The 112,452-nt window shown below is 29.3% G+C and overlaps 12 protein-coding genes, 1 long non-coding RNA gene and 2 pseudogenes across 25 annotated transcripts; 8 read left to right on the top strand and 7 right to left on the bottom strand.

Annotated features, from left to right (window-relative positions):
• Positions 1–6,345: 6,345 nt before the first annotated feature.
• LOC149884170 (uncharacterized) lies at positions 6,346–10,301 on the top strand. Of its 2 annotated transcripts, XM_090099199.1 has the most exons (3): positions 6,352–8,015; positions 8,500–9,430; positions 9,767–10,301. In XM_090099199.1, the coding sequence occupies exons 2-3, from the start codon at positions 8,617–8,619 to the stop codon at positions 10,183–10,185; spliced, it is 1,233 nt and encodes a 410-aa protein (XP_089955325.1). In that variant the 5' UTR covers positions 6,352–8,015; positions 8,500–8,616; the 3' UTR covers positions 10,186–10,301. The 2 variants fall into 2 exon arrangements, with proteins under 2 accessions (XP_089955323.1, XP_089955325.1); XM_090099197.1 differs by having other exon boundaries at positions 6,346–9,430.
• Positions 10,302–14,107: 3,806 nt separating this feature from the next.
• Positions 14,108–16,635, bottom strand: LOC149884171 (uncharacterized). The gene is made up of 2 exons (XM_090097903.1): positions 14,367–16,635; positions 14,108–14,283 (listed from the first exon to the last, which is right to left on the bottom strand). Exon 1 carries the CDS (start codon positions 16,457–16,459, stop codon positions 15,092–15,094), a length of 1,368 nt encoding a protein of 455 aa, XP_089954029.1. The 5' UTR covers positions 16,460–16,635; the 3' UTR covers positions 14,108–14,283; positions 14,367–15,091.
• A 1,475-nt stretch (positions 16,636–18,110) lies between these two features.
• On the bottom strand, positions 18,111–20,562 carry LOC149884172 (uncharacterized). Its single transcript, XM_090097907.1, has 2 exons — positions 19,523–20,562; positions 18,111–19,197 (listed from the first exon to the last, which is right to left on the bottom strand). Exons 1-2 carry the CDS (start codon positions 19,539–19,541, stop codon positions 18,776–18,778), a joined length of 441 nt encoding a protein of 146 aa, XP_089954033.1. The 5' UTR covers positions 19,542–20,562; the 3' UTR covers positions 18,111–18,775.
• Positions 20,563–23,789: 3,227 nt separating this feature from the next.
• Positions 23,790–27,920, bottom strand: LOC145185450 (acyl-coenzyme A thioesterase 9, mitochondrial-like). Its single transcript, XM_090097905.1, has 3 exons — positions 27,473–27,920; positions 26,502–26,634; positions 23,790–26,159 (listed from the first exon to the last, which is right to left on the bottom strand). The coding sequence occupies exons 1-3, from the start codon at positions 27,635–27,637 to the stop codon at positions 25,144–25,146; spliced, it is 1,314 nt and encodes a 437-aa protein (XP_089954031.1). The 5' UTR covers positions 27,638–27,920; the 3' UTR covers positions 23,790–25,143.
• An 8,727-nt stretch (positions 27,921–36,647) lies between these two features.
• LOC149884173 (uncharacterized) lies at positions 36,648–38,929 on the top strand. Its single transcript, XM_090097908.1, has one exon. It carries the CDS (start codon positions 36,807–36,809, stop codon positions 37,146–37,148), a length of 342 nt encoding a protein of 113 aa, XP_089954034.1. The 5' UTR covers positions 36,648–36,806; the 3' UTR covers positions 37,149–38,929.
• On the top strand, positions 37,239–37,964 carry LOC149884174 (uncharacterized; annotated as a pseudogene).
• A 3,570-nt stretch (positions 38,930–42,499) lies between the features above and the next one.
• Positions 42,500–51,832, top strand: LOC145185336 (uncharacterized). 4 transcript variants are annotated; one of them, XM_090097986.1, is made up of 9 exons: positions 42,500–43,275; positions 44,963–45,044; positions 46,938–47,138; positions 48,593–48,819; positions 48,897–49,005; positions 49,246–49,328; positions 49,408–49,560; positions 49,636–50,865; positions 51,135–51,832. In XM_090097986.1, exons 1-9 carry the CDS (start codon positions 42,619–42,621, stop codon positions 51,210–51,212), a joined length of 2,820 nt encoding a protein of 939 aa, XP_089954112.1. In that variant the 5' UTR covers positions 42,500–42,618; the 3' UTR covers positions 51,213–51,832. The 4 variants fall into 4 exon arrangements, with proteins under 4 accessions (XP_089954112.1, XP_089954113.1, XP_089954114.1 ...); XM_090097987.1 differs by lacking the exon at positions 42,500–43,275 and adding an exon at positions 44,733–44,890; XM_090097988.1 differs by lacking the exons at positions 42,500–43,275; positions 44,963–45,044 and adding an exon at positions 46,181–46,339.
• On the bottom strand, positions 42,600–44,852 carry LOC149884175 (uncharacterized). The gene is made up of 2 exons (XR_016455705.1): positions 44,108–44,852; positions 42,600–44,034 (listed from the first exon to the last, which is right to left on the bottom strand). It is a non-coding gene; the product is annotated as an uncharacterized LOC149884175 (long non-coding RNA).
• A 2,935-nt stretch (positions 51,833–54,767) lies between the features above and the next one.
• Positions 54,768–77,831, top strand: LOC145185107 (endoplasmic reticulum lectin 1-like). Of its 7 annotated transcripts, none has more exons than XM_090097662.1 (20): positions 54,768–54,871; positions 58,216–58,339; positions 59,635–59,724; positions 59,883–59,969; positions 67,303–67,392; positions 68,568–68,622; positions 68,712–68,761; positions 68,991–69,128; positions 71,792–71,874; positions 72,134–72,190; positions 72,324–72,396; positions 73,396–73,500; positions 73,649–73,708; positions 73,891–73,941; positions 74,056–74,105; positions 74,203–74,280; positions 74,544–74,616; positions 74,700–74,770; positions 76,445–76,549; positions 77,341–77,492. In XM_090097662.1, exons 2-20 carry the CDS (start codon positions 58,223–58,225, stop codon positions 77,447–77,449), a joined length of 1,542 nt encoding a protein of 513 aa, XP_089953788.1. In that variant the 5' UTR covers positions 54,768–54,871; positions 58,216–58,222; the 3' UTR covers positions 77,450–77,492. The 7 variants fall into 7 exon arrangements, with proteins under 7 accessions (XP_089953788.1, XP_089953789.1, XP_089953793.1 ...); XM_090097663.1 differs by having other exon boundaries at positions 72,324–72,381; XM_090097667.1 differs by lacking the exon at positions 76,445–76,549 and having other exon boundaries at positions 77,341–77,831.
• LOC149884176 (uncharacterized) lies at positions 63,832–64,821 on the bottom strand (annotated as a pseudogene).
• Positions 77,832–78,247: 416 nt separating the features above from the next.
• On the top strand, positions 78,248–83,672 carry LOC149884177 (uncharacterized). 2 transcript variants are annotated; one of them, XM_090097670.1, is made up of 2 exons: positions 78,248–78,388; positions 82,080–83,672. In XM_090097670.1, the coding sequence occupies exon 2, from the start codon at positions 82,080–82,082 to the stop codon at positions 82,776–82,778; it is 699 nt and encodes a 232-aa protein (XP_089953796.1). In that variant the 5' UTR covers positions 78,248–78,388; the 3' UTR covers positions 82,779–83,672. The 2 variants fall into 2 exon arrangements, with proteins under 2 accessions (XP_089953796.1, XP_089953795.1); XM_090097669.1 differs by lacking the exon at positions 78,248–78,388 and adding an exon at positions 79,243–79,399.
• Positions 83,673–87,626: 3,954 nt separating this feature from the next.
• On the bottom strand, positions 87,627–92,694 carry LOC149884178 (uncharacterized). Its single transcript, XM_090098715.1, has 5 exons — positions 92,526–92,694; positions 92,200–92,322; positions 87,895–89,653; positions 87,704–87,815; positions 87,627–87,644 (listed from the first exon to the last, which is right to left on the bottom strand). The coding sequence occupies exons 1-5, from the start codon at positions 92,692–92,694 to the stop codon at positions 87,627–87,629; spliced, it is 2,181 nt and encodes a 726-aa protein (XP_089954841.1).
• Positions 92,695–96,420: 3,726 nt separating this feature from the next.
• Positions 96,421–98,712, bottom strand: LOC145186021 (tetratricopeptide repeat protein 17-like). Of its 2 annotated transcripts, none has more exons than XM_080062066.2 (3): positions 98,353–98,712; positions 97,914–98,136; positions 96,421–97,259 (listed from the first exon to the last, which is right to left on the bottom strand). In XM_080062066.2, the coding sequence occupies exons 1-3, from the start codon at positions 98,616–98,618 to the stop codon at positions 96,789–96,791; spliced, it is 960 nt and encodes a 319-aa protein (XP_079918192.2). In that variant the 5' UTR covers positions 98,619–98,712; the 3' UTR covers positions 96,421–96,788. The 2 variants fall into 2 exon arrangements, with proteins under 2 accessions (XP_079918192.2, XP_089954996.1); XM_090098870.1 differs by having other exon boundaries at positions 98,307–98,691.
• A 5,134-nt stretch (positions 98,713–103,846) lies between these two features.
• LOC145185870 (uncharacterized) lies at positions 103,847–105,454 on the top strand. Its single transcript, XM_090099150.1, has 2 exons — positions 103,847–103,987; positions 104,099–105,454. The coding sequence occupies exon 2, from the start codon at positions 104,233–104,235 to the stop codon at positions 104,737–104,739; it is 507 nt and encodes a 168-aa protein (XP_089955276.1). The 5' UTR covers positions 103,847–103,987; positions 104,099–104,232; the 3' UTR covers positions 104,740–105,454.
• A 450-nt stretch (positions 105,455–105,904) lies between these two features.
• Positions 105,905–108,422, top strand: LOC149884179 (uncharacterized). The gene is made up of 2 exons (XM_090098945.1): positions 105,905–106,144; positions 106,286–108,422. The coding sequence occupies exon 2, from the start codon at positions 106,652–106,654 to the stop codon at positions 107,873–107,875; it is 1,224 nt and encodes a 407-aa protein (XP_089955071.1). The 5' UTR covers positions 105,905–106,144; positions 106,286–106,651; the 3' UTR covers positions 107,876–108,422.
• The last annotated feature ends 4,030 nt before the right edge of the window (positions 108,423–112,452 follow it).

The raw sequence follows: 112,452 nt of genomic DNA on the forward strand, positions 1-112,452 counted from the left end.
AATGCTATTTAATGTCATTTCAAATTTTCACGAAGCATCGAGTTCGTGTCTCAAACTATTATAACTATTATCCCTCAAAAGTTTGAATTTATCAACAAATGCTCGGCTAATTAAAGGATTAGCGCTTTACCAAGCACTATACTTAACAACTACAATAAAGAGATTTTTAACTTAATAAGCATTACGTAGGATACGATAAAGTTAATTGAATTGTTTTGCCCGGCACGGCAGAGATGTCATGTCTGTCGCAAATTGTTTTGAGTTTTCAAAAAAACAATCCATTTGTGTAAAAAACCTGATTGCGTTATTCACCACACAATAGGATGGAAGAACAATTTAATTGATTATTATCCTTTATATATTCTTTGAATAATTCTTAATTCTTTGATATATTTTACAAAAATGCGGATGCGTTTCAATGCAAAGTAGCCTTTGTTCTTTTATAAAAGCATTTTTCAAACTTGTGATTAATCTTGTTGTTTTTAAATGTTAAATGTACCTTGAAAGGTTAAATAAACTGATTTTGCAGAACAAACGATTAATTCACCTTTTCTTTGAATCAAATCGTTTTTAGTTGCTGGCTTTCCAACTTTGAAACATCCTCTATTACTATAGTCACAGTTGGTGATTCAAATGTAATATTAAGGTAAAGACCAAAAACTTTCATTTAAGAAAAATATATTTCGTAAAACAGTTTCATCTTAAAAATTTTTCTTGCTCTTAACGTATGCGAGAATATTTCTAATATTTATGGCAACATATTTCTTAGGTTAATCATAGCAACATATTTTTAATTTTAACTATAGCAGCGTATTTCGCATTGTTAGGAAACTGAAAGTCATCAAAGTTTTTAAAAACGAAGTCATATAGTTTTTCTGCATTTGCTACTTTTCCATGAATTTTCTCAAAAGAATTGCTTTTTAAATTTGCAGAATGCTCTCATGCTGACTTCCAATCAACCGAGCAATTTGTCATACGCCGTTTTCTTCCTTAACTTTCATGCAAAAACAATTGAGTTAAAATACAAAAAAAAAAGCAAAGCAACGACAGATTATTATAAATGAAATATAAAAAAAATACCAGAATTTAATTCATTAAACGGAACATTTTTTTTTCCTTCCTAAGATGGTTTGAAAAAAACTTTTTTAATTTATTAATTAGCCAACACGGAATTCAGCACATACTGAGAATCCGTCTAGGACTTAATACAGAAAAATTCTAAACCGAAAAACTGCTGATGTTTTGAAATCATCTCCCCCTCAATATAAATGAGTAATAAGCTTATCTCGTCGTTAGCATAATCAAATATGACTTAAAAAACGTTGTTTAAATAACCATATAAATATTTTTTAAATTGTTGGCAAAAATCTGAGGAATGCTAGTTTTAAAAACATATCTATCTATAATTAAACAACATTATTTCCACAATCCTGTCTGACAAAACGCCTTTTTTGGTATGGACTTTCCGACATCATAAAAATATAAAAAAGGTGTTTTGTTTTTTAGAATTGCTTTTCTTAAGTATAAATGACCAATAAAAGAGTCTACACAACAACGAGCAGAAAATCAAGGGAAAAAAATTACTTTCTTTTTGAGGTTCTTTTTTGAACCGTCCTAAGTTTGTAAAAATCATCTTATAGATGAAATTTGGAAGCACAAATACTGGGCTTCAATTTAATTCGCATTTTGATAATACATAATCATTTCCCACAGATCTATTTATATGTTGCCACAAATGCTTAAGTAAAAGACAAAAAGGATAAAAGCTGAAAACATTTGAGCGTGGGTAGTAAACCCACGCGTGTTTGATGCGCTTAACCAACCGTGTTCAAATAAAAAATTCTAAACTTTTGCAAAACGAGATAGTTATGAATTTTAACAAATTGAAAAGTTTAACAATCGCTTTATAAACTAAAAACTTGTAAGGATCAGTACTTTAAACCCAAAGTATCTTCAAAGAAGATAGATCGCAATGCTCAGTTGGAAAGAAATATTTCAGTTCGATGGACGATGAGCAAGCCAATGACAAAGTAGTGAGCTTAAGCTATAAATTTGAACAGCGTATTACTTGCTTTATCTCCACTTGAATCACCTGAGAAAACTTCCTAGGTAAAATATTCACATACATACTAAAAAGATATTTTGTCAATGGCTGCTTTATCATCAGGTTCATCATCATTCAGTTTTATTCAAATAAAGCCGCTTTAACTGTAACATAGACAATATAGAATTTGATACATATAATAAACTTTTGATAAAACAAGCTATATATATGTAATATAATATGTATATAAAATAATATTTATATGATATAATATAATGTGTATAACATAATGTGTATAATATAATATATAACATAATATATAATATAATATATAATATAATATATAATATAATATATAATATAATATATAATATAATATATAATATAATATATAATATAATATATAATATAATATATAATATAATATATAATATAATATATAATATAATATATAATATAATATATAATATAATATATAATATAATATATAATATAATATATAAGATAATATATGATATAATATATAATATAATATGTAATATAATATATAATATAATATATAATATAATATATAATACAATATATAATATAATATATAATATAATATATAATATAATATGTAATATAATATATAATATAATATATAATATAATATATAATACAATATATAATATAATATATAATACAATATGTAATATAATATATAATATAATATATAATATAATATATAATACAATATATAATATAATATATAATATAATATATAATATATAATATGTAATATAATATATAATATAATATATAATATAATATATAATATAATATATAATACAATATATAATATAATATATAATACAATATATGATATAATATTATTTTATGATATGTAATATAATATAATACAATATAGTATAACATAATATAATATAATATAATATAATATAATATAATATAATATAATATAATATAATATAATATAATATAATATAATATAATATAATATAATAAATATAATATAATATAATATAATATAATATAATATAATATAATATAATATAATATAATATGTAGTATAATAAACGTTGTATATAATAAATAACTAGCTTGGGTTCTTTTAAAATTTATCATAGACTATGTTAATGGTTTTATTTTTCTGTGTAAATCAAAACCTTTACTGGGTTTCATTTAAAGCGAAATTCAAATTTTAAGGCGTGATAAAAGTTGCAAAAATGAATTATTTCTTTTCATTTTAAATTTGGCACTAATTTGTTTTGCTATTTGTAAATGCATTATACATACACCCCCGCAAAAACGAAATGTCCACCTTCTTTTTAGGTGAATTTTAATTATTTTATTAAAATCATGTTTGTTGAACACCAGATTTTTTTTTTTTTTCGGTCAACTATTAATCACTATTAACAAATACCTTTCAGTCGAAGAATTTAACAGGTCGCGTGTTGCGTAAAAGCAAAATTTTGTCTGAAATGAATCTTAAAAATCTATTGATTGTAAAAACTATAAAAAAGCCGGGAATTATTTCTTTTATATCATCTCAATTATCTTTTTTTTTTTTTTTGAAGATGTATAAGCAGATTCATAAGTATTTATTTAACTCATATTTTTATCATTATAAATCATGAGATAATGGAGAAAAAGATGTCGCTTCGGAAAGTATTATTTTGTGTAGTTTTTTTGTGTGTGCATAAATCAATTGAATCATAGAGAAAAACTGCTCAATTTACAAATAAAAAAACAAAATGCACTGTAAAACCTCGCCTGACTAGGGGTTATTCCGTTAACTACCGCGGTACCGTCAGGTGAAATTGAACATTAATGAGAATTTTAATTTTTGCAGCGCTACTCAAATGTCAATTAAACTGCAGGTGAATACCGAGTTGCTATATAATTAAATTTCGAATATTTGGCCACCCAAATGGACATTGGCGTTGTTAAAATCATTCGAAATACTTTAGAGAGTGAGATTAAACATCAAAGTGAAAATAAAGTAAAGTTGATCTGCAGATATTTTGCCTCATTAGAATCATCATCTGCTTATAGTATTCCTAAGATAATACATAATAAATGCACACAAACTCCAGCTGAAAAAACAATCACAGTGCGCAAAAAAGAACATATTGTCGTGGCAACATTTCTCTAAGACTCGACTACTCGAGCTGACTCTGTTGAGTGTCTAATAGACACTCAACAGAGTCAGCTACACTAAAAATTTAGTTGCACTAAAGCTCAAATTTCAAAAATTGCCTTCATGAAAGTATTAGTATCAGCATTCTGTGATCATAATTTTTGTTTGTATTAATAAATGCCATTATAAAAAAAATAGCAAAAAATGATTTTGTTTATAGGAACTATCTGTCAGTTTTGTTTGCACTAATAAATATTTGTTGTGCTGAAATGCTTGAAAAAAATTAACTTGTAAAAGCCCGTATACCAAGAATATCGAAATACATTATTTTACTCTGAAGTATTAAGTTCTCATAAGAATATTACATATTTAATAAGTCCTTGTGCAAACACTTTCATTAAATTTTTTGTAAAGTCGGAGTCGGAATACCGCTTGGGGTTACGGGTGATCAAAAAGGAGATGATAATGCACTGATTCGACTGAGCATTTAAAATCGAAGATTGATTGCACAAGAATTGACAGTAGAAACTAAAGGAAATGGAAATAAACTCTTGGAAACTGCGACTATTAAAAAACGGTCACCAAAAAGCTCAGATTTTCGCTTAACGTTAAAACAACATTGAAGTAACGTTGATCGACGTTGATCAACGTTATTTCAACGTTGTTTTAACGTTGTATGCTTGCTGGGCCGTTACAAGTTTTTTAATTTACCCGAGTAAATATACTATGTAGTCACGTTAGAGGAATAATTGTTAAAAATTTCATTCATTTTTGAAAAAGGCAAAGTTATTACGAAAAAACTTGTAAAATTTAGCAGTTTAAAACCTTTAGGACTCAAATGTTTTAAATTGTTGTAAGAATCTTGCTCCAATTTACATCAAAGAAAGAGAATCAAACTCAATCATCGTTGGGATTCAAAGAGCCGTATAGCGAAATAAAAATAAGTGATTAAAAAAATTCTAAAAAAAATTTGTTAACAATATTATATTATTATTAATAATATACTATTTGTTAAATAAGTTATTATATATTAATAGTTTAATATTACCCACCAAAGCTAACTTAAAGACTTCTTAAAGACGTCTTATACTAGGTGGCTATTTATTAAATAGTCTATATACATATATATATATATATATATATATATATATATATATATATATATATATATATATATATATATATATATATATATATATTCTACAGTAAGACGTCATCGCTTTATTTGAATTCACTTGCACGATAGAGAAGATAAATAAATATATAAAACAGTCATATTTTCAATTGTTAGATTCAATAGTCAGATATAATTGAAAAAACATTTGAACAAGTTGAACAGTTTTTTTATGAAATGTGCGACGGATTTGGCCATTTGTGATATCTTATACAAAAAGGTCTTTGATTCACTACTTGAAGCTGAAATAGATTCAAATAATGAATACAAAAGTAACATCTGCTTGTTTTAAGAGTGGTTTTTTTCCTTGCTTCTACTAAGATTTAAGAAAGATCAAGGCAGACATGTGACCACATGTCTGCCTTGATCTTTCTTAAATCTTAGTAGAAGCAAGGAAAAAAACCACTCTTAAAACAAACAGATTCAAAAAAACTGCTTCTATATATTTATTGTCATGTGTTTCTTGAGCTCTATGTTTCATCTACGTATTCCATAATAATTTTGTATTATGGTTTCCATAAATATTTTTATAACAGTGGCATCATGAGGTCCGTTTACCAGAATGTCTCTCCACAATTCACCTCAAGACAAAAGCACCCACAAAAATGGCACATTTAGAAGAATTTAAGGCATATGAACACCAGTGGAGTTAAAGCTCATTTAAAGTGTTCCACACTTTTACTTCAATTTAGTACATTTTAAATTCTGGTCATTCTGGTAATTCTGGTAATTTTGTGTGAACGGTAAAATGCGCGAAAACTTAAAAGTATGACAATTTTAATGGGGAAAAAAAAAAAAACATGCATACAGAGACTTATTCAACCTGCCACATATATAAACGATAAAGCGGAAAGAAGAAAAGTTAAAAATAACTGGGAAAAGACGTAAAAATGAAGACTTATCAACCTATCATATAAATAAATGAAAAGATATCGCAACAGGAAAACAAGCAAAAACTATAAAAGCTCAAAAAAAGAATCTTACGGTTTGAGTTTTAAAATAAGGAGAAAGACGTAGTTTTAAAGAGAAGTAATTTAGAGTTTAAAGAAAGTTTTTAAGAAGAATTTTAAAGAGAAAGAATTTTTTGATTGAAAAAAATACATCGATGAACAAGGAGTTTTTATAAGTGAATAAAAGAGAAAAAGAAGAAGACTTTAATATTGATTGAAGGAGAATAACCAGAAGTTTCAAATAAAGAAGAGATATTTGTAATAAAAAGAAGATATAAAAAAGAGGAGAAATCGGTCACGGTGCATAGGAACATGCTCTAAGACCTTGCAACTAACCCCCAGAAACCTTTTTTTTTCATTATCATTAAAAACATTTTCTCATTCAAAAAATGTAAACGATAACTTTTTTTAGTGGGGGCCTGAGGAGAAATCATATATTTTAGAGGAGTGCCCAGGAATTTTGTTGTTCAAGATAGGTAACTAAGAGGCGTGGGGCATACTCAAATTTCTAGTAGGTTAATACTGGTGTCGAATGAGGGATGACTTGCAAAAAAAAAGGGTTATTAGAGCTAAACCAAGCCCGTCCAGAACCCTAAATTCCCCTTTTCATTGAGCTACGTCTCCATTAATCGTAAAAAAATTTTTTTTTTCTATCATAAACTTGATCAAAGCTCATCGACAGATTTCAAACTTCATCAAAAAATCTCTTTTCGTTTAAGATTTATAACCATGCAAAACTTAATGTTACCTCCAACTTCCCCCTGAAATAACTTTAAATGGTCTTAATTTTTAAATTAAAAAAATCTTTTTAATGTAATTTGAAAGTTTAATATAAAACAAGCAAAAAATTGAAAAGGGTTTTTTGGAACCATACCCTAGGGGAAGGCTGTTAGGGGTCGAGGAGGATTTGCTACAATTACACTACTAGACATTTTTTCACTTTTCACTTTATACAAGAGGTTTGAAACGAAAATAATGTTCTTTGGATGGCCCTGAAGACCAAATGCATAGCCAAATTTGTCAGGGTCGAACCATTTTTTGGTAAACTAGAGGTACCGGTTTTCCCATTTTTGTAATAAAACTAAGCGATGTTGTTAAGGTATATGAGTGTATAATTGACAAAAAACAAACTAAACAGGATTATAAGTCAGCCAGCAGAAGTCAGCCGTCATTCTCTCATTGGCGCGCCCATGGTAGCAATGTTCAATAGTTGAAATCGTTTGGTGGAAACGTTCTCCATTCTCGTCTGTTTCTCTCAAAATGTTTCTCTCAAAATGCTTGGGGAAAAAGTCCGAATGGCTATGCAAAAAGTGAATCTTTGGTGACATGTGCACATTCATTTCTTTGAAGGCTGATAACACTGAATAACAACCCAAAAATATCTTGTTTGATGATTACATTTTCTAAAGCAGTTTTTCATGCTGATTACAAATCTGAAAACCGTTTTTCTCTATCACGTCAGGTTTTTAAGATATTAACATAAACATACATTTTTTAATCCCTTATTGTTACGAATGAATAAGAAAAAAGAGTTTAGTTTACTAAGTTAATAACAGATGGCAACACTAAACATATTCTTTTGATATTTTAAAATGATATATTCTGTTCTGATAATAGGTCCGCTAAAAGATGTGCAGGGCAGTCGTTGTTTGTTGTGATCGAGTGAAGTTATGTTCGAATATTGTGCTTCTTAAAAAAGATCCCGTGTGTGCTATTTTAGTTTATAGATAAGGAGTAATGAAGAAAGTATTTGATTTAAACATAGTAATTAAAAGTGAAAACCCCTGAGTGATTTAATCGAGACCGAAATTAGTTATTTCGAGTTTGTTTTATTTTCTACCGAGTATGGTAATGTTTCACCTGTCTTTTAAGAAGACTAATATCATTTTACAGAAATGAACCCTGTTGAGTTCATTTATTTTTTATCGAATGCTAATTTAGTGATTTTTGATATTTTCCTTTTTATGTGAATTGAATTCTCCCTTGTGAGGAAATGTAATAAGTATATGAATGACAAGTGTCTAGTGATAGTGACTGATTTACTGTGTATTAGATGTTTATAAACTGATGTAAATGAACGAATTGCTTGTTTAATTTAGTGTACTTAATTTGTAACTGTATGTTTATTAATGAGTTGTGTGTTTATTATGAGTTATACTATTCCTATGTATTTGCTATTTTTTTTCAGTAAAAACAATGGCGTCTAGAGGCTGCATCAATTCACCAGACTTGTTTTGTTATGTGTGTGGCTATCTCACAGACAAAAGCCACCGAAAGACATTTACACCATTTCTGAGAAAAGCTTATGAACTATACTTTGATTCAAAGGTTGACAGCGGCAAGTCATGGGCACCACAGTTCATGTTTGACATGTGCATGCAACTTACGGGGTTGGATAAGGAAGGCTAAAAATAACAACCATCTGGCATTTGGAGTTCCTATGATATGGAGTCAGTCAAGCAACCACATCACTGACTGTTATTTCTGTTTGACAAATGTCACAGGTTTCTCATACAAGACTCGTTCATCTGTGAAGTATCCAGATATTCCCTCGGTTTCAAAACCAATTCCACATGATCCAGTCAGTTGTCCAATACCAACATCACCTACAGAATACAGAGTCGATGATGCAACACAAGAAGAAAGTTCGTCTTCCAGCCACATGGCAGACTCTGACTACAATCCTGATGATGATCAAATTCATTTGATTAATAATGATGATCTTTGCGACCTTGTACGGGACCTGGCACTAACAAAAGGTCAAGCTGAACTGCTAGTTTCACGTCTGAAAGAGTTTAATTTGCTATCACCAGGTACAAGAACTTCACAACTTCGACATAGACACAAAGAACTCGTGCAGTTCTTTGCAATGAATGACAATTTGTGCAACTGCACTGACATCCAAGGTCTTATGTCAAGCCTCGGTGTAGAACATAAGACTGAAGCATGGCGTCAATTTATTGATTCCTCCAAGGCAAGTTTGAAGGCTGTATTATTACACAATGGAAAAATGTATGCATCAGTACCGGTTGGTTATTCTACTCATCTAAAAGAGACGTACGAAACCATGCCGCTACTTCTTGAAAAAATTTGCTATCGCGATTTCAATTGGAATATGTGTGGTGATTTAAAAGTGATCACTATTCTCATGGGAATGCAGACAGGGTACACCAAGTACTGCTGCTTTATCTGCGAGTGGGACAGCAGAGATAGTAAGCACCACTATATAAATAAGAATTGGCCCATTAGAGATAAAATGGAGCCAGGTAGTAAAAACGTCCTGCGTGTGCCATTGGTTGAGCGTGAAAAAGTTCTTATGCCTCCACTTCATATAAAGCTGGGGCTCTTGAAAAACTTTGTGAAGGCACTAGACAAAAACTCAGATGCTTTTCGGTACCTATGCAACAAGTTTCCAGAGTTGAGTTATGCGAAAGTGAAAGAAGGTGTATTCATAGGTCCACAAATAAGGAATATCATAGCAGACAGTCACTTCGAAGATTTACTCAGCAGAACTGAAAAAAAAGCATGGTTGGCATTTAAGTCTGTTGTAGCCAATTTCCTTGGAAATAATCAATTTCCTGACTATGTAAATATTGTGCAGAAGTGCATTAGTGCGTACAAGTTAATGGGTTGTTACATGTCCCTCAAGGTTCATCTCCTCGACTCACATCTCGACTTCTTTCCAGAAAACCTAGGTTCTGTTAGTGATGAACATGGTGAACGTTTCCATCAGGACATCTCGGTGATGGAGTCACGCTATCAAGGCCGATGGAGTGCAGCAATTTTAGCCGACTATTGCTGGATGCTTCAGCGCAACATGCCAAATTGTCAGCACAAACGCAAGTCTACAGCCAAGAAATTCAAACCAAACTAACTTTTAATTTAAGGAACTTTACGTTATACCTATGTATTTTACAAGTGTATTATATCTTAAACTATGTGTATTTATGTTAAGTAGTACTCTATTCAGCGATATATGCTCTACTGTAACTTGCCTGCGAGTTGTTTGCTTTGATACAATATTAAACATATATAAATGGTCAATGCTAAATATCTCAACAACGGTGGGTGATAGAGACAAACGGTTTCTATATTTGTAATCAGCATGTCTTACTTGTCTTAAAACAAGTGTTGGTTTCCAAGATATTTTCCGAAAGTTTTTTTTTGTTGATCAGTGTAACAGTTCTGAGATGATGTCTTTATAGCCGTCCGACCGGTGCTTGTCTGAATAAATGAGTGCAAAGAAGAAACTTTCAGATACTTACCCAGAAAGTTCTCCAAACAGTCTTTTAAAGCCTTTCATGCTCTGAGCTCAATCGGGAACAAGGAATCAGTAAACTGTTGGCTTTTCAAAAATTTTCGAGTGTCTGGTCTAACGAATACTCCTTCCTTAACTTTTGCAAGTGACAGTTTTGGAAAGGTCTCCTTTATGATTTTCATCGGTTCGCCGTCAGAGTGTAATGCCTTAACAAAACTCTAAAACAGGCCAAGCTTTATGTGCAATGGAGGTGTAATAACTTTGTCAGACAGAAAAAGTGGCTCATTGCGAAAATTGTGAACACCAAGGGTCGTATTGCCTCGTGATGGCCACTCATTCTTGATTTAATGCTCATGTTTAGCGCGGCTATCCCACAAACATATGAAGCATGTGTATTTCACGTAACCTCCTTGCATACCTGTTAGCAGACCTACAACTTTCAGATCCGATCAAACTCTCCACTAAAATGTGTCATAACGAACAAGCTGGAAAATAGATTTCATAGTTTCATAAGATTCTTTTGCTGTAATTGAGTAAGCAATCGGGATGGCTGGATAAGCGTTCTCATTATGCAAAAGGACCGCCTTTACACTTCTTGTGCTGCCATCGATGAACAACCACCAGTCATTCTCCACTTGTGTATAGATACCCATCTTCATCAACAAACCAGGAATATCACAGCAAAATTAAAAGTTATTGTCTTCACTTCTCTTAAAAAATGGCACGTAAGCTGCGTCTCTTGTCTTATAAACAGACGTTCTCGTTTCCTTTGCAAGGACACCGAATTCTCTTAGCATTGAACCAGCAAAACACGCATTCTGTTTGGACAGGCCAAGTCTCCTAACAAACAAGTCCAGCTGTTTCTGGCTGATAGACTTCGACTCGTCGTTAGGCAGCCAATCATCATCATCTTCATCGCTCTTCTTCATGTTCTGCACATCATCATCATCATCATCATCATCATCATCATCATCATCATCATCATCATCATCATCATCATCATCATCATCATCATCATCATCATCATCATCATCATCATCACTTAAAACAACATCGAGAAGATCAGAAGAAAACACAGAAGGCTCTTCTCCCTCATCATATGCTCTCGGTCTTATCGCTGATGGTAAGTCAGAGTAAATTATGCTGTTAGCTGTCCTTCTGGAAAATTAACGCTCATCTCCTTTAAACATAAACCTACCGCAGCACTTCCGTCTCTGAGATATTCCAAATAATCTGAAATAGCATAAATAGTTATAAAATAGTAAGAATTATAATTCATCAAAACTGAAACTTAACATTTGCTCACGCGAATTAAATGGAGGATGAAGAATTAGATAAAATTGCCAAAAATAAATTGGTTCATTACAACAGTTAAAATTATCACCATTTTCACAAATTTGTTCTTCAGCTCAAGTAATAATAATGTTAAGTGATAATACATGATAGTTTTTTTAACATCAAGTCAAATAAATGTATTTGTCCTATGCATTCATTAGAGTAAAAGCATCATAGAAATTATAACCATCTACTATTCTTAGTATAAAGTATATGAAAAATGGAGAAATAAAAATTTCCATTTTACAAAAAAAATTTTCGACCTTTTTCGAAAAGTTTATGTTTACATTTTTTGAATGAGAAAATGTTTTTTTAATGATAATCAAAAAAAAGTTTCTTGGGATGTGTTGCAAGGTCTTAGAGCATGCTCTTAGGCACCGTGTGATATAAACAGTATAAAACACTACAAGAAGCGTAAGAGAATATTATTTGTATTATATAAACGTTATCAGTAAAAGAATGCTGACCATTACACGCTAATAGAACTTTTGTTGAGTTTTATTATATACCATAATATAGTAAGGACGGCAAATAGAACCTTAGCTCTTTAAAAATTAAACTTCCTAACCAAACTATCCTCAAACCTCGCCCTTTCCTAACCAAGTAATCCCCACGTTATCAACCTTGTTCCCAACCTCCACATTTACCTTTCGACACAACTCTACAACCCAACGCTCCCTATCCCCTAATCCCTCATCACATCAAAAAACGAACAGTATTAAATATTTTATATAAAAATGCCACCCTCACAATATATAAAAACAGAAAGCTTGATAATCTTCTCTAATGTGGATCATTAAGTCGCTAAACACAAATTGACAACTTTACTGAAACCAGAAATGGTAAAATGTCATAACATTTACAAATGCTATAAATTTCCAACTCAGATCTTGTCATAAAGTGACCTCCGCAAAGTGCACAACAGTCGGGATTTTTCACCATTCTAACCCTGGAACCGGTCCTCTATTACCTCCCGTTTCACGTTATTCAAACTGCTGGTTTCAAAATACTAATGAATTATCTTTGTTTACGAACCACCCTAAAAAGTTCAACCACATCATCCATGCACTAACTGTCAATAATTTATATTAATCTAAAACGCGATATAAAAAAGAGAGACATCCCGCACTAAAAAGACTCAGCTTTCAAAACAGATGGAAGAAATGGTGGTTCCATCATTTATCTTAGATTGCATAATGTTACCAAAGACTTTGAGTTCAAAAAGTTGTTTTTGGATAGCCGAAACTTACTCAAAAGACCCACAACACATTATTGGACTGGCAGGACAACAAAAACAACCTCATGATGCTTAAGTCAATCCTCAGATAGAAGGCTGTTGCTTTTGAAACTCCAGACAAACAGATTTTCAAATTTTGATTATGGATGAGTTGGAGATCTATAGTATTTGTAAATGCTACAACCAGGGCTGTGGAGTTGGAGCTCATTTTGGCTGGAGTTGGAGTCGGAAAATTTTACCGACTCCAGCTTAAAAAATTTTTTTCAAAGTTTCATAGTTTGCATATGGATCTTATAGATGTTACTCATTAGAATGTTTTATGTTCTATCAGTCTACAGCACTAGTGTCAAACTCTAGCCCTCCAGTTGTTACAAAACTAAATGTCCTAGCATGCTCTGATAGCTGTTGGATCTCCAGATATAATGGGAATAGTAGCTTGCAACAATTGGAGGGCCAGGAGTTTGACTTGTTAGCTTAAGGCCTTTTATACAGTGATAAGCAACAGAGCCTTTTGCAACAGGGTTTCACTGAGAATCACCTCCCCTGTTCTCCTCCATCATTCCTTAAACTAGATAACTTCATCATACCCCAAACCCCGGCTTAATAGTAGGAGAGAATTAGCGAAAAATAGGGTCGAACCCGGACAAAAATGGTATAAAGCTGAAATTTTGCAGAGAGAAAGTAGACAGTGTCTGGATGAGCGTAAAAAAAAGCCCCGTTGATTGCGCTACGGGAACATCACTTTTGGGGCAATTTGGGGTACAAAAAAGGGGCAATTTTGACAGCACCAAAATATCATAAACTTTATATCGTTGGATCGAAAATTTTATGCTGATCAATATTTATATAAGAACTATTACTTGAAAAAATTATTTTTTAAGTTATTTACGTTTGAAAAGTGTAAAATCGTTAAAATGTTATATTTTTTGTTTTCAAAACATAATAATATAACTTTTGTCTGTGCGCAATTTTAAATGGGAAAAAATTAGAAAATAATATATTCTTTTAAAATAACTTTAAGACTTGAATGCAAATTTCTTTAAAAATAGATGTCCGATATCTTACTTTTCTCAAAACAAATCATCAAGTAAATTTCTCTCGTTTTCAATTTCATCACTTGAATCTTCTTCAATTTCAAAATCCTAAAAATGCAAAATATTTGTTTTCCAAAAAAAACAAAAATATTTAAAGAAGATTATGTGGATATTTAAAAAATAAAATTTACCGTTTTGTTACTGCAGTCTTGCCTATGACAGCCACCATACAGACATGCATTTTAATACGTTTTTCCTGCAAGAACACATATTAGTTCCGCACATACTTCTTGACGAAGTTTTACAATCGCAGCGAATCACTTTTAATATATTGGGTGGTGCCACATCTTTGTCTGTTGGTATTGGAAGAAGGCAACCATTATCTAACTTCCATGCCCATTCTTCAGGATCCAAGTTGAAAGATTCATCTAGCATTTTCCATTCAACAACTTGTAGGTGAACTCTAAGACCATAAAAATAAGCAGCACGGTATGTGGGTGGTCACTTTTCTGGCTTAATAATTCCTTCACAAACCATTTGTTTATATTTTAAATACCTAAGAAAAATACTATGAAAATATGACACTTTCTAAATCTAAATGAGTGACTTAAATCCACAAAATTATAACTAAACTTTCAAATAACAACCGCATTTTCCTTAACGAAGTTTCTGCATTTCCACCAAAAAGTTCAATGAAAGCCCTTACTGCAGATTTTCCAACTTCTTTTTTGGTTGCCCAGTAATCCGAAATAATTTCAGATACTGATTGTATACTATTGGATTTTTGCAGTAATTTTAAAAAACTAGGTTTTCCTTTTCCCAGTATTGAAGATGTCGAGTCACATCTTGACCATGCGTGAACAAATAACAGATGTTCTTTAAAATCCATTACTCGAGATTGAGCGTCTTTAATGCTCTAGAGTTTTTTCTTTCTTTCTTGATAAAAAAAAATCTCATTTAATTCATCTTTCCAACAATACATTAGCATAACTGCTATATCAGTATCATCAGCAACAACAATGCATGGTGAAATTTCCTTTGCAACTTCCAACGATTTAGAGACAATTTTCGTGTCAGCATCCCCTTTGCAAATATATACTTCATATCCATCTCGTTTAAGGTAATCTGACAAAAGTAAAATTAATTGTGCCTTGTTGTGAGAATTCGATAGAAAAAAACCCTGTGAGTACGGAACTTGATTATTTTCTCTTATAACAAGATTTTGGGAAGAACCTTTGCATTTTCTTCTGATGTGTTCATTAGATTTAATTGAAGATTTCTTATCATAACCATCAAATGTAATATAAGTGGTGGCATAATTTTGTCTTATATAGCTAACGTAGGTCTCAACAATTTCTAAAAACCTCATACCTTTGTTCCAAAGAACTCTGTGGAGTAAGGAGCCTCCATCAAGGACATATTTGCAAAAACTGACATTTGTACTTGGTTTAATTTCGTCGTCAGGAAGAATCACTTTGCGCAAAGATGATTTGTTTGCTTTCAGCATTAGGTTATTTTTAAATAATGGGTGTGGGAGATGAGTAAGCTCATAATCAAAATATAGTTCAACGTCATCCTCTCTTTCTGCAATTGCTGCAAGTCTATTAAAAAGGAGTGTTGGATCGACACAACAATCAGTTTGTTTGTCTAGTTTTACGCTATTGGTCAAAACATCTAAAGAAAAAAATGTATTCTTCTTTTTAAACTTTGCTTCATTAAACTTAAGGCCATTGAGAAATGTTTGTAGACGAACACCTATGTTCTCAGCCTCGTCACAATTGACAAGATCTTCACCATTGACTGATACAAGACCCGTAGATAATGAATTTAGATTTCTATCGACAGTATTGAATGGATTTCTTACAGAAAACCAGTCATAAAACAACTCACAATGGTTGTAATCGCATACTAATCTTTTAATACCCATTTCTTTATTGCTTTCCGTAACTCCGATGTCAAATCCAGATAATTTATGCATTGCTTCATGAACACTTGCAGAATAACAGATGCTAATTGTCCATAGGTTGCGTACTTTTTCATCAAATCCTCTACCTCTAGTTAAACCACCATTGCATTTTATAGACCGCATCAGGGTCTTCTCTATTACAAGATCAGAAGATAGGCCAGCCCAATACCTTTCAGATCGGCGGACTGCGTGACGACCATCTAAAAATTGTTGATGTAACCATGGATTCGTTTCTGAAAGGTATTGCATTTCTTGCAAATAAAACCTGGAGCACTTGGCATAGTTTGAATGCCCTGATGCGGCAAATAAGTTTAGCATTTTTGAGATTGTTTGAAGATGCAAGTACCAGTTTCAAGTTCTCTCTGCAACTAAAAATTCCTTTATGATAGTAATATAGTACATGTACAAGATCCATTATTTTTTTTTCAAATGTAAAAACTTTTACTACACGTAACGTTTAACTTGTAAGTTTTACTTTCCTATATAATAGTTTCAATGTAATAAGACACAACCATTTTTCGGAGTAAAACTAAATTATCCATTCATACAAAATGTTTCATTGAAAACTTTTTTTATGAAAACAAAAGAAATGATTAAGTTTTTCGCAGTAAAAATTTTCTTTTGAAAACAAAAAATCGTATGAAGTTTTGCGCGGCATTCACTTTTAACACTTTTACACTTTTTAAACGTAAATAACTTAAAAAATAATTGCTTTCAAGTCATAGTTCTTATATAAATATTGATCAGCATAAAATTCTCAATTCAACGATATATAATTAATGATATTTTGGTGTTGTCAAAATTAGCCTATTTTTTGCCCCAATTTGCCCCAAAAGGGATGTTCCCGTAGCGCAATCAACGGGGATTTTTTTTAAGCTCATCCAGAGACTGTCTACTTCCTCTGTGCAAAGTTTCAGCTTTATACTATTTTTGTCCGGGTCAACTCGCAATTCTCTCCTACTATAAACTGTCTGACACTAAGCTGCATATTCTTAGTAGAAACTAGGAGTGCCAACACTATAGTCTTTCTGTTCTGTGAAGCAGGCACAAAAGGGCTGCTTCACAGAACAGAAACACTATAAGTTTTCAATTAACTTTGTATTTTTCTTTTGTAAAGTGATAGCACATGAGGAATAACACTATCTGACCACTAAAGTGCTTGTGTTTGGGATTGCTAGCTCTTTCACTGTGTGTATTACTGCACACACAGAAAGAGGATAAGTTACTATATATATTTTCCTTATTCACTTTAACGTAGCCTCATGATTATGCAGGACATTATAAAAAAGTGTTGCTTTGTATGGTTGTGAATTTAGCACTTGTACTCAGCTGTAAACCTCTTACGCACATGTGTAGTCTCTGCAAAAATTGCAGCTATAACGTTTAGACTCCAAGGGGGTTATTTATCAAACTGGTATAAAGTAGAAGCGATTAATTTTCCCCTGACAACCAGATATCAGCATTTCACTTCACTGCTTGTTCAGAAAATGAAACGTGAAATCTGATTGGTTACTAGGGGAACACAATTGTAAAAACTGGTTATGTAAAAGAGCCTCCTGTTAAATCTGCTTTATTTGAACAATTCACTGCACGGTCGCACAGTGGATTATTTCACTTGAAAAGTTGAACAAAATTATTTTATGTTTATAATTGATGTGATATGTAGTAAAAAGAAGTTTAGGATCATTATATTGTATTAAAAACAATTTGTCACACATGAAATGTAAAAAATTAATATATTAAAACAAAAAATACATATTTTTATACATCTTACATACTTTACAAATATCTACAACTTTACAACTATTTAACATAATGACAAATAACTAAAATTTATATTACTAAAAAGGATAACCACACTTGAAAGATGCATCTAAACCTATACTGGGTTTCTTAATTACTGAACTTAATCCTTAGGTACCTGTTGTCATGAATTATTTTTCGTTAAAGGATTAAATCCTATGGTTAACCAGCTACAAGGGCTAATGATTTGACAACCAAACAATTTGAAATTAACAATTTAAATTTATTATTATAGCCCTATATTTGATCCAAAATAAAATAAAATACTTTTGCACATGTCAATACAATCATTTATATAATATATGCAGCAAGGATTCAAAAAATTTGATTCTTGCGTGCATTATTGATAGCCCAAATTACAGTGTTTCACGGCTTTCTGTCGTTTTTTTATTCAAGTCATTAAAATCTTTTGAAGTTTGGCCACATATATAGCATCTCATTGTTGATGTCGCATTTGTAGCAGCATTGCAAACTTTTCCATCAATCATAGTAAAAAGAAATACATGCTTTATTTGCAAATTACCACCAAAAGCGCTTATTATTTCACTTTTTCTCAAGCCTTTTATTTGGTTCCCTACGCATTCGATTTCATCATTCGTTACGTCTTTGCTCTCCCGAATAAAACGTATTTTTATTGGTTGACAATACCTTGTAGATGATGGTGCGAGCCATCACAACCCCATTTCGAAATCAATTCTAAATGATTTCTTTCTTTTTCATTTAAAGTTTCAATAACTTCGTTCAAATAACAACATAATTGCCTAGACGTGTGATCCAGAAGATCTTGTAATTTAATTTCTGAGCAAAATTCTGTAACTGTTGTCGTTTCTTCTAGTGGATAACATTCCACTTAAAATTCCATTTCACAGATATTCTTGTTGGCTGCATGAATAATTTCATATTTTTTTTTAGTCTTCTTGTTGGTGAACTCGATTCACAAAATTCTTTTGACGGTCGGTCGGGTATTGCCACCGTCCAAGTTGGTAGAGATATGGTGGTATTAAGCCATTGTTTGCTATTTTTTAAAAAACGCTCTCTTTTACGGCTTGCGTCTTCCCAATTTTGTTTAAATTGGAACTTAAAAGGTGAAAAAATGATTTTTAGTGCACTTTCTTCATTTGCAGGGCATTTAGTTATATTTTTAAGGTGTTCTAATAAAAACATGAATTTGTCGTCAATTTTCTTCTCACAACTTTGCTCCAAGACTTCATAAAGTGATCGTCTAGTCATCTCTATTGTGATAGCTTGAGATTCTACAGTAAAAATATGAATTAAATAAAATAAAAGTTTTAATCACAAAAAAAATGTTTTTGCCTTATTTACTAAAAAAATTAAAAAAATCTTAGGGCGCGTACATGCGCAACTTTTTTTTTCTTAAATGGTAAATATAATATCTAAGCTTTATGTGAAGCACAAGCTCGTAGCTTAATAAGGCTTACTTGATATTCAAAAACACTTTTTAATATCGTGTATACAAAAAAAAAAACGTTAATTATTTTACATCAAATATAATTGATGAGAAATCTGACAGTAACATATAAAATAGAGAAAATAAATATACCAAAAGTATGAGCTTACCTTCTTTTTCAATATCCATTATGATTTTTAAAATTTGTCACTAACCACAAACTCAAAAAACGATTTGTAATAATGCTCGTCAACAGGAACGTTGAAAAACAATTGAATTCATTACCACAATTTCTCGATTTTTAAAGCTGCCCCAATAAGGTGGGAGGGAGATGGGTAACCGAAATGACCATTTAGGGATGTAAACTTTATTAAGCTTTAACAATGCACCAATAAAAACAAATTTTGACAAAGTTTTGAAAATCGACTTTTGATCAACTTTTTCGTATAAATACTCCACTGTGGGTCGTTCAGAAGCGACAAGTTATTATACGCAAGCGCAGTAGTAACTTTAAAAAATTTAACTTTTAATAATGGCTACGGTCCGTAGCAACGAATTTTCTTATTTAGTTGGCTGATCATTTATATATGTTTCCATATAAATCAAGATTTTAAACTCTTTCTAAAACTGAAATCATAATAAGCATATCTCAGTCGCATAAGAAAATGATTCAAATAAGACAAAGATTTTATCAAAAAATTTAAAGTTGCGCTTTTCTAAGTAAATTAACATTCTTGAATATGCTGATTTGTTTACACTTTTAAAAACACATTATCTAATTTTCTGAGCGTAGAAAGTAAATTTTTTTTTTTAATTCAGATGAGTTTTTATAGTGTTTAACATTTTTATCAGATCTTAGCACTCAATTTTTTCTTCTTATAAATAAACATGCAAACACACATACATACATACATACATACATACATACATACATACATACATACATACATACATACATACATACATACATGTATTACATACATATATTTTTTCTTTTACATTTTTATATGTTTTACCTTCTAAATTGAGTTTAATTGCTATTCGTTTGCTTAGGCAATAGCAAGAATTGTTTAGTTTTTCAGGTGTTTTTTTTTAAATTTCAATTCTCTTCTCACTCCTTACCCTTACAGGTTTATTTACTTTTGCTTTGTATTCATATTTGGTCTCTTTATTGTTTGCTATTACAATAAACATTTGTGCTATTTTAGGATCAAGGACACATATTGGTGCAATGTTTTCAGCTGTTTGGCAAATTTTTACTGATCAACTTTTAAGATTAAATTTTTTAAAATTAGCTTGAAGTTTCCTTGAATTAAAATTTTGGTCAAATTAGATTAAAAATGTGCTCTAAACAGAGTGGTTAGTTTTTTCTTTAACACTTTCAACATTTTTCACTGAATTATGTGATTTGCCTTTTTTTTTTTTTTTTTTTTAATGTTTGACATGATACCAGAACTTTCATTACATTTTTAAAATACAAGAATGTATATATATTTAGTGGACCAGTGAAAAGTTGCCAAACAGCTGATGAAACATTGCATCAATACATAGAAGTTGTTCATAAATATGAAGCAGAAGGAAGGGCGGATTGCAAAAAAACCTGGAAGAGTAAGGAGTTTCCTGCTATTGGTTTGTTTAAGCCTCTGCTTAAGCAAACAAATTACCAATTCATCAAAAAATATACTAACATTAATGTCAATTGAGAAGATAAATAAAATCAAACTGCAACAAAAAACTTTTTTTTTCATGTATTGGTTTTGACAAGGCTATGTGGGTGTGTTTCCCTCGTCATAGTTACGCCTTTCCCACAGCAATCTTGGTTCCTAGTTTGGTAATGTAGAGACAGTTATTGAGAATATAACTACATCTAATTAGATTATATAGTTGTTTTATTGACAATAGATGCTTATTAAAAGCCTTGATTAAAATTGGAAATGTTGTTGTTAAATAAATGATGATGATTATGATGGTGATGATGATGATGATGATGATGATGATGATGATGATGATGATGATGATGATGATGATGATGATGATGATGATGATGATGATGATGATGATGATGATGATGATGATGATGATGATGATGATGATGATGATGATGATGATGGCGATGATAACGATGGGGCTGATTGTACTATTATTAATGATTTATAAAGGCAGATGCACTTATGATTAATATCTAAATCATATTCTTTGATTGAAATAAACTTTTTTTTACATAAACATGCAACAGTCAACATAATTAAAAGAGAATTTCTTATAGTACTGGATATCAAATCTTCAGGTAAAATAAGCTGTTTATATTTTGGACATAATGTTTCATTGAGTTGGTTAACCTTTATATTTTCCACAAGACAGAAAAAACAAAATAAGTGTTCACATTTTTTTAGAGTTGCTGGTTGTTTTGATATTTTACCACAAAAATTACACTGGTAAAGCTGTAAATGAGGATTGATTTCTTTTTTTAGTTCTTCAATATCTATATTTAAGTCATGTACTGTCACAATGCTTTTTTTAATGGTAGCAATCATGGAAGATGACCACACTTTTTTTACCAATGCCAGGGCGACCAATAAGCTTTTTATTTTTGTTTTAGTGATTTAGTAACATTTAAACTTTTACTGAGTTTTTCTACCTGCTGACAACAATAGCATTCATCACAATGAGTTTTCCAGTTCATATTTAAAAGAAGTGTTGTTGATTTCATTCTTATGATCACTTTCTTTATGGTATCATAACGTTTTGAAAAATTTTAGATGAGTGTACATTCTCTAAATCTCACAACATGACATGGAATACATATTTCAATGTTATTCTTTTTGGTTTATTCCAATAGGATAATCTTTTTTCCCAACCAAATATCCACAGACCCTGTAAATAAGATTCAAATTTTTGTAATGGATTTTCATCTAAAAATAATAAAACTTTTTGGATAGTTCTTGTAAATAATCATCAAACTTAACCACATGCATTATGTAGTGTTTATATTCATGAAGTAAATTAAGCTAATAAATCAATAAAAAACTGCATATAAAGTAAAAGATTTTATTTAAAAGTATTAGAAACATTTAGTCAATTTTTTTACATAAAGACAATTTTTATTTCACAAACGATATAAATAAAATGTTATCAATTTAGGACAATGGTTAGATGTAAATTTTGAACAAGAAAAAAAATTGAGTGCTAAGATTTTTTATAAGTAATTAAAAGTTAAAAGATTCATATAAGTAAAAGTAGAAAAACTTTTAAGTTTTACCGCTCAAAAAAAATGTAAAAAGACATCCAAATTTGTAAACAAATCAAAGAAAAAGTTCTTTTAGGTAGATTCTCTTCAATCATCAAATAATATTCCCCTATCATTTTACTTACTTCTTAATAAAATTAAATTACCGAGACACTACTAACAGCCTAAAAGCTGGTTATCAACGTAGACGATTTTAAAAAACACGATAAGTAATGAAAAATTGGTCGTTAAGTAAAAATTCATTCTGTAACGGAGGTCCGTAGCCATTTTGAAAGTTTTAAAATTTTCAACTGCTCTTGCGCACAATAACCTGTCGCTTATTAACAGAGTTTGAACGACCGTGACTGTAACTCAGGATGGAAAATATTTTCTGTCAGTATATGACAAATGATCCAGATGAAACCAAATGCTGTGGAGTCAAGATAAGTATATATCCCGCCAAAGATAAGAATACTTTTAAAAAAGCTTCAAATCTAAAAAGACATTTACAGCGCTTTCATTCTGAAGCATTCAAAGCAAAGAAAGAGAGAGGCTGCATCCAATGTAATGAATCAGTGGACAGCACTTGCAGCCAAGTAAGGGAGCGAAGAACCTTGCAGACTTCAATTGCAAGATATTTTGTAATAACAAAGTTACTGCGACAATGACAGTAGATTTAAAAAACAGATCATAGAGTTTGTTGTAAAAATTGGTTTGCCTATATCATTATTTTCATGACCAACTTTTGTGTCTGAAGGAGAAATGGCCCGCAACCTAAGCGTTTTTCTGGAGAGAGAGAGAATATTAGAAAATTTCTCATTGAAGAAGCTGTTAAATAAAAAGAAGTACTTAAACAATCTCTTATGGGACGGTTTGTGTTTCTGAACAACGATAAATGTGATAAATTTGTATATTACACAATTTACGCATATTAACCGTTTTCAGCATAAACGCTTCTTTTAATTATGTTTATTTTTACCGCCAATTTACTGCAGACTGTCGTAAACGTTCCCATTTTACGCAGATTTACGCAAAATATGCGTAAATAATTTCAGATTTACGGATTTTTACGCACTTTTAGTATATTGCTGTAACGCCGGAGAGTAAATTTGTTTTACAGCCAATTTTATTAAGTGCAATATATAGAAACTAATGGACAAATATGCAAATAAAAACTGAGCAGACAGTTAATAAGGGAAAACAAGAAGTTCTTGTAGATTACCTTAAATCCATAGGATTAAGTATAGAATCATAAAAAAAAAATGAAGTTCTACATATATCCCCTGGACGTGGTCACAAAGCATTTAAAATATTAACATGCCTCTTCTAATTATTGTAAACAATTTCAAGGAAAATTATAAAATCTTTTGTATACAAAACTTCCTGAAGTAAATCAACTGTGGAACATTCTTCTACCTGTTGGATTCTGGAAAAGTCACTTGTATTCAAAGTAAAAGGACAACATAATTAGAGAAAGCAGCACGAAATGAAATAAATTCAGTTAGGTTTCAAAAATTGGCATCGAGATCAATAAAACAGGTATTATTGACACTAAGAGAGATTAAAGTAATGTTTTTATAAAACTGGCAGCTTTTGATTTTATTAGACTTGTTTATTATTTAATTATTTGCTGTTTTGATTTTCTACTTCTGGTTTCTTATCAACAAAAACATCGTCGATTTTATATCTTTAAGTTTAAACATTCACTGAGCCTTCATTATACTGACAGTCAGTAAGTCTGCTTGATATTCTGCCAGTTTTCTCACTTGAACAGGTTGTTGAAAGATTTTTCGTGAAGTAAGGTTTCAGAGTAAAGTTTTTCGTGTCGTTAGGTTAAGCAAAACCATATCTAAATCTAAATTTTAATTTTGTTTGCTGACTCAATACCAAGTTGAAATGATTATACCAAGAAAGATCCTAGACTTATATTTATCTGAGGCTAGAGAGAGGAGTTCCTCCCTAGATAAATTATCTCTCTGTGCAATTTGTGTGTTTGATCTTGTTGATGTGATGTTGAATGATATTGTTTGATGTGATTAAGTTTTTCAGAGAAATTAACAACTCCCTGCTAATTATAATTAGAAGCATCACGCACTCAAATTGAAAGAAGTGAAGGGATTCTGCTAAGGATTGGCTCTCAAGATGAGATGCTTGCTTAGTTCTCATTTAGGATGAATTTTCTTGATGGCAAGGTCCATTTTTTAACAACTATGACAGAAAATTATCCTCCCTACCCTTAAAAAACTAAGGAGTGTTACGTAAAAGTAAATATAAATTATTTAAGTAGATTCCTTTCTTATGTAAAAACTAATTCTTGAGGTAATTGCTATTTCTTTAATGTCAAGTGACCAAAGTCAAATTTCGGATAATTTCTGTATATACAATAGTAAATTGCTTATTCAGGTGATTACTTTGTTTATAAAAAGTCAAACTTCAACAAAAACCATAAGAAAGTTTAGAAAACTGCATGCAAAAAGACTAAAGCTATTAAACACTAATGGTAGACTGAACTTTCTTATCTGTCTGTTGCTTTTGTATATATACATAAACATATATTTGGAGCATTTAATACTTAGCTTTTCTGATGTAAGCAGGACAATGTCTTAAACCTTCGAGATACAGCATATACTCAGCATATGTAGAAGGCATAACTTGAGGGAAAGGTTCATTACTTGTAAAGTGAAAATGAAACACATTTGTGGTATCAATGTGACCTGACTTAGGATCTACTACTTCTGCATGAACTCTTATTTGTAGATATTGACCTTTTGTAAACACAACTTGACTTGATAAGTAAAGAAGAGATCCCACTTCAACAGGCTTTCGAAAAACAATATGATCCATGCTAATAACAGCAGGGGTGGATTTCATATAAACACTGGAATTTGCCCAAGCAAGCTCAAATGCTTCTCTCATGAGAAAACCTCCAAATATCTTATTATATAAACTCCTTGATTGAGGATGGCAAATAATAAGATTTTTCAGATGAGTGTCTTGCATCCAAACAGTGTTTTCAGGTTTTACACGAGTCTGAAATGTTGATTTGCTAGGATCAACTGTTTTTAAAAATAATTTATGTACAATGTCTCTTTCTTCTGCGGTTGGTGATATTTTAAAAAGAGAATTCTGTTCTTTGACTTTTCGCAACTCTTTATTTAACAAACCTTTTTTAAAGTACTCCTTTTCTTCTTCGGTATTGGTCTCAATTGGATTTACAAATTCTGGAGAATTATTATGTGTTGACCTAGCTACCATTACAAACACAGCATCAGCCAATAATTTCCATGTACCAATTCCATTTTGGTATTGATGAATATGGATTGTGATTTCTAAAGAAGTATTTCCTGCCCATGAAACAAACCCTGTAAGCTTAAGATCTTCATTTGAATGGATCAAGTTTTCTTTTAAATTAATTTGGTCAACACAGGCGGTCACTAATCCAAAAGGTGGCCGCTCAGTTGGTCCTTTGTAATATTTAAATCCAACCCATCCAGCAAGTGTATCTAAATCTTCAAGCAGCTTGCCGAAGCGAACTGTACCGAAGAAAGTCAAATATCTTTCTCTTTCATTTACATCACTACCTAAAAATCAAACAAATACTTTAATTAGGACATAAATACTTCTTTAAGTCAATAAATACAAATATTTCAGAGAAGTTATTTAGATGTTATAATGAAGTCTAAGTTGAGTAAACCCAAACTAGGCATCTCATATGAGAATGTTGTTAAAAACTGCTTTATAACATGCACTTTAAAACAAATTAAAATGGTTTCATTGAATTTCTACTTGAGATTTTTTTTTTTTTTACAAGGATCTTTATTGACAACCAATTGTACAAAGTAAATTTATTAGTCTTAAAAATATAAGTATTCCAAAAACAAAGAAAGTACAACAAAGTGTTTAAAAAAACACCATGATCACACCTATAGGTAAAATAACCTCTTGAACACTATCAGCCATACTTCTTCTCACTAACTCATTTTGATTTTTTACTTGCTTATCATTTACATGTGCTTCTACGTTTTCAAGCCAGTATTTACGAGCACGAACATGTGTCTGTAAGATATATATATAACAATGTTAACAAAAATTATTCTTTGCTGTTAGTAGCAATCAATCTCTGCAAAAACTATGCTTATAAAACACTTATTAATTGAATGTTACTAAAAGTGTTTAAAAATTTATGAAGATATTACTAATAGAGATGTGTTAATACTATAGAAGTTTATAAATTTGAATTAAGAGTAGTTATGTACTTGGCTCATGGTAGCTGTCTATCAGATAAACTCCCACATACTGGTATTCTAAGTTATACCAGAACTGTAGTTTACAATAAGAAGCATCAACACTGATATGTGTATTAAGCCACTTCATTACATAATAAAATTAAATGTATAATAAATAGCTTTTGAGAAAAATTCTTTATTAAATTCAACTCTCTTATGAAAAATAAGAGTTACTTTGTTTGAGTTACTTTAATTTAGAAAATGATGTTTTTATCATTTCATTTTCACAAAATTAATAATTCCTTAGTAAAACTATAAATTATAGACAAGAGTACTTGGTTAACATTCAAAAAAAATTCAACAACTCTCTGTTATTTCTTTTCTTACAGTAACTAGTTCACTTCAATGTAATGATAACAAAGAGTGTGCAAAAATCAATCAAAATTTAGGAAAAGCTATCTAGGTATCATTCACTATATGTGGCCTGGGATCCTCAATTTTATACCAAACAAATGTGCTTAGTTTAAGTACTCAGGTTGGCTACACATATGGATAGCAAAATGTCATTATTAAATGCTATTCATCATATACTTAAACCTATTTGGTTTTATAGAAGCCCTCTTAGTTTATTTTACACTCAGTTATACACTAAGTGTAAAGACACTTACTTGAATTAGGTTTTGCAAATTTTTTGCTCCAATAATCACATCGTTATTCTTTGTGATATCAACATAATCATCTACGGTATATCTTCTTTTTATTAAGTTACAGCGATTAAAAACTTTGTGGAAAACTTGTGTCCTTCTTGAAAACCATAAACAATTGGATAACATCTTCAAATTGCACTCACAACAAAAACAAAACTTTTAAACACAACTAAACTAATAGTTTTAGACTCTTCAATCACCTTGTTGGCTCCTTTTCGATTTGGATTTAAGTAGAACTAAGGATTTCTTTTGTGAGACAATTTAGAAAATTGTTTTATGTTGCATAATTTATTTTAACGTACCATAAATCATCTGATATTATGGTGTTAACTGAAGGCAACAAATCCAAATATCATTTTAGTAGTTTTCGTAGATGATATGTAGCATTTCAAGTGTCGCAACTTCGAGATGTTTAAATTACTTTTCTGGAAACAAATCTTTCGATAAAATTTTTCCAAAAAAGTATTTTTATGTTCTTTTAGGTAATATTAAAAAGCTTTTATGGTGCTTTAATAAAGTTAAAGCTAAGCAATTTTGATGAAGAGTTAATTTCGAATGATTAATCTAATGATAACTAAAACGACAAGAACTTAAGATATTCTGATGGCAATGATTTGCAGCAAGCCCATGCTTTTGCAAGCAAAACAAACTTGTTGTTAAGGTAAAAAAAGGTAAAATTCAGAAAAAAGATCCTTCTTTAGGGTGATATTAAAGTTGATGGTTCCATACTTTTAAGTCAATCCAATATATGAGAAAACTGTTGTAATTGATTGATGAATCAAATAAACATTTTGCCCAAAAGAATCCTAACAAACTACTTTAGCTTGATAAAAATGGTTTCGAGCAATTCACAAGCATTGTATATGCAATAGACATTGTAAAAATGCTATTAAATGTATTTGAGTAATATTTGTGATGAATATTTTAGTGAATATTCAAAAATGGCATGTTATACTAAAAAACAATAACTAATATACCGGTAAAAAATTAGTCAAAGCATTATACTATTGGGACTGTATACTAACCGATTACAAAATGTATAACTTTCAACAGAAATAGAAAGTGACACTCCTTTCTTGATTTGTTCGATTGTACAGCGGAGAAAATAGAATTAGTCTCACCTTTATTTTTTGTTCTAATTTAACAAAAATCGCAGGTAAACAATTATTAAATCTACTTTATTTCTTATTATCTTCTACTACAACTAGAAAGTTTATAAATTGGTATGTTTAATAAATTACAAATGGAAAAAAAATTAAAATTATTCAACTTGTGGAGAAAATTGAATTAGCCTCATTAACGTTATATACAAAAAAAATAAAGAAAATATTTTGTTTTTATGTTCATTTAATATTTAGTATTGCTTCCTGAATTTTTAATGACTTCAAGTATGCGACTTGACATACTAGTCACAAGATTTTGGATAGTTTCTATAGATATTTCATTCCAAGCTTCTCTGATACGAGCTTTCAGGTCCAAAGTATTTTCAAACTGCATACTATTTTTAAAAAACCTTTCTAGAAAGTATTCCCCACAGATTTTCAATTGGGTTAAGATCTGGACTACATGAGGGCCATTCCATTACGTAAATATTTTTTTCTCTAAACAAAGCTTTTGTAAGCTTTGAATTATGGTAGCATTATCTTGTTGGAATTATAGTAGCATTATCTTGTTGGAAAGTGAAATTTTCACCCATCAATTCCTCACCATGTTCAAGCAAACTTATTTCTAATAAGTCAATATAGTCCTGTGAATTTATTTTTGTTGAAATCTATGCCAGTTAAAGTTTCCAGCAAAGGAAAAAGCCCCCCAAACCATAACATTTCCACCACCAAAGTTACGACTCATCCGAGTTATTTTTTCTTTTCGAAGATCGCGCCATTAATATTGATAAGCATCAGGATCATCTAGATTGAACTTTTTTTCATCACTAAGGAGACCTTGATGCCACTCTTCTTGCCAAGACATGTGTTCTTTTGCAAATTGTAATCTAACTTCTTTATGACGAGCAGAAAGATTTGGTTTTGGTTTACGCTTTTTCCAAACTGTGTTTGGATCTTTATATAAGATTTGTCTCACGTTGAACAGATCCAGGCAATTGTAAATCAGCACGAACTTGAGATGCATTAATGTGCTGAGCAGCAGCACGACGAAATATACAAGTAAACTGAAAATAATTATATAGGCTAATTCTATTTGTTACCGCAAATATCAAGTATTATACATTTTATGGTTTTATCAAATGTACCACAATTTAATTATGCTATATTATAATCTAAAAAGTTGTTGTTTGTAACAATAAATATATATGAGTGGATACAAAAGATGCACCGCACAAACTTGCTTACAGATTTATAAAATATTGGATAGGTACATGGTGAGGCCAATTCTATTTTCTCTACTGTATTTTAAGCTTATAAAAAATTTAGATACTATCAAAAAATGGTATTATAAGCTAATTTGTAATTTTTTACATATAAATGTAAAGCTTAGATTATGAACAGCAGAAATATGAAAATGATCAATCCCTAAAACAGGTAATGATTTAATAAAAGTTTGGAAAGTAATGAAAAACAAAGTAAGTTGCCCATTTAAGACAGTTTAAACTTTTTTATTCTCAGAACCTAATAAAAACATACCAGTTTAACATTGAGTAAAAGTTAAAATATCCAAATAATTTTGAGGCTAAAGGAGTAAAGATACCGTAATACATTTTTGGCATACTTTTGAAAACTAGATTAACATAAAATCAAAAATATTAAAAAATAGACATTGAAAATTGAGAAAATGTAGAAACATTTTATTGATAACAAAACTTCTAAAAGAGCAACATCTAAAGGTTGTACCTTGTGACTGTAGTGAGGTGGCAGTCTTAACATGTGAACCCCTTTTTTCATTTGCTAAATCAATTATCTTAATAGAAAGGTGTGTCTTATGACTGTCCAAAATCAGTATGATCAGATTCTCATTTGAGAATTTTGTTGATTTAATAAAGTGGTTCATTATCTGACATATGAGTTGTCCCAACTGTTTTAGGTGGAGCATCGTGTACCATAAAGTATTTGAAATGCACTCTAGGAAACACAATAAATCAAAGAAATGCATTTCCTACAGTATTTATCACAACCAATATTATAACCAGATGACCCATCTTTGCTGAAGTAATTTTATCTAGTTATTATATACTATAAACTATATGTATATTATATATATAATATATATATATATATGATATATACATTATATATTATATATATTATATCTAATTATTATATATTATATAATATATTTACAGGTAATTACTTTTATATTTCCCACTTTCTGTACTGTACAACAACTTGTCTCATCTGCATTATGGATTTCATTATGAGTAAAGTTATATTTTCTAAGAATTTCTTGCAGGTTTTTAAAAAATTTTCTGCAGCATTTGTTTTATTAAAACTTGTTGCACATGAAAAACTTGTTACTTCTGGTAAAGAGAAATCTTTGAATCTGTTCATAAAAATGTATAACTAATCTTCTTCTGTCGTATTCAGCAAAATTATAAACTAATTTTTTTAACTGAGTGCAAGTAAGTCCATAATGTATCCTGGAGACCTACACTACACAACTTTTAACAATATCTCTTTTTTGTTATAAAAAACCTATTAAACCATATTGTTTAGCTTTTTCCACATACTGACATAAACTTGAAAATGCAATTTTACTATGTTTGCTTACAGCAGAAATGCTATTTCCTTTCTTAATTACGTACTGCCTTCTTCATGTTTACAGAACTTGTGTTATAAATTTTTTAGTCAATCTCTTTTTGGTTTCTGACCATTTCGACTAAAGCAATAAAAATATAAAGAATCATTAGTGGGTATTATCAAATTATGTGGCTGTATTTTTTTAAACTTTTTCTTTTGACATAATATACACGTAGAACAAAAATCATATCTAATTCTTAATTCAAAAATTCTGTTAGTGAAATTAGGAAAAGCAACTCCAAATACATTTTTATCCATTATATTCTTATAACTGAAACTTGTTAAAAAAATAAAAAAGAAAAAGATAATAACGCAATGTCTTATAACTTGAAACAAATAAATTCATTTTTATTTATTTTTTTTTTGTTAAAAATGCATGAAGTTAATCTTTAAGATCATTAATGGGGCATAACGAACTGACTGATTCATTGTATCCTGATTTACTGCGCCCAAACCATAACAAATTAAATTCAAATCGAACTTTTTAAGACGTGAATGTTTGTAAAGAAAAAGCTAAACTATTGAAAGGATGCATAAGTATTAAGAATTCGAATAATATATTTTAACTTTTTAAATCCTAATCAGGATCTCTATAACAAAGCTAGCTAAAAAAATTTCCTTCCAAAAACCGAAAGTCAAAATTTACGTGATAACGACTTTAAATAAAGATGGCCCATATACGGGTACATAAAATGATAACATTATTGCAATCAATAAAATCTTAATCTTTAAGAAAATCCCTCTTATTCACTGTTCCCCTCAATTCTCTGTTCTATACCTTCCCCTAGTTAAATATAAACATATTTATAGATAGATATACAGTACTGTGCAAACGATAGTACCCCTAAAAATTTTTTAGAAAAATGTATGTTTTAACAAATAAAAGTTAATAATACTTAGTTTCTAAAATAAAAAACCTATGTTATTGTTAACATCCCTGATTTTACTTATCTTTACTAATATAATTTTTTTTTATTGATAATTACATTTTTGATTGAAGATCTCAAAATGCTCTAAACTCATATCGTTTTTCACATACTTGTATGCATATATATATATATATATATATATATATATATATATATATATATATATATATATATATATATATATATATTCGCTTGCGTAGAAATCTTAAGTTTCAAATAATCTGCATTTTCTATATAATTTATATACCTTTTAGTTCCTAACTGCCCAATGCTGTGTTTTTGAAGGTAAATAACACAACTGCATGGTAGGCAGCTGAGTTTTTTTTTTAAGATAAAATTATTTTTATGCATTACTTTTTTAGATAGTTACAACAATGTTATAAATGCTGCATGAACTATTAGCTGAGCACTGTGAGTTATTGAGAGCTGGAATATTACAAAGAATAATATATTAGTAAAATAATATATGATATTTAAAAAATTATATTTTGCGTTTAATATTCTTATTACATATTTATTTCATTCATGTATTAAATACTTCTAAAAGGAACCCTTGAGTTGTGTGTTCTCACTGCACTCAGCTAATAGTTCATGCAGCATGTACATATCTGGTATCTTGCTACAAATATTGAAAATATAAAATTTGTCAAAATTATAGGTAGACACCAGTGCCACAGACCATACAGTTATGTTTTCAAACTTTTAGTACATTGTATTGGGTAACTAAGAACTAAAAGGTATATAGAATATACATACATATGAATTTAATCGTAAATTGCACTTAAAATTTTTATCGAATATTTTGAACTTTAATATTTAATTTAACAATTTCTTTAATTGTCTAATTTTTCTTTAAATCATTACATTTCTTTAAATTTTTTAAAACTTTGTTTCATAGTCTTGTTTTTCTTTCAAAAATTTTCTGCTTAATTACTTTCTTTCATATTTCTGTAAAGCCTTATAAAATGTACATCGCTCACCGCTAAGAGCTCTGATCGTATCCATCTTGGGAGGCCAATTTTTTGCTTCAATCTTTTTTTGAAAAAACAATAGAATACGCTATCCAGTTATATTTTGAGATCAATCTTAAAGAGTATATTTTGGTAAAGAAACCGTAAACACATGAGATGAAAGATGAGAGCATATGTTGTTAAATTTAAGATTAGTTTTTCGGCATTATTTTACCAAAAATGTGAAAGAAATATAAAATTTATAGATTTTTTTAAAATTATTTATGTCATTATGGACGGTAGTGTTAACATATATATATATATATATATAACATATATATATATATATATATATATATATATATATATATATATATATATATATATATATATATATATATATATATATATATATATATATATATATGTACATTTATCTTTATATACATACATGTATAAATATAAATATATAAACATAAATATATAACCAAGGCTCTTGTAAGAATTAATGCGCAGCTAACAGAGAATTTTTTCATTGGAAATTTTAATTTTTATTGCTAAATGAAATTTTCCGAATTAACTTTAGGCATTCTTAAGCCCCCAATAGAACTTTCCCTCTAAAAATTATCGTTATATTTTGTGCGTATCAACACTTAAACGAGTTAATAAAGTAAAATTAAAAAAAATCAATGAAAATAATATCAGGGAAGTAATTGACACTTTTCTGTTTTGAGTCTATTCAATAGAAAAAACAATAGAGATATTATTATTAACAACCATAGTTAACTATTATTTAATAAAGTCTAATGTATTAAATAAATATTATTTTAAATATATATGTTTTTTCTTTTTTTAATTTTATATTATTTAAATGTTGGAAAACATATGCTGCACCTGATAGATTCTGCTTGGAGTCAATTTGAATTTGTCATTATAGTATCTAATGTAATACAAAACAACAAAAATTCCAAATGCAGATACAGCTATTTAAAGCTTAATCAATTTCATTGATTTTTAATTAGGTGCAAACTGCAGTCAAATTCACTAAATTTAGGAGGAGGAGAGGATTAGGATTTATAACTTTGAGTCAGCCTACAGAAGTTTTGGATTTTGAATCTTTGATACAAAATGCAATATTTTCCGATTAAATTATTTATTTACCAAATTTTTTAACTAAAAAATATTTATTTACTAAATTTATCATAAACAAACGTTTTATTTTTGACTCTTAGCCGTACTTTTTACTGGTACTTTTTGAAGCAAAAATGAGTGACACACTATGCTGGACCCTTCGTTATGGTATCAGATGGTGCAGCCCTATTTACTTTAGTTGATTAAAACTATGGACTAAAAAAACATCCAATTTTCATGACCTTTCCAATAATTTAACTCCAAGAAGCAATTAATTAAATTACATTTGAAATCTAGACATGTTAATAACTCACCTCGATTTCAATCCACTTGTCGTCTCAAAAATTTTCAAGCTGGAAATGTCCTTAAGTACTTCTTGCAGTCGTTGCTTCGTCACTCAACCTGCATTTAGATTCTACCATTATAGATATCTACTATTTTATGTGAGGTGCGAAAATGAAAGAAATTTTTAGCATCATTTTTAAATTTTACTCGACTTAAACATATAACATTCAATCAATAAAAAAAAGTGAGGCAACCGAAACACCAGGTGAACATATTTGCAATCGCATGAAAAATAAATCTGTAACACCATTAAAGTTTAAAACTTTTTTTACAAAAACGATCAGAAATTCAATTCTAACTTCACTTATAAAATGATAACTGTTCAATTAGTAAGGTTTGCGAATATAGAAATGCTAATAAAAATATAGCCATTAATACCTGTTTCAGAGAACCATGATTCAGAGGTCGAAACATAAGCACAAAACAAACTTGAAAATAAAATCAATTGTAAATGTAAGACCAATACCTGATTTATGAAATGTCTGCAAATAGGAAAAGAACGGTTGAGAAATTTTATGAGGTTTTTTAAGGATATTTTTGGAGAACTTTTTTATGAGAAAATAATTTAGAGAATTTTTATTGAAAGATTTTATGAGAAAATCTAAAAGAATATCTGGAGAAGATTTTATAGAAGAACTGATAGGAGAACTTTAGAAAGATTTTTAAAAGAGATTTTCGGGAAAAAGAGAAAAGAAATTTTAAAAGAAGAGGTAAAGAAAGAGATATTTTTCAAAGAGAAAGAGAAGATTTCAAAGTGAGAGTTAGTTTTTAAGACTTTATTATAGAAAGACACTTTTGCCACGAATCCTAAGGTGATAAAAAAAAAATTAAGCGACTTTTGATTTTCATACTATAATCTGTATTTGTAAATATTAAAAGAATAAATACACGAGTAAAATTTTTGAGAGTATTTATTAAACGAAACGAGAAGCATCGTTATTAAGTATTAATTTCATTTCGTTTACATTTCGATTGAGGAATTGGCATCAATTGTAGTAAGATTTTATTTCTAAGCCTTACGTAATCAAAAGTTTTACGTAATCAAAAGTGTTAGAGTTCTTGGAGTCTACTGTTACACAAGATAACTATACACAGCGACACCCACACCCACACAACACTGAGAACAACCCAACACCCAAACTCCCTAACGTAACCAAACATAACCAAATACATTTCCCAAATACTAAACTATATCCTCTCCATTATCACGCTCACCATCTCCGCGCTACTTATTCATTCATAAAAGAAACGCCTACATTCACAATAATCTTGGTGAAGTGAAATAAGGACTGAAGTTCCCGAAAAACGGTTCTTCGGTTCTTCGGTATTTTTCGGGGAATCGAAAGGAATCGAAGGTTTCGGTTCTTTATCAGAATAGGAATCGAAAAGAACCGAAGTTATCGGTTCCTTATAAAAAAAGGAATCGCAAAGAACCGAAGTTATCGGTTCTTTATCAGAATAGGAATCGAAAAGAACCGTAAATTGATTACTCACCTTTTTTTTAATAATATACTTCCGTTATAATCAATATTTTCGATTCTTTTCAATATTTTCAATTATTTCGGATATTTCGATTCTTTGTAATAAAAACGGTAAATTTCAATTATTAATTAAAAAATCGTTTTTATTGTAAAGAATCGTTTTTATTACAATTACGTTTTAATAATGGCGTGCGAAATTAAATTCAAATTCATTCAAATTTAATTTACCTCCCCTAAGGGATTCCCCTTTACCAGTATAAATAGTGGGGTTTTGTGAAAATCTAATCAGTTACAATTTATTGTTTCACAAACAACTCTTACAAACAACAACAACATTACAATTTACAACAATGTCTCAAGTTAATAATGCAATTTGGAATTACTTTACCAAACTACCAGAAGTGACAGTGAATTCTGTCACCAAAAAGAAAACTTATAAATCAAGTTGTAATCAATGTCAAGCAGTGTTAACTTGCTGCCATGGAAGTACATCAGGAATGAGTAAACATTTAGGGTAAGTAATGTTTTTTCAATTTTTTCGGTAATTTCGATTCTTTTTAATATTTTCAGAATTTTTGCAATTTAAGTTAATATTAAGTAAAGATTTACTTTATATTTACGATTCTTTCGAATAATTATCAACAAATTATGCAATTTAGATTATTTATATTTTTTTTTCTTTTCCAGGTTCAAGAATTGCTAAAGATGCAATGACCAGGTTTATAGAATACTTGGAAACTAGGATTCCAGATAAAGGCACTGAAGTTAATGACTTTAATCTTGCAAGTGTGTTTGATCCATTTTATAGAGGTTATTCTATCACATTAATCAAGGGCAACAAAGATCATTTAGATGGAATAATAGACCAACTGGTAGACAATCATCCAACTACCAGAGAATACAATGAGGCTTCATTACCTTCTGCACAGCCAAACTTAGATGAAGATATGGATGATTTTGAGAGAATGGCCATGGAAAATGATGGAAATGATGCACCAACTTTGGCAGGACCATCAGAGCCTCCTCTAAAGGTAGATATTCATTTTTATTAATAATAATTTCGATTATTATAAATATTTCCGATACTTATAAATATTTTTTCGATTCTTTGCGGTAAATTCAAATTCAAATTTTTTTTTTAGATGGAGTTTAAGAGGTACTTGTCTATGCAAAAGCCAGCTAAGGATGTGAAGGTTTTGGAATGGTGGAAGGTCAATCAAAAGGAACTGCCATTACTAGCTGCTATGGCAAGGAAGTACTTGTGTCCACCAGTGACTTCATGCTCTTCAGAAAGGCTATTTTCATTAGGAGGAAATATTATTAGTGATAAAAGACACAATATGAAGCCAGAGACCTTTCAAAAAATAATGTTCATAAAAGAAAACTTTCCACTAGTCAAATCAAAAATAAGGTCCTGGGACAAATAATGCCCTGGTGAACCAGGCTATCAGTCTCAACCTCTACCATCCACCTCTCAAGATCAACCTCTACCATCCACCTCTCAAGATCAACCTCTACCATCAACTTCACAGACTCAACCTCTACCATCACCTTCTCAGACTCAACCTCAACCATCTCCATCTACACAAACCCAATCAACCAAACAGACAAAAATGAAAAGTTTTTTGAAACCAAATGAATCACAGTCTCAAAGTCTACTACAAAGAGCTAAAAAAAGGAAACTTGTACTTGAATCACCAATGAAAAAATCACCAATGAAAAAAAACCCTATATATGATGCATCTAAAGATTTATTTAATACTGAAACTAGTGATAGTTCTACTAGCGTAGCTTATAGCAGTGCTAGTGGTAGTCGCAAGGGCAGCAAGGACAGTGTCACTGATCTCACTGATACTGATTTAGAATAACTGTATTTTTCAACTGTATTTCAACTGTATTTTTGAAAATAAAAATTTAAAAAAATTCAAGTTTTTCAATTCTTAGTAACAATTTCGATTCTTTGTAGCATTTTCGATTTTTTGCGATATTTCCTGCTAAGAACCGAAATTGGAACCAAAATTTACGGTAATTTCGATTATTGCTTAAAATTAGGAGTCGAAAAGAACCGAAGTTATCGGTTCTTTATCAGAATCGGAATCGAAATTTACCGTTATTTCGATTCTTTCTTAAAATAAGGAATCGAAATTTACCGAAATTTCGAATCTTGCCTAAAATAAGGAATCGAAAAGAACCGAAGTTATCGGTTCCTTATCAAATTAGGAACCGAAATTAACCGAAGGAACCGTTTTTCGGTAATTCCAGTCTCTAAAGTGAAAACGGATTTCTTAAAATTATCGTGTTGTTTCTTATCGTGCCATTTCTTAAAATTATCGTGTTGTTTCTTATCGTGCCATTTCTTAAAATTATCGTGTTGTTTTCTTGTGATAATTTTTACATTGGATTTTACAATTAATATCAATATAATTTAATTCATAAAACTACATATAAGATCCCAGAGATATTTCCATCTAGGAGATTTAGTTTGTTGTAAATCTCTTGCTAATTATTTTATTAGTTTACTTTGAATGTTACATTTTACTATTATTAACATTACGTTTTATACTTGTTGTTGTTTTTTTTTTTTTTTGTTTTCTTGTTAGAAAATATTTGTTATACATACTTTAACAGAAGAAAAATAAATGTAGGTCTCTTGTTTTGAATTTAAAGACTCTTTTTTTTAATATAAAAATCAAAGAAGTGAAATACTTCTTATCTTTTATTGCCCAAGGCAAATTGCAGTTTGACTTTCTTCGTCCATAATGATAGCCATAGATAGCCAGTCACAAAACTTTTCGACAGAAAGAATTGATTAAAAAATGCGTAGAAGCTAAATTTTAAAATGATTTCAAATAATTTTATTATTTGTTTTAAAGTGAATATAGCAAAAAATTAAACTAACTAGGTGATATTCAATTATGTAAACAAACATCGAACTTGAAATATTCTTAACGTAGATTAAATTTGTGTTTTGAATAAAATACCATGAATTACCCCAGAATAACCTGAATCTCTGTTAAAAATATTAAATTAATACATACAATAAAATTCATCCTTAAATCATACCTTAATAATCATACCTTAAAAAAAATCATACCTTAAAAATATTTTAAAATGCACTCAAAGGTCATAAGTTATATATATATATATATATATATATATATATATATATATATATATATATATATATATATATATATATATATATATATATATATATATATATATAGTATTGTAGAAATTATGTTAACATTTCCAGTAAGAGTGCTCAATACAGTGTAGTATAAGTAGAGCGAATATATTAATGCGATTATTATACAAACTAAATAATTAGTTTGGTTTATATAACATTATTTAAAGTTTCACTCAATAGCGATCATCAGATGTTATAAACCTTTATAACATTATACATATATATTGTTTATTACATTTAATAAATGATATTTGAACTAATAAAGTTTAAAACATCTGATGATCGCTATTGAGTGAAACTATAAGTAATTTTATATAAATCAAACTAATTAATTAGTTTATATAATGATAATAATAAAATAAGTAATTACATATATATATATATATATATACATATATATATATATATATATATATATATATACGTAAACCGTTTGAATAAATTGATAACAAATTTTCCGCTAAGACTTTTACATCTTTACAACGTGTTAACTCTTAAAATTTATTAAGTTTCAATCTTTGGGTAAATATGGCATAGTCAATATTTGAACAACTTTAGTTAGCTTCGTCGTGCTCATTTAATTTATCGAAAATATATTTAGAACAACTCCGGTAAGTGTGGTTTACGAGCAAAAATATTGCATATTTATTTTAAGTATCGCATATTTACTTTAAGCATTTTTTTTCTTCTCTGTGAAGAACTACGTCATTTCTAATGTTGCTTTCGCTCGGGTGGTTTGATTGCGTTTTACCATCTTTACTAGTAACTTAAGGAATGATGGCATTATATAGAGGTTTGTTGACGCTTATCAATTAAGCATTGGCGTTTTGATTTTCGTTAATAGCGAATATTAACCAATAAAATCAAAATTCTATATCAGTCACTTTATAAAAACTTATAAATTTAGACATACTAAGTTATGAGATTTCAGAAAAATAATTGTGGTACCTCGCATACCTTATATTGTGTTGTTTTGACCCTTCCTATGGTAGACAAAATCACAGACAACCTGTCAAATTATCTTTTTTCAGTGAGGTCTAGAATATAATATAATAATGCATAGAATGCAGTTGATGCTACTTTCAATTTATCATTTAAGTTCCTGGTAAATTTTTTACCACAGTGTTTTCGATAGTTGAAGGTCAATTGATGTCTTCTAGATTGCGGCCAAAACTTTGAGTTACTACAGCTAATATGTTAGTTCTTCAATGACATCACCAAAGCATGAATAGTGTTTTGCGTCTTTATAATGACAGAAAAGACACAAATCTTGTCTATTTGACAGTAATTTGCTTCCATTCAGCTTATCTTCTTCGGAAACCATCAATCTTTGCGTTGTTTTGCGTTGTTTCATTTTATATTCAGCCAGTTTTTATATATATTTTTTTCTAAAAAAAATAAGTCGTAAAATTCAAAATGATTGAGCTACATAATCTAAATTTGTTGAGACTTTTGCAGTGTCTTCCTTATCACATTCAGTAGCATTGTTGTCACCAATGGTCGTCACCGACTGTTAAGACATTCATTTTCCATTCATTTTCTTTTCTTTTTTTTTGAAAAACATGCCAAATGAGAATTAACTCTGCGTCTCTCCCATTTTATGACAGATAAACAAAGGTTTGACACATTATGACCCCTGTTCACATTAATCTAAGACGGTGTTTTATACTACACGCTATTTTATCATAGGCACTATTTTTTAATGCGCATTGTTATATCAATCGCGTTGTTTTATACGTTTTGACAGTAACTGAACTGATTCAACTTTGAAGACATATGGCATATAACTATGAAGACATTGCGTAAAAAATGTGTTAAGAATTTATTGTAATCGCATTTTTAAAAAATATAAAACTCATTTGCTACTACAAAGGTTTATTATTTCAAATTTATGTTAAATAACTTATATAGCCTTTACAAATTATTTAGAATGTTCTATTTGAAGTTAGGAATGTTTTTAAGTCGGTGTTTAAAAACCTACAATAAAAACTGCTTCTACGTTTGGTTGTTGTTGATGCTGGAGGCAAAATTTTGCATAACTGCATAATTGCATAATGTTATACTCCGAGTATGTTCTACAACCATTACAAACTGCAGAAACCGCACCTACTAGATATTTGCTTAATGAACATGTTGCAGTTAAACAATGGGCTTATCTTCTATGTTAATTGTAAACTAAAATTTGAATTTTTTTTTTGTTGTTGAATAAATAAATCCACATATGATAGATTAATTATAATAATAGTTATGTTAGTTATAGTAATATAATAATATAAAAATTAGTAATAATGTCGAAGTTAAAATACGAGTTGAAAACGTATTTCTAGCATTGCAGAACATTCTAAACCCACTCCTGAGAATGACTACTCGGGGTGATAAAAGAATACTCTAAAGCAAAAATTCATTTTTAATTTTAGGCATTAAAAGTAACAAAGTATATTAGAATTGATTAATAAAAAGATCATCCCAGAGTAAGTGGTATTCTGTGTGTAAATTACACGGTTTTTTTTTCATATGTGGAAAAAACTGGCTTGCCAAGACTAAATTTTAAATCAGGTCCAACCATAATGTATTTTAATGCTGAAATTGCAATAAAATTGTTTTAGCAAGTTATATTTACATTGTAATTATAAGTTGTAATCATAATATTCAATGTTTGTTTGTAGAACTTCTTTCAATTATTACATTTTGCTCAACTACCACAAATACTTTACTCTCCACGCCCATTCGACGCATAGGTTCACAAGTTGATTGGGCCACAATCAACTTGTAAGTTGTTAGGTTAGTAATTGTCGGTTATTCAAACCAATAAAGGAATACAGGTTGTTGCAATAGAAGAAAGTATAGAGATTAACAAATGCAAATTCAAGCAGAAGGAAATCATTTATACTTGATAATTACTTCGAATATATGCAGGTTCGAATATCCGGAAATCTACTGCGTAAGCTTAAATATAATGGGGCCTTGTGTCATTTACGTAGAATGAAAAAAATTTTGAACAAAAATTTTCATGCTTTTTATGTCTATTGTCATATGATTAGATTATTAAAAATGTAATTTCTGAGATATCTTTTAAACAACATAAAATTTGTCAACGTAATAAGCTCTGGTATTTTGAACAAAAATGAAGGAATTTTCTTTATCTTACTTAATACTAACAAGCATTTTCTTTACGGTTACACTTTTGTGAACTAAACAATGTGTGTTTAGTTGATCTTAGCATGAAACCTTTCCTTCCCTTTAAACAACTTTGTTTTAATTCCACGAGGTCGTAATATATTCTCTCGAAACAAGCGTGTAATTACTGAAAATATTTTTATCGTTTTCTGGCCATGAACGTCATTGATCCCAGATTTTTGGCTTTAGGCGCACCCATGTTTGAATCTGAAATAAATTTCAAAAAAGGGTTGCACAGTCAATGGGTTGGAACTTTTACGTCAATTTACCAAAATTTGCTAGTTGTTTATTCTTCGAAGGAAAAAGTTTTGTGGCTGCAGCATTTCACTCCAGAAACAAGCACCCTTTCGGTTAGTTCGAAAAGCGAGAAAGGACTGTTTGAACTAATTACACAGACGGATGACACTTTGTATTTTTTTGAAGCAGGCTCAAACCTATTCACAAAAGTTTGGATCTCAAATTTACAAAATGCAGGCTGGAACTCTGTTGAAATTTGTCCACCATGCTTTGATAGCACGTATTTTGTTCAAGATAATCATTTTCAGATTAAACAGATAACAAAAACACAAACCAGTGTTCAATATACCGAACCAACTCAATTATGCTTGATGAATTTTAGAAATTCCTCATTAGTAGTAGATGAAAATTTCAGTGTTAGACATTCTACAACTTTTTCATCTAAAGCAGACCCTTCAGAGTTGAAAATGATCACATCGCAAACAAAAGAACATATTTCTGAGAGCGGTTACGGGTCAAAAGAAAGTTTTGAAGAGAAAGCACGCAAGGAAAACATTTGGACTCATGAAAAAGAGGTGAATATGAATTTATAAGTATGGAACTTTTATAAAAAGGTCAGAAATGCATTTTTTAAACTGAATTCACTGGATATAATGTAAAGAGCTAATCCTCACAGCACAGCTGTCATTTAAGTTTAAACTATGCATGTTTTTAATAACACGAATAATAATGGGATTCGTAACCGAAGTAAAACACTTTAAACGAAAAGTTTTCTTTTCAGATTTTTTACTTCCGAAGAGATAAAAAAAATCGTGAAAAGAGCGTTAGAAATGCGCTTTTAAAAGTAATAAAAGCGTCAATCAATAAAATGCATCCCATTTTACTGTAATTCGTATCATCCTTTAAGAACTACAGTCTTTTAAGTTTAAAATACAATTTTTAAATAAGCTATTAGGAAAGGTATTATAGCATTAAGAAAAATATTTCGACAACAATTGGCTTTAAGTTTCAACTATTTTATATTTTATCCACAATTTTGAGAAGTTTCACAAGCTTTATAAGTTTCGCAAGCTTACTGGTAAATAACAAAAGATAATTTGTTTTTTATGGTGTAATGTCTACATTGTGCGCAATCGTATATTTCTAATGCTTTTCTAAATTTTGGGACTTTAAATGGTACTTTTTCGACATATTTTAAATTTTAGGAAAAATTAAACTACTAATTACAAAAATATCAGTGAAAGTTTTATCAATGCGCAACTATTACGTCAGTAAAATGTTAAAATAGTTAAAAATTTCCTCAGATAATCATTATTACCTTAAAAATGTATTTTCTCATTAATATTCTATATTACTGTAGTGTAAATGAAAATCAAAATCGCCAATGAGAAGAAAGTGTGTAAACACTTTCTTCTCATTGGCGATTTTGTGAAACGTTTTCTTCTAATTGGTGGTTCATTGAATTAATTTATTCAAAATACCTTAAGTGTAATCTTATGTTTTTTACATTTTTCTATTATTTCCGATTGAAAAAGACATCCGTTTATCAAGTTTTTTTACCTACCATTTCTAGGAATCTAAAAACGTTGTGAATATCACCAAAAATTAAAACGATCAATAGAAATAAAAAGAGAATAAAAAAGGTTTACAAAGACGATTTTTATTAATTCTTTTTCGTCTTTTTTTTTTATTTCTTGTAATACTTTAATTGTCAGAAATACATCAAATTAGAATAATATATAATAATCATCTCCTAGGAAAACAGAAACCTTACTAAAGCTTGCAGCCCCTAAATATTTGGCATATGTGTAATAGATCCAATATTGTGAGGGAGGAAGAGCTTTTGTAGATAGATACTCACAATTATAATCAGAATACTTTAATTTAAAAAGTTTTCAACGTTTAGTAAAAATCACGAAAATGAAACCATTTTTATTCTATGAACCATTGAGTTTGTTTTTTTGCTTACTTTCTGTAAGAAAGTATAATGATCACAATTTGAACGTCAGCCATCTTTTGTCTTTGCAGTTCTGACTCATAACGGACTTAACTGATTACATAAGCTGAATGATATAATATACAACCAAACAATTTGCAGGATGACTTCTTGATGCTAACAGAATCCATTTTGAAATTTTCTAAAAAAAAAAAATCAACTTTTATGAGGAAAAAGATATAATTATGCAAAAGGTAGACATATTATTTCTTTTGTTAATTTTTTATATTAAACTAAATAACTTGCCCTTCTTTGTCTGTATATAGGTTCATCAAGAGTATTGGGGCACCGAGAAAATCAAATTTGCTTCAGATAATATCAGTTGTCAGAGAAATGAGGAAGTGAAAGGTATTGTTTTTACCTCCTTTTCAACTGAACGCTTAACCGCTGTATTTAAACGGCTAGAAAAATGAGAACTTGCATAAACCAAATTAATACTAATTTAACAACATAAAAATTTCTCATTTTTATGTTGTTTAAAAAGTAAATGTAAAGTAAGCTGCAAAACATGGCTTTTTGTTCTGGTTTCGACTCCAAAAAGTAAGCTGCAAAAAACGGCTTTTTGTTTTGGTTTCGGCTCCAAAAACAGTTTATTTATAGTGCCAATAATGGTTTTGGGTTATAATAACTAAAATTAAAACAAATGTAACAACAAAAGTTACAAAAAAATCTTGTCTGCAAGTTTTTAACATACATTAATTTTTAACATACATTAATTTTTAACATACATTAATTTTTATTGATACTGTGGTAACCTCAGCTTGAAATTACGCTAATGTATTGTTTGTTGGTACAGCCGACCAGCGTTGCCAGAGGACAATTGTTAAATTCAGCAGGTTCCTAAAATCTATTCATAATTCTTTAGGTATCAAATTTAAAGACTTTGGTGCTTACAGACTGTAATTTCTTTAGCAAATGTACGTTCTTGTTAGTCTTGTTCACTATAAAACTATAGTTCTACGAAGAGTACCACGATGTAGCCAATACCATATTTTTTTTTTTTATGATACCTAAAGCAGTCAACATGGGTATAGCTCTAATCTTAAGCCTATCCCTAAAAAAAACAAAACAACTGTAACAATTTTCTGTATTAAATCCTTTGTCTGTTTTAAAGTAATACCTTCTATTTATAAGAATGCACAAATAATAAGTTATAAAAAGTTATAAAACTTTTTCCATTCTTTTCACACTTGTATTTTGTTTATTATCATTTGTTCAATATCATGTATTAGTAGAGGAGTTTAATTAATGAACTGGTCTATAAAATGAGAGGATGAGGAAGGATGAGGGAATGGAAAAGGTAGAATGATGTGGTGTTGAATAGTTTACTATTAAAAAGGTACAGTCAACAATAATCAATTAGAAACTGGTTCTTTAAAGAGAAGAAACTCAATTAAAAGATTTTTTAATTCGGGCTGCGTCATTACAACCAGTAATACTATGTTCTTTGTTGTGTTGTTACCCGACGCGTAAGTTCATGATTTAGATTATTGGGATAAACCTTTTCACTTATTAAAAGTATCATTGGCAACACATTAGGCAACATCAGAATCTGACAGAATATTTTATCAGACACTGTTTGATCATTTTTTACATGGAATATCTCACGGCCGAGCAGTTATTATGCGTACACAGCTGCAACTGTAAGTACGGGAGAACCCAGTTTAAAAAAAAAAAAATTAAATGCAATAAAGCCTTATTCCCTTATGCTTTTTGTTTTATCAAAAAAGGAAATGTAATCGTTTAAGCTTCACATACCTTAAAAGTCTCTTTAACGGATGATATATTATTATCATATTAGTTTCATGCATTTTTTTGGCACCGGGTTTATAGAAGTTTTTTTTCCAAATAATTCTCCAGTACAGCTACGGAAGACATTTGTAAAAAATATATTACATATTATGCGTTTAATATATTCTATGCTATGCGTCATGAAAAGTACAATGTGGGCATATGAAAACTTTATCTGTCAACCTAAGTGTTACTTACATGAAACTAAAACTAAAATATTTTAAAAGAGAACTTTCAGAATGTTTTAAAGAGAGTTTTTACGAATTAGCCTTAAGCTGATATTACATCTTTCACAAACCGGGCAGTTTAAAGTTCAGTGAACAAACGATCGAACGGTTGAACCACTTTTTGTTTTAAGATTAAAACTAATGTAAAACTAATTTAGCTTTTTAAACCTTTTTTAGAGCTTTTTTAAGAATGGCTTATTAAGAATGGCTTTTTTTTTTTTAGCGAAGATCATGAAGAAAAAGTTTAAAGATATTTATTCAATCGACGTCGACTACGACATAACCAACAACAACGATAATCACTCTGCAATTATTTTTACCGAAGATCCCGATGCCACGCCAAAGTTAGAAAAAAGACATTCAATGTCTCAAATTTTTAACAACTTGAAATCTAAATTCGGTTCGACAAGTTCCAAAAAAAGTGGTAAGTTTTAATCAATGTCAAATCACAATAAAAATTGAATTATCCAAAATTAAATGACTCTTTAAATTAGCTGGGCTTATTTTTTTTTGTTTTTTTGTTGTTTTTTTTTGAAATTCTAGAGTGATTACCGATAAAGTGCCAAGTATATTTACCAAGGTCGATTTTCCTTGTTTTCTTGTGTCTGAAGACTTGTTGACTTATTTGATATTTATGACCTAAAATAAAGCGAGTAAACTTTATCAATAGCATTTTTGAAAAACTTAGTAATCTATTTATTCGACTGATAGTCAAACTTTATAAACCAAAAAACGTTACAGAATACAATTACGACCTGTCTTTTCGTAACAAAAAAGCGATCGTTCAGAAATATTTTATTCGCGTTCAACGTTGAAGTTTGACAGCACGTAGTAGAAATGTCAAATTTAATTAAGTTATCTGCTGCACAGATTAAAAATTATGTTGATAATAAAATTATCAATACAATTCATAAAAACAATTTTTGATCTGGCTTACGGCGCATTTATCATCAGAAGGTTAATATAAACGTTAAATGAGATTTTTATTACTTCAATTTTCTTTACATCTTTTCTTGCAGCTAATGTTTTTAATCTCAATTTTTGTGCTTTTAAAAAATATATATCAATAAAAAAATGTACCAAAATGTATAACTTGGATTTAAATGCATGTTTGTAATACAAAACTCCTCCAGCTCACTGCTCAATCCCCCTGAAAACTACATTAAAACCAGATTAATTTGTAAATTCAGCATTTATCAGAGTAAAAAGAAGTCAAAAGTAATAAAAACTTAAAAAAAACTCAATAAAAAAGCTGAGATGAACTCATTTAGGCGAAACAAACAGAACAGAAATAGTAAGTCAAAATCATGTTTTAATTTAAAAAATAAGTTTATGCTGATCAATTAGACATTTGTGGCAGTAGAGTGTTCAAGCCTTATTTGTTTAAAATTGTTCAAATTCAGTGTTAAAATATCTACTTTGCTAACTTAAGAGAATAACAAGATCTCTAAAGCCATTTACGTTGCTCTGATCAAGTATTTTAGGGTGGGTTAAAAACCCCAGCCTTGAGATTCAATAAAAAATTGTTGAAAAATGAGAACTATGGCAAAATGTCATCGAACGGTGTCCAATTTTCAAAATTCAAAAATTTGAAATTCAATCAAACTACTTTCTTTATTTCAACAATAGTATCAACAGAATACCAATAATAAAAATCAATCACAGATGCAGTTATAGTGCAATCGTTTTTTGGAAATCACAAAATTTAATAAAGAAAACACTTTAAATTCAAATATAAAAAACTTATAAATCAATGTTAAAACTAATGAGGAAATGTTATTATTATTGTTACTATTATCGCCATTATTATTATTGCTATTCTTATATTTTCACTATGTATCACTGAAAGTAAAAACTTATGCCGGTGCATTGTTTCAGCATTCAGAAGAAGTAGATCTCTACCTTTACAAGAATATTACCATAGTAAGTTACTCTGGAACTACAACGGACAGTGGAGAGATAGTTGGTTTGTAATTGAGAGCGGAAGTCTTTCGGGGTATATAGATCTCGGAGCAAAACTTCCTGAAATGGAGCTTTGCGTAAAGGAATGCGTATTAACTACGTTTAATTCAGCTAGCTTTCTTCCAAAGCTGAATTTGTTGAAAGTAGGTCTTAGCATTTTACTTCCAAAAGTTGCAGTTTCCATATTTCATATTATTTTAAGAAATATTTTTGCTTACAGCTGGGAACGACGGGCGGGGCAGATCATATTTTTGCAGCTTGGAATGAGGAGGATTACGAAATATGGGTTCATATTTTGGCAGGTTTTGTGAAAGAAAAAATAGAACTAAGTAAAGTTTAAATTTTTTTTGTTTTTTTTATTTTTTTGTTACCTTTTTATCTTTTGTTTGGCTTTTCTAACCTTGTATTATGTTCAAATTCTTAATTCAAATGTGATTAACAGCAAATAAGGGAAGAGTGGGGGTTGGAACGAGAGATAAATACTAACCCTAAATATAAATCATCGTAATAATTGTTTCATTCAGTGTGTCATAATTTTTTTTCTCAAAATTAGATTGAATTTGATTTAGATTTATCCAAGTTGGCTTCTTCGCCAGCTGAAGTTGATTCTGACTTAATTCCTTTCCTTCACCGAAATGATAAAGCAAGAAATGTAAGTTAAAAATATTAAAGAGAGAAAGAGGGACAGAGAGTTGTTTGGTTGAAGCTTTTTAATTCTTTTATACATGTAGCTCTTGTCCACATCTTCCGACGTTAGCAGCGGTATACTTGAAGGTCGCTCCGATTGCCTCGATAGTTGCTACGATGGCGATGAGTCTGGATTAGAATTGTCTTTGAGTTCTCACCCAGGAATTTCGATTTTTAACAATGAAAAAGAAAAAATTGTAAGTTTTCGTTCCTTTTAAGAGAACTATATACTTTTTAAAAATTATTGATTACGCCGCCAATTTTTTTTTTAGGGGCAAAACGGCTCATCACTTATTGTGACATTCGACTCACAACATAATGAAGATAAAAAACTAAGAAAAGTTTCCTACTCAGAGGTACCCTCAAAAAATGAACCGGATAGAAAAGACTCTACGTCCTCATTAACTACAGATTGTGGAAATCTTGAATCTTCAACATTTGGTTCGAAACCTTTAGTAAAAAATACTTTTAAAGTTAATGCTGAAAATAAAAGAAAATTTGTAAATAAAAATAGATGGTCAATGCTCGATCTTACAAAAATTAGCGATAAAACCAGTTCACGACGGTTGAAGCCGGTAACAGCTTTAAATATACAGGCTGGGATATCCAGTCCCTCCTCAAGACGATCTAATTTTAATAAAATAAATGATCCTGTTGATCCAATGCTTACAAATTCAGACCTTTCTTCTGGGAAAAGTTCTCGAAAAACGAGTGTTAATCAATCCGTTTTCTCTGATTTCGTAAACCCAAACTCAGAAACAACCAGAAAAACCTCGCCTAAACTTACTGAAGATGGAGAAACATCCATAAATATCATTAACAGCGATATATTTTCTGCAGATAAAACCAATTACATTATACAAGATACGCTTCTACGAAAAAGAAAAAACTCACTGTGTTTGGAGCGTGGACACATAACAACAACGCTAGAGTCGTTATCAGAAACTTTAAGAAAGAATAAATTATACGAAATAACAGGAGATACAAGACGAGAACGAATGAATAGTCTTGAAAAAAAGTTGAGCACTATTAATGCAGAAATCAATGACATTGACCAAAAAATTAAAAGCAATCCTCCTAAATGGCCCCAGGACGAAAAGCTGATGCAACAAATCCGAAACACTAACATTATAAACAAACTGAAATTGAACGCTAACAAACGAAAAATTTCTTTTGAAAGTGGGAGCTCGTTGTCCGTTGAAAGCTTAGCAAGTAGTGGAAGTTGCAAAGATCAACCAACAAGTAGCCATTTTACGTCGCATGGCAATCCCAACGATATATACGAAATGATAACAGAAACAACTTTAGAAAACAACAACGATATAAACGGTACAGAGCAACGTTTTTTAAATGAAAAATTTGAAAACCAACAAGGAAGCAGTTTGCATCAAAGTATTTTGGTTTCAAACAAGAGTCGATCTCAATCGCTGACCTCTATTGATGAAACTTCGAACAAAATTGGCCGTCTGAAAACATTGGAGGATGCAAGGATAGTAATTGAGGTAAAATCTTTTTGTTTTTAATGTGTCAACAGTGGGATAGGAGCAAACGTGAGAGACAGAGTGTAAAGACAATACATATTTTTGTAATATTTCGTGTTTGATATCGCTCCCATTATTCTCGCTATCCCACCCAAAAAACCAACGTATGGAGCATCCTTTTCAATAAGAGAAAAAGCATGTAAACGAAGAAATTTTTGTTTCATTTTTGCCATTGAAACTGCTCATTTTAAATTGTAACGCATGTATCAACAAATTTTTTTGTATTTTAGGATTTCGAGAAATTCTCCAACCAGTTGTTTCAAAATATGGAGAAGAAAAAATTGGGACAAAAAACGATGGAAAAATAGGACTATTAAAATTTAACTTTTGCAGAGTAATTATGGGTAACTTAAAAGCATAATCTGCTTTCATGCAACTTTATGGAATAAGACCTACTTACATGAGCAATAGGGCTTGAAGCCTACTTACATGAGCAATAGGGCTTGAAGCCTGATCAACGTATTTTTTCAAAAAGAGCCTAATTATTTAAATATCTAAAATAAAACACAACTGTTTGAAGAAAGTCATTTTTTTGGTTATGATAACCTTTCAGCATAAAAATATAAATTTTTGAAGACTTTTCTTGTTTTTAATGTGTAATGCGCAAGCATGTTAACAACAACGATGTTTCAACCATAAACAAGATCACTAAATGGTTTTCTTCCAAATTTTAAGTTAAACTTTTGTTTGCAATTAAGCGGAAGAATTTATCAATTGTTTTGCTAAATGCACGAAAAGTGGACATTTGAGAAATTATTCTCTATCTTGTTACACACATAGTTTGTTGATGTTCAGTGTCATTGTGTAACAGAACTTTTTAAAGCTTCAATAAAATATTTTTATATTTGTATAACTAGAAGAATTTTTAAAATTTTATACTTTAGCGTTATGTAAGTTGATCTTACTAAAAATATCTCAACAATTTTAAGCTCTTGTTTTTTTTAAGACAATAAAGTATCAATAGATTACAAAATTAATTGATTATTTCCGTTTACACTGTAACATTAAATGATAAAACTAAGGGTGGTAATTGGGGAATTCAATAAACTGCTATAAAGTATGTAACTGCTGTAACTTATAATTAAATCCACGCTATCCAATGACGTCATTCAGAGATCTTTGAGAGGGGATAAATGTTTTCACAGAAACTTCATTCATTTACTTATTGCTAAGTTTCTATCATTAGTATTGTTCAATCTTTATTATCCTCATCGTTAATTGAAACTATTTATCATTTTTTGATTCATTTTTATTACGCTTTTTATTATGTATTTATAAATAGTTTTAATTCCATGAATACTTAACTTGAAAAGACATTTCTCAATAAGCAACTTTTGTTTAAAGCAACCAATTAAAAACGAAGTTTATGTTTAATAATTCATGGTTATCACTACGAGACCTTCAACTCAACCTAGTTACTTTGATGCAGATTTAGGAACAATTTACCAAATCTTACCAAAACCAGGATTAGCAACCTTGCCGCAAGATTTCTTCTTGCATAACTTTTTTTTTTATAGTAAACTAATCGTAAAGCTTCTTTTCAACTATTATTATCGATTGCTCAATTACTAATCTTAAAATCTGGACAAAAACGAGCAATACAGAATAGCGATAAAAAGCAATACAATAATTTATGAAGTATAATATCGCCGAAAGTTGTCGATGCTTTTGTTAGGTTCTTCTAATTTTGAAAAATTTTGAAATTTAACATTCTATAAAATAAACGAAAAGTCATAAATTCATACAATTGTAAATGTTAATAAATTTATGTCCGAGCCTATTTTTTTTTATACACTATCATAAATTTGTTGTTAATAACTAACATAATTTGATAATTAACATAATTAGCATAAATTTTTAATATTAATGATTAACATAGAGTTTATATCAATAAATTACGTTTATGTGGTTTATCAAAATTTCATTTTTATGATAACCAGATCTTTTCAACCAAATTAGAAATCAATGCAGTGAAAATTTTCAAAACTTTTAAAATTTTTAAATATTTTTGGTTTAAATACTGTAAGGCACAATAACTATTTGCCATGTTCACAAATAAACAATATTCAAATTTTTCAAAATCAATAAAAACCTGATTATTATTCATAGAAAGTGTAAGCAATTGTATTTTTTTGACGTAATGATTAGCTGAGCTTGATATATTTGTTTCATAGTTTGACCTGTTTGTCGTCGTAACAATAAAATAAAAATTTCAGCCTTCTTTAACAGTTTAAGAGGTATAAAAGGAGAGATTATAGAGATTTTTTTTGTAAAGTAACTGCGAAAGATAAAATACAAAACTATTTAAAAAATCCGGCCTGAAAATCCTAGGCTTTTTTTTTTAAAAGACCAACAATATACCAAAAAATTCTTCCAAGTTCGTCTTTTGGTGTATTAAACTAGAAGCCTCACTTGATTAGAAATTCCAAGATTTAAAATCAGGTTGTTTAGGCTTTTTGATAAAACTGACAGAAAAAATATAATAATAAATGACAGAAAAAATAGAATAATATAAGTTTGTTTAAGAAAGTGTAAAGAAGTGTAAAATGGAGGTATGTGTGTGTGTGTGTCTGTATGCGTACATACATGTGCATGTATAACTAAATTAAAAGAGTATGAAGAAGTATATAGAGGTTTGTAGTGCACATGCGCTTCTGTACCAGTGTGCTTATTTCTCTTTTTGTACGGCAGAACTAAAATCATTCAATATTCTGTATTTGCTTTCTATTGCTTTTTCTCCAGTTTCAGTGTCAGTGAACCTGAGATAATTTTCAGGCCTTACGAAACCAAAAATCAGATTATCTGTATTTGTTTCTGTTCTGGCCAGTATTTGTATTCGTTTTTAAACTTTAAATTTGAATTAGTTTTTTTGATATTAAAGGTATATGCTAAGCAAAAGTAAAAAATTTCAACATACATCTTCTTACAGATCATCAACACATCTCCTCACATATCAACATATCATCAGCACATCTCCTCTCACATATCATTAACATACATTTTCTTACATATCATCAACATGCATCTTCTTCGTACCATCAATATATTGAAATTTGATGTTCCACAAAACATTCAACAAAATCATTTAAACAAATTTGATTTTTTCAATTATTTCCTTTTAGTTTTTAGAAATGAATATTGATCTTTTGATTACACAGATTAAAATACTACAAGAATAGGGAAACTTTCGATATAATTTAAATAAAATAAAAATGTATTTTTAGAAAAGAAGTCCTACAAACATGAAGCAAGTGAGGCTTCTAGTTTTATAGCCTAAATGAGAAATTTTGTTTGTTTTTTTCATGAGTTTTTTAGGATTTGGTACCCGTTATAAAAGGTTTCAATATTTCGTATTTTTTTTATCTTCTTTTTGAGCGGCGTTCGGTATAAGAAACATACAATTTGTTGATTTTGAAATTCCTTGTTACTAAGAACAGAAAATTTTATTTTCAGAAAAATTTCAAAATAAAAAGTAAACAATAGTTAAAAAAATTAGAATAAGAGAGGTCCAGTGTAACTTAATTAAGATCTGCGTTCTATCTCTGCAGTATCAGTCAAGGAGCCTTAAAGTTTCTTTTCTAAATCTTTCCCGGATTACTTCTCACTGTAAGTTAAGTTTTAGTATCTCTTTTACCTTTTTTACGTCGAATCAATAAGTTTGGACAACGATTTAAGTGAAGTGTAAATGTCGATGAACCTGTCTATTGGCTCTGCTATTGGCAATACTGAGAAGCAACCTAATTAAGTAAAAAAAAAAAAAAAGAGTAAACAAATAGAATCAGCTTAAACCAACCATCTTCCACTACCCTAAACGAACTTTCTTTGAAGCGAATTTGCAGAAATTCGAATGAATTTTATTTTATTCGCCCTCGCTGTTTATTCGGTACCGGTAATAAATGGGTCGTTTATACATTTTTTCTTTATTATCAGTTTGTTGATACATTGTTGGTTAAACATGCATTAGTTAGTAAGTATATATATTTTTAATAGTCGCTAGGTATATAAACTAAAATCGTCTATTTGAAGTTATTAATCCGTATATGTTATTAAGTTAAAAATGCCATCAAAGTTTACCTACATGGCTAAATATATATATATATATATATATATATATATATATATATATATATATATATATATATATATATATATATATATATATATATATATATAGAGGCTTATAGGTTTTATTTAGTATTTCCTTACATCTATTGCATAATTAGTCTTGCAAAAAAAAAAAAATGAAAAGATATTTTCTGCCAATCCTTAATTTTGTAAGGTTTTTTGCTCAGTTTGTCATTTTATAATCAAAAATTTATTTATTTTTGTTCATTTTTTGCTTAAGAAATATATTTCTAAAAGCCAGATTAAATTTCAAAATTTCTGCAATAAAAACATAAGCAATCTTCAGCTATCAACACAAACTTTTTGAAATAATCTGAAAACAAGTTGCTAGTTAGTTGATAGTTGCAGAAATTTTGAAATTTAATCTGGTTTTTGAAATGTAGTGTTTCTTAAGCGATCATTGATGTTAAGTGGCTGTCCTGATCTTGCTCTGCTGAGTACTGACACAATTGTATGAAGCTATTAGATGATAAAATTGACTATTGGATGTGGATTTTTTACAATTCTAGAAATCTAGCTACTTTTTTTATAACTTTGATGCAATTTTGTGACCATGTTTTGTTCTTCAAACATAGTTTCTTTTACTCATGTCATTTCTGAGAATATTCTTACCAAAAAATAATATTGAGTGCAAATGCCATTCATAAAAATGACACTTTACAACTTCTTAGAAACTGAGAATATTTTTTAAATCATTTGATTTTTGATTTCAAATTCAATCTTTAAGTTTTTTAAAGATTTTTTTAAGTTCAAATTCAAATGCCAATTTTCCTTTTAATTTAGCAAAGCATATTTTCAGTTTCTTTTTGAGTTTATGTGTTAGTGAAGAAATCACCTAGTTTTCAAGTTCAAATAAAAGACTCATTTAACTTTCTTCCGTTAAACTTCAACAGCTACATAGTACTAGCAAATCAATTATTTCAGCATAGCAAAAGCAACCAAATAAAGCAAAGAAATAAACAGTATAAAGATGAATATCATGTATTTACAATTCTTATATAAGATTTATATATTTTTTAAAATTCTAGCTTTTGAGATCTTTCCAAAATCAGTTACTCATCTACTAATGTTTTAGAGGTTTGAAAATCTTAACCTTATTATGCAAAATGTCTTTAATTTCAATTACTTTTAAAACTGATTTTTATGGGAGTGGCAGATTTCCTGGGATCTAATTTTATGGGACTGATAGATTTGGACCTAGTTTATTGAAATGTTTTCTTTTAAAACATGTATTTATCATCTACCTCAAAATTTGTTTTCAGAAAAAATTTACCATCAAAGTATCTTACAAAGAAAAATACTCCAAAAAATAACTGGGTACAAAAATGCAAAAAAATCAATCTTATTATTTTTGCATAAAGCACTAAATTTCAAAACAAGTTATGTAAAAGTAACTTTTTAGAGCTTTCTGGGTCTTATATATATTTAAAATACACTATTAGTATATTACAGGATATTTTTTCAGATGCATTATTTTATTAATAAAAATTGTATCATTAATACCATTAATATTATTAACAACACCAATAGCCATATATTGTAATGTTGGTATACATTACAATATATTGTAATATTGGCATACATTACAATATTTTGTTATGTGTAATGTGGGTATACATTACAATATATTGTAATGTGTAATGTGGGTATACATTAAAATATATTAGGAGGTTTACTTAATTTTGAGGGTTTTTTAAAATTTCAAAAATGAGCATAAATTTTAAATTTAAATATGATTTTAGCATTTTAATTTAGCAATTAATCTTGGAAGTTAAGCATAATTTATTTAGTAAATTTGAGCAAAAGTTTAATTTATTTTAACCAAAAATGACCAGTTTTGAGCCTTCAAAATATCATTTGTAGCATGTACTGCTTTTTTCTTTAACCAAAAGAAATCTGCTGCTGAAAGTCATTCAGAAACTTATGAAGAGCATGCACCATCTGTTAAAACATGGACATACTGGTTTAAATTATTTAAAAGTGGTGATTTTGATCTAAATGACTAGGAGTGGCCCCCAGTCAACCAAAAAAGTCTTAAGATCTGGAATTGCAAGAATTATTAGATGAAGATTTAGCTCAAACTCTAAAAAAGTTGTCCGAAGTGTTAGAAGTCACTGAAGCTGCAGTTAATAAGCATTTACAATTGATGGGAAAGATCCAAAGTGAAGGTAGGAAATGGGTGCCATATGCATTAAAAGAAAGAGATTGGAAAGAAGATTGGTAATGAGTGAAAACCTTCTCCAAAGGTATAAATCTTTTTTGCATTGTATTGGTACAGGTGATGAAAAATAAACCTATTTTGACAATCCTATGCAAAAAAATCGTGGTGTGATCCTTGTCAAGCGTCAACATCTATGGTAAAGTGAAATATTCATGGTAAGAAAGTTACACTTTGCATCTGGTGAACGACCAAAGAGGTGTAGTATATCATAAACTGCTAAAACCTGGATAAACTATAACAGACATATGCTACTAACAACAATTGATCACTTTAATTCAAGCTTTTAAAGAAAAATGACCAGATTATGCCAAAAGACACAATAAAGTAATTTTTCAGCACTATAATGCTTGTCCACATGTTGCAAAAGGCATACAAGAAACACTTAAAGGAGTAAATGGGACATTTACTCCACCTGCCATATTTACCAGACATTGTTCCATCAGATTATCATTTGTTTCAGTCAATACAGCATTCACTTGGAGAGCAGCATTTTAATTGCTTTGAAGAAGTCAAAAATTGGCTTGAATGCTGAATAGCTCAAAACCAGAAAAAAACTTTTATGACGGAATTCATGTTGCTAAAAATATGAGAGAAGGTTGTTGCAAATGATGGGAATTATTTTGATTAAATACATTTTTTATTATTTAGAAAGAAATATATTTTTATGATAATAAAAAACCCTCAAAATTAAGTGAACCTCCTAATATTGTAATGTGGGTATATATTACAATATACTACTATTGGTTTTGTTTGTAGTACTAATGGTATTAATGATAGAACTTTTATAAATGAAATTATTAGAGTTTAAATATATGAATTCCTAAATAATTCTTTATAAAAAATTAATAAAGTAAAGATTTACCTAAAACAACAGGTTTTAGTTGTATAAAAAATATAATCTTTCTTTTTTATGTTGTATATTGTTAAGTACCTGGATTTGTTTTTTGGGTTCTGATTTTTTATAGATCAGCAATGTTAATAACTGAAATCCAAATTTTTATTTTGCTGGTAAAAACAGTTACTTATGCTCATGAATTTGACGATCAAGTTCAGTATCAAATCTCTTGGAAAGGGCCTTTACAGCATAAGGTATAGTTTACTTGCTTCAGAAAATCTTTAACATTCAGAAAATCTTTAACATTTCAAATAAAAGAAAAATTTAAAGATTTTCTGGAACATGGTTTTCATCACATGGAAAACCTTTTTGAAACAGGTTTTTTATTTTAGAGGAAAAAATGATGCGCATTAAAAGAGGAAATTTTTTTACTTTGTATGAACTTTTAAGTTTTTCTCATTTGTTGCATTTGTTGCAATCATTTTGTTGAAAAGCATTTGTTGCAATCTCAAAAAACACACATCCTTCATTTCCTTCACATATAATGTTTTGTTTCTTTACCTTTTGTTAAAAAAAATTGTCTTTAAGCTAACTAAAGAAATTGTTTCTTTTTTATAAAACAATTTCTTTTAAAAAAATGACAATAAAACTTATAAGTCTAATGTGATGACAACTGATAGAAAATGTGGTAAAGAAGACTGTGCTCAGACTCAATTTTATTTAAGTAAGACAATTAAAATTAAGTCACTAGTTTTTGTCTGATGTTCTTTAAGTTTACTTCATTTCAATTTGTATTTGTTTTTAAACAATTTCACAGTGTTAATGAGATAAATTGTTTGATATGAATTCAAGTCAATTGAAGCTTTTTTTTCTTTAAGAGCGAAGCTTAAAAATACAAACACAAATTGCTATTATTCACAATAAATAAAAATCTCATAGCCAATATATCCAGTAAAAGTATAACTTTCATTCATAGAAACCTTTAAAGGAGTTCAGACAGACATTAATTGATGAATGATGCTAATCTCCAGCCCTCTATTGAGTCTTCAATCCTGCTTCAAAGTTCTAGCCCTGTATTTAAGTTCCAGCCTTGTAATAAATTTCATTTTGAAAAATTGTTTACTCCTAATGTTTCAAAAAAAACTTTTTTAAAATAACACAAAAATAAGGAAAAATAAATGATATTTAGTAATGCATATGCTATTTAAATAATTTTGGTTTTAACCCTTTTAGGACTGGTGACACTTTAAAGTGTCGTTGAAATTTTATATGATCTGATTCAAGTGAATATGAATTTTTATCTTCAAGTCTAGATTGTGATGTTTCAAACAAAATCACACTTTGAAAGCTTTCTGATGTTCACTTTTTGATATATCCAAGAAGTATGAATTGTTTTTGAAAAATTTCTAATTTTTGATTAAAGCAAGCTGGTCCTGAAAGGGTTAGCAAAGGTTTTTTTTTCATATTTTTAGTTTCTCTTGTATATCCTTATATAATTACGTACTTTTAATGGATTTTTTTTAAATTTATAAAGTGCAAATTATTTTAGCTAGCTCCCAGCAAATATGATGTGGTTGTTCTTACAAATGAAAATGAACAGTATCAATGCATAGTTCCTGAAATAAATGATGAAGATCAAGTAATTACATAAGTTATATGTGTATTTTATGATTTTTCTATCACAAATTTATTTTACTTTCAGACATTTATTAAGAATTTTTTTCATAATTTTCTCATTTTTCCTAATTTGCTTCTAAATTCATCATATTTAAGATGAAATATTTTAAATAATTTTAGGATGACACATATATTGAAGGTTATAAATCTCCAGAGTCTTTGTTACTAAATTTTTTCCAAAGTACTTCCCCAATGTGTTCACTTAGGGTGAGTCAGAGTTTAACTTGTTTTTTAAAGTTATTGTTTAATTTTCAAAGATAGGGTCAAGGCCAGCACCCTAAAGCATGCCTAGGCATCCTTTAAGCTTAAGGTCATTGCTTTCATAGTCAAATGGCCCAAAGTCAAAACCAAAATGCCCACACTTGGGTCCAAAACTTTAGTCACACTTTTGAATTGTTGTACTGTCATAAGTTTATTGCTTAACTGTTTCAGGTAAACCAATTTAAAGTTTAACATCAAGGCTAGTGTTAGAAAAAGGCTAGTGTTAGGAAAAAAGAACCATACAAAGTAGTCATTCAATATGCCTCCTTCTGGCCATCCGTATAAATGGGAGTGAAAAAAGCTGCATTATTTTTTAATTGGATATTTGTAAGAAAACAGTAGTTGATTTTTAAGATATCATTACTCTCTCAAGATATTAGAAGTTATAGGGGAAAATCTTTTTATGCAATTTTTAGGCTGTGGATAGAGTGCCGAAAGTTGCTTATAGTGCCGGAAGCCCGTTTATTGGTTAAAAAAGTCACATGTCAAAACAAATTTCGTTTTCATATATTTTAAGTTCCAATCATTGGGAAAATATTTGAACTATATATTTGAAAAATTTCATTTCATTCATACTTAAAAGATGTCAACTAGTTTTGCATGCAAAGATACATTTTTATTATTTGAAGATTTAAAATCAGTTGTTAAGAAATATAAAGATTCTCATTTTGTGCAGTTGTGGGTTTGTGACACCAAAACAATTGAAGCTGCTAGAAAAACCATTCCAAAAAAAGCTGTTATAATAGCTCCACAGATATATATTCATCCACCATCTTCTGATGCTTTAAAACTTAAGAAGAATGGGTACTTTTTCTTATAAGTTCTATAACAAACATGTTCAAAATCGGTTATTTTTTCATGAAATAAATATGCTATCCTTTGATGAAATAAGGCATTTAAATTAGAACATTGTTTATTTGCTATGCATAAATAAGTTATCAATTCATTTTTTTAAACCTTTATTTATAATAAATTAATTCTTCATTAATAATAACAAAGTTATAAAATAAAAAAAGTACTAACAAAGTTTGACGTTTTCCATTGCCTTTATTTGTAAATTTCCTTCCACCATGTATACAACAATACTTTATATGGTAATACTTAATCTGTGGAGCTATTATAGCAGCTTTACTTGGAATGGTTTTTCTAGCAGCTTCAATTGTTTTGGCGTGACGAACCCACAACTGCACAAAATGAGAATCTTCATATTTCTTAATAACTGATTTTAAATCTTCAAATGATAAAAATGTATCTTTGCATGCAAAACTAGTTGACATCTTTTAAGTGTAAATGAAATGAAATTTTTCAAATATATAAAGGTATAATTCCCTTGAAAACACATACCCCCTTAAACACTACACGTATAAACTTCCAGCTCTGGGTTCCACTAATGTCAATGAGATTATTAAACAATCATTAAATCAGTATCTCTAAACATCCTAGATGACAAATAAATTAAAAATTTACCTCTTTTACAATTTTAAAATCCTCAAAAAGAGAATGCAAATCAAATTTTTAGTGTTAAAATGGTTCAATTTATGCATTATGACCTCCTACTCAGGCCTTCCCAGGAGAGGCGTGCGGTCGATCGCTTTGAGTGACCACACATACATATATATTTTTTGAGAATTTGGCCACGGTTTTTTAGCATATATTAATGACGCATTTTTAAAAAGGCGCTGAAAAAACCTAACTAATTTGTTGTATTATTTTATTATTTTTATTCATAATTTATTTTTATTATTAATATAAAAATATGAACATAAAAATGATATATATATATATATATATATATATATATATATATATATATATATATATATATATATATATATATATATATATATATATTTAAAATTTTTTTTTTTCTTACTACAATTTTTTTTCTTATGTCTAGTAAACATAAAAAAATATATATATATTTATTTATATTTATTTTTTATTTATTTATATTATAATTATTTATAATATATTTTTAAGTGTTTGTATTTGAGACAAGTCGAAAAACTGAACAGAAAATGTGACCGAAAACTTTTTTAATCTATTTTGAAAATATATTTATATTATTGTAAATGTTACAAGTTATTAAAGTATTATGTAGTTATTATTTTAACAAAGAAATTTAAAGTATTTTGCTGCATTCACTGTCAGTAGAACAACTTTCATTGTCACTGCATTCTTCATCTGTTCCCGAGACGTCAGTGGAGCTACTTTCGTTTTCGCTAGATTTTGCATCTCGTTCATCTGGACACGATAGTTCATTGTTGGATGAACTTGTGTCACTTATCGGATGTGCAGTTATCGGTTCTTCATTTACATTTTCAGAATTTAGGGCAAAGTTAATTTTTTTTTCGAGTGGAAATTTTTTTGTTCTGCGCTTTTGTAAATATTTACTTACGGCATCTTGCAATATCTCGTTTTTTTCTTCTACAGTCCATACATGGCTGTTATAGATGACGAAATAATATTTGTGCATTTATTTGGGCATGTCATAGATGACGAAATAATATTTGTGCATTTGTGTAATCGATTTTAAATCTTTCAAAGTTTCAAATGATAAAACTACTCATAAATACGATTTATCATTTTAATAACTTGTAACATTTACAATAATATAAATATATTTTCAAAATAGATTAAAAAAGTTTTTGAACACATTTTCTGTTTCGTTCCTCGACTTGTCTCAAATATCGTTGCTGAAAAAAATAAACACCCTAAAAATAAGAAAAAAAACATAGAAAATAGTTCGGATAATAATCTAGCAAGAATCACAGACGCATTTTTTAAAAATCGCATGTGGTATTAAATATTTCGGTGGTCCGAATATTACGCCGCCCGAGGTGTTACCCCCTCCCTTCTACAACTTTTTTTACAACTGATTTATATTTCTTTTGTATTGTTAAACGGATATCGAGTTTATGTATTCCTATTTTTATGTAAAACAGCATTAAAGCCAGAATATATTGTAACAAGAAAAAATATATATTTAAATTTTGTGATAAGAAAAAACTTTGTAAAAAAAAAAAATTTCAAATTAGAAAAAAACATGTAAAATAAAAAAAAAAAAAATTTTGTTATAAGAAAAAAAAATGCAAAAAAAAAATATATATATATATATTAATTTTATGTTATTATTTCCTTATTAATGAAAAGAATAAATTATTTAAAAAATTATAAAATAATACAACGAATTAGTTTGATTTTTTCAGTGCCTTTTTAAAAATGCGTTATTTTTAATATATGCTAAAAAAGCGTGGCCGAGTTATCCAAAAAAAAAAAAATATCCATGTTCACTCAAGGCGTGCGACCGCACGCCTCTCCTGGGAAGGCCTGCCTACTGTTTAATAGTTTAATTTTAAGTTTGCAATTATCTTACTTCTAGATAATGTTAGAGTTGTTCTAATCCACCAATGTAATATTTACTAATTTAAAAACTCTTAAAGATGTTTATTTTGTAGTTTTTTCGCAGTGCTATGGATGTAGTTTTTAAGGGGTCACTAGTTTTAAAATAGGAAATCAAGCTTTTAATACAACAACAATTTATATTTTGAATAATAGGAAATATGAAAAATGATAAGAAAAGTATAGATTTAATACAGTTTAATAAAAGAAAGTATAGGTTTAAGTACAGTTTTAATAACAGCAATAAATATTTTTTGAATAACATAAAATGACAAAAAAAAATATGAATACCGTAAAATATTCTGAAAAAGAGACATGCAATAAACAAACATTTCATCTAAAAAAAACTTTCTGAGTCATTAAGATTTAAAATATTTGAATCAGAACCAAAATAGAGTATTTTTTTTTAAGAATCAGAGGATGATACTGCTGATGCAGGAAGAATCATTGTTGGCTTTTTGTTATCAATGCAACAAGCCATTTTAGTACATACAGATTTAAGAATGGAATGACATTGCAAACACTCTTTTAAAGATTTTGCAAGACATTCTTCTACACAAGAGCATTGCAGTTTGCAACAATAAAACAGTTCTTTTTCTTGGAGCTTGTGTTTCTTTTTCTCTTCTGAATCACGATTTTTTTTCTGTTTTTTCTCCTTCAAGAGAAACCACTTTTGAAAGCACATCTTGAGCCTCCATAGTTGTATGCACATTAGTGATCCTTGTTGTTTTTGTTTGATTAACCTCCTAGCAGAAGCAGAAGAAGAACCTCCTAGCAGAAGTGCCTGGTTTACTGAAAGTAAACCAGGCACTTCTGCTAAGTTGAGGCTGTTCTCATATGATTCCTCAATGAATGGTTGTGACATTTTATACATTGATTTCCAATATTTGGCTGAACCATACCTTCCTTTTGTTTGGGCGACTTTGGATTGTGATCTTGGAGCTGTTGCCAAGGGTCCGTCTTTTGAGGTTACACTTCTTGTTTTCTTAGGAGTAGAAGATTGTAGAGAAACATCATCAGTTTTTTCAATAAGGAGAGCTGCTTGTTCAAATTTATCCTATTGCATATCATCAACATTAAGACCATTCTTACTTCTACCAACACTCTTAGCAGCTGCTATGATATTGGCAGCGGATGCCCGATTGTTCCACATTATTCTTAGGATATTCATGAACCTTTCTCAATTTATTGTCTGGAAAGAGGAAAAGAGCTCATCTCAAGTGTTATTATAATATCGATGGAGCTGTTAATTTGATGCTTGGTCTAATAGCTGTGTGACTCCAGTAGTATCAGGCGGAGACACAAATAAATTGATTTGCTTTTCACGCAAAAAATGAGGAACTTTAAAGTCAAACCGCAACGAATGACCATCTGATAGAAGCACAACTGATCTGGTTTTTTATTTTCTGTGTACCAATCTACTGCCTCTGGTATTTGATTTTCTTTAGCTCTTATGTCCTTTCTGTAAGCCGTTGCTTCAGCTCGAGTTTCTTGCTTTGTTTTTGTTCAACTTCTTTTTCTACCAGCAGAAATCTTAAAATTAAACTGCAGTTTTCCCATACTATTATTTTATTTAAACACTAAAAATAAAGAATATACATACTTGATTAGAGATTATGAGCACAAAATGAACAGAAAGGTACCAGTTATAGTCATTTTACCATTTTTTAGTTAAAGAAGATCAGTATAAACATTCTCTCCATTCCTGGCTATTCTAAGTAAGCTTGTGGAGGCATATTTTACCTAATATAATGTAGTATTTAAGGGGGAAATTGTGTAGTTTTTAAGGGACTTTACTAGCTAAAATGGTATTTTTTGTTAGACTTAGTTAGCAAGCCTCCTTATATATCATACTACGCTGATTTCTGATATAATAAGAAAAAAATTTAGATCTTTCAGAAATTTTTCATCCATATAAATACAATTATGTTCCTTGTAGTTTTTAAGGGGAATCTTTGAAAAAATCAGAGAATTCACTCTGCTTATTCTCACTAAATATAGCAAAACAAGGATAGCGACTTCCCAACAGGGCAGAAAAGCCCTAAAATAGGTATTTTCAAATCACAATAAAAAAAGTTCAAACAGTTGACCTGTAACGGATGTACTCCCTTTTGAAAATTTACGTAGTTTTTAGGGAATTCTATCTGTAGTTCAAATATTTTCCCAATGATTGGAATTTAAAACATGAAATCGAAATTTGTTTTGGCCTGTGACTTTTTCAACCAATAAATGGGCTTCCGGCACTATAAGCAAATTTCGTTAGATTGCCGACTTTCGCCACTCTATCCACAGCCCAATTTTTATGAGTTCCCATTTTGTTTAATTTGTATTTTAAAACTTTCAATCTCATATGAAGGAACTGCAGTATCAAGAAGCATGTCAGAATTGCAAAACACAAGAGTTCCATCAAACCCTAAACCACCAGTGCAAAGATTCAGAAAATCCTCTCCTGAATTTATACTTCTACATCAGATAATCTAAAGTTAGTAACAAGCGAACCATGGATCTATTTACAATTAACCATAATTCTTCCTTATCCAGCAAGTTCAGGGTTGGAAAAACTAAAACATCAATAGTGATTTGTAATGTTGTTGTTTCATCAATTGAATTTAAAGTTGATTAAAGTGATTTGTAATGTTGTTGTTTCATCAATTGAATTTAAAGTTGATTAAAGTTGCTCTGGGAGTTGAATTTCCTCTCAGTACTAATGTACTTTTCCAAATTTTAGTGGATTTATAACAAAATTACAACTTAGTGGATTTAGAACAAAATTACAACTTAGTGGATTTAGAACAAAATTACAACTTAGTGGATTTAGAACAAAATTACAACTTAGTGGATTTAGAACAAAATTCTTAACTGTATGACAGTACTACTGGGTTCTTATAAACTTTTGATTCTCAACTATGTTTAACCTAGTATCAATTGCTGCTTTTAATTGTCTATATTTACACTAAATAATAATTGAGTAGTAAAAAAGTAGCACTACAATTGTTCAATATTTTAAAATTAGGTGTGTTCAAGTTTTAGGGTTTAACATGGGTTCATTGTTTTAAGAAACAGTTTAAAATGTATGAACAGTCCCTTTCTTGACAATAGTTTTTTAAATTGTTGTCCTTAAAAATGGTGTTTTTTGCTGGTATAATCCTTTTGATATTATTGTTGCTGAGGTTGTTGCTTATGTTGCTGCTGCTATTGTTGCAGCTGTTGTTGCAGCTGTTCTTGCTTTTGTTGTTGTTGTTGCTGTTACTGTTGAATTAGTATATTATGACTACAAGACACTAGATTTTTGTGAAATTGTAATTTAATTTTGAATTAATCTAGTTCCAATAAGTGAATTAATGCCTATTTTTTTGTATTCACCATTTTTTTTTTTAAATTTGCTCAAAATAAACCATACTTTGAGGTACCCTTACAGTTTTGGTACAGTTTTCAGAAGTGTTTAATTTTTATTGTAGATTGATTTCTTAAATCAATCATCAAAATTATTTTAAGTTTAGCCCTACTTTTTATAGCAGAAATACTGTAGCCAACCAGACAAACAAATAATAACTTCTTAGGAGGTATTGTGTTATCTGAAAACCCCTCATGATAGTGAGGCCCTCTGGTGACACTACCTACTGACCAGTAAACAAAGGTTAATGACTTTTTTTTGCGCCAGAAAAATGGTGAATCTGATAAATGAAAATTCTTTGTCAATTTGAATTCCCATCAAAATTTGTTAGAAATTCATTTTTTTAAATTTTCTATAAGTCACTAACATACGTATTACTTTAATGTGTACTTCTTAAATGGTTACACATTCTTTTGTGATTTATATTAGATGCATATTTTTATAAGCTATCAATTTATGATAAATTTAATTTTGATATTTCAGTTAGAGCCATATTGGACATACAAGCTATGTCATGGTTCCTCGATTATACAATATCATGAAGAAGGTTTTACTGATGATGGGATTACTAAGGTAATTTTGACTTTCTTTATTATATGTAGGTATGTACAAGGCTGTGCTAAAAGTAGCTTAGTCCAGTTTCTGCAAGTTGTTCATTTAAAGATTCATAGCTGATTGAGCAACTTGTTGAATGTAAATCTTTTTTTTTTTTTTTTTACTCCATCACACATTCACTTTTGGCTTTTAATAATTTTGTAATAGTTTTGTAAAGACTCAATAACATAATAATATGTATTTAATCATATTGTTAAGTATTATTGTTTAATAACTGAACTTTTTGCTAATTTTTTTTTTTCATTCAGGTTGTTCTTTAAAATTAGATTGAAAAAATATTTTCTTTAACTTAAATTTTTTTTTGTCATTTAATCCCTACCAAGCTCCAATCACTGTTAGTGAAAGGAAATAAAAGTTTCAGAAAGAGATTACTGTAGGATGGTCCATGTCAAGATTTCATTTCATCCATGTTTTTTTTTTTTTTTTTTTTTTTTCTGTATATTTATCCAGATAATTTTGACCTCTTTCAATTTTGCAACTGATTTTCTCTGATCTGGATGAACCGGGTTTCTTGTTTTTTTTTTCGTTGTTTTTTTCAGCCTACTAGACAAAAAAAGTACTGTTTTCAATTTTGAATCTTGTTTAATTAAGTTTAAATCAAATTCAAAAGAATTAAAAAGATTAGAATTTATAAAGGAAACCACACTAAATCAATGGTTTTGTAACATTGACGTTTTTTGAGCATCTAGCACTTCTTTTTTGAGCATCTAGGAATTTCTGAATGTTCATTCATCCAGATAGGTCCAACTTTATGAAAGAATGAAGTAGAATACATGCAAAGTTAAGGACTCAAAGTTATAAACAACTCTATGTTGAGCGCAGCATTTCATTAATTAACATAAAAGCAACATTATTGTGTTAATTGATGAAACCTGTTAAAAATATATAAATGTTAATGAAGGGTTAAAACTTGATTTCATATCATATATATTTAGTATTAATTTTAAAAAGTATAGCTCAAATACTAAAACTTGTAAAACTGCCTCTTAATATCCTTTTATCTAGCAGAAACTGTTTTCTATGAATTCAAACAATAATACAGAATTGAATTTTCATATTTGTGTAAATGCACATTTATGTAAGTGTGTAGCTATATGTGAAGCTTGTACATATTTTTTTTTTCAAATTTATAGATACATCGAATGAGCGAATATAATCTTGGTGTTTTGAGCCCAGAAAAGCGCAACGGTTATTTTTTGTTATGTCAACTGCCAATATAAAAATGTTATTTAAAAATGTTTGTTCTTTAAAATTAAAGAGAATGTTAATTTTTTCAGAGTTCATTCATAAAGCAAATACTGTAGTACTAGATAAGCAGAAGACCAAGGTAAAAAATGTTACAGTTTACAATTAAATAGTGTAAAATATATTCTTAACTATAACATATTCTTTTATTAATCAGCTGAAGTTGCAAGATAAAAAGCATGCTTTCACTTAACTTGGGAAAATTCTTATTCTTTGCTTTGCTTCATTTATGTCTTATCTTTCATAATTTCTATGTATATTTTTCTATGTTATTTACTTTTTTATAATATGGTGGATTTTTTTGTGCTCAGGTGCCAAAACAAAAAATCAATGATCAAGAAACTCCATATTTTCCAATAGAGATGACACATGGAGATCCTTGTGATTTGACTGGTGAGCCGAGACGAACAACTGTTTTTTACATTTGTCATCCAACTGCAGACAATGAAGTAATTAGCATTGTTAAAAAGTTTTTATTAAAAACATGTTCAATATTATGTTATTTTATCATGCTATGTTATTTTATCATGCTAATGTATTTAAGCTTATATACATTTAAAAAGTACCAGAAAAGAAGCATTTACAAACTATTGAGGAAAATGTCTGTATTTTAACAATTTATAAATAAACTAAAATGATGTAAAAAAGATTATACAATTGATTTCCATTATCATTGTTCCAACTAACTTAGGTTGAAAAGATTCAACTCAGCCTTGTAAAGGTAGTTGGTTGGTAGGAAAAACAATAAAGTTTATCATTTGTGAGCATACTTTAAACATACTAAACTAAATATTTTCTCTACAACGCAACTAGATGTTACACATTAAAAAGGTATAATCCTTAGGGTGACATAAAATAAGGTTGAAAATTCAAAAGTTTAGAAAATCAAATGTTGCTTATCCTGCAGTTGCTTATCTTAGTCTATCACCTTTATCTAAGTTAAGTGCAACATTTCAGCTGTTTGGGACCATGAGATGTGCTACATATAATTACTCAAATACTGAATATTGGCTGAATTTTATTTTATTTTGACAGATTATCATATATATAAACACACACACACACACACACACACACACACACACACACACACACACACACACACACACACACACACACACACACACACACACACAAAGGCAAATTTGTTTTATTTAGAAAAAATAAATAGAGCTAATAATATCTTTCAGTAAACCGTTATCCAACATAATTTTTCAAGCCTTTGTTTCAGGTTTTCCTTGGTAATGTCATTTTTTTTATTAGCTTTCTTTGTCCCCTGACTACCAAAAGTATATTTTGTCTTGATCCTGATTGTGGGAACAGTGAAAAAATTTTTCAATCAAAGAAACTCAAATATTGGAAATGTTAAATCTTTTAATTGATTAAAAACTCAGCATCTTTATTAGTAGGGCCTTAAAGCTTTCTCCTCAAAGTTGCTTTAAAAGTAATCTTTGTTATTTACTTGATCTTTGTATTCTTGTTTACTTTTGCATCTATCAATCTTTCTCTGAACCCTTGATTCAATCTCCGCAGTTACGGTCATATATCTGTTAATTTTTGATCAGCAATGGTTAAAAACACTTAAATAAACTTAATGACATATAGTCAAACTTAAAAACACTTAATGTGACAGACTTGAATAAAAAACAAATGTTGTCAAAAAAGTAGTTGTTTTTATTTAGGGGGAAATGTGGTTAAATCTTTGAAAAATGTTAAGCAACTCCTATCATTGACTGTCTAAGAAAGCCAGATTCTCTTTCGTACAGCGGAAATACTAGGCATCGTGCCTCAACTTATTTGCAAAGTCATCTGCACTGATGTTAAACAACTCTAATATAATGTGATTATTACAACAGTTATTTTTGTGGCTGTCATTTTCAATCTTAATGTTCTTATTTTTGTACAAACTTGTGTTTGCAGAGAATTTTTTCTTTTGGACTTTGTTACTTACTGATATCAAATAATTGTTTGAACTTGTTGACTTCCAAATATTTACAATTTGTCAGAGTAAGCAGTACCTGTATTTGAATTACAAACATGTCTATTCATTTGCAGATAATATCCTCTCGTGCTTGAGAACATGAAAAGTTTTATTTAATTGGTCTGAATTTTTTATCTCAAGCTGAGGTCAGGTACAAATAATACAGAAGAACCCTGTGATTATTTGGTAGTTTGTTTGTATATAGCTGAAAGGTGAGTCAAGCAGGTATGAAGACCTTTGGCTTAAGTCTTTCTACTTCCTTTCCTTTATTCTCAACATTTTGTACAAAAATGTAAATAATATAAGAAAGTAAATTTTTTACAATTTAAATGCAAAACTTCCTAGCACTCATCTAAATTTTTTTTGTTGTAAACTCCCTATGTTTTGTAGAACCAGAAAATGTAGTGCATTTTTTGTTGTATTTTTGTTGTTTTTTTAACTAGTTTTGTAGCATCTTGATAATCACTTAGGTCAGATGCAAATTTATATAAAAAATAAATTTTAAAACCAAGTTCTGAAAGTTTGAAAAGAAAAACCAAGATTGCTCAAAGTTTATGGTTGAAATTTAGGCCAGAAAAAACAATTGGTTCACAGATACTAAGTTGTGGTTTTCTTTAAATCTTATTCTAAATACGATTTTGTAATACATTTGAAAGCTTTAAGTTCCTTTTTTCATATATTTGAACTTATGTGATTTCAAGTTGGAAAATCAGTTTTAAGTAAATTTTTTTGAGTATCTTCCCAAATAAAATAAAACAGTTAAAGCATTAAAGCTAACTTAAAATATTACTTTTTATCTAGTTCCAGGTCTTCAGTGTCATCATTTTTGTTTCATACTACCATTTTCTACCATTAACTACATATTTTCTGCATGACTAAAAGTATATTCTTTTGGAACTGAATAATGATCTGAACAATATATCTAAAAGTTTATTTCATTTTATTATTTACTTGTAGGATTAAATTTCTTCTTTTGTACTTAATAATAAAAATTGATTGTTGTAAGAATTTGAAATAAAAGTCAATCTTTAATTGACTATAAACTTCTTGTTAAAAAAAAAAATTTAAAATTACTAGTGAACAATGTTATTTCTTTTTAAATTTAATCTTTTTCAATTTAATTTTTTTTAGTTGATGAGCATAAAAGAAGTAACTACCTGTCATTATGAAGTTGTTGTTCTCAGTTCACTTCTTTGTTTAAATCCAAATTACAAGTAAAGCAATTTTTTATGTTCATTTTTTGAAAAGTAAAAATGTGTAAATGTAAAAGATGTACAAAATTGTTCTGTTTTCTAATCTTTCTCTGTCATAAGATTTGGTAACTTCATTGCAATAGTCAAAAAAACCAATTACTAAGTTAATATACTATTACCATAGTTGAGTTAAATTTGTTTTGGAATTTAACAAACTTTGCTAGTTCTTGTTTTTGGTTTACATTTTTGTTTTTGTTTTTTGTTTTTTTTTTGTTTCTAGAGTAAAAACAAAAACTACACACGAAATTAATTGCCATTCCTTAGGTGATGCACCAAGGTACTAGAGTTGTTAGTTTTGTTTATTGATTAATCTTTGCCACTGGTTGTACATTTAAAATTATCTTAACAAATAGCAATTTTTATTCATTTTGTATTTCATGTAATGTTGTATTTATATTTAATCTTTAAAGCAAACCAACAAGGCTAACAAGTATGCACAATGAATATGCACAACAATTTCCTTCAGCTGTAAGTCATTTACAAGTACAGAAACTTTTTTTTATATTTTCATTGATCTTTAAAATTTTTGTTTGTTCATCAAAATACTAAATAACTGAATGAATACATTTGTGAATCTATTGGCTAAATAAATATATAAATAAGTTTTTCTTATTTATATACTTATTTAGCCATATAAGAGATTTAGACCATCATCTACCATATAATCAGATTCAGGCCATCATCTACCATATAATCAGATTCAGGCCAACATTTTCAATAAGATTTTAAAAAGAAATAAAATGCGTGGTTCTTGAAAAGTCTTTGTATATCTTCTGTGAGACAGTATTTTGGTGCAGGTAAATTTGAAAAAGCTTTTGTTATTTTACTTTCAAAGAATTTTATTTTTGCTTTTTGTCTTCAAAAGTCTATTGATGCTTATTTTAACATTTTCTTATGAAGCTTTTTTGTTGTTGTTGCAAATAACAAATTTCTGTAACTTAAAATAATAGGATGCATGCCGTGTAATATACTTAAGATAGTATTTTGGAAAAGTTACTTATAGCAAAATACATTCCATTACTAGTACTGTAATCTGATAATATCATCATTATTAGAAATTTTCAAGTTTTCTTCCTCTATAGATAATGAATTATTATTCATACAATTTAATTCAATTTTTATTCTTTAGTTTTTTGGGTTGTTTGATTATGGATTGCGATAGGATGATAGCTTCATAGAATCTTTGTTAGCAATATTTTTTGCTCTTGTTAATATAAAATGATATTTCAGCTCTTTCTAACAATCTTTTGTCAAATCAAAAAACAAAGTATAAAAAAATAAGCAAGAATCATCTGTTAAGATTTTTACACAACTATAAACTATTTATACTTAAAGAATACTAGTGTTTCAATATCAAATACTTTTGTGTATTTGGTATTAAAACATTTTAATTAGTTTGATAGTGGATTTTTTTAAAGGTTGTATGTAAATTTACCCATAAGAACAGGTTACGATAATTTGCATTTACATTATTTTTCATAGGTACCTGTTGTATCTGAGGTGCCATCACATCGAGCCAAAGTTAAGCCAAACATAGATCCTGATATAAATAGGAGATTTTTAAATGGTGAATACTGTTTAATTGGAGTAAGTGCAGAATTTAAGAACCTGTAACTTTACTTATTCTTGTAGCAAAAAAAAAATTTTTAGTAGTTATAGGCTTCTTATTATGAAGGATTTATTTGTTTTAAGGATTTATTATTATATTTATTATAAGGATTTATTTCTTTTAAAGGGAAGCGGATGGTGGCAGTATGAGTTTTGTAATGGGAAGTTTGTTAATCAATTTCATGTGGTAATTTCATTTCAATTCATAGACTTGAAGAGATTTATCTTCTATGAATTTTATTATTTTTTGTTTAACGAATTTTTATTAGATTTATTGTTATTATTGCTGTTGTTGTTGTTTTTGTTGTTTTTGTTGTTTTTGTTGTTGGTGTTGCTGCTATTAGTTCATTTTGAGGTATTTTCATTTAGGAAGCAAATAAAAGGTCGGTTACAATAAGGCTTGGCTCATGGAACAAAGAAGTAATACCCCCTAAAATTCTTCTCTCGCTTGTTCTTACATTTAAATTATTATTTATTATTTGTTTTATTAGTTGTTTTTTTTTGTTTTTTTTTTTTGTCATTTCTCAATTTTAGGAGCATATCAAATGGTTCAACTTAAAAAAAGGCAAATCTGTGGATAAGAGGTAGTGTTCAATTTTCTTCAATTTAATTTAACTTAAACAAATATTTTGTTTATTACAGTGTTAAACTAATAAATCACTGCTAACAAATTTTCCTTAGGCATGTGATACACCTCTATAGTGGTGGTGATATTTGTGATTTGACTGGGGAACCAAGATTGGCATTCGTATATCTAGTGTATGTTATTGATTAATGTTTTTGTTAAGGTGTTACCATATACTTCAAAGAGATTTTTTAAAACCACTTATTCAGTATCATGATGTCATAATCATTATCACATTAGTAACAGGATTGCTATTATTTGTTACTATTGTTTTTTATAATAATTGAATTTTTAGACAACAATATTATTTTATACTTTTATACTAAGACATTTTATACTTACTACAATAGCATTTTATATTTTTAGTGTTCTTTTTAAGTAGTTTCTTCTTTTCCAGATGTCGTCCAGGCAGTGGTCAGGAGTTAATTATATCAATGTCTGAGGATAAGACCTGTCAATATAAAGTCACGGTAAACATTTAAAAAAATTTTTCTTTTTCCTTTTCTTTATTTATTAATTGAAATTAGATTTATAAGAAATTGTTTATTAAAAGGTGGAATCACCCATCTTATGTCAATTTATCAAAAATGTCGATGAGTTTGGGCTCTTTAACAATGGAGCATGGTGAGTTGTAACATTTGTTCTAAACTGTTGTGAGTCTCCATCTTTTGTTGTTACTAACAAGGTTTCTTTCGAATAGTCTGATCTGATAGGTCATTTTATGAGTTTAGGAAAGTGGAGGCAAAATATTATTTATAACACGATAGTTAAAACAGAATTTTTTTTAATAATTTGATGTCAACTTCTAGATAAAACTAATGCTTGTACAACTTGATCAAATAAAGAAGGATTTGTTCTTTAAACAATTTTCACAATTAATGACCAAGATAAAAAATATGGGGTCAAAGTTTTAATTGACATTAACTAATAGTAAATTTATTTTTTAAAAGTTATTTATTTAACAGTTATTATAACATCAGCAGGTGATCAACCACAAATCTGGTTGGAACAGAAAAAGAGATTTTAGAAGATTTATAAAGATAAGTATTTTGTGAAGAACAAGAAGAAAAACTTTCTGAAAATGACAGATGAAAATGAATACAAAACAAAAAACACAAGTAACAAAAGTCAAGATAGGTGAAACAAAAAAAAGTATCCAAAGAGTATTTTGAGAAAACGTCAATACCAATCAAGAATAAACTTTCTCTACTCTATCTTCGATGATTAGATATAGAAAGATACTTGATCATAAGTCCTTCATATACGTCATATGTCACACTTTTGTCTTAAAGTTACGATTGCCTTGAATGTTTCAACATTTAATCTAGATTTCTCATTTGTCTTCATTATGTTCTTAACTGAAAATGGCCTCTCAACAGGTGCTGATCTATAGCAAACAGTAGCCACAATTTCAATCACGGATGTTTAAATAGTTTATTCAACATAGTGGGTCATTTTTTTTGAGAAAGAAACAACTAAAGATAAAAAAGAAACTTCTTTGTATTTCTCCTGTTTCTCAAATGCTTACTGTTGCAGCCAATTATGCGAAGAAGATCGTTTGTACCTCTGCCATAGGATATTTGAAATAAATTTTCGCTTGGGACGAAATAGTTGGATTTCAATTTTAAGCGTCCTGGGACATATAGGATTCAACCTATATTAGTCATTTTTTAAGCACATGTCAAACTGGTAATTTGGAATTTTTTGTAACGGTAATTAAAAATGCTCGAAATGCTGTCGACTGACAAAAATCTTGTATTTTCATGACAATTTAGAGTAGATGTTTTCTGCAAAATCAAAAAGTCACAACATACTTTCACTGCACAATTGTTTTTCACAATGTTTTTTCAGATTTTCAACTTTGACTGTTTATATATAGAAGTATTTATACTTTCAATGCAAAATATTCAGTACCATTTGTTAAACAGTGAACATCACATTTGAGACTATTGTGTATAATGTGTGCTCCAACAGCTATTATTTTAAATTTTTCTCTTCAGTTCTTTTTGGTATTTTCGCGAAAGGTTTTTTTTTTTTTTACCAAGTCTTTTACAAAGACCAAAAGCTGTGTTTTTGTTATTTGCACATAAAGCAGCAATATTATTTTTTAAAGCGAATCTGTCACTGGGTTCCACTGAGTCTGAGTTTTCGCCATGCAAAGAAATAAAATCAACAATTTTGTCTTCAACCTCATAATATGGTAAAAAGGCATAAAGAATGGAGAAAGTTGTCCTCTATTACTTTGCCCAAAATTTATGGTAATAAAACGCTGATAATTATTGCTTCCGATTTTATTAGGCATCGAAGAAAATTCATAAATTTTCTTTATCCATTTATCAAGAAATCATTTATCAAGCAACTATTTACGCGAAAATTTTGGCAACAAAGTATTAATAATAAGAGGTTCGTATATTTTCTTTTTCTTTATCTATTTATCAATCAATCATTTATCAAGCAGCCAATTATGCGAAAACTTTGGTAGCAAAGTATAAGCATTAAGAGGTTGTCACAATTTTATCACTCCATCATGTTTCTCATAAACGAGCTGATATTCTCTTGATTAAAGCCAGAATTTTTTCAGCGTGGTAACGTTTCTACTTATGTATTAGTTGATGTCGCTTCTGCCTCCATGTATAACGGGAAAATGAAAGTTCTAGTTTTTCCACTCTTAAAAAATTGAAATTCTTTCAGCAACCCCTTTACATTAAGCCCTTGAGACCTGATTTGAACTTTTTTAACATTGAACGTATTTTATTTTACTGTAATATCATGATGAGTACATTTATTTTATAAACATAACCAAATTATAATTTTTTTTCCGAAAACAAGAAACTAAATACAAGATTGATTAATATAAACAAACATAAGTTAAATTTTAATTTTTGAACATCGATTTGAAGTTTGGTATCATTGATGACAATTCTCACTCGTCAAATGTACCAAAAGGTAAAAAATTGCAATTTCTTCAATTTGAAATTGCAGTGATAGAACAAAAGTAATCCAAACCTTTTACCTGGGTACTAAAAATATTTAACTAATTAATCTTAATTCATTCCAACAATTACATAAAAAACCAAGAGAAATATGCTGGCTCAAATATTTATTGTAACCACAACAAGAAAAGAATTGCAAAAATGAGACATGTAAGAAAAAAATACAAGTTGGTTGTAAATGTAGATTTCTTGTTTTTTTAGATTCGGTGAAGTAAAGAAAATAGTCATCAATGTATATAGCAATTATTTTATTTATTTTCTTTTTTGTTTTTTGATGTGTTTTTTTTTTGTACTTGTAATTGGAAATTAATTCTTTTTCTATTTTTGTGTATTATTAAAAAACGGAGGTTGAAGTTTTCTTTTTTTTTTTTTTTGTTATTTGTAATTTGCCGGTGAATTTTTGTTAGTAACTAGTTTTGCGGATTATTTTTTAAAGCTAAGTTTTTTAAAGCTATCTGTGTTATCTTACTAACGGATTATTCGTCGTTTAAAAATTTCGCCGGAATTTTTAGAGGTGTTTAGTTCAATGTATGTTTTCACAATCGCGCGAACGAATTTTCTTTTCTTTTCGCAAAACTTTTCAAGACGAGACTTTTTGGCTGGTGTTTTTATTTGGTAAAAGCTATCATTTTTAGAAATCTGTATTTATAAAAAAATATTTATAAAGAATTTTAATAGCTCTAACGTCTAAAGAATTGTTTACATTTTGTATACGTTATCCTTGCTTATTAAAAATGGTTTCTTTTTCATATTTTTGAGTCGCAAAGAAAATTGAATGCAAAATGTGTGCCGTAAAAAAAAAGAGCGTAATTTGTTTACAGGTTCAACCATTGCGCTTCGTCTCTACTATTTAACCAACGCGTTTGGCCTCGACTATTTATAAGCAAACCTAATTCTAATTATAATTTTTACCGGATTTTTTTATGCTGGAAGTACTCAAAGCTATAACAGCTGCTATCAACCCTTCAAAACATTTCTTGCAGCAGAAGCGTAAATATAAACATCCGCTTTTCTTATTTAACCGCTGATGCAAGTCGGGGGTCATTAATTATTCATGATATTTCTTCAAAATTGTTTGTATTTTTCAACTTCGCTGTTTTATTTCGCTGGGCAAACTGTGAAGAAAATATCTTCCTTACTTTATATAGTTGTTTGCAAGTTTTTTTCGTAACTTAGTGTGCATAGGAGGTATTTTAAACAGGTTTTCTTGATACTTCCTAAAAAACGGAATTGGAAGAAATTGTTGGTGGTAAACTTTACGTTTCTTTATCTTATTTTTTATTTTCCTTTACCTTATTTTTATCAATATTTCTTTTTGTTTTGTTATTACCGTAAGTATTTAATGTATCTTTTTGGCAGTTTTAAAATGTTTGTCATACTTCTGAATGAAGTACACTTAAATGAAAACAAAGTCGTAAAATTTACATCGACAGTTTAAAAAAAAATTGTGACTGTGGAAAGTATTTCGAAGTGATTGTCATAAGTTTTGTTTTGAAAAAAAAATTTTTTATCAAGGATGTTATATAATAAACGTTATTTATCAGCGATAAGAAGTAGCTTAGGTGATTGATAAAAATAAGATACAAGTAAAGTAAACCACGCTAAGATAAAAAGATTTTAGAATTAAAACCATGCCTAAATGTACATGTTACAACAATCAAAACATCAAAATACTATGAAGATAAAACGATGGGTTATGGTATGGTTTTTATGTATGTTTTTTTTTTTTAAATCAAAGTATGAATTAGTAGATCAAAACTGTAAAATTTGTCAGAAAAAGCACCTGTAGAAAGACTCCAAAATAATGATAAAAAAAAAAGTTATTGAAAATTTATGCATAACTTTTTTTATTTGATCATCTTGTTTTGTTAAATCCTATTTCACTTAACAAATCCGTTTACCAAAAGTTGGATCTGAATATTTGAGAGCTGGGAACTATTTTCATTGTGCTCAATGGAGCGCGTGCAAATGGCTGGGTTGTTTGAAGTAATAAGCGGCATGCAAGTCACGGTTCAACAGCTGCTTCACTTTTTCTTAATGAGTTCACAAGTGACATCCTTCATTTTCTCGGTTGCTTTCATTTGAAACGAAATTTTTTGCGGCAACTTGTGCGCTAAACACTGTTTTTGAGCTGTTTAGTTGAGCAGGTTTTTTATAACAGGGTTTTTTAAAAACGAAGTTTTGAGTGTTTGTGTTTGTTTATTTGGCTTCATCGGTAAGAAGAATACATAAAGAAGATTATGCTTACTAGCTTTTCCAAGTGAGGATTTTTTTCATCTTACTAATCTAAGAAAAATGATTCCACTTATTGCAACGCGTATGCATCACAAAGGCAAACGGTTTTCTTTTAATACCAAAAGTCCTAAGAGAACACCTAAAATGTCAATTTTCGATTATTTACACCGACTTAAACTCAAATGATACATTTTTTAAAAAATACATGGAAATGCAGCAAAAAAGATATTATGGACTTTTTTGCTTCTGGACTTTTTTGCTTCTGGACTCATCTGGACAAGTCCATAATATCATTTTTCTTTCTAACTAAATATATTTAGTTTTCACTGATCATTTTTCTTTTCCTTTTTTTGGCAACATGTTTAGTTTGTACACCAATTCTCAAATTAAACGAAGTAAGCTTTATTTATAATGCAATATCAAGAATGTTTGTAAAATGTTTAATCCGAAGTCTTACAGTATAAAGTTTTTAAAATATTTTAAAGCTTTTTGCTTAAATTTGTGGCCCAAAATGAAATTAATTAACATCCATCAATCTAAAAACGCAAAAAAGAAATTCATTTAAAAAATAAAAAAGATGTTTCTTTTTTTTAGAGCAATAAATCATGTTACTAAAGTTTATTTTGGGTTACTACGAGAGTTTCTTTGAAACTGATGACCACAGTTTGACCAATGTTTTTTTCATGGTTTGAGATAACTGGAAATCACTATTTAATTTCGGACGACGACAATTACACTTCAATTGTCTTGCTCGTTTTTGTTGTTGTTGTTGTTGCTGTTTTTTAATCTACGTTTTTTTTTAATAAACAAAAAAGTGCCAAATGTACATAAATAGTTACATTTACTGATCGAAAGACCAGTGAAGGAGAGAGCTTTTGATTAAAATTTTTGATTAAGTGATCTAATGAAATTAAAAGTGAAGATTTATTTTTTAATTGTTTTATAATACACATTACATCATATTGCAAATAATATAATGCAGTTGTATGCATCATATGTTATGGTTAGTCACAGGATACTTGATATTTATTGGTCGGGTCAGGTATTAATGCCACTACATTGTACGGGCGTTGCCCGCATCTACTCGCACACTAGTACGTAAGGGCATTGTCCGTACAATCTGTAATTTGCCCGTATATGTTTGATAGATTTTAAGTGCATTTTCATTATATTCGTATACGCCCGTTAAATAAAATTAAATTTGAGGTTTAAGATATAATAAGATTTCAGAGTGAACCTTTTCTGTTTAATAAAGTTTCTTAGAGAGGACTTTGTGAACCCAAAGGGAGGCAGAACTTCTGTCTGAGACTTTTCTCTTCATTTCTCTTCTTTTCCCCTTTCTCCGTGCAGTCAGAAACTCTTAATTTTCAGTTCAGAAATACCCTTCCCATAATGATTATAAATTGAGAAGCTTTTAGAGTACGGCTGTTATTGAAGTTTTTGATTTACTTAACTACTTTAACTACATTCACCAAGTCACCAATTCACCAAGTACTTATATAAATTATGTTAATTGTATGGGCATTTACCGGGCAATATTGCTCGTACCTGCCTGCTGATCGAATCCATATACCTCGAGTATCCTGCGACTAGTTATGATGTTACAAATTGTCTTTATATAATAAAATGTTGACATCTTTTTTAAAATCAAGCTATAAACGTAATGTTTTTCAGTTTTTGTGTGTTCAATTTGTTACGGAGTTTTGTTTTTCTGTTAACACTGAATATTAACAAATATAAGTGCAAACTACAATATCAGTCACTTGAAATAAATTTAATTTAAAACAAAGTTATAAGATTCCAGAAAAAAACTTTTAACGCATAAAGAGTTCAGTTTTAGAAAATTCGATTCGATTCTTAAAAGTCTAATAAAGGAGTACTTTATTTGTTACGAGCTGCGTACGAATGCGTTCGTACGAATACTTCATACGAATAAATAAACTGTAAATTTTATTAAAATACTTCTCGATAAACAACATCCTTAGTTTTTTTCGCATTTCCATGATGCCGTACCTTACCTCTGCTGATCGAGTTGTACAAAATTTCGGTGAGTTGTAATACCAAAATTTTACGAAAAAAATAGCACAAAAGTAACTTATTAAACTTGAATTTATACAAAACTTAAAAAATTGATCCAACAAATTCTTGAGTAGATATTCACTTTCCTAATTTTTCTGCTTTGATCTACAGATGAAAAAATTCTAATGGTTATTACAAGGTGTCACAGACAGACATGTCTACTTTATTATATAGATTGTTCGTTAAAAAACGGAAAAGCCACCCAGTGGGGATGCATCGTCCACAGAACGTGCGTAGGACGTCTTGTACGTCAGTAAGACGTCCGTAAAACGTCGTGCGGACGACGCAAGCCCAGTTAGTAATCGCCGATGCTGATAATTTGTCAACTTCTAACTGTTTAAAATAATCTTTTTTTTGTGAAAGTTTTGTTATATATTTATGACACTCATGCAATCAAGTATTTTTGAAAGAAAAATTATTCACAGGCAGTTCGTAAAATAACAAGGCATAAAAAATGAGATAAAAAGATTTATTTGGTTTGTCAAATAATAATATAATCCTTACCGTTTTGTTTTTTTTTTTGTTTTTTTTCATATTTTGTTTAGAAATTGATTTCTGTTTTTTTTTTTTATAGTAACATTAATTTGTTGTTGTTTTTTCTGAGAATTATTTTATATTTCTTCTAGATGACTTTAAAATATATTTTCTGGCTGCCATTTCTGTCATTTGTTATATCAACCAAGACTACAAAACTTACCAATATATATAAACTTTCTACTCAAAATTCCTTAAATAAGAAAGCAAGAGCCCCTATTGACAGCAATGTCGATGATATTAAAGAGTCAACAGACTTTGCTGAAAGAGAAAAGAAATGGAAGCAAATAATAATGGAAGGAGAGATGCTTCCTGAACACAACAGTATGTTAAAACAAAATAAAATGGACTTTAGAAAAGGGGAAATCCCTCACTTGGAGCAAACGTTGGTCCCTAAGCCTGAAATGATGGCGTCTGAAGACAGCAAGAGAACGAAGATCGAAACTCCACTTTCATACGTTGCATTAAAATCGGGGAATAACGAAGATTCTTTAACTACAGCTGAAGAAACGAGTGAAGAATCTGCTTCTGGTTCTGGTAGTGATCTTAAAACTGTCACTGAAGCAGAAAATGACGTCATTAAAAGTGAAGGAGAGTATGAGCCGGAAAAAGAGAATACGAAAGTGGGTAAACGTCGCGGAAGCATGAAATGTGAGCGAAAATGCTCAGTTCCACTGGAGTATCATGAGTGCGCTCACCCGCGATGTGATTTTAAGATAGGTACAATAAAAGATCTATGTTTCTTCTTGTGCAAACATCAGAAAGAGCGTTGCGAGGACGTCTGTATTTGATACTTAGCATAACAGTCTTGGTTGATGTAGACTTAAAAAATAAGTCAAAGAAAAATGCTGCTGAAAAAATTAGCAACATAATTTTTATTTCTTTGTTATAGTATCCTTTATAACAGTAAAATTATTTTTTTGTTATAGAAGAGGTTTATATTTTTTTTCTTTTTGTTAGTCAGTAATGCCTTTTTACTATTCCCATGCACACCGTTCACATGCATATTATATATTGTTGGGCACAAAACTTCAAATCAAACTCATTCTTCCGTCTACATTTGTCTACAGAAAACTTATAAATAGTGCAATGATTAAAGTTGTAAATTGTAATTTACTTCAGCTTACTTTTGAATAAGCGTAAAAATGTGTTTATGAAAACTTTTTTTTACAATAAAAGAAGTTTGCCCACGAAGTTTGATTTTAAGTGAGCTTTTTCTCATAAACGCACTTCAACAAAACCATGTGAAGTAGTTTGTTTTGTTTTTTTTTTTTTGTATTGATTTTATTGCCGATAAAAATAAGAAAATGCAATAGCTTGTGAATGGTTGCTTATTTTGTATATTTACGTGCGAGTTTGAGAACATACCAATGTTAGTAGTGTCTTTATGCAGAGAAATTTAAAACGAGGCAATTTAAAACTGAAATGATTAGATTTAGAGATTCGACGCTGGTTTCTCAATTTTATCTTTTGTTTTGCTCAAAGTTTTTAACATGATTTTCTTTTCAGGGACATTTTTTTCCCCATAATTTTGTGCGCAAGTTAAAACTTCTGTTTTTGACTCGCTATGTATTTTACATAGTTTTTATATTTTACATTGATTAGGAAGAAATTTTTATTTTTCTATTAGGTTTAATATGGATAACTAATAACGATTGATATGCTTAATTATAATCACTATCTAATAATTCATACTCGAGTATCTTAAACTCTGAATTATTTTTTTAAACTGATTTCTTTAATGTTTGAAACAACATAAACTGTAATTTGCCGAAAGTATTCCTAGCCATAAAATCCCCATTTCGTTAAATTTTTCTTCGCCAGCCATTCAAACGAAAACCTGCTTTATTCTTTAGCCAAGCGTAACCGATATACCAAATGTCAGGCAGTTTCTCTTTCCATTTATGGATTACAGTTTGTGATAAAATAAGGAAGTAGGAAGTACCAAGAAAAAAAGAGTTTTCTAAAGAGCTGGGTGTACTGTCTAAATGAGAAATATCAAAAGTATTTTAAAAAATATATTAATGAATATGTAAGCATGGAATTGTCAATTGATTCAAAAAAATGTTCCTTAAAAAATCTTTGTACCAGTTTTTAAGTTTTTATGTCGACATGATTTTCACAAATTTACAAAAACATTTCGCAACGTGCAATAAAGTTCTACCCATTTTAGTATTTGAAAATAAATTTCTAAAAACTCGGAGGTTGTTCGTTTTCTCTTTTTTTTTCACAATAAAAGTTTTCTAAATAGTTAAAACTTCGCAAAAAAAAAAATGTAATGAAAAATTTCAATCGAAACTCAAATCAGACGAATGTAAAAAAATTCAATTCAATCTTATCTTAAAAAATTACCAACCCGAAGGTAGTTAATTTTTCCTACAAACTTTTAAAAATCGAAAAATTATTTTTTAATTTTTACAAAAAAAGTTTTCTATTTTTTCAAAAGTTTGATGTAAAGCTGTTTTGTTGATTTAAAATTAACTGTTTTTGTTCCAATCGTTTACGTTTTACCTTTTCACTTCAAAAACTCAGAACTGAATTTAAAACTGAATTTAAAGCTCCCACTGCTAGCCCTTCCAGATAAAACAAAAATTCTTGATGTTTTACCAATCATGGAGTTGCACTTTGTTCATAGAATTACCAACAGGCTATTTGATTATTTAACAAGCATCCTTAGTCAAAGTAACTCTTGTTCTTTGAAAGCTGCAAACTGGTCAAACAAACTTAGCATCTACAGGCCACCAATGCACGGAGGGGAATTCAATAGTAACCAATTTAATATCTCTTAAACAATTCTTGTCTTCTTGTAAAACTGCTTGAAAGTTTCAAAATTAGATTTGAAGGTTGAAAGCTGATTCCTGCGTTTAAAAAACCCAAGAGAGGAAGCCAAGCAAATTTCAATTACACCAAGTTCATATTGTCATCAAGAGCACAGCTGAGTTTATGTAATGTAAATGTAGAATAAATATAGAAAAAAAAACTTTTTTTCCATTAAGAAACCTAAAAAGTCAGTACAAAAATTTTTTTAGATAAATTCCATCTTTATGTGCCCATTATAGATAAACTATTGGAAGCCTACCAAACCATGATAGCCAGTTCTTTCCTTCCCTCATTGATACCAAGTGTAGTTTCACTTCCCTGCCCTTTTTAAAAAAATTGAATTTGTTATAACTTGGTAAAATATAGACCAGGAAAAAACTGTTCCAAATTTGTTTGCCTATTGTTAGACTTGAAAATTTTTTTAGCAATGAAGTTATTTAGTTTAGCACGATATGAATTATATATAACATGTTTAAGCCTTCACCACTATTATATAAACAAATGATACCACATCTTCTTTGTAGGGGAAGTTTTTTATAAGCAGAGTAGTGGTCATTTATAAGCCCCTAAATTTAATGACAATCATTACTAATGATCTTATTATTCCAATTAATATATGCTATTCTTTTCTGAAATAACTTTAGTAGATCATTTTCCTGCGTATAGTTAAATATAGTTAAATATAGTTAAATATAGTTGCATATAGTTAAATATTTTTAAATATATTTATTTTACAGAAGAACTTTTCAAAAGATCTGGTTGACATAAGCATGTTTAAAGAAAAGGGTTTTTTGTTGATTGCGTAAGTTTTGATTAATTCCTTTAAGCTTCCTTTAGAGTAGCCACCAAATTGTTTAAATATTACGCAATGACCATTTGAATTCTTCACTTCGTTCTCTTCACTATGTCGCAAACTTACTTTTTAGATCTTTAAGCTCCATATCTTTTCTCCCTTGTTGCAAAGCTGAATCATATTTAGTAATTAGGGTCATTCCAGTAGAATTCAACAAAAGGTTGGTGGCACTATGTCTCAGATTTTGCTCTTCTTTTGAAATTATGTTAATAATAATAAAATATGAACAATTTGAAAATTTCAATGCATTTGCATTATCCGTTACTAAATTATCGGCATTAAAAGATTTGCGATGGAAGCCTACTTTTTAATAAACTGTATTTTTGGCATTTTAATACGTTTATAACTTTTTTCTGTGATATAATAAATGCATATTTTTTTATTTACTAAATAAATGTAACTTAGCCTAGATAAAAAACAAGGTGCAGCTTATTTATTTGATTTCAGAAAAAAAATATCAGCACACAAAACTTGAACAATTTTCATTAAATTGAAAAAAGTACTACTTTTATGCCATTATAATTTTTTTCTGATGTATAATAAACTATGTATAATTTTAGAACTATAATCTTTGCCATAAAAGTAGAATTAAAATTTAAAAAATCTTCATTTATTGTTTAACAGAAAAAATATATACATCGTTAAAAATTGCCATTGATGGAAATCGACAAATTTTGGGCTTAATTAAAATAGTCAGTAAAATTTTCTGATACCTTGTACCAAACTAATAATGACAGCAAATAATATTCATGTATAGTAGATTATTTAGCAAATAAAAGTTTTTATTTATTCAGTAACATGTTAAAATGACAGGCCATTATATATTATGACATAATCTTATAATTTAGCACACTAATCTCCGCCATAACTAATTTTTAGAAATATTTTTACATAAACTGATATTACAATAAAACATTTTTATTCAACAATACAAAAGTAATGATGCCATCCATACATTATTTCAAATCAAAAAATATAAAATTGTCTTTTATTTGTGCTTTTAGGGTACAATTTCGGCTTCCCCAGAATTTCTTGAGCTCATGTCACAGGTTCCCATAACAGGAATCATGCTGAAAAGTAAATTTATATATAAAAATAAAGATTAGACAGTAAACTAATCTTCTTCAACATAAAATTATGAATGTCTTAGATTATTAAATAAAAATAGGCTGTACATGTTAAGTAATGACTGAATATCTGATTAAATTCATAATTTAATATATTGCACATCATTGTTAAAAAATTGATCATCAACTAAACTAATCATAGTTATGATGGTTATTGACAATTATAAATAGTTTACTAATAATTTATTTCTCATATTTTATCGGAATATATATTGCCTCACCTGATGTCAGTCAATGTGTTGGATACAGAAGTGGATTGTATATTTTCACATACTTTGGTTTTTCTGAAATTTCAAAAAAGGAATAAATTACAAAAATGTATGCTTCCTGTTTATTGTTATTGCTATTATTTCTTTTAATTAAAATTATATTTACTTTTTTTTATTAAATAAGCTTTCTTTAACTGGAATAACGAGCGTTCCATTGATATGCTCACTGAGAGTATAAGCAGCAAGACCATTATCTGTTATTCGAAAGGCATGGAAAGATCGGGTTCCTCTTATTGGATCAGTCATCTTTTGGTATCGAGTCTGTAGAAATGATTGGCATTGAGAAACAGCTAACTTATCAACATAGATGAATCTAAAATTAAAAATCATATTTATTCATTACTATATCATTTTTACTAATTATTTTTCATACTTTTTCATTCATTACCATTTTTTAATTATTTTTTTTTTATCATTTATTTTTTTATTTCAATTTTATTATTATTTTATTTTTGTATTTGAACAAATATTCATGATATGTTTGAAGTTGAATTGTAACAATGTTATTGATTCAAAATAAAATACAGTTAGTGAGTGTAAAGTACTTACTCTATTCCTTTAATCTTGTCACTACAACAGTTCATAATTCTTTCAGCATTGTTAAGAAGGTGTCCCTGGAGTGATAACTTAGACAACACTCGTTTCACAGCACCTCCAATACCGTCACATACATTTTTGCCGTGGCTTGTGGCAAAAAAATTCCAGGAGGCTTCTACACCAAAATCGTGTTTGTGGTTTGCAAGATTCACTAAGTTGTATCTAAAATCGTAGAAATGTATGCTGTACAGCTTTACAAAGGTTGTTAATAAGCCTATTATTACAGGTATAGATTACTCACCGATTTTTGTATTGTGCAGCTGATCCATCACTGAAATAATGAATGTGTTTCAATTCTGAAACCAATGATTTGAATTTTGGTAAAAGTTCTTTAAGGAATGAGTGAACTGCAACATGGTTATGATCCATGGAGTTTGACAGTATGCAGTAACATTTTGATGTTAAGCCATTGGTTGTGTTGTAGTAGGCAGCAAATGGATGTAATGTCACTTGAGTGGCTGAGAAGTATGCTGCTTGTATGGAATTTTGAACAATACATGTATAATTTTCGGCAAAGTCACCTATAACCAGAATTTCATTTTGCGGTAGAGAATCCTTCAGATTTCTAAGGTATGCAGCTTGTCTATGCCTGACAAATTCATGAATGGATAGTTTCCAAATATCGAGACTTAAATTTTCAATGAACACATGTGCATCTTCTGTGATTGTTGTTAATTCACTGCGGTCAACATTTACCCATTGTTTGAAAGTGTAAGTGTCACTATTTGTAGCATATCTTTCCAGTTCCATCTTTACAGCGTTAACTCCGCCACAGTTTTCACACTTGTGGAGCATGCATTCTTCTGAATTTACACTGCATACTTGTATAGCCATCATGGTTTTTAGCTCTAAGGTACTATCAAGAGCACAAAGTTTGAGTTTTGGGTTTTCATGATACTGACATACGCAAACACTGTGTGTACCAGAAGACCCTGCCAAAACACACCATTTAGGCCTTAAACTGGCAAATGTGGAGAAACCAACCTTTATTTCTGGGTATTTTAATTTGAACGCAGCATAAAGTTCCTTTAAGTTGCATAGAATTAAAATTTTTTGTTTATGTGATTTTCCTACATCAGTATTAACACTAATATAGTCTTTCTTGCCGGGAAGTAAACGAGAATTTTCTTCATTTTCATAAAACTCTTTTATTGTTTTAGTAACATCAGGTGTCAACTTCTTTGGTTTGTTGTTTTCCAATATTCGATCTCCAAGTATGCCTTTTTCATCCCTTAGTTTTCTTGCCTCTCTTACCATATACTGTGTAGTGTTAAACTCTTGCATTGTAAATTCAAGTGTCCAATGTATTGGGACAAGTGTCAGCAATTTTATTTTTTCAGTTATGTTAACTTCTCTGTCATACTTCTCCCTTAACTTCATAACAAAATAGTCTAATGATTCTGCTTTAAGAGTTGTTTCTGCATCACTGGCTTCAATGATATTAACAGAGTTTACTGATTCATTCAGCCTTCGAACTTTAACTTTTACTCTACTTTGAAGTTGTTCATAGCTTCTTTTTTTGCTAATTATAGGGGAATGTCCAAACGATGTTAAACTTATGTTGAGATCTTCAACATTTTTTTTTATATGTCCATCATCTATATAATCAGGATCATTTTCTATTTCAACACTGATTCCATCATTTTTTGCTCTCAGCTTTCTTAAGCAGGGACAACATATCTTTTGGCCAGGAATTAGGGAGTTGTGGATGCTGTGATGAACAAGAGTTATAGGGGTTAAATTCTTTTTAATGACCTTTGTGTGAAGATTCAGAGGATTACAACAGCTACGAAAATTATTGCCATAGTATCGAAAATATTCCATTTCATGATGAGTGCAAATTGTCTTCAAGTTTTGTACACTAATTCCTGTTCTCACGCTAAGCAAATATTTATGTTCATGTGTTATATCACAAACATCTGACTTTGAGACATAGGATAATTTATGGCACTCTTGATTTAAATGATCACCTAATGAACACGTATTGTTAGTCATTATGCCTGAATAATAATAAATTTTTACTATAAACTAAGAGTTAATAGTAAAAATTTCAAATGCTTATAAACTAGTTTCTTTAGTGACTACAATGTCTTTAAAGTGTTTATAATAATTTAAAACTAAATATGTTTTTAAAGATGTTTTACTTCAATTTAACACATACTATGAAAGAAAAACAAAAACCTAAGTACTTTATTAAAAAAAATTCTTTAATTATGGCTTAAAGTTTTCTACATTTTACTTTAATTTACACACACACACACACACACACACACACAGATATATATATATATATATATATATATATATATATATATATATATACCCAGCAAGCACACAACGTTGAAATAACGTTGATCAACGTCGATCAACGTTATTTCAACGTTGTTTCAACGTTGTGTGCTTGCTGGGTATATATATAAATATATATAAACGCTCATATCTTTTAATAGGTGTCATTTTAACATGTTACTGAATAAATAAAAACTTTTATTTGCTAAATAATATACTATACATGAATATTATTTGCTGTCATTATTAGTTTGGTACAAGGTATCAGAAAATTTTACTGACTATTTTAATTAAGCCCAAAATTTGTCGATTTCCATCAATGGCAATTTTTAACGATGTATATATTTTTTCTGTTAAACAATAAATGAAGATTTTTTAAATTTTAATTCTACTTTTATGGCAAAGATTATAGTTCTAAAATTATACATAGTTTATTATACATCAGAAAAAAATTATAATGGCATAAAAGTAGTACTTTTTTCAATTTAATGAAAATTGTTCAAGTTTTGTGTGCTGATATTTTTTTTCTGAAATCAAATAAATAAGCTGCACCTTGTTTTTTATCTAGGCTAAGTTACATTTATTTAGTAAATAAAAAAATATGCATTTATTATATTACAGAAAAAAGTTATAAACGTATTAAAATGCCAAAAATACAGTTTATTAAAAAGTAGGCTTCCATTGCAAATCTTTTAATGCCGATAATTTAGTAACGGATAATGCAAATGCATTGAAATTTTCAAATTGTTCATATTTTATTATTATTAACATAATTTCAAAAGAAGAGCAAAATCTGAGACATAGTGCCAACAACTTAGATGGAAAATTGTTGAAATCTACTGGAATGACCCATTAAGTAGTTTAACCGAAAAGAAGTAAAAACAACAGCAAAAAGTAAAATTGATTTTTGAAAGAAATTGCATGGTTTTTGTTTTATAAATTTCTTTTCCTATAAACGACCATTAAAAACCAATTTTTTTAAATATCTAAAAGATGAAATCTTTTTTCTTTGGATTTACTTCTTCCATCTGTATAATTGAGTTATTACTATTGGCTTTTCTTGGGCCCGTTTTCCTACCAATCTTACTAAGCTATATAGGCACTGAAAGTAAGGCCACCGAAGCAGACATATCGCCCTCTTAATACAGAACAAACCTAACAAACACTTTTTATCAAAACGGCTAAAGTACGCTTCAATTTTAAAAATTTCAATTATCTAAATTCCGTCAGAACAAACCCAACCGATATATTTAAAAGAAACTCTGTTAACGTATTAGAGTGGTAAAACCTTATAACGTAAAATATCAAATTAAAAAATTTGAAACTGAAGGTTCTTTCCTGAAAAATTTTATTTTTAACAGTAAGGCATTAAGAGGGCATTTATCACGCAACAATGCAAATAAATATAACCAAAGAACTGAAAGACTTTTAAACTTTTTTATTTGTGTGAATTAAAATTAAGTTTTCTTAGAAGTAGCAAGTAAGCGACATTTTTCTCTTCAAGCAAACGTCGGAGAAAAGTTTATAGTTTTCACCGTGAGGAAAAAGATCAATCTAAACCAACTGAAAAATCGTGAACTACTTTGTGACAACTGAACAATCGTGACCTGTTTGTAACAAAAACAAAAAAATAAGACTAAATGATAAAGAAGGCAAAAGTAAACATGTTTGGAACAAATGCAGCAGAGATCTAAATGCTGCTTGTGTTCACTATCGGATGAAACACGCTAATTTACCCATCACAGATTATGTAATTTATGTAATTATGCAATTAGGTTGGGTAAAGGATATGTTAATTTCACAATTATATGTTTAAATAAATTAAAACTAATACACTTAACATAGAAAAATCAAAACTGGCTTGAAACTAATCCTAAACATCTATAGGTCAGAACATTGATTTATAAAATTCACTTATGAATTATTATTCAACCATTTACTGGGAAAGTTATGATACTTTGATTAAAAGAATTTTTATTTTGCGAAAAGTTATTAGAAATGTTGCCTTCATATAGGATTTTTTGAAAAAGTTCATTTATATCAAATACAAAAATAAAAGTACGAAAAAATAAAATACGAATAACTCAGTAAAAAAGTAAACTGGCATATATCTTAAATTTATGAATATTAATGTAAAAAAAATACTGGCCGAACTAATGCTTAGTTATATGTAAATTTAAAGTTACTTATGAAATATTTTAAAACGGTTTCGGCTTTCACTTAAGCATAAGCAGAGGCCACATTTGTCACAGTGTACTCTGCACCATCTGAGCAATATCGGAAACACCGTCTGTTCGAACAGTAACTTCAGGTAATGGTGCTGGTCGAGCTCGCTTTGATTTAGACTCACTTGCAGACAGTGAACGCTTTGGTCTACCAACTTTTGAGGTTTTTAATTTTTCAAAATTTAACAAATGATCGCAAATTTGAAAAAAATAGCAGTGAAAGCTGTTGTTTTTTTTGTTTTTGTTTATACAAAAAGTTTGTCGAAATGACGCCTACATAAGAGCTAAGAATTGACCTTATATATGAAGGTAGTGAAAATAATTTTTAAGTATCAGAGCTTTGATATAATTGTGGTACGATATAAGGCAATAAACATATCTGCTAAATCTACACTACCCATTGACTCATAATGCAATTTGACTACGTTTGGGCATGATACACTAACATGTTTTCGCTTTTTACTATCCCAACGCTTTACTCTATGCTGCAAGCAACTCAAACGAATGTTGAACCAAGAGTAACACATTCATTATCATACCAACTATATGTATCACTGTTTACATCCATCATGTAGTCAATAGAACTCAAACCTTTCTTTTTTAAATCTTTATCAGACTTCAAAGACAGTTTACTTCACGATTAATGCGAAAATTTGCTGTTTTAAAAATTCCCATATTTTGTAGCATATGCATTAATGTAAGTATTGAAAACCATATATCGAAGAACAAACAATACATTTGGTGATTTGGCATGTTATAAAAGACGCAAAAAAACGGATTCAGCTGTAAATTTTTCACCACTAGTAATATTTGCACCACAATATATTAAAAAATCATAAATAAGACCAGACTTAAGATAAGACTAGGGGTAAGTCGATCAAAATCGATTGGTAGTCGAGAAAAAAAAATTTTCAGCGGGAATGCCATGTTGAAGTAGCGTACCTCCATGCATTTACATGTTTGCTGTCAGACATAGCACATAGATTTTTACTATTTATACTCAAGCTTGCGTTAGCACTATTGCTCTCTAATTTATCAGGAAAACATTGTAGAGTATCACTTTCTCGAGAGTTTAACATGCTCTTTCTTCTTTCTGCCTTCTTCTTGCTCTAAACTATTTATTCTTGAAATTGAACATAATAATCAGTTATTATGCAAACTACCATTACAAGTGTATTGAATTTAGAAATGCTTAATATTATGTAAAAATCACGAAATATTAAAAATTTTGAGTTGCGAAGGCCAATTGATTGATTCTAATATTTTGTTACTATATGGCAACAAGGTCTACTAAAGGATTAATTAAAAATATATATTTGATTACCAATATTTCACTAAAAAATAGATGTGCAACTTACTTAATAAAAGCAGTTACAAGTGTCAAACAGTGTCACAAGTGTCAAACAGTGTCAAATGATCAAATTAAGTGCACTTAATTAGGAACCTGTAAACCAAAAGGAACAGGGAAATAGCAGCCTCCATTGACAAAACACTTAATAAAACGTCGCACAGTGGGACGAAATCCCGATTTCGTGGCCAAAATTCCCAAATTACCTACACGAGGTCGCTGATTACGAATCTGAGGTCAGATTTAAAAAATTCAAAATGGAGGCTCCAATATGGCGGCCAAAACTGTTCATACGTTGAAAATATGAAATCTAATGTAGTTTGGTTTTCGAGGTCATTGCTTATGATTCAGGAGTTAAATTAGAGCAAAAACATTGTAAAATTATTTCCAAATTTACGCTATTAATAAAAAAACAGAAATTTGTAATTTTAGTTTTATTATTTTTTTTAAATTTGTAAAATATTAAGTCATATATATGTAAAAAAAATTTTTATTTAATCCTAGTAACAAAAACACGTATGTCATATTTATCAATGTTCGAATCATTCGATTCGGAATCTGATGTTGAACTACTTGTATCTAAATCGGAATCGTTCCTTGTCTCTTGTCTGGTGACTTTAGGTTGTTTTAACAATTGTAAAACTTCTTGATGTAGAGATTTTTCCGGTCTCTGGGGCAATTTCCTGATGCTCGAGAGGGGTTGTTAATGTGACATCTTTAACAACTTGAGTAGCATGTACTTGACCAGAAGTCCTTAAACTCATTTGAGCAGCATATGCCAATTCTTCTGTAGAAAAAGTAGAACGTAGTTCTTGAGTCTTTCGCCTCTTTGATCTATCACTAGATGAAACAAAGGATTGCGAAGGTCGCCCACATGTTCCATTTTTATTATCATTCTTCACAATCTTCTAAGGTGTTGTGCATTTAGTATTGGATAATTTTGAAAATTGTACGGTGCCCTTCAATCATTCTTCATTTTTTTTCAGAAAAAATCTTCCCATCTTCTTGCTGCTCTCCATATCGATCTAAAATTTGCAAATAACCGTGATAATGACATTTCATCCTCGCCTACATGTATCACATCTTCCATTTTTTTGAAAATTGCATCTGTCAAAACATCAATGATGAACTTATATTCATTTTTAAAACTGTCTTTCACCTTAAAGAATATATCTTTTCTTGACAATTCCATATTTGGAAGACACTGTAAAAAAAAATACAGTTATAACGGCTGAGATTTCTTTGAGGACTATTTTATAAAATTTTGAGATTATCATAAAACGGAACGAGAAGTAACTTGTAAAGCATATATTTAAAATAATAAATTATTGTATTAAAATGTAATTAGTGCCATTAAATAATGTTAATTCACTAATTTCCATGACCATTTTCAGACATTAATTTATGTTAATAGATTAACGTCGCACTACGCATTCCTCCATAAAAACTAGTCTCACTATTAAAATGGCACTCAATGGCAGCCAGTTTTTTTAGATTATATTTAACACTATATACTATCAATTCCTTGTCGAAAGAAGGTGGATAACTGCGGTTAAATTTTTAAAACGACATTAGAAAATCGATTTCAGATAAAAAATTTACAGTTGTTAATGTTTACTTGTCGCGCGATTTAAATATTAAAAAAATTAAAATTAGCAATAACAGTGCATAACCATATATTCTACATGCCTTCAGAAAGTGATTCCATTTTGCCGAATTTCAATTGAAATAATTTCTTCAGTTTAATAGCACTTTAAAACAGGCAAGAATTTTTCTACGTGTCCACTTGTTTAGTGCGTACCGAACGGAGGCTAAATGTCAACTGATGTCCAGGCCAGCCTAGAGCAGGTATATACCTACCCTGTTCGGAATTTTGTTCTAGGACTATCTGCAAACAAGATCTGAACGTAAAAAGACGAAAGTATAAAACTCAAAAGTTTGACTTTTGGCCACAAAATCGGGATTTCGTCCCACTGTGCGTCGGGTTGTAATTTCTTGATTATTGTCCTTATTAACTAAACGAGGCTTAACTATAAAAGTTATTAACTAAACTAAGGGTCTGCGTATCGTTATTATTTTGAACCGATAGCGATATGAAACGATAACGATATCAACCGATATGAATTTGTCTAAACGATAATATCGGTTTAGTTATTATTTGAAACGATAACTTATCGTTTGAAACGATAATATCGGCTTTTTTTATCGGTTTATCGGAATGCATAAAAGTAACGAGAATACCGATATTTATCGGTATAATACCGATATTTTTTACAATATTCCAATTTTTTTTTTTTTTAAATGCCAAATTTTAGTTCAAATATATTGTAAATCTTCAAGTCGAGTCAAGATGTCGTTTTGCCTATCTTTACCGGTTTTAAAAGTTAATCCTTCCAAATTTTATGTATTATCTAGATGTTAATCCTTCCAATTGTATATATTATCTAGATGTCTTCACAAAAATTATGTAAAGAAAAAGTGAAGCAATTGCTTCACTTTTTCTTTACATAATTTACATAATTATACCGATAAATATCGGTATTCTTGTTACTTTTATGCATTCCGATAAACCGATAAAAAAAGTCGATATTATCGTTTCAAACGATAAGTTATTGTTTCATAGACAAACTCATATCGTTTGATATCGTTATTATTTCTTATCGTTATCGGTTCAAAATATCGGTTCATACCGATATACCGATAACGATACGCAGACCCTTAAACTAAACAAGGCTTAACTATAAAAGTTATTAACTAAACGAGGCTTAACTATAAAAGTTATTAACTAAACGAGGCTTAACTATAAAAGTTAGCGAAAAAAAAACAACCAAGAAACCAATAAAATAAATTTTTTCGAGGTCGTTAATCGTTTCTGAGACAAAAAACTTTGTGTAACTTCCTTGTATTTTTCTTTTTCATAGAAGAGGATTTATAAGCATTTTTGGTGAAAACTATAACAAATATTTTTTCGATTTCGATTATAATCTTTATAAAACTATGAAACCATTTACAAACTTATACAAATCAAGGTACAATGTAGCGAATATGGTTTTTTTAATCTAATATTTAGAAGAATAACTTATCTGATTAAAAAAACCCACATCTAATGCATTACTAGAATAAACTTTTAACTTTATACCTCTTAAAAACAAAATTTAAATATACTTTTTCACAGATAAAAAATATACATATATATTAACAGAATTGAGTAAATACAGAAAGATTAAAAAAATCCTCTTTAAAAAATCGGAAGAAAAAAAAAAGTCGCATCAGTTAGAATTTGAAAATGGGATATATCAAAGTAAAATAAAAAAGAATACTCATACAAAGAATCAGCACCAATGCTAGAGTGTATATATTAAAATTTACAGTAGTTGAATAATTCTCCAATTTTTTTAGCTTCATGTGCACAGGAGTGAATGTTGGATTCTGATCAAGTGCCATGCTAAAATGATTCCAGGACTTTTCTAGTTCGCCATTTTTTTCAAAAATTTCAGCTAGTGTAAAGTGTTGAAGCCAGGTATTTACTGTGGGCTCCTGTATATGCAAAGACCGTTGAGCAAAGTAGATTGCATCTGCTAAATAATTCAAGTTTATCATGATACGTGCCAAGTTAAGCAAAACATCAGGGTTGTAACTAGATGCATGCATTGCACTACGAAAACATTCAATTGAGTGATATGTATCGCCTTTTATACGCAGGAAATTTCCAACCTGATTAAATAGCACCACCCTGTTTTCTCCCTGAAGAGAAATTTTCTTTAGAGATAATAAAACTGATTCGTGGCTGTTTTATCTAATTTCATTTTCTTAAAGTTAATTTCTGGTTCTTAAAGTTAAGTTCTAGAGATTGCACACACCCTGAAATGTTATTTACACAATTCTTTAAATAATATTCTTGATGGAATAAAATGCTGAGATTATAAAATATTAAAAATTTTGAAAGGCAAAAAATTTTGAAAAGCTTGTTTCAATAATTCCTAGATTACTAGCAATATAATTCTTTTAAGAAACTTGTGGTGTATTTTTTGTTTTAATAAGCAAAGATATTGGAACCTATCAAAATTACAAATTTCAAGAACTCACAGGTCATAAATTGAAAAACAAAAACAAAACAAAATGATATCTAAAAAAAAAAAGATTTAAATGTTTTCAGAAAAACATCTCCATTTATTCTCAGAACATCTTGCTTAATTTAGCTATTACTTTAAAAATTTTTATAGCTCAGGGAGTCAACTTAGATACTGGTATTTTTGGTACATGTTTTCAGGGGAAAAAAAGATTAAAATATCATTTTTTTTAAAAGCAAGCATGATAATAAAAAACTTTATTATAGTGCAAAATATTTCTAAAAGTTTTGAAAGTTTAAAAAAACAACAAAAAAAATTTAAAAAGTACCATTTTGATAGCATTTATGAGATTAGCTTCAATTACTTCAATTTGCCCAGTTTCAAACTCATTTCCTCTGAATAAAAGCAATACTTCTGGCTCAGGATAAGTGGGATGTATAAATCTATCAATAATTCCATTGACATTATCAATACTAGTTTCATTAACTGGATCTCCACAAGTTAGTGATGATAGCTTAAAAACCTCATACGCTGGAGATGACATGGTAAATCTAAATAAATATTCTAGAGCTCTTATAATTCTTATGTTACATGTACCTAATACTTAAAGTTACTTTGGTCAGTGATCATATGCTTATATATTATTATCAATAAAAGTCTTTATTTTTAACTGAGCTACATATAATAAATTTCCAATCAGTTATATACATAAATACACTACCAAAAGCTTCAGAAATGGCAAACTCAAACGATTTTGGAGATCTTACGTTGAACTTGCAGTTATCTTTTCATTTAAGTAAGAATCAGAAAATGACAATGTGTGTTTGTCAGGTTTAGAGGTAGGAGACCGTGCATCAACTAGCATTCGAAATACAGGGTCTTTTTCTAAGATAACATCTTCTTCTCCTACTATTTCATTAAGTCTTCCATTTTCAAAACGCCAATGAGTGGCACCTTTTGCATTTAAAGTTAATATGTGCACACTAAGGAGAAGGATGCACACCCGTAGCCACCATTTCCGATATAACCGCATTTTAAACGTACAAAAGTGCGAGCAATGTTCTGAAAATGTTAGAGTGCGCCATTTATCGCTTTCAATTCAGTTTGTCAGATAAGTTTCTTAAAGCACAAAATATAGAATATAATGTCAATAGGATTTGTTTCAATACTAAAAAGACATTAATTCATTATTAATTCGAAGCTTTCTACCTTATATATTGAATACTTATTATTGTAGTATAATTATTTTCATACGTAATAAATACATTTTCAAGTTTAATATTTTGAATCATAAATTAACAGTATAACCAAGGAGCTTCGTTTTTTGCAAAAACTTGTTATTTTTCTTGTCAATCAAATTATGGAGTTTCTGAATAAAAAGTCTAATTTGCTATTTTGCTAAAAAACATACTAAGTTACGCTTAAGCTTTAAAACGCACAAATGTGCTTGTAGGAAAACTACTTACATTATTATATGTAATTAAGCAGTAATGAGTAGTTCATCGAAAAAATATCCTTAATACCACTATTTATTGAGAAATTCTTCCAAAGCCATTTATAACTATTTAAATTCATTTTTGTTCTTGTTGTTTGCGGTAATCATTCGCAAATCATATATACATTGATTGGTCAAGTCAAACAATACTTAAACTCGAAGTTTTTAGTTCAGCAACAATGAAAAGGTCCATCAGCACTGTTGGATCGTTAGCTCAACCGCGTCTTAAGATGGAATTCGGGTAAGATCTTTATCCTCCTTACCCATGGAATCCCAATATAAATTGGTCTTAGTTGCCTAAGTTACTAGTTGCGCTGCGAAGAGGCTATATAATGTGTATTTTTTGAGAGATGAAATAATTCCTCTCACAAAACCCTAGCTACGAGACTGATGTCACAGACCCCCAGTTTCAGCTTTTCAACCTGATTTAAGAAAAAAATTAGATGCCTTTAGCCAACATAAGATGGAGCCAAATATCTTTCCACCAATCAAGAGAGTCTTTGAATCTGACATATAAAGGATAAGTAGGGCAGGTCTTAGGTAAATTTTTCATCATTCGTTTACTGACAAAGTGAAGTGCTAAAAGTTACAACGAAATCCGGAAATCGTGCTAGGCCCAATATTCTATTTCAAATTTATCAATACATATATCTACGATGTGAACTGCCATTTTTTTAATGCTTCTTCTATCAAGACTAAAAAATACAATAGGAAGATTTAAAATGTACAATAAAATGATAAACTTTAAACCTATTTATTAAAACTCCATTTTAACAGGTAGTTTCAATGTACAGCAGATATTTGCAATGATATGCAAATCTGAGCCAACAAAACACTTATTAAGAGTCACACTCTTGTAATGGTTACAACTCCAAAAACTGCAAAATAATTGCTATTAATTTGTATTTTATTTGCCATTATAACAGTTAAAAACTTGTTATTAAATTATGTAAGACCTACCTTATAGTAAAATTCAATTGGACCTTTAATAAAACATAAATTTACTTTATTATCCTTTTGTATCCTAAAAAGCAGAAATGAGAAGCTAGCTAATTAAAATCTAAACTCAACAAAAGTCAGTTAAAATTGTTAACACCAACGTGTAATAGCAAATATAGATACTATTTTCTTCATTTAAAATATTCTTGTAAATCAACAATTATTTTTTATTTTCTCTTAACTAATTAAGCTTATGAATAGAAGGGTAAACTTCGTTCAGCTAGAAATGCATGTAGCAACTGTTTATTTAGGAAAATTACGAAATTGGCACCTCAGAGCTAATATGCATTAACTCATTATAGAGAAAATGTGTTTAATCTTATTTGGTATTTTGTAACTTTTTGATATAGTTTTAGTCCACGAGTTTGTCTGCTAACCAGTATGAAATAGCTTGAAACTGGTTAGCAGAGCAAATTATCAAAAAAGGCAATCAAAGTCATTCGCTAATTAAATATAACTTATGCGTAATTATTTTCTGTTTTTTTTTTGTCTGTTTTTTTTAAACAAACCAAAATATTAATGGTATTTTAAAAAATATGCCTATATCTAAAAGTTCAATAAATAAAAATTAGATTTAAGGGAAATAAACATGTTCCGAGTCGAAATAGAGATAGTCAGAACCTGAGCTGTGTTGAAAACAATAAAAATACATCTGCAACTAAGAAAAAATTGCAAAATCATATTATGATGTAAAAAAATATCATGATGTAGAAAAAAACTTGATAAGAATAAATATAATGTAACAATAAAATTTGAAGTTTTATTTGAAGCCATCGTTTATAAATGTACTGAATGTGGGTCAATAAAGAGAAAAAGTAATGCTAAAAAATAAAAATGGTTTTTGTTTTGAAGTAAAACTAGTTTGTAATATGTAAACACACACACACACGCACGCACGCACGCACGCACGCACGCACGCACGCACGCACATATATATATATATATATATATATATACATAACACTAAAGTGATACTATTACTAATGATAACACTAATAGTAATGGTATCACTTATAGTGAATCTGTAAATTGCCAGGTGTCTTTTGATGGTACCTGGCAAAAATATAGACACCAATTGTTAAATCAGATTTCAACTCTGAATTCAAAGGAGATTCAAAGTAATAAATTCAATGGCAAGCGTTTTGATTTTTCTTTTTAAAACATGCAAGGGTTGTTTAACTAGATAAATAAAACCCGCAAGTACGGATGTCTTCATTAGAAGTTACATTATGTTTGATGCAAATCATCAAAAATCATCTGGAGCAATAAAATTCTGTGAGACTGCAAAAAATACAGTTTACATATTGGGGATGTTGGCTTCTCATTGTTTTCTGATGCTACTGCTTTAAAATAATATGGAGATAAAAGTATTTTGTAAGTCTTAGTGGGGTAAATAGTTTGTAGATATTAAAGTTGGTTAAACTAATATGTGGCAAAGATAAACTGACTGACAAATCAATCAATTTCTTCCAAAACAAATTGTATTACGTTAAAAAATTGATTGCTTTGAAAGAAACAGTATTATTAGATAATACGATACAAAAAAATATTGACATCTTTTACAATATACAGAAATCAGTGTGAGCTATCCTTTTGCATAACTGTGACATTAAAAGTAAAACCATCCATCACTAATGTTACCCAAAAACAAAAACAAGCTGGCGCTAATGACGGTCTTATAAATTAACTAAGTTTAAATACAAAAAGAAATTGAATCTCCCATTAGCGATTTACAAAATTCTGATGATAGTATTTTAAGATCTCATCAAGATATACTAACAAAGTACCTACTTGGTCAAACACAAAACAGTTATAAAAGCTTGAATGGAATTATTTGGAAATGATGTCCAAAAACATTTTAGTTGATTGTAAATTAACTACAGTACCTAAGTTAATTTTGTAATCAGTTGAAATGCTAAGGGCAGATAAAAAAAAGGCTTCTTAATTCCATATATATATATATATATATATATATATATATATATATATATATATATATATATATATATATATATATATATATATATATATATATATATTTATTTGCCATATAATATTATTTACATTAAGATTTATAACATTATAAGGGCAGGACTTCAAGAAGATTGCAATGACCTTATCACGAATATATATATCTTCTCCTAATACAGCTCCCTAAACGAGACATATATTGAATAATTGAGGAAAAGTTTTTTTAATTTTTATTTTGAACAACAATGAAAAATTTATTTGAATTGGTATTGACCATCTTAATATCTCTACCTCGCACCCAGCCGGCACATTTCCTGTCAAATAACACCACTCGTTCTCAACACGTGCTAAAAAATTTTAAAATTACATCGGTAGTTCTTAACACTTGTTAAATACATTGTATTTTTAGCTTCTTCAAGGAGTTGTCTTATCTGAAGAAGAAGAACCTGTAAAACATTTTCTGTACGTATACGTACAGAATAGGTTCCGTCTTCAGCACGTGGGTAACGGGCGACCATACTCAATACGTTACGAATAAGAGTTTCAAACACGTGTTGGAAACAAGATGTGCCGGCTGGGCAGATATTCTAAACTTTCACGATGTCTTTACTCTCATTTAATTGGAATAATGCAAAAAATTTATATCAGTATATGTTTAAGGTAGTCTTGGTGTTCTTAAAGATAACTGCTCCATTTCGCCCTACCCCACTCCATCAAGTGATAAATCTGTATTCGCCTTTAGTCTCTCTAATGACCTTTTCATAATTTAAAGTTGTAACGGCTAATTTATTCAATGGCTTATTCTGAATTAATTTATGGTTTACAACTTTCTCGTTTGATTAATGAACAATTTACCTGTATGACTGGCGATTCAAATTTGTTCAACATTTGATTCACAGCTAATACATTTGAAGGCAAATTTAGAATCGCATTATTTGACAATTGATAATAATGGATCTGATATATCTTAATTGTTTTGGAGACGTTAAATGTAACCAGTTCCTTTTGAGTTAATCACTTACCAAACACATAAGATCGAGAGCAATTATCATAAGAGAGTAATCATCTAGATCTTCCACATTCCAACTCAAATAAGTTCCATCAAACGCTTTGTTTGCTGAAATTTCTGCAACACTTGCATTCAAAGTCATTTTCATCAAAACTAGCATTGGTTGTCTTCAACATGCTCTTCTATTGTTTTACTTTCTATTGATGATGTTATTGCTGCAAATACCTTCTCTTGTAATTAAACACTTAACTCTAGCAATATCTAATCATTCAATAGCTTTTGCACTGAGGGTAATTGATTTACTACGGTTATTATTACTTTTATGGTCTACTATTATGTTTTAAATTATGGTTGTAAGAGGCCGTTAAGCACTTCCTGCAGAGGGCTCGTACTTTCACAAAAAAATGACATGGCTATTCTGTTTCTGTTAAAATATCTTTCCATCTTGTACTTCGTATACCACTTAGAACATAAATTCTCTTAGTGGTGTACGCATTTGCAAAACGATGGACTGTCGCCTTGAAACTGTTATTTGGTATGAAACTTGGTATGACAGAGGCGTTTTCTAATGTTCAAAAGGCCTATCCTACATTTAGATTTCACAACGGTCTTAAAAATTTTATTTGCAATTAGATTTATTCGTTTTTATTTGTTTTAAGTAAAAGAGCTTTTTTATAATGAATTCTAAAAGATTTACGTTTAACAGTTTCGAAAGGCCGGTTTTTACAATGTTCTAAAACATTTTATAGAAATACTTTTTATCAGTTCCTTTCAAAGAAGAAACCAGGCTTTTTTTTCATTTTCAAGTTTAAAATAGACGCTTTTCTAAATAGAAAGAATGTTATAAAAAGAAAATCGCACTTTTCATATAGAAAACTAAACTTCGCAGCAAGTTTTATCTAAAAGTGGCGCGATGAATTTTCATACGGTATTTTCTATTTTTCTAATTTTTTTTTAGAATTCATTTCATTAAGCTTTAAATTTTAAAATCTTTCAACTTATAATGGTAATGTATAAAACTCATCTTTAATTTATTTAGTTTTCACGCAAGTTTTGGCCTTTCTATTCAGTTACGATTTCAATAATTAAACGTCATCACTCATTTCAATAGAATGTTTTCTTCTGTAATGAAGATTTTAAAGTGAAGCGAGGGAAAAGATAGATAAGTACAACATGCAAAGTTTTAAAAAACGATACAAGCCATCATGGGCTCCTGGTGAACCTGGATACGATCCTTTGTTGCCGTATGGTCCTAAGGTTTATCTTGCTCGTAAAAAAAAACCAGATTCATGGTGGGTATTTGCGTTAGAGGTTGTTGTTGTAGTAGGAGTGCTCTGCATGTTTGTGTATATGTATTACTATATTGATCACCTGCATACGCATGCAGCTCGTGTTTACGCTCACTTAGGAAGCTCTGACGCACAACATGTGCTAGCACATAAATATCTTTATGGAAGAGGCGGTGTTGAAAAAGACGAAGACAAAGCCATGTATTGGTTTAAAATGGCTGCAGACGCTGGGCACCCAGAAGCCGGTTATAATGCAGTAGCTAGTCATATGCAAGGTTATAACATAGATTTAAAAGAGAGGGAAATAGAACAATATTTAAAGACTGCCCACGAAAACGGCATTGAGGATGCCACAAGAGCACTGAAAGATATGTTGCCTCATAAATATTAAAGAGGGATTTCTTTTCTTTTATTTGTATTTAAATGTTTCAAGTCAATTGCAATTATAATAATTTATTATAATTTTCAGCTATAATGATTGAAGCTGTAATAATTACTATTATTAGCTTTTTGCATATTAAAACTTCGCACCTTAAATGTGTACAACGTAAAGTTTCTAAGTAATGTGTAAAGAAAAATAAAAACATTTTTTTATTCGTAATTTTTCTGAGTCCAGTTACGTAACTTAAAGTCAGGAAAAAAAACTCGGTACAAAACATAGTGAATATCCATTCATCATGTATATATAAACATTCTTTATCGCTGATTTAAATAGACTTTTTGTTTTATAACAAAAGTGTACTAGTTTACACATTAAAACGAATTTTATTTAAGAAAAAACAAAAAAGCAATTAATCATGCTTGGTATCCGAATATTGAACGGTTCTGGTAAACGAAGTAGAGTTCGTTTAAATAACATCTTTACTATTTTCTTATAGTTTCAATTTTTTAGAACTAAGTTTCTCATAAACTTTAAAAAATAAAAAATTTCTTTAAGATGATATTTAATAAGCTAGGGTTTTGGGACCAACTTCTCCTTATAGGTTTTTCTACTAATTCATAACAACTTGGAGATTCATTTTGTGTTTACTGTATTATTTATGAAAAATTTTTGTACAGAATAAGTTTTTTTAAAAAATGCTACAGAAAAGATAAATGTAAGTAAATTCTGTTCTTTCGTCTGGTCCTGTTAAAATACAAATAAAAGATAAAAATTGACAAAAAAATACTAAAGTTTAAACTTTGGTTAACTATGATAGATGAAGTTTCAGATAAAAGAGGTAGAGGAGGGAGGTTAGAAAAGACAAAAAACTGTATACAAATTAAAACCAATTATCTAAGTTAATTTTTGATTTCGATTGGACGGTAAAACCTCCCAGAACCGCCGTTAATTGAAGAGCGTTTTTTCAAAAGGGATATAAGTCCATTTTTGCTGAAATCGAGTTTTTTTTACTTTTGGATTCTATAGTGTAAATGGAACAAATCTAACTATAATAACATGGATAGAAAATTATTTATCCACTTTACTTTCAATATTAAAATCACCAAGTTTTTTCAAAAGGGCATAAGTCCCAGCATTAGAAAAAAGTATAGCAAAAACTTAAGTTCACGCTTGCGCAGTAGCAACTTCCGTAACAAATTTTATCTAAAAATGGTATCTAAGATAATAGATTCAGAACTGGAAATATTTTCTTACTCTCTAACCCCTGGACATGGTCGGAAAAGATCGAAAATAAGCAAAACAGGAGAGAAAAAACGCCAGAGATATTCATCTCTTGGAAAATTACCTGTCATAGCTTGTAGGCACAACAACAAAAGATGTAAAGCAGGCAATCTTGGCAACCTGGATATTGTTGGTGAGCTCAGTTGTATTACACTAGCCACTTTTGTTAGTTCAGAATTATTATAGTTAGCTATGAGTTTCAATCTATACTATGAATTAAAAATACAAATAATTCTTTATTATATCAATATTGACATACCAAAATTTTTTTTAGGTTTTTTCCAGAAGCTGTACAATGAAGAATTAAAAGTTAAACAGGATAATTTTCTTCTGAAGTTTGTTAAATTAACTCAAGTTAAAAGACACAGGCCAAGGAATGAATATTTTTGTTTGAGAAAACATTCAATAAACTACAGTATTGCTGACAGAAGTTGTAAAACAGTTCCAGTTTGTAAAAAAACATTTCTTTCCATAACATGTGTTGGAATAAAAAGATTGCATAATCTTATAAAATATTACTCTAAAAATGGGTGTCTGAGACCTGAAAAACGCGGAGGATTTAGACAAACGATAGGTGATAAAGAAATCACCAATTCAATAGTGAATTTTATAAGTCAATATAAAGGTTGTGTTTCACACTATGGGAGAGGGAAAAGTGTTAGTGTACCTTTCACCTGAATTAAATGTTGTAAAGTTATGGAGAAACTGGAAACTTCATAGAAACCAAGAAAATATGGGTATTTCATCACTTTCCAAATTTAAAAACATTTTTTACACAAAGTTTAATGTTGGATTTGGAAACCCAAGAACAGATATCTGTTCTTTTTGTGAAGCACAAAAGAAGTTGATAAGAAAAACATTTGATACAAAGTTAAAGGGAGAAGAGTTTGCTAAATATCGTCTGCACAAATTAAGAGCAAAACAATTCTACTCTCTTATGAAAGAGAAAAATGAAAATGTCATTAAAGTGTGCTTTGACATGCAACAAAACCAACCACTTCCTAAATTAAGTGTTAGTGAAGTATTTTATGCTCGACAAATTTGGCTCTATAATTTAACATTTGTTCGACATGATCAAATAGTACAAAACAAAGATAACATTTTTATTTATACCTGGTTGGAAACTCAGAGTGGTAGAGGATCTAATGAAGTTTCTTCAGCCCTGGTTCACTATTTGTCTAAGTTGGAAAAAGATTTATTTACAGAAAGAGGAGCTAAAGTGAAATTAGATCTACATTTATTTTTTGATGCTTGTTCATCACAGAACAAAAACTTTGTTGTTTTGTGTTGTTTGAAAAACTTTGTGGAAACGAGTGTTATGTTTAATGCTGTTAAACATTTTTTTCCAATCAGGGGTCATAGTTTTTTACCTCCTGATCGAGTTTTTGGGCGTATAGAAAAAGTGGTACGCAAAAAAGAAACCATTCTTTCTCCTCTGGAATATTACAAAATATTTTCAGAGCATGGAGCAGTGCAAAAACTAGGAGAAGATTGGTTTCTTAAAGATTACCAAAAAATGGCTAAACAGATTCTTAAAAAAAAAAAGCCATTTCCAATGAGAGATCAGAAAATTATAATTTACTCTCAAAAGAAAATCGAAGTGCAAAGTGCATATTCTGCAGAGCCTTGTCTAGTTAGTTCTTTATTAAAAAAAGGACAGTTATTTGCAAAAATGACTGAAGCAATACCAAGACCATTAGAAAACAAAGTCAAAAAGGAAAAGAAAGCAGATGTAAAAAAGTTAATGGCTTTCTTTGAGGTACCATATGATGCAAAGGACTTCTATGCCTGTATTCTTGATGGTATTGAGGGAGTAATGCAGAATGATGTTGATGAGTTTGATGAAAATGAACCGTTTGTTTAAACTTAATAAAATAATTTTACTAAACTTTTGTTTTGTTTTTTTGTATTATAAAATGTTCTCTATTGTTGTCTTAAAATGAGATTGTCTAAAAATATGTACTAAAAGAATATAATATTAAATCCATTCAAATAATTTTTTGTCCCAAACATTAAGGGTTCATACATTAATGACGTCTCTGCTGAAAGGGGTACTAATGACGTCTCTGCTGAAGGGAGTATCAGTAAATTAATTCAGATGGTAATTATTGGTAAAATTTTGAATTAAAACAAAAATGTTTAATTAAACAATTTAATTATATCATAGGCATCTTGAATTCCTTAAAAACTCTTTAACTAATGTTTGATTAACTCAATTTAGTATTTTTATGAAAATAAAAAAACTGATCTGCAGCATGCTTTGAACTGGTATGGCTGAAAACCATCGAAAAACGTTTAAAATATTTTCGCTTTTCAAATCTCCATTAAACATATTTCTGGCATAAAACAACAGTTTTTTATTTTTTAAACAGCGTACGTATGAATTTTAAATTTTTACAAAAAAAGAAAAATCACAGAGAGGGTCTTACTTATCATGTAACAAGGGATGAGGTGGTCAAAATATTAGGTGTGTTTTAAGAACTTACGTTACAAATTTGTAAGTCCATCCAAATAAACTTAATTCGCAAACAATTTAAAACATAATTTTGTCACAAATACTTATTTTTCTCTAAAAAAATGTGGACTTATGCCCTTTTTGAAAAACTTCTTACATTTTAACCCGTTATAAGTATACTTCAAAAAAAGAAAAATTTTAATTGTAAAATTATTTTTATGAAAATCACAATAAACTACCGCTTACAAAAAGAAAAATTTTTATTTGTTGAAAGTTTAAATAGATTATTAATTTTTTTTAGTTTTTTCAAAATATTTAAAATGTGACTTATATCCCTTTTGAAAAAACGGTCTTCAATTGTGAAGATAACCTTTACCGGAGGTAACGGTACTCTAACTTAGAATAATTTTATTTCAAGTATTTTTTGATTACTATCTTGAAACAGCTTCAATTGTAAATATGTTCACAGCAGTGAGATTTCCTTTAAATTCTTCCAATGAAATCATTCATAGTCTATCGATCCCATATCACTCACTGATAAGCTGTTGTTGATCTAAGTTGTTTAATGAAACATCTAGATAGTTAATTAGCGCATAAATAATAAGCATCTGTCGATCATGAGTTTATAGCTTAATAACAGAATAAAAAAAAACCTTCACCTTGTCACACCTATCCAAAAATGGTCCCAACCTCAATTTTGAAGACCAAAAAAACGACCGATGGGGCTTTAATCTGCAATGTCTCAGATATCACCAGATGAAAAAATTAAAATCTAATTTCTATAGCCAAAGGAGTAAAACACATTTAAAGTTTATAGCAATTTGCGCAACTCATCGCACTTGGAGCCCCGTCGTAAATCTATTTTGTTTTTTTTTTCACCTTTGGGTTATGGAGTTTTTAAAAAATATCAAAAACTCTACACATATATGTGTTGGCTATAACCTGACAAAAAATCAGCTCTTTAACACTTGTGGTTTGTGTACAGGGACCTAAAGTATAGGGTATGGCACTAAAAGCCTCTTTAAAAAGAGACAACGGATGCTTAACGTTTTTATTCTAACCTTATTATCGACTATGGAAGTTTCAAAATTTAATAGAATGAAGCCTTGGCATTTATCTTTCAGGCAAAAGAAATAAAAGCAAGATATCTTTTATCTGTGCAAATATATAGCTCTTAAAGTAGGAATCTCGCCTTTGAAAAAACGGCCAAAATATAGCAACTTTTTGTGGTTTTTATGCTTTTTAAAGATTCAAAGTTACATCAAATAACTAATTTAGTAACAACATCATGTCACTAGTGGATATGGGATTCTATGGTTGTTAGACTTCACATTGGTGTGTGCTTTGTCTGCAAAAAGAGTGCTATTTTTGTCCAAGTTTGCATAAAATATGGGGAAGAAAAGACAGTTAGAGGCATTTTTTCTAATTATTCTGAATTTAAAACACATAAAATCCTCTTTATATTTTAGTTGTTAAACCCACAGGTTTGCTTTGTTGTTTTTGTTTAAAATGAGTGAACAAATATTGGATATAATAAAAACTTTTTTTTATATTGTTAAAATTACTTTAGAATCGTAAATTCAAAATTAATTGGAATTTATAAAATAATTTCAAAGTTAATTCTAGAATCAAGTTTTTTTTTATTTAAATCAAATATGTCTAATCTTGTTGTGGTTTTTTTCTTGTATTGAAGTATCTCCTAAAATCTTTCATTGCTTTGGCCAAGTTTTTTTCGACTATTTAAAAATGTGTAAACAAATGTTTCTTATTTCTGGAAAAAGCATCAAAGTAATTACATTTAAGCAGTCATCAGTCTAAACAACTAAAAAGATTTTTTATCAACACAAGCTTGTACTGAATTTTTTTTTCAAAGATCAGTTTTTTAAGCACTGAAATGCCATATAAAAAAAAAATCATCAAGTTTTTCGGCAATCTGTATGCTTCTTTTGTTTTTCAAAATGTAACAGGCATATTTCTGATTTCAACAAGAAAAGAATACTAGGTATATTTTCTGGAAACTCCATTGATTTTAAGGATGATAGAGTTCCATTGGGGATATGCAATTCCTGCAGAGCAATGGTACAAAAGCATGGCAAAGGAGATAGAAACTTGCCTCTTCCCAAGCTTCATGACTTTAACAAGTGATTATTAGACCACAGACCAGAGGGTTTGATTCTTGTAATTGTTTAATTTGCCAGGTTGGCCTACTAAAAGGACATTCTAGAAAGCTCACTTTTTCAACCGATCAAGATTTGAAAGAATCATCAAGTAGCTTTGATAAACTATGCTCAAACTGTCTCAGTGCAGTCAAAAGAGGAATAACACATAATTGTTCACAAGCCACCATGTTTGAAAATTTAAAAAAAATGGCAGCAACTGAATCCAGAACTGCTGAAAAAATTGCGTCCTCTGTAGTAACTGAAAAAGTATCTTCTCCACAGGCCACTATTAGGTTGAGCAGAGAAAGAGGTGAAGCTTTAACAATCACTCCAGGTCCCTCCAGAGCTCAGTGCATATCAAGAACTTCTCTAAATACTTTGGACATGATTCAAGTTCAAATCAATACTGGTCTTTCAAATAAAAAGATGCAAGAACTGGCTGTAACATTAAACAAGACTACAAATTCAAAATCTGTTGAAACAAAATTAAGGGAAAATTTTACAATGGCTGGTCGAAAAGTTGAAAGTTTATTCAAACTTTCCAAAATCTCACTTACAAGGCCATCAACAAAAACTGATTATTTGGTAAAGGTTGTTCACTGCAAGAGTTTAGGGGATTTTTATAACACAATTCTCAGAGTTAGAGGAACCACTTCACCGCCTCTCATCAAACTAGGTATTGATGGTGGAGGATCTTTCCTCAAGTTCAGCTTGATTGTTATCTCCAATGGTGGATGTCAAAATGCCAAAACAAGTTCAGCCTTAAATGACAAAAGCTTACTGACTATAGAACATGGGAAAGTAAGAAGTGCCAAGCGTCAGCTACTTGTTGCTGTTTCTGAAAATGTTTCAGAAACTTTTGAAACTTATGTCAAAAAAATTTTAAGTTTATTTGGGAAAATTGATGTGCCTTTCTTTATTGCATGTGACATGAAGTTAGCCAATATCATCTGTGGCATTCAGTCTCACTCAAGCAAACACCCTTGCTGTTGGTGTGATATTAAATCTAGTGATCTCAAAGAACAGGGAACTCCAAGAAACTTCAAATCCATTAGGATGCAATACAAAGCATTCATTGAGAAAGAGATTGGAAAAATGTGTGTAAAGGATTTTCATAATGTTATTCATAACCAATTGTTTGACCAAGAAGATCTCAAACAAGTTATTGAGTTTATTCCCCCAATGGAACTTCACCTTCTCCTTGGAATTGTAAATCATCTTTACAAATCAATGCTAAAGATATGGCCTAAAGGCAAAGATTGGCCATTACTTCTTAAATTGAAATTACAACCTTATCATGTGTGATAATAGCTGATCGTTATGAAACTTTATTATTACGTTTATAAAATTCTTGTCATTAAAGTTAATTGATGTAAGTTATGAGTCAAGTCATACGCTATTTTTGTAGTTGTCGTATTTACATTTTATGACTTGACTAATAACTTAGTCAAGTCGTACGCTATTTTTGTACATAATTACGCCCTCGAGAATTTTTTGTTTCTGTATAAAAGTTGTAAAAGAATTGAATAAAAAACAGTAGAAAATAAAAGTAAACAAAGTTGTTGTATTTACAAGCTATTTCGGCAGTATGGCATCCATGGCAAAAATGATTGGAAAATTTGATGGATCTGGAGATGTTGTAGTGTGGTTGAAAAAGATCAAGCTGGTGGGAGAGCTGCAAAGGTTGGGCGATCTTTCATTGATCATTCCGTTGTTTCTTGAAGGCAGTGCGTTCGCATTATATGAGCAACTTGGGGAGAGCCAAAAAACTTCCGCTAAGGACATTGAAAAAGCCCTACTAGATGCATTTACAGTTGATGGTTTCCA

This window comes from Hydra viridissima, unplaced genomic scaffold, assembly GCF_058129835.1.
Source record: "Hydra viridissima isolate aposymbiotic clone 2 unplaced genomic scaffold, HvirCarnegie_v1 scaffold_9, whole genome shotgun sequence".
Taxonomy (NCBI): Eukaryota; Metazoa; Cnidaria; class Hydrozoa; order Anthoathecata; family Hydridae; genus Hydra; species Hydra viridissima.

Excerpts from the sequence above, each read along its gene's own strand:
- LOC149884177 (XM_090097670.1), top strand. The coding sequence starts at position 82,080 with ATGACTTTAAAATATATTTTCTGGCTGCCATTTCTGTCATTTGTTATA.
- LOC149884179 (XM_090098945.1), top strand. The coding sequence starts at position 106,652 with ATGGGAGAGGGAAAAGTGTTAGTGTACCTTTCACCTGAATTAAATGTT.
- LOC145185336 (XM_090097986.1), top strand. The coding sequence starts at position 42,619 with ATGAACGTCATTGATCCCAGATTTTTGGCTTTAGGCGCACCCATGTTT. Across the intron at positions 43,276-44,962 it reads TTTGGACTCATGAAAAAGAG|GTTCATCAAGAGTATTGGGG; the intron begins GTGAATATGAAT and ends GTCTGTATATAG. Across the intron at positions 47,139-48,592 it reads GACAAGTTCCAAAAAAAGTG|CATTCAGAAGAAGTAGATCT; the intron begins GTAAGTTTTAAT and ends GCATTGTTTCAG.
- LOC145186021 (XM_080062066.2), bottom strand. The coding sequence starts at position 98,618 with ATGCGGTTATATCGGAAATGGTGGCTACGGGTGTGCATCCTTCTCCTT. Across the intron at positions 98,137-98,352 it reads AAGATAACTGCAAGTTCAAC|ATTTACCATGTCATCTCCAG; the intron begins GTAAGATCTCCA and ends ATATTTATTTAG. Across the intron at positions 97,260-97,913 it reads TCATAAATGCTATCAAAATG|GGAGAAAACAGGGTGGTGCT; the intron begins GTACTTTTTAAA and ends ATTTCTCTTCAG.
- LOC149884171 (XM_090097903.1), bottom strand. The coding sequence starts at position 16,459 with ATGCTAAACTTATTTGCCGCATCAGGGCATTCAAACTATGCCAAGTGC.
- LOC145185870 (XM_090099150.1), top strand. The coding sequence starts at position 104,233 with ATGCAAAGTTTTAAAAAACGATACAAGCCATCATGGGCTCCTGGTGAA.
- LOC149884173 (XM_090097908.1), top strand. The coding sequence starts at position 36,807 with ATGACCAGGTTTATAGAATACTTGGAAACTAGGATTCCAGATAAAGGC.
- LOC145185450 (XM_090097905.1), bottom strand. The coding sequence starts at position 27,637 with ATGTTATCCAATTGTTTATGGTTTTCAAGAAGGACACAAGTTTTCCAC. Across the intron at positions 26,635-27,472 it reads ATTTGCAAAACCTAATTCAA|ACACATGTTCGTGCTCGTAA; the intron begins GTAAGTGTCTTT and ends TATATCTTACAG. Across the intron at positions 26,160-26,501 it reads AGAGGTTATTTTACCTATAG|GTAGTGATGTAAATGAAAGA; the intron begins GTGTGATCATGG and ends TTTGATTTTTAG.
- LOC145185107 (XM_090097662.1), top strand. The coding sequence starts at position 58,223 with ATGTTAATAACTGAAATCCAAATTTTTATTTTGCTGGTAAAAACAGTT. Across the intron at positions 73,709-73,890 it reads TTGTTAATCAATTTCATGTG|GAAGCAAATAAAAGGTCGGT; the intron begins GTAATTTCATTT and ends ATTTTCATTTAG. Across the intron at positions 74,281-74,543 it reads TTGGCATTCGTATATCTAGT|ATGTCGTCCAGGCAGTGGTC; the intron begins GTATGTTATTGA and ends CTTCTTTTCCAG.
- LOC149884170 (XM_090099197.1), top strand. The coding sequence starts at position 8,617 with ATGAACTATACTTTGATTCAAAGGTTGACAGCGGCAAGTCATGGGCAC. Across the intron at positions 9,431-9,766 it reads CGATTTCAATTGGAATATGT|GTCCACAAATAAGGAATATC; the intron begins GTGGTGATTTAA and ends GTGTATTCATAG.
- LOC149884178 (XM_090098715.1), bottom strand. The coding sequence starts at position 92,694 with ATGTGTTACTCTTGGTTCAACATTCGTTTGAGTTGCTTGCAGCATAGA. Across the intron at positions 92,323-92,525 it reads TATGTTTATTGCCTTATATC|TTGGTAGACCAAAGCGTTCA; the intron begins GTACCACAATTA and ends AAACCTCAAAAG. Across the intron at positions 89,654-92,199 it reads TATTGCTCAGATGGTGCAGA|GCATAATGACTAACAATACG; the intron begins GTACACTGTGAC and ends ATTATTATTCAG.